Source organism: Strix uralensis, chromosome Z (assembly GCF_047716275.1).
Source record: "Strix uralensis isolate ZFMK-TIS-50842 chromosome Z, bStrUra1, whole genome shotgun sequence".
NCBI lineage: Eukaryota > Metazoa > Chordata > Aves > Strigiformes > Strigidae > Strix > Strix uralensis.
The window spans coordinates 4725954-4870132 of NC_134012.1; the positions used below are offsets into that span (position 1 = coordinate 4725954).

The 144179-nt window shown below is 39.3% G+C and overlaps 2 protein-coding genes across 14 annotated transcripts; one reads left to right on the forward strand and one right to left on the reverse strand.

Annotated features, from left to right (window-relative positions):
* The first annotated feature begins 4835 nt into the window (after positions 1-4835).
* CCNH (cyclin H) lies at positions 4836-25921 on the forward strand. 13 transcript variants are annotated; one of them, XR_012627160.1, is made up of 10 exons: positions 4836-4997; positions 5087-5209; positions 6534-6607; positions 6878-7088; positions 7394-7557; positions 9741-9811; positions 12375-12486; positions 13036-13096; positions 15463-16275; positions 20051-25921. XR_012627160.1 is itself a non-coding variant. In XM_074856569.1 (10 exons), the coding sequence occupies exons 1-9, from the start codon at positions 4881-4883 to the stop codon at positions 24938-24940; spliced, it is 1014 nt and encodes a 337-aa protein (XP_074712670.1). In that variant the 5' UTR covers positions 4836-4880; the 3' UTR covers positions 24941-24950; positions 25301-25921. The 13 variants fall into 13 exon arrangements, 6 of the variants coding, with proteins under 6 accessions (XP_074712670.1, XP_074712672.1, XP_074712669.1 ...); XR_012627156.1 differs by having other exon boundaries at positions 16142-16275; XR_012627155.1 differs by lacking the exon at positions 15463-16275 and having other exon boundaries at positions 20051-24950; positions 25301-25921.
* Positions 17736-88471, reverse strand: RASA1 (RAS p21 protein activator 1). The gene is made up of 25 exons (XM_074856567.1): positions 88005-88471; positions 71966-72115; positions 68254-68389; positions 67371-67441; positions 64267-64384; positions 63237-63268; positions 61616-61668; positions 60763-60913; positions 53736-53814; positions 50685-50805; positions 48279-48435; positions 46266-46353; positions 43797-43874; positions 42350-42507; positions 41985-42061; positions 37293-37465; positions 36925-37084; positions 36596-36738; positions 35739-35854; positions 34489-34575; positions 31620-31687; positions 28708-28796; positions 26994-27071; positions 19575-19709; positions 17736-18604 (listed from the first exon to the last, which is right to left on the reverse strand). Exons 1-25 carry the CDS (start codon positions 88454-88456, stop codon positions 18521-18523), a joined length of 3054 nt encoding a protein of 1017 aa, XP_074712668.1. The 5' UTR covers positions 88457-88471; the 3' UTR covers positions 17736-18520.
* Positions 88472-144179: the final 55708 nt, after the last annotated feature.

Consider the following 144179-nt stretch of genomic DNA (forward strand, 5'->3'; position numbering starts at 1 on the left):
TGTTAATATTTTCATCTATGGTAAAAACCCCGTCCAACCTGGCCTTGAACCCTTCCAGGGAGGGGGCAGCCACAGCTTCTCTGGGCAACCTGTGCCAGGGCCTCACCACCCTCATGGGGAAGAATTTCTGCCTTAGATCTAATCTAAATCCACCCTCTTTCAGTTTAAAACCGTTCCCCCTCATCCTATCCTTACACCCCCTGATCAAGAGTCCCTCCCCCCTTTCCTGTAGCCCCTTTAAATCCTGGGAGGCCGCTCTAAGGTCTCCCCAGAGCCTTCTCTTCTCCAGCTGAACCCCCCCAACTCTCTCAGCCTGTCCTCACAGGGGAGGTGCTCCAGCCCCCCGAGCTTCTTCATGGCCTCCTCTGGACCCACTCGAGCAGGTCCGTGTCCTTCTGATGTTGGTGCCCCCAGAGCTGGACCCAGGACTGCAGGGGGGGTCTCACGAGAGCAGAGTAGAGGGGAAGAATCCCCTCCCTCAACCTGTTGCCCACAATTCTCTGGATGCACCCCAGGAGACAGCTGGCTTTCTGGGCTGTGAGTGCACATTGCTGGCTCACAGTCACTTTTCCATCAATTCACACACCCAAGTCCTTCTCTATCCACTCATCGCTCAGCCTGTATTTGTGCTTGGGATTGCCTCGACCCACGTGCAGGACCTTGCACTTGGCCTTGTTGAACTCCATGAGGTTTGTGTGGGCCCCCGTCTCCAGCCTGTCCAGGTCCCTCTGGTATAGTAAGTACTGTTTGTATGTCCCCTAATGTACCAGCATAATTATTTAATGTTCAGAGGCCACTGCAGAAGACATTTCATTTATAGTTGCTAAAAAAACCCCCACAAGGTTAATTAGCATTAACATTACAGGAATATGAGAAAACTGAAGATAAATGGTGTTTTCCATGTAAGATGGTGGGTCAGCAATACAGGTCCTTACTCCTAATTCCAGGTCTATCTGATAGTACTTCAGAAAATTTTAATTATTCCTTCATGGAAGCTGACAGGAACAAAATTCTGGGTAATTTTTCAGGTTTAACTTCTACCTCTTCTTGTGCTGTTGCATATATGGTATGCTTTGAACAGATAAACTAAATTTTTAGGCAAATAAACTGAGATCAAAGTTACAGTTAATGAATTGCTACTTCACAACTTTTCCCACAGTCACATTTACAAAGGACAGGCTCCACTTAGCAGGCAATTAGTTTCTATGATGGAGGTTAATGGGCAAGCCTCCACACACCCACTGGTCAGGGCTAAATTAATCCTATTGCAATGGGCCGACACTCTGCCTGACACCTACTTCTAGGTCCCCACAATATATTGGAAACCTTCTGTTGAAGGCTCAGTCATGGGGGGATTTGTGGGGAAAACAGGATAGGTATCACTTTACAGAGAACTGCAGCATCCCGTGGCTTCTGGATATCAGAGTGTGGTGAGTTGATCCTGACTGGACACCAGGTGCCCACCAAAGCCACTCCACCATTCACCTCCACATTGGACAGGGGAGAGAAAATACAATAAAAGGCTCCTGGGTCGAGATAAGGACAGGGAGAGATCACTCACCAATTATCATCACGGGCAAAACAGACTCAACTTCGAGAAATTAATTTAATTTATTGTTAATGAAAATCAGACTGGATAATGAGAAATATAATCAAATTTTAAAACACCTCCCCCCACCGTTTCCTTCTTCCTGGTCTCAGCTTCACTCCTAATTTTCTCCACTTGCATAATTCTGAACAAATATCCCTGCACATGTCATATTGTCCTGGTTTGAGCCCAGAGGGAAACTGAGCACCACAGAACTTCACTCACCCCTTCCCCCTCAGGAATGGGGGGGAGAAAATAAAGCAAAAGGCTCAGAAATTGTGATAAGGACAGGGAGGGGTGGCTAACCCATGGGCAAAAGACAGGCTCAAGACTCATTAGGGGAAGAAAAAGAACATCAATTTAATTCAGACACTAACAACAACACTTAGCAGAAAGAGTGGGATAGTGAGAAGCATTACCACATGGGGAAGCAAGACAGTATTGAATGGGGGGAGCAAGACACTACTAAAGAAATCAAGGGGAGTACTATGAACCTGCAGGTTTACATGGATAAAAGTGAAACAGAGAGTGTTGCTATTTCACAAAAGTTTATCACATGCTTTTTGCCAGGGTTGTTATTATTCCTTGAGGAACTTTTCAGACAGACTTGAATTTTTTAACTTCTAATCTTGGCTCGAGATCATCCTACCTGCACGTACTGGGTCTGGCTGGGATGAAGTTAACTTTCTTCATGGCAGACCGTATGGCGCATTTGTGACTAAAACGGTGTTCATAAGTGTTTTGGCTCATGCTGGGCAGAGCGTGCACAGCGTCTGGGCTTTCCTCCTTCCCCTCAGCCCTGTACTCCCCCTCGACTCCGTTCTGCACCTGAGGGGAAGGAGGACAGAGAGAGACAGTGCAGGGTTCTTTCTGCATCTCCATAGGAAAGGCACAACAATGAACAGCTTAATAAAAGAGTTATTTTAATAAGATAGAATAAAAAGTATGTAAATAGTGATTAAATCTTAACGTCCCTTCAGCCACGGGGAACCCCGAGTCTGCGCGGCACTGGACAGACCCCAGATGGATTCTCCTGCAGCACACTGTTCCTCCTCCCTCCCACACCCTGGTGCCTTTCATTTTGTGTAGCAAACTCACATATCTTCTGCTGACAGGCTGGGATGTTATCTCTGTCATCATCTTCCGCAAGGCTCCCAGTACACACTCCCCCACCAGTAGGCTGCCAATGGGAAGAGTGAATGAATTAATTTTTTTGCTTCGCTGATATGTGCAGCTTTTGCTTTCGTTATTAGTTCGTCACTATTTAAATCCATGAGCCTTCTCGCTTCCCTTCTTTTTCCTCTCCATCCCACAAGAAAGGGTAGTGAGGGAATTTGGCTGTTAGCTGGAGTCAACCCACACTGTAGCAGGAGCAGAATGTGTGGCCAGAACCATGGGAATTTTGTAACTCATTTTCTAACTCTTTTAAACAATAGTGAAAAAAAAATGTGAGAAATACGAATGGCAAAAGGCCAGTGTAAAGAAAGTTCTGACAACTGTGTATATGCTGTCTAGAGAAAGAGATTGAAAAGAAACTCAAGTGTCTGTATCTAAATGTCAATGCTATTGGCCTGTCTATATAAAAGAAGCTGGTTAATTATTAAAAATGACAGCAGCAACAGAGAAAACATGCAATATACTGGAGAGAACCATACAATTGATGAAGCGATGGGACAACCTACCGTGATGAGTTGTTAAATCACCTTCATAGTGATATTTATGGAAACCATACATCAATTTATGGGATAACAATAGCAAAGTCAACCCTGACATGAGATAGGACTACAGACTAGAAGAACTGCTAGAGGACTGTTTCTTCTCACGTATTTCTTTGAAAACTCACCAAGATTGATTTCATTTTGTACATATGGATTTGTACATAAAGGACTCCCTGTTTTCTTTTTTTCCTAACAGTGTTATTATTGTTGATAAATTACAGGGTTTCATAGCTACATGGATGGAAACCGACCAGTGAATTTCTTTTTTGATGTCAGCATGCTACACGGTATTTTTAAAAAGCCTGAAAAAACATGAAGCTGCATTTTATTGCCATGCTTTATGGCAACCTGATGTAAGTAGGATCGCTGTTAGCTCAAACCCCTGCACCATCCATGGACACACGAGGCCGTGGCACACCCTGTAAGATTTTTAAGGATGTTGAGAAATTCTTTCGTCAAACAATGTTTAACTTTGTATTTAACAAGACCTGAGTGATTAAAGTGTACAGAGAAGGTATCCTAACCTTGAGAATAGATACATCCTGGCAGAATTGCTCAAACAAGGCAGAGAAGAAAGAACAGCTTGGCCAGACAAGAGTTGGGAAGCATGCAAGGAGAAGAAATTGTCCTCAAAAGACTCGTGGCCATAAAAGGGAAAAAGGGGTAGGGGGGTAACTCCTCAAACAACCATCCCTGTGTGTTCCTGCGTTCGTAGTGTAGTTTTGCCACGCCAGCATTATGTAAATGTAGTAGATAGGTAGAAAGGCGGAGGCTTCTTGGAAAATGTATTAATATTTATGTCTTTAAGGTATATAAAGGGTGAACTTTTCAATGTACACACGTTAGGTGGAGTGATCCCCTGAGCATCCAGCGCTGCAATAGAGAACGCCTGCTTCTTAGTGCTAGATTGGTGTGAAGAGGTTTATTCCCTATGTCTGTGAAAAGACTAAGTGGAGCAGACGTTTTGCTGGCACCATAGTGCTATGGCTTCAGGCTCTCCACGCCACGTGTAGCTTTCATGCTGGGCAACATGTCGGCTTGCTATACCATTTTCACAAGAAAAAAGAAAAAAAAAAAGAGTATTGCTCATTTTCAGGGTTTTCTACACACACCATGGGCTCCCTCTGGGCCCGATCCCAGTCCTCTCACCCGTACAAACTAGTTTTTTATTCCATGAAAAGCCCCAGTGACAGATTGGGGGTGGTTTTGTGTGGTGGTTATCAGCTAAGCGCAGCTTCCCTGCTCCAAGGAGAAGTAGCTCAGTCTGACCTACACCAGACCCCGCTGCCCGCGGGGCCTTTCCCGCGCCCTCCCGCCGGGCTCGTTACCTCCCGCCGCCCCCCACAAGCTGTCTGCAGCCCCCCAGCTCCCTCAGCCCAAGGCTGCCGGCCCGTAGAGCGGACAACCCCCGCCTCCGCCATCGCCGCTGACCCCCGCCCCGCGGCAGCGCCCTTCCCGCCAAACTACACCTCCCGGCAAGCCCCGCGCCCGCTGTAAAGTACGCCGCCGTAAAGCGCGCCCGGCGGGGAGCGTGTGCCGCTGCCGCCGCCGCCATCACCGCCCGTCCCGGCAGCATGTACTACAGCAGCACGCAGTGGCGGCACTGGACCTTCCGCAGCGAGGAGGAGCTGGCGCGGCGACGGGCCGAGGCCAACCGCAAGTTTCTCGGGAAGGCGGTGGCGAGCGGGAAGGTGCGGGGGGGGGCGGTGGGGAAAGGCAGCAGCGGGCGGGTGTGCTGGAACGCAGTCCCTGAGCCAGTCTCGTCTTTGTTCCCCTCAAGGTCCAGCAGAGCGACCAAGTCCTCCTGGAGCCCCACGAGGAGCTGGCGATATGCAAGTACTACGAAAAGCGGCTGCTGGACTTCTGCGCTGTCTTCAAGCCTGCCATGCCGAGATCTGTGGTGGTAAGCCGTAGTGCCAGCTCGGGGTGGCTTGGGCGGCGTTCTGAGGGCTAGCGGCAGGCTTTGCCCTCTCCCTGCCTCTTGTTCACTCGCTTTTTTGGCTTGTTCTGGAGAGCACGGATGTCTTTTTGAGTTTTTTGTCCTCCGGTGCTGCAGTCTGTGCTTCAGACTGCTTTTTATCTTTTCCTTTTTTTCTGGACAGCGCAGCCATTTCAAAAAAAAAGAGAGTTATTTCTCAACTGCATCTGTTTCTTGCGGCCGTTACGCATGCATGGATGACTTAACTGCTTTCTTTCCTCTCCCTTAAGCAAAGTAAAGCAAGTAAGCAAGTAGAAACAAACCTAGCGATATGGATTGATAATACAATAAAATGACCCCACTAGCTAAAGGAGGCAGTCCCAAAGTTGAGCTGTCATCCAGTTGTTTCTCAAGCACTGATGCATGTCTGACCACAAAGCAAGCTGGTTTAAGCATCCATACTGGCAGTAAACTAACCTACAAAGAAAAAAATAAAATTGTACTTGAATTGACTTATCTTGAACGAAGAAGAGTGCATTTCAGAAGAGAGTGAGGACTTACAGCTGAAGCAGGGAATGAAATTGTGCTTTTTTTTGTCACCTAGCCATTAAGATGTATAACCTGTATTGTCCCCTGTCAGTCCTCTCTGTCTCTGGCAGGTGTGGTGAGTAACAAAGATGAAGAGTGTCTTGTCTGAAGATGTGTTTGAAACGTAGCAGTAGGCAGCCGTTACATGCTCTCTGGAGCCAGACCTTATATTTCAGAAGTGGGCCCTGTACAGTGTGTGTGCTGGATCAGACTCCAGGTAGTGGATTTGGAAAAATGGCGTTCAGATCAGCTTGGAAATCTGGCATTGTCAGCAGTACTTCCAGACACACAGAGAAGCATCAGTGTTAAATGTGTTGGGAAACTGACTGATCCCAGAAGTCAGATGTCGTGGCTGGGATTGCTCACAATTTTCAGGCTAATTTTTTCAGTCTTTGGTTTTTAAACTTCATTTAAATGTCATATTTTTCTCACAAAGATATTGTAGGCTTTTTGAGCCTTGTCTTGCTAAATATGTCTCAAAATGGAGGAAAAGATAACCAAGCTGCCATTTTGTAAGGCTCCTGCAGGCATAAATGTATTAGACTTGGAAATATTTAGTGACATGGCATTGTGTGCGTCTTGGTGCTGTAGTGTATCCTTTATGTCTAGTATATATTCAAACTTGCCTGTTCTGTTTTGTGATTTGTTTATTTATTTTTCTTCTTTTGTAATCAATTTTTGCTCTGTACTTAGTTTTCCTTCCCCTTTTATTTTATTTTAGGGAACAGCTTGCATGTATTTCAAACGCTTTTACCTCAATAACTCGGTGATGGAGTATCATCCTCGGATAATAATGTGAGTTATCAATGCGTCTTGAGTTATTCTATCAAGCAGAACATTGGAGGAACAATCTTTGTATCTGTGAGGACCTGAAAAAATGAGAAGGGAAATCTGAGAGCTTAAATATGGGTAAAGACAAAAGTACAGTCGCTTTCAGTTTCCATTTGGAAAAGTATGCTGTGTTCAGAACGTGGTGTTTTGAAGATTATAAATTTTCTGAATAGAACTCTTGATAAAAGATGGATGCTGCATATGTTAATTTTTTGCTTTTTTCCCCTCCTCAAGGCTAACATGTGCATTTTTGGCCTGTAAAGTAGATGAATTTAATGTGTCCAGTGCACAGTTTGTTGGTAACCTTCGAGAAAGTCCCCTTGGACAGGAAAAAGCTCTTGAACAAATACTGGAATATGAACTGCTCCTTATTCAGCAACTGAACTTCCATCTTATCGTCCACAACCCATACAGGCCGTTTGAGGGTTTTCTAATCGATTTGAAGGTAGTATTGTTTTATATGCTACATACTCTCTATACTAACATAATACAAATCTGTAGTGGGTTATATTAGAAAATTTTATTTCTTTTTGCGCCAGTGATCTCGTTTCTAGTTTCTAAAGTGATAGGCAAATATCTGCAGGAAGTTGTTTTAGTTGTGGTCTTTAAGCACCTTTGATTATTTTCGGAATAAGAAGATGGCCTGCTACTTTTTAGCTTTACAAAATATTGTTGAATTGTGTGTTCTGAGCTCATGAGCCAGAAGACGAGGAACAGCTACTTACTTTATCCTAAATACTTACTTTTTAGACTCGCTATCCAAGGCTGGAGAATCCTGAAGTTTTGAGGAAAACAGCTGATGACTTCCTCAATCGAGTGGCTCTGACAGATGCGTATCTTCTCTTTACTCCCTCACAGATAGCTCTCACTGCCATATTATCTAGTGGTTCAAGAGCAGGAATTAGTATGGAAAGGTAGTGTTTTATTTTTTGTTATGGGTATGATTTAAACAGTTATTTTTCTTCTTGTATACATTTTTTTTTGCTCCGGACATTCTTAACTAGTAGAAATGTATATTACTGATTAACACTGATACGTTCTTTATGTTTCAAAACTGAAGTGGTACTTTTTTTTTTTTAATTTCCGTTTTCAAAAAGTAGTCGATAAATGCAATTAGTTGGTTTTTATATTTCTTTGGAAGAAGGAAAAAAAAAATTCAAACTGATGACTGTCCTAATTAGAACAGCACAGGATTTTCAGACTTATCTTGAAGATTAGAGTGAAAAAAGTGGAAATGCTGTAGAAACTGAGAGTATGAAACACATAAAGAATCACTTAAAGTAAGATTTTTAAGATTTTTTCAGATTCAAATGAAATAACATTGAACTGACAGCTACTAGTCATGTGGAAACTAGGTGCTGTATTTGGCTGGTACGACTTCAGTTTCCATGGAAACGGACTAACGGTGAGGTGCTGTTTTAAGTCAGTCTCTTCTTTCCTTTTTGTGGTTTATCCCCTGGTGTTTGCAAAGGCATTATCAAACACTTTGGTATCATTACTGAAATGCATGGTTTGTTTGAGTTCGTTTAAAGGACAAAACATACTCTTTTCTCCAGAAAAAAGGAAGTAGTTGCTGTCAGTAGCTGTATCTGGAGCATTTTAATCACATGATACTCTGTGTGAGCGTTTTGCATCTGGAGTGTAATGCCTGCAGGCACAAGGGGTGATGCTAAATGCAAGCAGTTCTTTTTAAAGCTTTCCTTCCGCCTGCTCAGAATGAAGCTCCTATCTCGAGACAGTGAAGGGGTATCCTCTACGGAGTTCACTGTCCTCACAAAAGAGGGTAAAAACATTCAGGTGCTTACTATAACTTGAAACTTGTTGATCTCATTCCCAGATCTGCATTCTGTACTGCTTGTGCCAAAATTTGGAAAAGCATGCTTACAAAAAGAAATACGAAAAGGTTTGCAGGTGGCATGTGAAAGAAGGGATATGAACTTTATCTTTGCATATTCATCAAGAATGCAAGTCTTTGTCACCTGTCTGCACCATAGAGTTGCTATAACCTTATAACTTATTGTTTTACGTGAGTTTGAGCTGCTGGATGTGGGAGAAGCAGCTGTTGCAGCTCAGGTCTTGTGGACCTGTGAGTAGGTCTGACTGCAGAGGTGGGACAGAACATGGAAGGTTTGAAAACCTGTCACTCCCACGATATCAGTGTATAGGTCAGTCTTGAAAAAATCAGAGCTTCAGGAAGAAACAGGTGCCACTGTGCTCTGGCTAATAGGTGGCTCCAAATTAATCTTCAGTTTTGGTATCAGCATGAGGTTAAATAATGCTCTTAAATTTGAGCTGAACAAGTGCAGCGATGCTACCAGTCAGCTTGTAGTAACTACCATCATCATCATGGTGGCTGTGCCTCAGCCTGGCAGCTGCAGCTGATAGAGCTGTGTATGTCTGTGAGTTCAGTGTGACACTAACGCAACCTGGACAGATAGAAACACTTTGGAGTCTTTGGACTTTTGTAATTTATCCAGAAGCGCACTTCCTGGGAAGGGGTGATAGTTGTGGGTCTTGGTGAGGGTTGTTGCTCACAGGTGCTCAGGTTTTACCCAGGTAGTAGGTGTATGTGTTAATGTTCTTACTGGAAGGAAGTTTGAATCACTGAGGGAAGAGGAAGGGACCCACAGACTCGTACAAGGCAGTATTTAGGATTTGCTTTCAGCTGCCAAAAAAAAGCAGTCCTGTCTTGCAAGCTTTGCTGCCTGTTGGCCTCTCTGACAACTGCTCTTCTGTAGTAGTTGCTTTTCCTGCAGTGATACTGTGTGATGTTAATGTGATACTTCACAGAACCTTAAATGTAAGTTGACTTAAGTCAGTGAGGGTCACTTACAAATATTTAATTCTGCAGTGTTGGAACTTTGGTTCTTTATGTGGCCAGGGGATACTTATGTCATGTTCTTCCAGAAGAAGAATGTTGCAAGTGACAGATTAGGTTTTTTATCACTTTATAGCATTTATGTAGTCAAAGTGTTTCTGCTAAGTCTAATCATAAAGCTGTAGCAGATGTAAATAATAAATAACACACATTTTATTAACTAATGGTAATTAAATAATTACGACACTTAAGAACTTACTTTTCCGTATCTCTCTGCAGTTATTTATCAGAAAATCTTACACTGAAAGAAAACAGAACATCCTTAGCCAAGCTACTGGATGACTTGAAATGTAAGTAAACACTGGAAAAATATGATAAACAGTATCTCTAAAGGAGGAAAACAATCTTTTTACAAACAACAAAAACTTGAAGCAGAGAAGGTGTGCTTCAGGTGGTTTTCTTCGTCTCGGGGCGTGCACAAGGCAAGTAGAATGATGTGGATGCAAAGGTTGTAAACACTGAGCCTTTCCAGTGAGATTAAAAGGCAAAGGGCCTGATGCTTCTCAGAACATTAGGTGCTATAGTCAGTTTAGTGCTAGCAGCTGACTCCAAAGTGGGAAATATATTTTGGGAACTAAATGTTTTTTGTAAGTCAGGATGAAATGACTCTTCAGTCACTGGGTCTTAAAAATTGCAGCTTCGGGCAAAAGCCTGCACATAACTACTTTTACCACCAGAGGGTACATTTTCTAAGCTAAATGTTTAACGTTAAGTTACGTGACAGGATTTATACTTCACTTCTGTTTTGCATCCATAAAGATGTTTCAAAAGTTGTTTGATATAAAATATCAAGAATGCTATCGTAGTTTAGCTAAGGGGAATGTATTACACTGATTACTGTTTTTTAGTTAATTGAAAAGGCTGGGATATGCAATTTCCAGAAAGCAATCAGTTGTTTAATGCTTTAAGCTAATGCATGCATTTAAAATGGCAGAGTGGTAGCATTAAAAATGCAGTCCTTTGACTAAGCTGACCTTAGTGGTGAATGCACCATACAAGTCATTGGGGTCTACAAATTCAATTTAAATTGGATTTATAAAACTTGGGATGCTCTTCCCTTTCTCTCCCTGCGAACAAATCTAGTCTTCAGATTTCCATTGCTGAGATGCGGAGGGAATGCTGGGATCCCTTATTCTTCGCTTGCATTATTCTGGAAGGTAGCTTTAGCCCAGAGGTGGTAGCTCTGTGAACATATGATGGCTGGGAGGAAATTTTGAAGCATCTGTAAATGACTGGTTATGTAGAACTGATGGTACAGGAAAAAAATCTTGATTCTTGCAGGGTAGCTGTAAATTTAATTTGCATTCTTAACAAGACTGCAATCAATTTTCTTGGGTTTTTTAAGACTGAGGTACAATGCTGAATGTAAAAAATACTTGTATATTTTGAAGCTTGTTAGGAGAGTAATGTGAACTCTACATTATTATAATTTACTTCGAGGAAATCCAGAACTGGTGATGCTGACAGCCTGTTTCAGTGTAGTTCTTTGTGCTCAGCTTTGGCTGTACCTTGATATTATTCAGAATTAATCCTTGGATGGAAGATAACAGTTAAGTCTTACATACGTAATCTTTGATCCTCTGAAGTTTGAGTGCTATGTGGGACAGGAAGTTTTGTAAGCAAGCAGTTTGGGAGGAGTTCATACTTTGAATGTCTAATACTTGCTTTAAGTAGACACAAATACAAGGATTTTATTCAGTAAGCTTTCTGTCTCAACTGTTAACAATATGTTGTGTGTTGCCTTGTAGTGTCTTTTGAGTCTGAAAACTAGATATGATGCTTTCAAAACCTTAGAGGTGTGGACTTCTTAGATTCTGTTTTTTCCTCTGTGTACCATTCTGATTTTTTTTTGGTGTAGGTTGTTTTTCGCTGGTAGAAGCTGCTTGAAAATGTACCCTGTGCTCATGTTAGAGGGAGGGGAGGGCAAACTGTTGGCTCAAGCTTAACTGCGAGGGATAAGCAGTAAAAGTAGCCATACTACTGATCGATAAGCTTGTGTAATTCACGAGGGTGGTGGGCTGACCCTGGCTGGATGCCAGGTGCTCCCCAGAACTGCTCCATCAATCCCGTCCTCAGCTGGACAGGGCACAGAAAATAGTAGGAAAGGCTCATGGGTCGAGGTCAGGACAGGGAGGGATCGCTCACCAGTAACTGTCACAGGCAAAACAGACTCAACTTTGGGGAAATTAGTTTAATTTATTATCAGTTAAATCAGAGTAGGGTAATAAGAAATGCAACCAAATCTTAAAACACCTTCCCCCCTCCCTCCCTTCTTCCCAGGTTTAGCTTTGCTCCCTATTTCTCTACCTCCTCCTTCTTGTCCTCCTCAGCGGCGCAGTCTACACGTCCTGCCAGGACCCTGCTCCAGCGTGGGTTTCCCACGGGGTCACAGCCTCCTTTGGGCACATCCCCTTGCTCCTGCGTGGGGTCCTCCCTGGGCTGCAGGTGGATTCTGCTCCCCTGTGGACCTCCCTGGGTGCAGGGCACATCTGTCTCACCATGGACTGCAGGGAATGGAGCACCTCCCCCCTCTCCTGCTTCACTGCCCTTGGGGTCTGCAGGGTTGTTTCTCTCACATGTTCTCACTCCTCTCTTCAGCTGCACTTGTGCATGTTTTTTCCTCCCTTCTTAAATACATTATCCCAGAGGTGCTACCACTGTCACCTTGGCCAGTGGCGGGTCTCTCTTCCATCCAGCTGGTGTTGACTCTGTCGGACATAGGGGAAGCTTCTGGCAGCTTCTCACAGGAGCCACCCCTGTAGCCCCTTCCCGCTAACAAAACCTTGCCACACAAACCCAATACAAGGTAGAGAAGAAATTAATGTGCTTAGACCTGTGTTGTTGCCACTGTAGGCATGAAAAATCTCATAAAGAAGTATGAACTGCCAAGGCCTGAAGAGGTTGCTGCTCTAAAACAGAAATTAGAGAAGTGTCACAGCTTGGAGCTTTCACTTAATGCAAACTTGTAAGTAGATACTTAGTCTTTGATGTGTTAAACTTCTGCCTTTTTGCTATAGAAACAGTTTGTGTGAGTGATTGAAAATGGAAACATTTACACACAGGGATTTCTGTTCATGTGCTTACTATTATGAGTGTCTGCTGGAAGCTGAGAACCAAGACTCGGAGTAGTGCTTTCAGTAATATGTAAATATATTCTTTTGTGCTGATTTGCAGTGCAAGCTGTAAGACTGATTATTTTGTAACAGAACTGGAATCTGGGGTAGCTCCTAAGGTCTTGCCCATGTAATGAGAATCAAAGGCTTTAAAATCACATGATTAGAATTGTGTAAAGGGTTAATGTTTTCTTAAGAGTCATGTGGATGACAAAGGACTTCCTGATTTTTCTTTTTTGCTATTTTCACTTTTGTACCCACCGTGAACTTCCAGCAAACTGCTAGCTTAAAGTCTTCGGTAGTTTTTTATGTGACAAGCAGTCTAATCTTGTGGTCAAATAAGGAGACTCTGACTTATAAAAATACCTAAACATTTCACTTTTTTCCCTGGGTGGGGTTAGGAAGAAGAGGAAAGGTTATGAAGATGATGATTATCTCACAAAGAAATCTAAAGTGGATGAGGTCAGTAAACCTATTGTACAAGTACTTCCACTCTAACTGCCGAGACAAAAGTGACACAGCTACTGAGACAAACTTCTGCATCTGTTAATATTCTTTTATGTGTTGCTCAGACAGAATCTTTTTCAACTTTTTTTGAAAAATGAGCCAGAGTTCATACTAGCTGGTGCTTGGGAGTGTTCTTAAATACTCCAGTCTTTTGTGGGGAGGAGGAAGAACACACAGGCCATCCTTTCCTTGGGAAGTCTTTTGACAAACCATAGAACAACCATAGAACAACATCAAGTTTAGTACTTCCAGCACGTGAAACTTCATGATGCCAGTGAGGGGAAGTAGCTGTGAAACTGAGATTTGGAATATTGTCATGAAAGGAGGTTTTGGAAGTCCAGGAACTGAACACTTCAGGAGAAATCCTGGCTCTACAGGTGGAATCTCAGTCCTCAGAATGCGGATGAAATAAATGAGTATATGCTGAAATATATACTCAAGCAGGCTTTTTTCACAGAAGTTTTATGTGGCGATTTTTCTGCTGACCAGTGTTTCTGAAACTGTTTACATTTACTTTATTTGGCTTCTTGAACAAAGCAGAAGTCAGCTGCTGGACTAAATTTCTCCGTCAGCCGATTTGCTCGCCAGGCTTGCATAAACTACAGATGGGTAGCAAGGACCTCAGGTTATAAGACCAAGTATAAATAAGGTGGAGATAGACTGAGAAGGGCGACTGAACAAGTGAAAACAGAATTAAGGTCTAATCTGAACACCTTTCAGAGCTTTCATTTGTAACATTGACTGGAAGTTGCAGAGAATACATTCTGGTGGAGGAGTAGCTTTGTGAAGAACCCTTTTTAACTGGACTTCTCTTGATACTGAAGATATTGTACATCCTGATAGCCTAAGACAACTTCAGTATGATGTTTAGAAAGACTTGCTAACAGCTGAAGAGGGTCATCTGTCAGAATCTTAAGATAAAAAAACCACACATCCTGCATTTTGTAATTCAATGAGTCTTGCTATCAAGTAGGTTGATAATATGATGTTGAACTCGAATCTAAAAAATTATTTGAACGATATTGTAATACAGTCAGCACTGAAAGTATGTTTTAACAAAATGTGCAACCTCAGGCATATTTTATGATAATGATTTAATGCTGTAAAAACTTTGACTAGTGTTTACTCCAAATGCCACTTTTAAAAAGCATATTGGAACTGGCAGCTCCATAAAACTAGCACTTTCATAACTTTGAGAACATGACTTAGAGAACAGCTCCAGCTAAACTCTGGAGACTCACTTCTTCCTGGCCCTGGTTTAATTTCAAGGGGATCTTATTTTAGTTATGGTGCTGTGGTTTGAGGTAGTTCTGATTTTTGGGTTTCTTATTAATTTATATTCACAGTTCTTCCAGAGCAATAAATGGATTGGATAAATTTACATAGTATGCAGCATTTCATAATAAGCTCTTGCACTGATTTAACAGCTCCTGAAATACAGGATTTTAAAATATTGAGTATCTGAAATGCCAAGGGTTTGTGTTTGTGTAGTTTCATTTCTGAGTTAATTACCACATGCAAAAGCAGATCTGAGCTGGGCAGGACATAAAGGAGACTTAGCTTTTTGAAAGCTTATAGCCTGTGTGTACTGCTCAAACCTTGAGACTTCTCTAACCCTGTAGTTAGTTACCTGCTGTTATCGGTGTTTGTTAGTAAGTAGGCTGAAGTATACAAGTGCAAAATCAGTTCTAATCTATTTGTAACATTTTGTTTCATGATTTAATAGTTTACAGCTGAAGTTAATAGCAAGGCCGTAACTGATATGGAGAGCTCATCAATTTGAAATAATAGAAGAAACACACAGAGTACTGTTTGAGCACAGATGACTTGGCTGCCAAAGCGATGAAGCCATAAAAGGCACAAGATATTAGTAAAAGGTTGCAATATGAGCTTTTGTGGAAATTTCTACATAGTTGTCCATAATGAAGAAGCATGAGCTAAACCTCAAACAGGTGCTGAAAAGGGGCTGCTAAAATGACCATGTCTCCGTGACTTCCAAGAGTAGGCATGGATAACCAGCTTTAAGGTTAAATGGCTTAGTCACCACTAGTTAAAATATTTCTTAGTCTTCCTTCTGTTCACGGAATACTTCTGTTAGGTAGTAAATGCTGCCTGTCAAGAGTGTAGCTGGTTTTGGCGGGGGAGGATGGTACTGGTTTTGATAACCACTGGGGCTTGCTGGCAGAAGCAATAGGGCTTAGTCCGAGGAGCCTGTCAAGCCTGTATTCTGGGATTAGCCACTCTTGGCTAAAATAAATATAAAAAATAAAATCTTCCCTTTGATACTTCCCAGGTTTTTTTCCGTTTTATTCCCTGCACAGGAGCACACTGAGTAATACTGCTTGAGAGGGGTGTGCAAGAAACATTTCCAAGGAACCCTGGAATCAAAACTTAATTTGGGAGTTTTGCAATAGATTAGGGCATACTTGAAACTCCCTTAACTGTGCTTATGTTTAGTGGGAGTAAGTCTGAGCAGAAATGCAGGTGGTGGGGACTCTAAGGAAAGGAAATATCCTTTTAAGTTGTTGAGTGGTTCTTGGCCATGAACTTAGGTCAGGCATGTCATGAGAATGTGAAGGGAAACAAAAACCAGGCATATTGTTAAGTAACTTCTGTGTAGGCCTTGCCTGAATTCTTTCCAGTTGGAGCTAGCCTTGTTAAGTTAACCAGGACTGAGAGATTGCTGCCTGGTTGTCAGAAATGGAGCGTGCAAGATAAGAACAGTCAAGCGTCCTGGCAGAAACGCTCATCTGACAAGCGCTGTGTTTAAAAATCAGTTTAAACTTGCTATTTAAGTGAGTCTGTTCCCAATAGCAGGCAGCAGAGTTCAGAGATGTGAAAAGTTAGGTGTTATTCTCTGTAACGTGTAGTGGAAGTTACTGTGACAGCACGTGCAGTAGTACCACGTACCTACAAGTTGGGTGTGGCCTGGCCCACCTGACTGTAAAACCCACCCAATTAACACCTTGCTCAAGGCGTTGCTTTCTCCCCTTCCATTAGGAAGAGTGGACTGATGATGATGTTGTGGACTTAGTGTAACCTTGAAGGAAGATGGAATCCTACCACTGCAGAAACTACTGTGTGGTGTCACGTGTGAACCTGTCTGCCACAGGTTCCTTACACTGTGCCATGAGGTATTTATTCTGTCACTAATATCTTTGCAATAAAGCATATCACTTTGCTAAAATAATTGTAGTGCTGTTAAACGCTCCCCTCCTCCTGAGCTTGTCACTGGAGCAGCTAAAAGAATACAGCCGAGCCCCTAACACTTGGCACGTTTGGAAGGTTCTTCTCAAACGTACCAATGAGGCTGCAGCAACACATTTTACAATATGGAAAGTAATAATCACACTGTTGTGACATGCTCTGCAGCTGCAATCTCCTGTTAGGTTGTTGTGACTGACTTAACCTGGGGGCAACTGAGAAGAGTGTTTTTTAAATCTTCCTAAGTAGTCTGATGTCTTCCAAACCTAGAGCAAAGTCTGTTTCCTTTTCATCTGCTGTTTTAGAACATAAGCAGCTCTACAATACACGCACCTAAATGTCACTTGGGGAGTTTCCTAGTTCTGTTCTCATCACTGCATGGAGTTGGTAAATAGCTAGCCAAATCTGTCCTAAAGTTCCTATTTTTACCATGTTACGCTACCTACACCCAGCCACCTACATCTACAGAATAACCCACTTTATGCACTGTTTCTGACAAGTCCTATACCAGGGTCATCAGCTGACTAGTTGGGGAAGAAAATCAGCTATTGCCATTTCAGTGCAGAAAGCCTGGCACCATTTACACACACCCCCTTCCTAATCGAAGTGAAGGGAGCGTGACTAAACACTTTAAGTCGTGTGCTTGGGTTCTGAACTGGTTGGAAGCTGCAAGCTGAGCATTCACACAAAAAAAATGTTGCCAGCTAGGACTGTGACTTGTGTGACCTAACGGTACGCAGAGAGAGAACTAAGCAGGGCAGGAAAAAAGATTCTTAATTACCTTTTTCCTCCGAGACGCAGTTGGACAGTGATTTGGCAATAGAGGCTTGACCGTGGGACCATCTAAAAATAATTCAGCAGTCCCAAGGTCTAGCAACCAGGTGTGTCTTCCCTAGGCTGCGTTAAGAGCGTGACCCTGGTCTGCCAAGCGCAGAACCACTGTGCTGCGCACCCGCCGTCAAGAAAGTAATTTATGACATGATCTCATTAGCCCTGTCAGTGAGTCTCCGCATCCTGTTACTCCTCATTAGATCACTGCCTAGAAAAGTTACAGCTGGCAATGCTGAAATACCCTCTGAATCAACTACGTGTTTTTAATTCTTTTTAACAGTTTTAACATCTACTTTCTCACCCCATGACATATGTACAGATTAAGGCAAGCGGACAAGGTAATGCTGTTCTGAGGATTCATGCTAAAAAAGGGACACTGCATGGACATTTTGAAGTACATCATGTGTGCAGACACTGTAAAAGACTTCCACAGCAGCCAAAGTTAGCCAGTTTCCATAATGAGTTGATCTGCAGCTTGATTTATTTTAAAAACTTACTTTTCACTTATAAAAATAATATTTATGCTAGACTTACAGTGCACAAAAGACCAACCAATACATATTTTATAAAATGGTTTAATGAATGCATGCATGTCTGATACAATGATCAATAAATTTACTGAATTCAAATTATTTGCCATTGTAAACATTTTACAAAAGCATTGTGATTTATCTGGATATACAGTTTTGATGGACGAACTATTCAGACTGAATCAGTGGCACATCAAAAAATAAAGCTGACAAGACCCATTCTGCATATTCTCTTTCAACATGATTCCAGCAAGAGAAACAGCATGGTATAAAAAGTGTACAGTAAAGATTGTTCCTACCATAACATCAAATTCTGGAAACTGTAAATACAAGTTAAAAGTGGTTGAAACAGTCAAAAGTCGTAATTATTGTAACCAGTCAGAAATTACAGTAAGAAATGTTATCCAGTTATATGTGGCTGTCAAAACAACACATTTCTTCTCATGTCAGTTGATAATTCTTTTCCAACAAGATAGCAAAACTTTGGCAATCAGAGGTGCTGAAAATAATTTTCAAAGTTCAAGACACAGTCACAGCATTTTCTTTGCGGAAGGTGGACTGTACACCAAGGCTCAGAGGTTGTGAAAACTGTTTCCAAGTGGAAAAAAAGTGCAAGTGTCCTGCACAGATAGCTTAAAAAGCTGCTGGTACAATCATTCACCAACAGAATCTTTGTTTTCTTTTTGCATAGTTCACACATCACTGGGAATGTGACAGGGTGTGCTATTTTTGGCAAGAGCAAGAAGAAAGTGATACTGGTGTGAGTTGCCATGTTGGGCATGCTGGATCCATGCAGAATTCAGGTACAGGGCTGCTACCTGATGTTATTAGACACTGAATACTGATTTTGTTTTTGTTGGAGCAGTTCAGTAATAGCCAAAAGCTTCTTCAGAACATGCTGCAGAAAGAGAGCCAGTAAAACCACACATTAGTTGGAAACAGAAGAGTCTTGCCTGAGAAGCAGTTTCAGCATTAGCCTGTCAGACCTGCTACGAGGTAGTTTAGAATCACAGAATCATCTAGGTTGGAAAGGACCTTGAAGATCATCCAGTCCAACCATTAACCCAGCACTGACCGTTCTCAACTCCACCAGATCCCTCAGCGCTGGGTCAACCCAACTCTTAAACCCCTCCAGGGATGGGGACTCCACCATCTCCCTGGGCAGCCCATTCCAACGCCCAACAACCCCTTCTGTAAAGAAATGCTTCCTAATATCTAGTCTAAACCTTCCCTGGCGCAAGTTGAGGCCATTCCCTCTTGTCCTATCACTTGTTACTTGGTTGTAATGTATTAAAAAAAAGGGAAACAGCTGATTCCCTTGTCAATAAGACATTACCTTCGAAAGGAAGTCTAAAACAGTGTTACGAACTTTGCCTCTCCGCCCATGGATCTTTTTGCTGCTTTGTGGTTTAACAGGGAGGTTTAACAGAAAGTCTACAGCTAACACACTGTTGGGGTTTGCTAGAAGTCTGCCATGTTTGTTTACAAATGTACTGGCAAAGTAGGAAGCAGAAATGAGGCATTGCTAGAAAGCTAAGGAAAGTAAATTTAGTTTTCAACTGAAAAAAACCAAGATCCTAAAACTAATGACCCAGAGAGCCTGGCAGGAGACAGTAATTTTGTGGGTTTAGGCTTCCTCTAGAAACTAAAACTTCCTCTGGAAACTTTAAAAAAACCTCTCTGTTGCACAAAGAAACAAAACTACGGACTAAGTATTTACAGCTAATAACCTCCTGGTGAAATGCACCTATTTTAAAACATTTATCAGTTATTCTGCTAGCCAGAAATATGAAAGAATCCTGATAATAAGGAGTAACTGAAGACACACACTGTCTGTGCCTGTGATTTGTTTAACCCTTCTCGCTTACCTGCATTACACCTCGCTCGTTACTGAGCGTCCGGAGTTCAGCTGAGTGTGCCACACAGATCTCGTGTAAGGCTGCCAGATCACGAGACAGGTCAGTTCTAGAGTGCTCTGTAGTGTCTGGAAGCTCAGGAACATTCTTCAACAACAACAACAAAAAAAAAAAGCAGATTTAGGATGCTGAATACGGGGGCATACAGGGAGATAAATTGCAGCTCCACAGCTCTGCCGACACAATTGTTTTATACCACAAGCAAGTTCTGCAGTGTTTGTCTTCCCACCCAAGTCTCCAATCCATCTTTCTTTTATGAATTAGGGATTTCCTCCTCTCCACAAGCATGCGTTTTGTGAGTATACTGCAATTTCCACACCTGCTAGAAGGGCTCTGGTGTTGCTACTGTGGCAGGTGCACCCACCCGACGACAGTGGGGCTTCTTGGCTGCTGAAATATAGTGGCCATTGATGTTTTTTTTTTCTCAGCTTTCTTCTCAGGGTTTTACAGTGATTGGGGGCCTCAGTCAATAAAGACTGATGCTGACCACAGATCACATCCAGCTCGGGTACAAACGGAGTCCCCTGGGGGAGCCATTTTGAGCCAGTCCCCTCTGGAGCAGCACACACGGCTGCAGTCGAGGATTCTCCCCTGGGCTCGGGACATTGCCCAAGGAAACTCCTTGAGGTTCCCCCCTTGGGTTGGGACACTGCCCAAAGAAATTCCTTGAGGTTGAGCACCCTCACTTTTGAGGTGAATGAGCATTATGGATTGTTGTTAATCCTAGGAGTTTGTGCAGTAATAGTTTTCTCCTCTCAGGGACATTCAGATCAGTCATTTGTGAATGATGGCGGGAGTGCCAATTGATTGTATTAAAATAAATGTAATTTTAATTATCGTCTGTTTATCTTGAGATCCTCCACAACATTTTAACTGGTGTAGTTAGCAGGATGTCGACAGAACTATTACGGAGGCACAGTTGTGTCCCTTCTCCCCCAGATGTACAATGGGTGAAGGAGAAGTGGTTTGACCTGGTGGCAGTTGTGGAAAAGTTGGAACAGAGCCATGGAAGTTTTTGGGATGGCAGAGGTATAGGGAATATGTGCTCCATCTTAGGCCTGTTTGATTCAGGTGCAAGATTACTTTGGAATAGTGGAGAAAGGTTATTTAAAGAAACTACCAGAAATTGATTGTTTAATGAAAGAAGTGTTATGAGAGTGAGCGTGGTTATTGGAACAAAAAATTGAAATTATGTTGGCACAGGCAAAAAAAAACCCCTAGTATTGTCCAGATCCAAAAGTTAATTATGAATGTGGACCTTGAGGAGTGGGATGGGGACATATGGGGAGAGTCTGATGAAAGAAATTTGAAGGAAATGGAGGAACTGAAGGAAAGTAATGTGCGACCTCTCAACAAAACAGAAAGGCACACGGGTCTGCAGGGTGGGAACCCCTGAACCACCATCCATGTGACCCCCTGGGCAGGATCTGAGCTTAGTGAACTCCTAAGTTTTCGTGTAAACCAGGCAAAACTGAAACCAACTGTCTGTGGACAAGGCAGGGGATCAAATCCTGTCAAGTGATGATGAGGCAGGAGGGTTCTTGGTTCCTGGAGTGTTTTTAAGTGCCAGGCTGGCAGGTAACCAGTCAATAACATCTCGACTGACTTACTGGGCTGGGGGTGTGGACCCCAAGGAGAGGGGGAACCTGTTACTATCCAGGTGAAGAGATTATTGGAACTGGCAGGAGTACAAAAGGCAGCTTCCCTTCAGGTGGTGTATGAGAAAGGGCTCATACAGCCCCTTTTGACAAGATCTGGGGCTGATGGGAGCGAGATGGGATGGACTGACCCGAGCGGTGGCATGGACAGAAATCGGAAGGTCGGGAAAGTCAGCCAAAAACTGCACCCTGAGCAGCCTCCTTGCTGGGAGTTCGAATTGCCCCAGGGCAGGCCAGATCAACCTTAGGATCCAGGAAGGAGCGATCTTTGATCTTTGTTGGCATTTTGGGTACCCCAAGTAATGTTACATGCGCAAGACACCCACCGACCACATCCCTATCCACACCCTGAAGTTGGTGGAACTGCTGGAGGGGAAGACCCCAGAGCAAAGGGAAATGCAGGCAACCACACTCCCTCAGGCAGGGGAATTTAACCCTTCTGCGACATTGAGAAGGGAATTGAGAGTCAAAACACTAGAAGCTGTTGTTTGGGGGCTGGTCTGCCCACTCCACATGGTGAATTCCTACCAATAGTCTGCTGACAAGGAGCCCTATATACATATCCCTGTGGGTCCTAGGCAGATAAATCCAGAATTTTTGATTGATACAGGGGCCCAAATTAGTGTCTTAGACAACAAACCCATGAGTTAGGACTTAGGCCATCAAGAAAGATTATAAACATAATAGGTGTGACAGAGGTGGTAGAAAAAGGTCCTATAGCCCAAATGCAATTTGGTTACCAGGGAAAAAGAGGATGTAGAGGTGACTTTGAGGCCTTATAAGGGAAATATATTGGGGTTTGATCTGCTGGCAGGTAAGCAATGGTATTTACTAGATGGCAGAGCGTGGAGTTTTGGAGGTAGAGGGACAATGTAAGAATTTTGCAGGTTGCTCCTTTACTGCTGCAATCTAGAGTAACCTGTGTCTCTCAGTATCCATTGCTGACTGCTGCCAAACAGGGTATTTTACAAGTAATTAATGATCTTGAGAAAAAGAGAGGTTCTAAGTCACACATATTCCCCTTATAATTCTCCGGTTTGGTCAGTCCATAAATCAGATGGGTGGTGGCTATGGTCAGCTAATGACTGACTATCAGAGATAGAATAATAACACCCCACATTTAGCAGCTTCTGTCCCAAATGTATCATCAATAGTAACAGCAACACTGCTCACCCATGGATGGCTGCTTTAGATATTAAAGAGATGTTTTTTATGACTCCCCTAAGGGTCGAGGATAAGCCTCAGTTTGCTTGTGCTTGGGAAAGGATGCAGTACACCTTTAAGTGACTCCCACAAGGATATAAATATCTCCCCACTCTTGCTCACAATGCTTTGGCCAAACTTCTCAGCACAGCAGAGGTGCCGTCAGGTGTCCATAGATATTAGCATATGGATGGTATTTTGGTTGGTGCAGATACTAGAGAAGAGGTAGGACAAGTGGCTGAAACCATTTGGGACCCGTTAACTAAGAATGGGCAAGACATTCCGCCCTCTAAATGTCAAGGTCCTGGGCAAGAAATTACATTTTTAGGAGCTTGGTGGGTGGCTGGAGCAGTTGCAGTACCTGATGATACTCTATCAGTTATTGAAAAGGGGCAAATTCCAGGTAATAAGGCAGAAGTACAGCACCTGCTAGGTGCTAGGTACACGGGGTTACTGGAGGAAGCATTACCCGGGTTTTTGGTGATTGCTCATCCTTTATATGATCTGCTTTGAAACAATAGGGAGTGGGACTGGACTTTACAGCATAGAGAGGCCCTGAATATTCTAAAGGATGAACTTAAGACCTATCAGAGGTTGGGGCCCTTACACCCACAGGACCTGCAGAGGGTAGAGCGGGGATTTGCAAAACATGGCTCCTATTCTGGTGTGCTTCAGATTGGACGGGGGGGGACCAGCTAGATCTTTCCTGTTTTCTTCCACTTCATTTAAGGAAACTCAACAGCGGTATTCAGAGTGGAAGGGGCTTCTCTCACTTACTAGGGCAGTTAAGGAAGTAGAGAGGTTATATACCATACAGAATAGCGTACTGCAAGGCCCTTTTCTTCTTTCAAATTTGATTCTTCAGGGGTCACTTCCCCCTGAAGGGGTAGTCCAGAAGGCCATGGTATCTAAGTGGTATGCTTATTTAGAGGGAGTTAGTCAAAATCTCCAAGCTCCAACTGCCTGTAAATCCAGATCTGGTTTTCTCAGGCCAACCCTATAAACCTTCCCAGTCAAGGAGGCACCCGAATTGACAGGTTCAGACACATGAGGAGTGTGGTTTACTGATGCATCCACTGGCCGAGTAGGATTAAAATGACAATATAAAGCAGCAGCCTTGGAAACTGGTAACAGTAAAATGATTATAGGGGAGGAAGAAGGTAGCGCACAGGTGGGAGAGTTGCATGCCCCCTTGTTGCAGCAGAGAAGGGCATCACTGACTTACACTGGCTTATAAGGGTGCTAGAGCGGATACGCCAGTGGGCATCTGATCAGTGGGAAGTGGGCCATACAAAGGCTTGGAGAGCTGAGGACTGGCAACAATTGTTAGAAATAGGTAGATCACAACCCCTGAAGGTGGGGGTGGGTAAAGGGCCATGCAAGAGACAGGACCCCTGCTGCGAGATGGAGTCAGCAAGTAGATCCCCTGGCCCAAATTAGGGTAGTTGACAGTGATGAAGAAGATGGCGATCGGTTGGCTGAGTGGCTACACATGAAGTAAGGCCACTGAGGGAAAACAGATCTCTATTACGAGTGTTGGTCCTGGGGATAGCCCATGTCTATGAAAACATCTGAAGCAGTTCTTACGGCTTGTCCACAGTGTTGAATGAGGCTTAAGGTTAACCATCCAATTCAAGCCTGAGCCCAGCATATCAAACAAGGTAAAGCTCTCTGGAGCACCTGGAAGTTGATTATATTGGTCCCTGGAAGCCATTCTCATGGGAGGAGATACATTATGGTAGGAGCAGAGGTGGTGTCAGGATTAACTACAGCTACAGCTGTTAAAACAGCTACTGGAGACCAAACAGTCTGAGTTCTGCAAGGATGGTTTAGTACCTTCTCCATCCCTGAAAGTGTTCAAGGTGACAATGGATCACATTTCACAGTCACAGTGGTGCAAAATGGCACAAGGAGAAGGTATGAAGTGGGTGTTTCATACACTGTACTATCCTCAGGCCAATGGCATAATAGAGCAGACCACTGGTTTCATTAAGAGACAAGTCAAGGTCTCACAACACAACTGGGACATACAGTTATCACAAGTGTTTTTTATTGTTAATAACCACAGGGGAAATTATGGGAACATGCAGATAGCAGCATTTTACCCTAAGGTTTATTGGCTGGTGACACTCCTATATTTAACAATAATAAGGGCCAGTTCCCCTCGAAAATATATGTGGGCCAACCTGTCATGATAAAGTTGCCTTTGACTGGCATTGTGCCTATGACCTTAGTAAAACCTTGGGGGTTTACATGCCTGGGAGGCCCTAGATAAAGGTGGAAAAACTCACCTTTATCTAAGGCCCAATGGATAATTCCTGACTTTTAACTTGATGCTCGGGCTTTAATCCGAGGCCTAGTTCTGTTTTCTTTCAGGATCCTGGAAAAACAGGTGGCTTCGGCACCCCTACTGGCAATGGTGATGGTGACTCTCACGGACAATCAAGACTTGGATGACAACGTGGTGGTGAATGAATTTTTTTTGAACTTGGCATCTTTTAGAAGAATGTGATTGAAATTGGTGTTATTAAGGAAGGTGTTTCTATGTCCCAGATGTGGTAATGCTACTTCATCAATCTTTCTTCACAAATGAAGAAAGTGGCAAGAGACTCAAAGGCAATTGTTCCTGTATTAACTGGTTGGCTGGATATGTCTGAATTTTCCTTGTCAGAACGCTTAGTTTCCTTCAATTTTGATAATGATTGTAGTTGTGTTTATTATGGTTTGTATTATATTATGTTATAATAGTGTATAGGTTGTGAAGTCCATGTTAACAGTAGAGTATGTCTTCTAAAATTTTTTTGTGTAATTATCTAGGAATGACAATCCACAACAAGCATTAAAGCTCACTGGGACTGTGCTCCCTTTTAACCTTGGAGGCAAGAGGTGACCATGCCACCACTCCAAGGAGACCAGCTGAATCATGACTGTGGTCACGGGGTGGACTGTGGGGTAGGTGCACCCACCCCGACAGAGATGGGGCTTCCTGGCTGTTGAGACACAGCAGCTGCTGATTCTTTCTTTTGCATCCTTGTTCTCAGGGTTTTACAGTGATTGGGGGCCTCGGTCAATAAAGACTGATGCTGACCACAGATCAGATCCAGCTCGGGTACAAATGGACTCCCCTGGGGGAGCCATTTTGAGCCAGTCCCCTCTGGAGCAGCACACACGGCTGCAGTCGAGGACTCATCCCTTGGCTCGGGACATCGCCCAAGGAAACTCCTTGAGGTTCCCCCCTTGGGTTGGGACACTGCCCAAAGAAATTCCTTGAGGTTGAGCACCCTCACTTTTTAGGTGACTGAGCATTTTAGCTTGTTGTTAAATCCTAGGAGTTTGTGCAGCAATAGTTTTCTCCTCTCAGGGACATTCAGATCTGTCATTTGTGAATGATTGCGGGAGTGCCAATTGATTGTATTAAAATAAATGTAATTTTAACTATTGTCTGTTTATCTTGAGAGCCTCCACAACAGCTAGACTACCACTGAGCTGACCAGAACGCTGAATATAGAGACTCATAACCTTCCCCTAAATGAGGGGGAATCCATCCATTACGTGTTTTTTTTTTTTTTTTCCCCCCAATCTGGATGATAGAACAGCATCACAAAAATGCAGCAAAATCTGTAACTATTAAGTAACTCATTAAACTAGTCATAAAACAATAATGTAATTAAACCCGTAGATTAATCCAACAGCTATTTCCAAGCCAACAGTTTTCAGAGACCTCATGCAAAATCTGTCATTTAAAGAAAAGTGACATATTATATGCAGAAGTTGTAATTTAAGCAGAAAAAGATGACATATGGCAACCTACCTGAATGCCATACTCATTTTTACATCTTATCAAAATATTCTGAGATGTCTTCTAGGTCACTTTTAAGGGATCAATTGTGGAAGCTTGGCACATTTTTTTAATCTCATTTTTTAAAATGAATTCTTGGTTTAAAAATACATGTATATAACATGAGGACCTAACTCCTGTTACTGCTATCATACACAAAACAGTAACAGTTTAATATACAGTTCAACATGCAGTTATACAGTAACTGCCATTCACTTTAAAACTACAATATCTAGAATGAATGCAGTGACACGTTTGGTAAAGCATAACTGAAATTCAACCTAATGTTTTTTAAAGCAAAAAATAATTTCAATCTCTGGTCAAAACCATATGACAAGTTATATATATGAATTTTTGTTTTATAATATATTTTTAAAGATTTGTATTTTTGGCCAAGATTTCTAATCCCCATAACTATAAAAATCTATTTGAGCTTGTTATATCTACAGAGGCATTAAATGAATAAAGCTTAAGGTGACATTTGGTGGTTTGAATTCTGTATGACAGGCCAGCAATGTTCAGTTTCTAAACATGCGTAAGAAAAATTTATTCAGTTACAAGCATTCAAAACTGCGTGGGAGCTGATGCCTTTTTCAGTTAGTTCATCATGTAAAGAATTTTCATTTACAATGTTGCTATGTAACTTCCAGTAAAGATTTTTTTACCACTTACCCCCAGTTCATCCAAGAACATGATCATGCGATGTTTGTTGCTCTTGATGAATGGATTTACCCCTTCCATATATGGCTCCTGGTAATTTTAAAAAGTTAGAAAAGTTACTAATTTAAAAATTTACTAATTCTAATTTAAAAATTAGAACAAATCAGTGCCAAGATAACTGTCATACCTGAAGTGAACACAGTACAGCCAGACAAATGACATTGAAAAGTATGTCATCTGGAGTGATTTTATTTTTTCAAGTGAATTTCTGATGTTCTGAAGACAGTCAGAAGACTATCTTCTTGTATTCAGAAGATTCAGAATCTCTGATTCAAAAATTTTCTTATGCATGCGTAAGACATGAATTTGCATTAAGATGAATGTCTCTCGATACCTAGCTGCAATGAACAAATTTTCCTTCTTGTTCTTCCATTAACACTTACATTCCAAGTTACGTGCGTCAGAGAAATAACTTTATAATGCCAGCCTGCAGTCACTTTCATTATGCTTAAGTCAACAGACTTATTTTTCCACCATGTTTTGGCCTGGGAACCAAGACAGACCAGTTGTTGCTGGCATTCCCTTAGTGTTATAATAGAAACTTTATTGAAATCTGGGGCTTTTTAGTGCAATATGTACAGCTGATTAACAACATTAATTACGCCCCGCAGTAGGAAAGTGAGTACAAATAGAGGGGGTGCTCTGAAGTGCTCCACCACAGAAAACACCAGTCTAAGGAGTAATGCATGGTGAAGGTAGGGGAGGGGGAAGAGTCAGAGGCTGGCAGTTCTTCATTTCTTTCAAAATTGGATAATCTGTACCAAGCTGAGAATTTAGGCCTGATTAGCCTCACTCTGAACGTTAATTACTATATACAGATAGAAGATGTGTGCACAATGTATTTCAAGGTTGTGTACAAAAGCACGCCAATCTTACTGGAAGATGTCTCCCCTTTGCCATCAAATAATCAATGGAACTGCAGAAAAAGTTCCCATCACCTATTTAAGGCAGAATATTTATCCTCCAGATTCTTTCCCATCACAGATTCCTGCCCTAGCAATTTTTAGTTGTCTTTTTTGATATGGATATTCCAAAAGAAGATGTGGCCGTTTTAGCATCACGGACGCTCCTGTTGCGGTGGGATGGCTGCCTGCCTTTCCTCTCCCACTTCTCCCCTCTAATGCAGGAACTACTGGAGCATGACTACTACCCTTCCTGTTCCAAACAGAAAAAAAAAAAACATTCCACATACTTCCACTGCTGTCTTTTGATCAAAAGCCTGCTGAGTTTATCTGTCTTCTCACAGCATCAATATATGGTTCATCACACTCTGGTAACACCTACTGATATGGCCATTCATTCACCAGTTATTTGCACAGACCAGTGCTGGTGTTCCTACCACCAGGTTCAAAGTCTTCATGGGATGTACCAAGTCATCAGTGTGAGTTTCTAGCTCACTTCCTCTCAAATGGTTAGGGCTCCTCTTCCCAATTCGACCAGGCTTTATGCTACTGCTCTAGTTCAGATCAAAACCCTGTTTAGTTCTAAATGAAGAGGACAGAGAAAGTGCAGTAACGAGGCCTCCTTGCTGATGAGGACAAAGCAGCCATGTGTCAGGCTTCGTATGAGAAAATGGCAACAGATTTTTGCATGTATTACAGAGGAACATTGAAACGTACTGAAAACACAGTTCTAGTCTGTTCTGTGTGCATAAAATTATATTCACCTTAGCTCCAAATTCAACCAGATTTGCTAAATTCTGCACAGACTTGGCGACCAGCGTCAGTGTTCTTGCAGCAGTGGGGGAAGGAGAATCTGGCAGGAATACAAAGTAGAGAGTTACTGGCCATTCCATTTAAAACTAACAGCAGTCACTTGAAAGTAAAGCTCTTCCCCAATTCACATTTTTTCACGGAACAAAGTATTTTTAATATTATAACAGAACTGCATGTGGAAGATGTCACTTGGCAAAGTAAAACTTCTGTTGCTTTAGTGATGTCCACAGAAATATATTAATATGAACATCTGATTTTCTCTAATAGTTGTATACAGAACAACTATGCAAAATAAAGTGGTGTTAAGAGTCAGGCGAAGTAGAGAACCATTTTCACATGAATGAAACAGTTCTGTTGAAAGGAAGATTATGTGTTGTTAGAATAAAAAAAAATTTACCTATAGAATTAAAAAAAAGCAAGTTTACCTTTTTCCTTATTTGTGTATACCCACATAAGTGGGCTCTGACAGGTTATACAAAGTATACTTTAAGTTACTGGCATCAGGAAAGCAGAGCAAACATTACATGCAATTGTGGCTTCTGTTTCCATGAAATCATAGTCACTTGCAGTATTTAACATTACACTTAACACTCTACATTAACTACTTAGTTAAAAACCCCTTTTCCAATTAAGTGATATTATCCAGTAGTATCACACAAAATTATTTTCCCCTCCAGTTACAGTAAATGGCCTGGTTGAAAGCCAGGTTTGAAGTGTTCCAAAATTGACCCAGTTATTATATCAGCTCTAAATTTTATAATTCTTCATAAGAATGCTATATGCTCTTCATTGTGTACCTGCATCTTTTGTTGTTCTTTCTTCCCTTCCCCTTTCAAAATCCATTGAGAAATAAGTTGTAATTTTTCTTGCATAGCTGGAGCTATGCAACTAATGTCAGTTCTTCATTGTGTTCTTCATCTAGTGCTTGGTACAATACAAGCCTTTGAAACAGCAATGCTGGAAAACACTACTAGCCTTGGAATCTAGAACTTCGGCTTAGGGGAACTGATTTAAGGAAGTGAATTACTTTAAAAAACTCAAAAAGATGCTTGAAACAAAGGATTTAACTTTTAATATTTTTTTTCAAGCACAGTTGTCAAGGTGATAGGACTGCTGCTGATACTGAGCTGTACCTAGACACCCTGACTTCAGAATACTTTTTCCCTGCTATGGGAAGAAGGTATGTTGGAAGCTTTGCTCCAAAAGGACTGCCTCATCCCTTTTCTCAGCAGCTCTGAACGCCCTACATGGAGTCTGTAAGTTTACCTTAGCAGTAGTCAAGAATATTAGCTGGATGTACATGAGAGCAGGACTTTAGCAGACAAGCTTAAAAGGGATTACTCAAATTTACAGGTAACTTTTTACACCTGCAGACACAGTGCAACCCAAGTTAAGAGGCACCCAACTTGCAAATTACCTGAAGATAATAAAATCCTAAAGAAAGGATCACTGTGTACCAGGCCATGTTTCTCAACTGCCTTCTCCAAAGCATGTATGGAAATGATTAGTGGGTGAAAGGAACTTTCTGTTCAACACAGCCCTTCTCATTTAGTATAGCTTAAAGAGAGATGATAGAAAACATGCTACATTGTCCTAAAAACTGTCTCTGAATAAAGAAAAAAAGCTTTTCTGAATCAGATTTCTGATTTCCTCCTATTTCCAAATCAGCATTTTACTGGTGAAATTCAAGAAACTGCTAGGGAGGGAAGGAGGAAGAACAAAGGCTAGTGCTAACTAAATGCCCTCTAGCTTGCGCTGATCTTTGCCAAGGAAAAAATCCAGAAAAAAAAAAAGATGCAATATAACATATGCAAAATTTACAACTAAGCAACTCAGATGTACAACCATAATAGAGTTTTCAGTAGTTTATGCCTTTCCTTTTTTCCTCCCACAGAAGTTAAAAATGCCCACAAGCATTTCCAGGTGCTTAAGGCAACTGCTGTGGGATAATCCATGTCCTCACCATTAGAGCTTCACAACAGGAAAGCCCCCTGCCAACAGCATGTCAGAGGTGGTCCCTGATGTGTGCCACCATCCCAGTCGCCCCTACCAGCTGTTGGGGAGAATAATACCTGATACTGGCTCGTGCTGTGCCACAGGCCAGAACAGCAGTTCTCCAACGCTGGTCTTGCAAACAGGAATGTTCCCTGCTGCTGTTTTAGTTAACTATGAGAGATGCACTCTACCAAGAGAGCATCAAAAAACAGGGTAAGATTTTATGTGGTGAGAACATTCACTTAGGCAAGCCCATGGGAACCCTCCTACATATGGCCTGTAAGTCCATGAAGATGACATCTCAAGTCTGCACAACCTACCCTTTCTATAGGCCACCGCCCCCCATCTTTAAGATTCCATATTTGAGATTGACTGTACTTAATGAGTCAAAGACAAGACTTCTCCAATGGCTGGAAGTTAAGCAGGAAGTTCAAAAACAAGTTACTCAAGCATAATTTTCTAGGTGCACAAACGTATTCCAAGCTCTGCAGTCTTGTTCATATAAGAGATACCATTGAATTTCAGCCATTAACTTTGGCACTGCATTATATTCAAAGTGACATTTGAAGATCACACACATTTTTCACACTGCTAGAATATATTCCACATTGCTAGACTTTAAATCAAAACTGTTATTAAACGACTCATGTTTTTCTGGACTTTAAAATGGCATTGGGATAACCACAATCTAACATTTAAGGGTGAAAAGCATACGCTGGCTGCCTTATGAAGTCAGTCAAGTGACGTGGATAACATGACTTTGGACACAGCATTCAAAAAAATTTCCTATTTTGCTATGTTAGACACTATAGTAATTTCATGCCTACTACCGTATGAAGTATGAGTTCAATCGAAAGCATATAGTCACCTGAGATGATATTGAACATCCTTGGGTTCAGGATAGCAGGACAAATCAGTCGAAGAAAAACAAAGCCACTGAAATGGGAAGAAAATTGTATTTTGTTCAATTAAGTTAGAGAATTAACATAAAATTGTGTATGTAGTTTTTAAGGATTCAAGTTAGTGTGGAATCTTTGAGACACACCAACCAACCAGACTGCACTCTGAATACATTAACAAATTATCATGCTATGACTTCAACTATGATAAAAGCTGAAAGAATAGGCAAACTGATTTCCCAATTAAGGTGAACTGTTGAAACCACGTGGTAAAGTCATACTGAAGCCAATCTCAGACCACGCCAGCTTCAAAAAGGAGAAGCCCCTTGTCTCTGACCTCCCAAAGGTTTTCCATTGTCTGCTACCGCAAGTCACCCATCCTTGCAGCCACCCACTCGCCCAGGCCAAAGTAAGGAGGAGTGCAGGAGTGGGTGGGCAAAGGGAATCCGTCTTTTGGCAGCGAGAAAGCCTTAGCTCAGCTTAAGCTGGTCCATATCCTGGTAACAGTACGCTACAGTAGAAAAATAATAAGGGATCTGCTGCTTTCCTCCACGAAGTAATTCTTGCCATCTAGAAAGCTGGGAGAAAAGCGCTCCGTTTTGATCATATAATTAGGAACTCATTCAACAGAAACTCAGGATAGCCTTCAGTAGCATGAGAAAAACGTAACTTTCTGTTAACAGCAGAAATAAAAGCATCCACCTCAGGTTAACCTCAATTCCGGTTAATTGCTATACAGTGAAGTGACATATAGACCAACCAAAGCAATCTAAATCATCTTTTAATTTTTTTTTGAGTGCTTGGACACTACCAGCAGACTGGTTTTCACTACAACAATACCAAAGCCTGACCACTTATAAAAGAAGAAGAGGACCTTACACTACCTTGCCTGTTGACAAGTGCACAGTGACGGTAATGTCCGTATTACTTGAAAATGACACACAAAGAGAGGTTCACACACCTTCCATATGACCAGGACACCTAATATATACTGTTAGAGAAGCTTCTTACTTCTCTAAGAACCATGAATTATGGGCTGGTAAGACAACAGTTCCTGGCTATATGTGAAGCTATAATATTTTCTATGGTTGAATTTAAAGCTATGAGGAAGTGATTTATTTTGAAGTCATGGCACATACACCAATTCCTCTTTTAGAAGTGCCCAAAGTTGAAAGCCAATGAGGTACGAATCTAGCATGGACCTTGCTGATAGTGAAGATGTAGAGCTTCTTACTCTGGTCAACCTGCCTAAATTAAGAATAAGTCAGTATCTACATGGGGGCTTTACAATCAGAGAGAAATGGCAGCATCTTCTGACTGATATAGTAGGGAAGATACCCAGACATCTAAAAACCGTCCACCTGCCGCTGAATATTCAATCCTTCTTGGATCAAAAATAGTGCAATAAAAGATAATCATCATCACTCAAGGCTGCGAAACCGTACTCTACAGACAAATCACTAGTGTTCACTTGTGAAGACCAACATCACAAGAGCAAGGGATCCAATATTTATAGCATCCAAGGGAGACCTCTAGAAAACCCTGAATGCGAGCTGTGTCCACTAAGGAAAACCACCTGGTTCTCTCTGGAGCTGGGTGGGAACAGAGAGAGAGATGGTACTCGCTGCTGAGCTCTACAGCCTTCCAGTAGGTTAGCCCCTCAAAGTAAGAGGAGCTCTCACAGTAAGAGCAGCCTCCACTTGAAGACAACGCCCCTGCATGGTACCCGGGATGACATAAGGCTTCTTGGTGTCAATATGATAAATGCAAGCCAAAGACAAATCCTCTGAAAGACTCCCTCCACGGGAGATTAACCTCAGCAAATCCTATGACCGCCAGACACCACAAAAAAGGGAAGATGTGGCTCTGAGACCATTAAAACCTCCAGTAGTTGGAAAAACAGTGTGAAAAGGATATCTTTGTCGAAATTTTTTGTTTGATATGTAGTGGCAACGGGCAGCGTTTAGAGGAAGAACTTGTGTATTACATTGGTTTATGAATGTACACTGGAGTTTCTGTGGCTGGTGCTAGTTCAGAGCAGTTCAGTTCAGTAACATGCAACATTTCTGAAGGAGCTCTGGAATGTTTGAACACGATTGGGCTGGAGCAGACAAATGAAACAAAACTGGGACAGCATGGAATTATGGGTTTTTGGAAACCAACAAAGAGCGTTGGTTCAGAGCGATGAAAACCAGCAGCCCAAAACCAGCAACTGTGAGCCTTCTCTGATGCAGAAAACTATATATCCCAACACAGACAGTACATTGGAGAAATCTAACATTGGACATAAATTGGACAATTGGAGAAGTCCAATTATCTTTATGAGAAGGTATTAAACTCCTTACAGGGCTGGGTCTGCATTTTGAGGGGCATGGATCTTAAACCGTGTAAGATTTCTCCAGCAATTAACAGACACTACGTGTAAGGCACAGTCCTCCCAGATGACGTATGACAGGAACATGATCTTCGGAGGTCACTGCTCTCTACAGGTATCACAAAGGTTAACTATTGCTTTGAAAGTAGTTTTTCTTTCCCAGCATGAAAAATGAAATTGCCGTTTTAGATTACTTTGTAAAACTTGACAAAACACAAGTAAATTTGAAGTTAAAACTGTCAAGTGAAGCTATACTGCCCTCTATACTACACCGTCTTATTCTGGCAAGGCTCTACGAACATGACTAAGACTCTAGTAAGCTCATAATCCTTAATTGGGATATCATGCCTCAGCATTGTAAATATCTTAAATACTGCTATATGGAAGAAACATAAACACACTGAGGTATGTCTTTAACAAGACATGAAAAGATTATTTTCAGAATGAAGCGACAAGTAACTTACCTAACAACTCTTGTTCTCATGGTGGTATTAGCTGGCCACTTGTTTTGAACAGACTTCTGTAGGCACCCATAAATATACCTCAGTGTCCTGCAGAAACAATAGCAAATCACTCATTCCATTAATCACAACATCAAAAAAGCTGGTCAGAAGGGATCTAGACCAACCTCCTACTTGATGCAGAACTATTACGAATTTACACATAACCTTTAAATTAACTTTAACTAAGAGTTAATTTATAAGTTAATGAATTTATAAATTTATATTAAAAAGTAAATTTATAAATGGCAAGGAAAAACCTTCATTAATACTCAGTTCTATATGCAATTCAGTGATTATTAATGATGTGCACTAAATGTTTTGTAACTGTTTCCTGTTACTTAAGTAGTATTTCCTAAAACACAATTTTTTTAAAAAAAATTTTTCTGTTCTTAACTAAACAGCTATTCTTTCCATAAATGAGGGTCAGGTAGTTAAGCAACCACAGCAATAGTCCTCTCCCATAAAAAATGGGAAATTGTGGTGCATTTCAGAAAATGTTGAGAGCTGCATCATATACTTAAAAGGAGTGCAACTTTTAATGCTGAGCTTGCCAACACTAACACAAAAGAAACACTTCTGTGCTACTCTGTCATCTCAAAATTGAGGACTTTGTATACTTTAAAAGTTAATGACACAGTGAAAGAAAACTGATAGTATTATCCACTTTTTATTTCATGGTTCAAATCTGAACTATGAAAACAAGTTATTTTAGCAATTAAAGGTAAAAAAAAACCCACCTCTGCATTTCCCTAGCAGACAGAAGCAATCATTCTACTGCTACCTGACTGTATTTTTAATATGCTGTTAATAATTCCACATCTTTCTCAGGAGGAGGAGGACTGGAAAGAATTTGTAATCACTTAAATACATGTAATTGTCTGCTCATTACTACTGTCTTCTACCTTTTTGTGGAAGTATGAGATTGATTATTTTTATTATTCTTCTCTCCCTGACCTCCTGGACCGAGTAGCTTCTCCTTCAAAGAAAAGCATGTGTGCTAGCCAGAGACTTTCCCAAAAAGCACTACTAATTCCTAAAAGTGTTATTTTTTCCCCGTCTATATTCTTCTGTGTGCATACAGCAACCCTAAAGACATTAGTCTTATGAGTGATTAGCAAATGAACCAGTAATAACATCATTTTAAGGTGCAATGTAATTCACACAAATAGGAATTTTGAAATACAAATCTGAACAGAAATGTACAAACTTACGGAGGCAGTATCTCTGCAGCCATGAATATTTTCTCCACCAATTCTGAAAGTATACTGAGTAGATGTGCCAAATTAGTGTTGACATCTTCATTTTTTTCTAACTTTGAGGGATTTAACTAAAACAGAAGAAGAAAAAGATTATATTTCTTCTTCTAACTAGAACTACATATACAGTTTCATAATATTCCACACTGAATACCAGTTCAAAGTAAATTAAATGTTCTGCTGCTGTACAAGTTTCTTACAGAACTTCCAAGTCTGTTTCAACGGCTAGTCAGGAAATGTGAAGAAGCAATGGTTTTAAGTTCCAATACACTAGGCTTTTAACACCTCAGATATTCACCACTGTGTACACAACCTTTTTGTCTCTCTCAATCCAAATTTCTGAGGACTCCCATCCTTTCCACAAGTAAGGTAAAGTGAAACACAGAAGTTAGGAGGGTCATTTTAAAAACAGTTTCAGGATTAATAACATCAGGAAGTGTTAAATTAAAACTAAAGTCCAGACATTGACTTCTATGATATCTTGAATTTACTAGAAGTTACTTAGGTCAGGACATTCAGTAACTGCTATGTAACAGCTTACAATTGCTAAAAAATAAATAGATAATTTAAAGAAATTTTAATTAAAAACCTTAGAAAGTTCTACTATGTATATTATTCAAAGCCAAAATCTAGGAAAATAAAAATCTCTTAATGAATTCAGTTCTTGTATTTCTCATGTAAACAAATTTTAGTTGTGAGAGATTGATAAATGTCTCTGAAGCTAATACTTAATGCAAACATAAAACCTAACAACCAATAGGTAGTTGTGTCAACAAACCAAAAATGTTTAAAAACATAGTTCAAGGTATCACCTCACAGGACTGCTTGCTCTCCATTATCTTTAATATAGAGTCTTTCAGTGCGTGGTGAACAAAACTTGTTGCTGTGGCTTTCATATACTGCTCCATCAGTGTACTTGCTAAAGTGGTGGCACGAAACAAGGTAGTAGCTTCATCTGAAAAAAAAGACAGCAAAGTGAAAAGTTGAGAAAAGGAGACAACAAAAAGCAGAAGGAAAGTGTGCTGTGTAAACACTTTAATATATGTTGTAACTAAAGAAGGAAAAAAAAGGAATGTGACAGAGCCCTTCCCGCCCCACCCGCCCAGAGTTCCAGTAAACTTTAGCACAGTTTGGTCAGTACCTTCCATGCTTATCTCCCTGTCATTTAGTGTTCGTAGCAACAAGGACTCAAGCTTTTCATGAAGAAAAATCTTCAGTAAAATGCCAGCCAACAGTGTTCTATCCTGTCCACAAACGTGTGACAAGGCATAGACTACATGAAGTTCTTTCTGGAGTATAAGCTGAAAGAAAAACAGAATTTTAAAATATTCAGAAGCTTCTCCTAACATACAACAGCTTTGGAAAAACTGCTGTCACACATCTGTATTGATATATATAGATCTCACTATAAATATTATTGAGTGATGTCAAGCACTGTTATTGAGATCTCAAACCACACAAAAAACAAACTTTGACAGACAAGCCAAGGGAAGTTAAACAACTTCATACCTCTTTAAACTCATTGTACTCCTCTTCTGGCATGATCTTCTCCATAGAGTAACGTGCTCGAACACGCAAAGATCCTGGCTCAATACCCTTTAATGGTACATTGGAGCTGAGCTGAAACCACTCATCTGTTGCATGTCCTTTCTGTAACCGGCTTAACTGGCAACGCATAAACACTTAAGGAAAAAAAGCATTGTTCAAGTAAGTTATCTCCAGCAAAACAAGGCTACTATTGAATAAAAAACCAGTTTATTTTCAGCACATCATCTTGTTTCAGCAAAAGAGCACTAATAAGAGTAATCAAGATTTTTGCCATCAATATATTAACAGATTCTCTCTTCAATGGTTTAAGACTCTTGCAAACTGAAGAAGAAATATAAAGCATTCTGTAAAGAATGTATTCATATACATTCAAAAACACTGCATGGATATTGACACAGTTTTCTCTGTAACACCCAAGTACTGAATAAAAAAGTGCTACACTGTAAATCCAGTCAAAAACTAAAAACAGATGAAGTGTTCAGAATCCACTGTCAGCTTTCCAGCCTTGGGCAGATACCACCATCAGGTGTGCTCCCTGACCACTTTGTTACTTCTTACTATCTATTATTACAGTTACTTCTTACTATTTATTAAGTATACAAAAGCTATGGCTTTTCCAAACACTGGCATATCTATTTCTTTTATACTAACTCCCAGGTTAAGGCTGTAACAGTTTATGCAGATCACATAAAAAAGTATTCCCAAGCAACTTGCTGCCTAGATAATGACGAAAGTGAACTCAAGAACGGCCAAATCATTAAGTAACCTTTCAGTGGTGTTGGTACCTTGAAACTGCCAAGTAATGACCTAGACTACCCCTCAAGTCTGGCCTAGCAGCTGCCTAGCAGGCTGCAGCAGCGAGAGCACAGAACCATCTGGTGCAGGCACAGGCACTCCTAAACAGAATTATTTCACACAGAAAGGGCCCAGGCACTTGCAGAAGCAACACTGTGCCTGTGAAACACCCACCGTGCTTCAAGAGGGGTCCACAGTTCAAGTTTCACGTTGAGCTTGTCAGTCAAATCTTTCAAGCAAACATCCTCTCTTTCCATGACTCTCCATGAGATCTGCTTTTAAGACCCTCACATTAAAAAAAAAAAACAACCAACAAACCAACAACAAACCAGGAGCTTTGGTTTGTTTTTTTTCCCACATTTCTGCAAAGCTCATACACCACACTGCCTTGCAGAAATTGTCAACAGTTCCAGTAGACCTCCCATTGCCCCTGTGTTGCAATACATAGCAGGATATTATTTTGATACTGCAACAGAAAAACATCACGTTTACAATGCTCACTTCAGGACATTCCCATTGCCTAGTTCCTATTTTTTGGAGTTGATACTGACAAAAGTGAATGCTTTCAAATCAGTCAAGTAGTGTGAAAAACAATTGATTATCACCTGCTACTTATCACCAGCATGGATGGGAGACTATGTCTTTAGACCAGATAAACAATTGACTCTCCTAGAACATTTCTCCCCAGCATCAAAGCTCCTGTACCCACAACTAAGCAATGTGGTTTTCTTATTATTTTGCTTGCATGTGTAAGGCACCTATATCTCAGCGAGATGAATGGTCAATGAAATACAGGATCTAGAATAAACTCATGATTTAATTTTGCCCTGTGGTTATAGTAGCAGTTCATAGCCATTATATAAATAATATAATCATGTTTTGATTTAAAAAAAAAATGGTCAGAAGAGAAATATCTGTACAAGGACTGCAGAACAGTTGCTATCATAAATTATATTCAATAACTTTAAAGGAACAAGACTTCTTCCCATTTAGCAACTTACACTGAATAGGCTACCTTCAGTAAGAGACTGCTATTAGTTGAAAAATTCAGGGTAATTACACTTTGCAGTCTAGCACATTTTAAACTGAAACAAATATACAGAGAATCATCAACGCAAACAACAGTTGATCTCTTTCCAAACATAGGTAAGAATTCTCTCAACAATGATCTTGATTCAAAAAGAATCACAATATTTTAAAGACATTGGCTCATTCTCTATGGACTTGCCTGCATGAGGTGACTGCCTCCATTATAAAAATGTTTCTTTTTCAACAAGAATTAATTTGAAATTAACCAACTATTATGGTGCAAAACCAACCCAAAACTTCTACTCCAGTTCAACACTGAGTGGTACTGCCCTGAGATATTTACTAGTTCAACTATCTAATCACACCTGAGCATCCCAGCTTGCAGCAGCAGCAGTTGAAGTCTACTAATACATTCTAGGGCTCTATTTTTTCCAAGACATATTATATTTATTTGAATAAATCCTCATGCAGTTTACAGTTGGATAAACAAAGAAAAATTTAAATAGAATTGCTACTGAACTGTTCAGTATCATTTCTGACTATTTGTATTTGAAATACTTCTTAAGAACAAAAATACTAAAATAATTATGGAATACGCATAATAGGCAAACTTCAGGCAAAGACTTGAAAACTCAGGAAATATTTTAAAATATTGAAAAAAGAGCCTTCATGCTGGTATCATTTTGGTATTTAACTCCTGTGTGTTATGATGAAAGATATAAAGCAGTGAGACCATTAACAGTTTGGGCCTTCAATCTACATTAGATGGTGGGAAAAGCAAGCAGAAAGGCTGACTTAACTCAATTAACTGTGAAGTTGAATAGTACCACCTTCACATGACTCCCACTTCATAGCAGTTCACATTTAACAGTTGTGGCTGAAAAAGGGAACATTCAGGAAAGGAACAAATTCTCTTGCTTTTGAAGAGTTCAACGCAGCACATAGATATGTTAGATAAGGTCTGGTTTAGCTCATGTTTTCCCCCTGCACTTTACATACTTAATAGGGCTGGGGATGTAAGCAGAAATATGTGTTCATTCAAGCTGACTTAGTCTAATCCTTACCCCAGAATGAAAGGACTGTTGGGTTATGCTGTAAGAGTGTACCTAACTGTAATCAAGAAACTCAGCCAATCCTGCTCCTGACCTAGATGAAGAAACCTTCTACCACCTCCCATCAGCTGGATGCATTCAAAGCCAACACAACCTCCTTAACCTTGGACAGAGAGGAGGAAACTACAAAAACACTTTTAAAGAAGTTACTGAAGTATCCCATTCAAGAATTATCCTTGCAGATTCTTTTGCTAACCAGAACTCTCACGCAGATAAATAATGAGTTTTCCAGCTCAAATGAATAAAAGAACACTGAAAGAACATGGTCACAACTGCAATTACAGCTGTTTTGTCTTTCAGAAGGAATGTACCTTTTTTCCTCTTACTATGCAGAAAGTTTTCTAGTCAAAGGAAGGAGAAAGAGGTTTGAAATTGAAGTAGGTTCTGCAAGAGCATTCAAAATGAGTAGTAATTCTACTTTGGTCAAGGTTTCCGTACAAATCTCAAAAAAAAAAAAAGATTATCAAGAAATTAGCACTGAGGCATATATAACAAGCCAGTAACAGAATATATGCAAACTGAAAATAACTGCAATGGACAGGCTTTGGAACAGACAGCTCTGAACACAATGGAAAACAAATCTTGGAAAAGAAACAGATCTTGGAAAAGAAACAAATCTTGGAAAAGAAACAAATCTTGGAAAAGAAACAAATCTTGGAAAAGAAACAAATCTTGGAAAAGAAACAAATCTTGGAAAAGAAACAAATCTTGGAAAAGAAACAAATCTTGGAAAAGAAACAAATCTTGGAAAAGAAACAAATCTTGGAAAAAATTTGAAGGGGGCAGGGAGAGTGTCCTGCCCTGCAGGCAGCAAAGAGAAGGAGGGGGCTGAAGCTGCTCCAGAACAAGCATGGTGGGAAACAAGATACCTTCAGTAAGGGGAAAAAAACCCTAAAACACACTGGTGGGAAGAGAACTAAATAAAAAAAATTCTCTTTTTCTATTTAAAAGCTCAGAAGCCATGTTTTTCAAACCTTTTATTTTCTAGAAAGCTGATAGATCTTACCAGCCTGCTATTTGATGGAACACAAACAAAACCACAGCTGAAGAAGCAGCTGTCTGGGTAACACGAGAAAAATAATTTCTTGGGAACTGCTGTAAAAGGCAGCAGAAAATATGAATCCTTTCCCGTTCAAAGTCATACTTTGGATACAAAGGTACCCAAAAGTGGTGCAAGAAAAGTAGACAGATGAGGTAAAATGAAAAGAAAACAAGGTAAATTTTGTTCAGAGACTGCTAAGATTTTTTTTTTTTTTTTTAAAAAAATGATGAAAGTACTACACCTTTCTTCCCTTTCTCTTTCTCACTGGAAGCAACAAAAAACCTGAAAAGGAATTCCATGCAATCAGTCTTAAAATTCCGTGGAACTTGGCATTTTATGGAGCAGACTGATACTGACAACTTCTCTTTCCTCTTGCTTTTTGGTAAGTGCAGCCATTGTATAACACAATGGGTACGCTAGAGTAGAGCTAGGAAAACCATCAGATACACAGGACTGGATTAATGTGTGTTTTGTTACTAAAAAACATGCAGGTTCTCATTGTAAAAACATTAATGGAAAGCCAGTACCAGACATCCAATACATACAAACACAGCAGTATGGTGAGCACAAAAATATACTTATTTCTCTTGTGACAAAGTTTGGCAAGAGTAATGAAAACCACACAAAGTATTCATTGCTGCAATATATATTCATCTTTTACAGAAAAATACTTACATATATCTGGATCTTTACTTTTCTTTGTTTTGTTACTAAGACTTATCTCAAATCTATTAATATCAGATGAAAGATCACTAGGAGAAAAGACAGAAAGCCTCAATTAATACTATACTTGGCTGGCATTTAAGCTTATTCTAAACTCATTTCAATCCTGAGTTCTCATTATCAGCCAAAGACACTTCTATTAACAAAGATACGTAGGTGCTTCTGCCCATGCAGAATTTGGCTGAAAGGTTCCTGCTGCATAAACACACATACAGTATTTTTAGAAAGCATATGCAAAACAGTACACAGTGTTAAGAATCTTAAATGCAATGCAACTTACGAGTGAAATTCAGTAATTCAAGAAGATTAAGACTTACTCAAAGACAAATTCTTCTGACCACACAGGGTTCTGGCCTTCCCTGATGTGTGTTTTTGCTACCTGGACACTGTTCAGGTAGATGTTACAATACGGATTAGTAAAATGCTTTACTGGGAGCGTATGAGCTTCTTCTACATGCAAAATAAGACTGCTGACCTAAAAAGAAGAAATACACAAAATTTACTTTTTGTTGCTAAAAGAGAAATACAAAACCACACGAATTAATTATTTTTTATCCTCTGTGCAGAAGCTTAATATTAATACATGCATACTGAATACAAACTAAAATTTCCTGATAAGAAGAGCAAGGAACAGAAGTAATGGAACAACATTTTAAGAGGCACCAGTGGCAAAGTAAGAGTAACTCAAATAATTACTGAAAACGAATCTCCAGCCCCATGTTTTTAAGACATCTTGTTTTCTTCTTTTAAAATTACCTTTGAGGCATTAGGATTCGCAAATACAAACTTTTCTATGCACAGAAAATTTTACTGAAATCAAAGACTGGCACCTTGAATAAGAGCCATGGACAATTCCAAACACAACGGCTTATTTGGTGTTTTCCTAACAGATTCCATAAAATTCCCTTGTGCAACAAGTTACATTCTATTCCTTTATGTAGACGAGCATTTTCTTCACTTTTTGAAGAATTATTTCAGATTGCCACTCTTTTTGCTTTATTTTTGCAGATTGAAGCCCCCAATTCCACCTGCCACTTTATCTGTGAATTCACCAAATTTAGTTCATTTATTCAGAAGTATCCAAACATCTTTAATGTTAACTACAGAACAGTTTCAGTGTCCTGAAAAACATCCAATTTTATTCCCTTCTCCACTGTCTGCTAAAACAACTGCAGTCAAAGTTCCTAACATTCAAAAATATCAGGGATTCTTGAAGTATTTTCCTGTTATTCTCCAATCATTAGAAACTTACCCATTTACGACTATCTGTCCTCTATCTCTGAGGAAATTCTGGCAAACACAGCACTTTCAAGAGGCCAAGAGAAATTAAGCCACAAGCATGGTTCAGCACGCATTTGTTAGTGAAAATGAATAATATTAAATGCATATTTTGTTCACATGTCACACAAGTCTGTCAAATTTTTGAAGTTTCCCATATGTGGTAAATTTTAAAAGTTAAGATGATACAAACACTGACTTCTTTAAACTTTTACTCAAACGTAGCGAAAAAATAATACCTAGCAAAGCACGTGCAGATTGCCTAAAGCCATTTTGCTTTTAATGTATGTAGACATTATAATAAAGTGTAAGTCATTCTGGTTGGTTTCACAAGGGTCCTGTGTGACTCCAAAAAAGAAGGTAAGTATATGCATGATTTACTATTGTTGAAAGGAAAATTCTGAGATTTATCAGTATCATTTTCATGCAATGAAAAAACAAATCATTCCTTCAAATGCGCCGCCAACCCCATAATATCAGCTTCACCTGACGTAGACGTTTATTTGATGTTCCTGGACTGGTTTTTCTTAAACTGCAAAACATCTGCAGTGCTTTCATCCAGTCCTAAGAGAGAAGGATGCAGAACAGTGTAATAAAACAGCCAGACACAGCTTCTTGCAGTGGAACAGGCATATCTAAAAAGAGTATCTGAAGTTCTCCCTTTAGTTTGGCAAAAAAGTTTTCTGTAATTACGAAGTATGCAAGTTTGAGTATTAAAACAAAATTCTTATCTTTACTGAGCAAAACCTAATAAAGAATTTGCAAATCTGAACAATTTTGTCTTTTAGAAACACCAAGCATTACTAATGAATATATGGTGTGAACTTTACCAATTTTCCAGTCTAGTAATATTAAATGAAATTACAAATAGTATATAAAATGAAGCAAAACTTGTTTGCTTCTGAGAAAATTACAGTTAACAAGCCAAACTGTCCTGATTTTTCTTTCCAGTACTTCTGTATGGCAGCTGTAATATTGTGTACAATTCAAACAAAAACTAAAACAGCATTAACAGCAAAACACAGAGCATATATCTATCATTCCCCATTTTGTCTGCTCAAAAACGCATACAGCAGAGTGGATGGGTGGATTCCTTTTTGATCAAGGAAATAAACAGGTTGTCTAACACCAAAATGACTGTAGAACCTTTGTGTGTATTTTTTTTTTAAACAAATAAGCTAAGAGGCACTGCCAACTTGCCAGACCACCTCTGAAAAAGTCACTGCAGCGTGAGAAAGTTGCGAACAGAGGAGCTTTGCAAGGGGCCTTTGGAAGGTGAAAGATGTGTTATAACCTCATTCCCAACCACTGAATTTTGTATAGCTCTTGCAAAGCACAAAAATTAGGTTTTGACCAACAGCCTTCTTAAGTCGGTATCTCAAAGATCCACCATCTAAAGTACAACGGAAAAATGTCATTAAATATCTCTTAACACAAATGAGTATGCCTCTATACTCTCTCATAGCATCTCATTCCCCTTAAATGCCGAAGCTCACAACAGTGAGAATGAACAATGTGCCACAGTAAGCACAGTGACATTAGTACGTAAGGCTACATTTTCCATTCGCTTTTGTTTTGTACAAACCATAAATTCCATAGGATGGCACTGCTTTGATATTTATTTACCACATTATGAGAGCGTCTTAATATACAAATAAAGCTATTCTTCTACGAAATGCTACAGAGTAAGAAAGCTGAACTTTCTCAAAAGAGAAATATCTATAAACTTTCCAGGGTCAAAGCCACATTATAAAAAAAAGCCCAACTCCATTCTGTATAAATGCAGTGAACAGTCTGTTAAGCAGATCAAAACCAAAAGCAGATTATACCAAATGTTCAGGGAACAAGACAGGATATTCTGTCTTCTACACATTCTTAATTCTTTTCATTTCTAGAACACAAAAGACATTGCAGATGTGACAAAAATGAATGTACAGAGTAATGAATGTGGAAATTAATGTATATATTCTCAATTAGTATACAGCACGCTGCTTCTCAAAGACAGTACATTAAGAGTTGTGTGACAAATGCACTACATTATTCTGATGTCATCTCAGCTACTTTAACAAATTTGTATTAACTTAACAAGAAAATTCGTGCTTTCTTTTATATACAGCACAAGAAGAATACCAAATTTATACAGCCTTCGTGCTTGGGTCAATAGCAGTCTATTATAAGTGCTCTAAACAGCTTTAATTCCATTTAAATAAAATCAAATACAAAGCTTAACTTCTGATGCAACACATATTTCAGAGCCGTAAACTTAATAAATAAGGACATTGCCTTCTCTTAGATATGTTCTCCTGCTGGTGAGTGAATTTCAGAAAATTTGGCTCCTATCCTACAATTCTTAATCAGCAAACATAACTGCTAGAGAGCTAGTAACTAAAGGACACCCACTAAAACCAGAAAACCTTGCTTTTTGTACATGATCAGGGCCCAAGACTATGAACTACCACCAATTTATGGACAGGACAAGTAACTGCAAACGGCAGCTGTTCAATGCACTTTGGTCACTGGGCGCACACACAAGCATTAGCGTTTTAGTTCATATCAGGAATATGCCTTTGAAGGAAAACTCTCACTTACCATGTTCTGGTTTATGACATGAAAAGTCCTAGACAGTAAATTGTTCTTCTGAATTGAACTACATCAAAAAAAATAAGTTCTACAGAAACATACAGTGGAAAATAATGGAAGTTCAGTCCATGGGACCCGATTGGAACTTCTCCAAAGTAAAACCCCCAAGTGCAGTTAATATAGGTGCTGGATTCTCAGCACCAACCATTCCGCTTACAGATCTGCCACTACTCCATTATAACACCTGCTAATATTGACACAGCCACTAACTATTTGTGATACACTTGCCTCCTGTTTCAAAAGAGCAGTATCGTTAAACACCACAGGACAAAAAAAATTCATTCTTAAATTGTATTTACAAACAAAAGTTCTCACCTGTGCTTGTTCTGGAGTTTCGCCTGCAAAGTAAAAGATGTAATGCTCTTCACTAAAGTGCTGAACTACTATCTGAAAACAGTTTGGCCTTAAAAATAAACAAAACAAAAAATATAAGTTTTATTAATCTTTGTAATATTAACGGACACCTTTGCTTGTTGATCTGTGCCAAAACAAAGTTTACACTGAACTAATACATTTCTGCTGTTTGTCTGTAAGAAGTATTGAACATTGAACACTGCATCAATTTTTTTTTGTCTACACGTAGCATCATCATACATGGAAAGAGGAAGAACTCCAGCTAGAAAATTTCTCAGGTCCTTCAAAACTGCATTTTGGTTTGAATGTATTATGTCATTTTAATAAAACCACACTTTCGTACAGCTAATTTGTTTCAGAATATTGAGAAACTTTTAGAGTGGTCTGTGCTGAATAGGCATGAATGCTGATTTAAGGCAAAAAAAAGCCATCCGGTAACGGAAAAGACTTGTCAATGAGGACTATTCCTAAAGATTTTAAAAGCAGCAGAGGTTCAGCATTAGTCCCTGATCAATTAACGATACATTAAGGATTTGTTTTCTCATGAGTTCGGGAAACAATATGAACATAAGGAATCCCCTATCTGAACGTGTCCCACTGCTCTTGCGACCAATAAAATACGTATTGTACCGCATGTTAACCACTGATGTACACGACAAACCTCTACCACCTTAAATGCAAATATAGTGTCTTTGCCATTTTGTGTACCTCCACTCATTTGCCAAAAAGTCAAAGACACTTTGCTTTGTCAAATTACAAGCTATTTAAAGTGCACACTTTATTCATGACCTTCCACACTGTGCTCAAGAAAGTTTAGCTCTCCCAAAATGTTTACAATATACACCAAAGCTTCCTGCAGAATTGCCAACTTACACAAGGAACATTTCAATAATTTTTTTATTACTGTTCTGGTACTCCTTATCTACATCTATGCCCATCAACCCAATTAGTTTAGCGGATTTTTTCAAAATTATTGAAAAGATTAAGTAAAACCCCCAACAGATCAAACAAAAGCACCAGTCTTTGCAGCTTAAGAAATGCCACTAATTTTAAGCATTTGTCTTGAAGTTTTTTCACAAAAAAACCCTAGAAGTTGACTATATATCAATTTTTAATAAATATTAAGATCCATGGAATAACCAGAAGTTCTATCTAACACTTGTAGGATTAAGTGTATTTATTTCTTCTCTATGACATAATACAGGCCGTGGAGGGGTTTTTTTGTAACCACAAATGAAAAAGTATGTAAACTCTTTCTTGTTAATTACTAATGATACTCAAAAGACTTTTGATTCCAGCTTCTTTGCTGATAATCACATCCCTCGCAGTTGGCATATTTTGAATATCAAAATATTACAGTAAATAAGATTTGATGCAAAAATTATATGAGTATAGTAATTACGCAAAAACAATTTCTGAAGATGTTGACTTATATGAACTAGTTTACTACTAAGTTGGTCTAATCTAACAAAAGCACTTGTTCAACAGAAAAGCACTTACAGACTCTGTCTAATCAAGTTAGCTTTCAAATACCTATCCAAAAAAAATGTAGATCTTCTGGAACTGACTTAATTCTTTATTTTGTCAATTCTTGGTTCAAAAGGATTAAAACCCTTGGTTCATAATCTCTAGTGTCTGTAAAATGAAATGTAGAACATTAATACACTCAATATTCAAGAATGACAATGCAAAAAAAGCTCAAATCATCACATTGTAACTTCCGTACTAAATTCTAAAATTTCTAACTTGAAGTTGTTTGCGTACAGCTGCTAGCAATTGAGTTGCCATGGCTCAACAAGTTACTATTCACCAATTACATCTGCCTGCATGTGCCCTTGCAATCACACCAATGACGCAAGCCAGGGCTACTTGTTCACTAGTCCCCGCGAACACATTGCCCATGTCTTGCACATGCCTCAAACCAGCAGCCAACTCTCCTGCTGCACATACGAGAATTAAAAGCCGGTGTCCTACCTGCCAAACAAACTGTCATGTACTCCGTAGACGGAACACACACTAAGGTCTATTAGTCCTTTGGGTTTTGTGGCTCGTTTTTCACTTTCAAAATAAATAAGCTGGGCATCATTTCCCTCTAATATAAAGTACAAGTTTTTCCATCTTTTTCCTTTACCTGTAAAAGAGTCAAGCAAAAAGTTACGATACTGTTTAAAATAAAGTGTAAATTTTGTAAATGAAGAAAACAAAAGAGGGCAGTAAAGTTTTTGTCAAATTGCAAACAGAAGAACTATGTACAGGTAATCACACCTACATTATTCTATCAGTATACATAATTTTACACAACATTTGGCTAAAACTAGACCCTCTTCAGAGATGCAGGTAGAGATGCAAAAGGTTCTCTTAAACATTTTCACTAATTTCAACATTAGGCAAGTGCATATGAGCTGCCTGGACACTGAGTTCCTCTCAGTGTTAAGACTGTATCTACACAGTTCACAAATAATGATGCTGTGGATCCCATTTGTTACAATTTTAATTAAGAAATAGACTCTTGACATGAGAAAGTTACTCGTGAACTGACCGATGTTTAACAGATTGCATTACAGTATCTTAAAATAGTATGGCTGAATAACAGAAATGGGAATACGTTATATGCAAACTTAGAACCATGCCCCAAACACAACCATATCTAAGGATTTGGCCGGTTCCACTTGTTTCAGAGAAGATATTATCTGAACTACCATGGATTAGGAACTTTCTGCAACTAATTAATGCATAAGTCACAGTACCATTTAGAAAAAACTTTCAGCCTTAATTTTATACTTTGATCATCATAAATCCACCATGGGCCTCAATAAATGAGTACCAGCACTGTTTTGAAAAGACAAATCTAACATCCACTTATGACACTCTGTCTCCTAGATGGAAGCGTGATTTCACTGAATTTGTTCGATATGCAGCTGTGTGCATCTCTCTACACCTATTTAGTACTCCAGTTAGCACATTTAAATTATCTCATTACATCTTTTAGCTAAAGGTTTTAAATTCATTCTCAATTCCTCACTCTATGACATCCTTCTACACGTTCTCTCAGAAGAACCAGCCTACTCAATAAAAGTGATGCTTTCCTTGTTCTGTTTGGAGGGTCTACAGTTTAGGTGGTTTATTTTTTTAAATGTCTCATATTCGGCTACATGTAAAATCATACCTTCTTTCTCACTTTTGGTCGCTATCCAGATTATTATCTGTAATTTATCCCTCTAGTTCTGGTCTTTGTCATTTGCAGAAATTTTCTTATTGATTATTATATATTATTGATATTTTATATTATTGGTATTATTGATATTAATATATTTATATGGTATGTTATTGATAAGTTTTTCTGCTTCCATTAATGTTGATTTTTTAAAAAAGTAGAAATATAACACTTGGTAAGGGACTAGCTTCCTCAGAACTTCAGAGACTCGCTCAATGGCAATTCTTCAAGGTCACATTGAGTCAAGCAGTCATCAACATTTTATGTTCTATTGACTGTGTCAGTGTTAGAACCCTAAAAAAGTCACTATGTATCTTGTACAGCAGAAAATACATTTTAACATTTAAAACATACAACCTAACATGGAATAACAAAATTAAACCAGCTGTGCTCTCCAACAAATGTGCCAGATTTATACTATTCTAGCTCTAACCTACTCTTGTCAGCTAGAATTTAATGAATTCCATATCAAATACTAACACTTTTTATGAGCATACACTTCATTTAATGAGTCTGAATGGTAACTGACAAGGATGCCTAGTTTTTGCACTGCACTCTTGATTTTTTTCAGAACAACTGCCAATTGACATTTTGATACTGCATGTGATTTTATGTATCATGTTGTTCTATTCATGTACTACTTAAGGAAAGCGATCTTTGATACTCTTCACACCCTTTCTAGAACCTTTTGCCCACTTCAATTTTGTCCTTTCCAGTACCACTTCTATACTAAATTCACTAAGTATCCACGATACAGATATCTGTATCTCCAGCTTGGACGAGAGAAGGCTGAGGGGTGACCACATCACAATCTACACCTTCCTCAAGGGGGGCAGCAGAGGGGAAGGTGCTGATCTCCTCTCTCTGGTGACCACTGATAGGACATGAGGAAATGGAATGAAGCTGCGTCAGAAGATCAGGTTGCACATTAGGAAAAGGCTCTTCATTGAGAGGGTGGTTGGTCAGTGGAACAGGCTCCTCTGGGACGTGGCCACAGCACCAAGCCTGGCAGAGTTCAAGGAGCATCTAGACAACACTCTGAGCCATTTGGTTTAGTTTTAGGTGGACTTGATGATCCTTATGGGTCCCTTCCAACTTGCGATATTCTATGATCCGTATCTGCATTTCTTTTAGAAAAAAATTTTATAGAAGTAAACATAACTCACTTTTTTTCAGAAGATAACCTTTTTTGACAATATTTTTATAAAAAGCATCCTTTGTTTTCCGACGAATTGTATTGTAGATTTCTTTTCCATCCACTGTATCATTAAGCACTTGTTCTTGGTGCTGGTAAACATGTAAGAAAAATGTATTTTAAGCTCAGAAATCACCATTAAAAAAGTGAAGCTGCAACCAGGATCATCTTACTGAATACTACCAACTCCCTATTATTGTTCTCTCATGCATTTTAATAAAGTAATATAATTTTTCATACAATACCTTTGATAGAAAATGTAACTTTTTCCATATTTCCAGAATTATGACAGAAGAAAAAAGTTTTCAATACAGACCAACTTCTACCAAATAACATTGTATCTTTTCATAGTAAATAAAAAGCAGCATCTTTCACTGAGATTTCTGTTAAATTTATACAAGTGTTTACAGATTTATCTAGCTTCTCTCTTCTACCAAATCTTTTGAGTCTGAGTAATAATGAATAAACTCTGAAGTAGCAAGAATGGTGCAGATCACAATTAAAACCGACTCACTCAAACTTGCACAGTTCCTCATTAACCTCATTAGAACTCACATGTCCTAACCAAGTAGAACTCAAGACGAGAGAAGAAAGCAGAAACAGGAAACAGAAAAAGGATAAATTCACACAGAAAACTGTAGGACCTGGAAATGCAAGTAACAAAAGGAGAATGGCCAAAAGCCAAGCCAAGTTTGACCTTACCAAGTAAGCTGATCAGCAGAAGTTCTTTAGCCAAAGAAAACATGAAAAGCAAGACTGCCAAGCAGTGAGAACAGCATTGAGATGACAAGCAACATATGAACTGGCTCATGCTAAATATTCTACTTTGCTTCCTGCCCATGTATCTACAAGAATTATGATTTTGAACATGACAAAAGCAAGATGAAAAACACTTTGGTAATACTAACAGGAATTACAGGACCTACAGTAGAAGCAACATCCAGATGTTTATGAGCTCAAGATAATCTCCATAACATAAGTAGGCAGGGAACAGCACACAAAACAACATATCTAGTGACAAATATTTTTAAGTAAATTTCGTATTAGACACAGGAAATCAATCTGACCCTAGATGGATGCAAAACTTTAGGATTATTTTTCCCCTCAAAAACACAGAAGGGAGGTAACACAAAGCTGAACATAAATTGCACCATTGACCACAACAAAAATTTTTAAGCAAAGTCACAAATATATCTGAATAGGTTAAAAGAATCTGAAGTAGTCTTGCATGGAAAATTGGTCAATGCAGAGAGGGTTATTAATACAGGAATTTTAAGTGTGTATGCAAAAAGCTAAAATTAAGAAAATTACTGCCATGATTCAAGAGGAATAATGGAGCATGAGGAAAGTAATTAGTGAAGCCTTTCAAGGAGCAGGCTCAGGATTCATATTTTCTTTTTGTCCCAATTACATTATCAAGCACCAGTTAACAGCAGCAACAACCGAGAAGCACTGATGACACAACACAATTAGCAGTACAGGAAAGATCAGAATAACAAGGTGTAAGTCTGCTAGTACAATGCAAAAGTTACACTTGTTGATACCTACCCCTAGAAAACAGAAAATGAGAAACTTGAACAGCTGAGTCGTTCACAAGAGGAGTGAGCTGTGCTGTAACATGGCTGTGACAACATACTGGGTCTGGCAGGGATGGAGTTAACCTCTGTCACAGCAGCCCCTGTGGTACTGTGTTTTGGTTTTGTGACTAAAACAGTGTTGGTAACACACCAGTGATTTTGGCTTTTACTGATCGGTGCGTGCACAAGACCTTCTCCGTTCCCCACTCTGCCCCCTCCTCAGCCTTGGGTGGACAAGATGCTGGGACCAGAGAAGAGCCGGGACAGCTGACGCCAGCTGATGGAAGGGATATTCCCTGCCATATAACATCATGGTCAGCAATAAAACTGTGTGTTTGTGTGGGGGTTGTCTTCCTGGGTGACCACTGCTCAGAGAATCGGTGGGCATCAGTCTGCTTGTGGGAAGTGGTGAGTGATTGCCTTTGCATCACCACCATCACCCCTTCCCTACTTATTAAACTGTATTTATCTCAACCCAGGAGGTTGGGGTTTTTTTTGCCTTTGTCCCCATTCTGCAGGAAAGGGGAGTGAGCAAACAAAGGTGTGGGTCCTTATCTGCTTGCCACTGTCAACTCCCCACAGAAAATGACACCTATTCTAGGTTATTTCTGTAAAGTATTATCCAGAGAAAAAGGCAATTACTCATGACGTGGTACTCTAAACCGTTCTGGTCTACCACATTCAAGAAAGGTGAGCTCACACCAAAACTGCTGGCAGCAGAGCAACCATGAGAACATTACAAAGGGACACAATCAGCTTTGGTACGCTTAGCTTAGTGAGCTGACCAAGAGAAAATACAAGAAATGTTCTTGTATTAATAGGATAGATCTCACAAAGGGATATGAATTGACCATAACTCTATTTAGGGAGGAAATTAAAGGCAAATTTCTAACCATTGAAACATGAAAGTTTGGAAGCAGAGGGAACAAAATATACATGTATACTTTTTAACTAGCTATAAGCTTATGAAAACCTAGATGATGTGGTGTGTGTATTACTGGTGGTCTCTTAGGGTGAACATCTGCTCGGGCACAAGACCTGCAATCCCAGCCCTACAATCAACCCCAAAGCTTTTCTGTGCACACAGGTTTCCTCTGGCAGAAGAAAAGCCCCAGACACAGAAGACAGGAGGGCAGACTGGTTCCCCCTAACGTGGGACTAAGGCACAGCATGGTTGAGCCACAGGTCAGAGCTAAGGGCACACAGCAGAGGATGAACACCTCAGAGGACAGAGAGCTTACCACATTTTCTGTTGACTACAAGCCAACCTTTGGTAAGTGAATGTGTTTGAGGTTGAAACAAAAGGAACACACAGGCTGAAAACATTAAAAATGGAGACGATGCTGTATAACTACCGTTGGTATCTCTGGTGTAATTCAGTTCATAAACTGATTTATGATTAGGTCTGTGTCTTCAACAACAAGCTTCCAGAGATTAAATCTTACCTGCATTGGAACAGGATCTTTAAGGTAATATCCTTCAACAATCTGTTCTTTCCGATAGTGCTCAATGATGTCAGCAATACTGTTACAATGAGAAAAAGAGCATTCAAGTGTTAGACATGTTAGATTTTCCTCTGTTTGAGAATTTGCTTTTCTACACAACCACAGAAAACTGTCTCACAAAGTTCTAACAAATCAAGTGTTAAACATCATAATCTCATTTGTAGCAACGAGAATTTACTAATATACTGAAGTCAAGAAAGTTCACAAAACTGTATTCAGAATGTATTCATTCTAAACTCTACAAAATATTGTAATTAATTGTTTAAAACGCCAAATGATGACACTGCTATTTCCACATTCAAGCAGCACATGTGCATTACCAGCTCTCCAATCAGGCTGAAAATTGCTATTTCGTTGGCAATAATTTTAAAAGTCCTAGAGTAACCAGGGAAGGGGAATGGGAGATACCGCAAGTGCAGAGTAATTTCCTTCTAGGAGGACAGGAATAGGAAACAGAAATCAGGGCTTATAGAGGTTATACTTGGATATCACTGAGCTATCCTGGTAAATTAAATACTCAATTGGTAGCACTCCTCTACAGGGAAGCATTCATGCTAATCACCAGATTCAGATTGCAATTGTGTTTGGAAGACTCAGGAGAGAAGTAGTAGCAGATAAAACCTGAAATTCAAGGCATCTGAGTTGCTCTAACTTATTTTTGCAGTTACTGAAATTCACACTGTAACAAAGAACAGTAACATGAACATCAATAGAAATGAATAATTTGTATGCGAAATAGCAACCTAAAAAAAGAACTAAATAATTAAGTAGAAAACAAAAATATACTGAGTGTGTCTTCTCACTTCATGCATACTTAGCTCTGTGTGCAAAGATAATCAAGAAGGCATGCGGCAGTGAAATCTTTGACCTGTTACCATTGGATACAGTTGTGTCCAACACAGGAACAATATCTGATACTGTAAAAATAATCTCAGAAACTTTTGAATAAAGTTACAGCAAGACATCTTACCTCACTTTTCTCTCTCATTCTACAGCTGTGAATGAGTGCACACTCGATAAAATAATCTTCCCACACACGTTTTTGTTTTTCAGGTATGAAGAATGACATAAACTTCTCTTTCAGTATTACTGAAAGCAATTATTTCAAGTTTTCCTGAGATGCAATGTGAATATGCCATTTTCTGCATAAAAATTTAAGCTTTGCCACACTACAGGAAATAATAACTCAGTCATCATATTTTACATGTTGAATAGCTACTGCCAACTTCCTGTAATAAGTAGAAGAGCATTATATAATTTTCCTCACTCAACAAATCAAGAATACCTTGACTGTCAACTCCTCTCCCTCCTTGGTTAAAGATGCCAGCAGGAGTTCCTCAATATAAGGACCAGGTGCCTAATTTCTTCCAATTTCATAAACAGGCTGAAGAATAAATTCTGTTTTATTTGAAAACTACTTTGTAGTTAGAGTACCATATAGACTAGGACTTTATGCCTTGACGGAGAGACTAATGGCTTGACTTTGTAGCCCTCTCCTCCCGCAAGTGAACTCAATTCAGGTGGTCACCCTTCCACATTGCCTTAGCACTATGACAGCTACGCCTGAACTGAACACTGCAGGCAGAAAGATACCAGATATCTTCAGACAAGTACACTACAGAACGCACAGCTGCAAGTGATCGGAGTTATCTAATGTGTGTAACGTTGAGCATGAAATCAGACTGACCACAAAACTTAATTAGGAGACAGGAAAATGAATCATAGCCTTCTTCAATGTATGAGAGCCACAAAAATCCTACTTACACAAAATGCATCAAGGAACGTATAAATAAGCATGCATTTAAAAAAAAGAGGTTAAACTTGGTTTGATATACAGAAATAAAGATAGGTCTCAATATTACATTACAGTTACTTTAGTAATTTTAACAAGCCTTATGCTGAGCATTTTAGGTTCCCCAGGTCTCGGCTACTTGGATGATTTTAAAAGTACTTCACCATCATAAGCAGTATAATTTTTTTAATACTTAAAGAGTGAATCGAGACTTATTCCAACAGCTGACATTTCAAAATTTGTAATGAAGAATCCAGAAAGCAGAACTAAGCAACACCATTCTATACACTGTTAAATTATAAAGGCAAAGAACTAACATTAAACCCATATTGTTGGCCTGTCACAATATAGATTAATCTACCAGCTGAAACAAAATTATCTTCCAATTGTCTACTAAATTTTCAAATTGTGCTGTCTCAAATTCAAGGTAACTCGAAAGCTTGTTCACTGTTTAAACTATTGGGCCAACGTTTCTTATCTTCTTCTTTGGCATTGAATCAACAGAAACAAAGAAGAACCCCTAATTTTAAAGGTTTTTTTGAATGCTGTTATGCAGGTTGAATTTTGGAAAGACGGCAGATAGAAGAAAAGGACAGAAACGGCCTGGTATGCTATTCCACCACGTGTTCTAAAAACAGAGTCGAAACAATAAATGCTATCTTACATAAAAACAGTATGAAACACATATGGAAGTTATTCACAGAACAGTTGAGCACTTCTGGAGACCACCTAGTTGAAGCCCTCCGCTCAAAGCAGGGTCAATAGCAGCAGGTTGCTCTGGCCCTTGTCCAGTCACATTCTGAGCATCTCCGAGGATGGAGACTCTACCTTTCTGGGTAACTTGTGTCATTGTTCAATACTCTCACAGTAAAAGCCGTACACCAGTAATTGCACATCTTCAGAGTGTGATCTCATGACACAGTTACTAAAATCATGATGGCACAAGGTCTGCCTAGGATGGAGTTAATTTTCTTCACAGCAGCCCATGCAGTGCTGTGTTTTAGACACATGACTGAAACGCTGTGTTGATAGCACACTTTTGACTACTGCTGAGCTATACTTGCAGTGTTGGGGCTTTCCTTTTGTTCCCCATGCTGCTCCCCTGCACCCATCCCATGGGTAGGACGGGGTGGTCGAGGAGCTGGGAGTGGACACAGCAGGTTAGGGTTAGCCAAAGGGATATTCCCTGCCATATAACATCATGATCAGCAATAAAAGCTCAAGAAAAGGAGAAGGAAGAGGGGGATGTTAAAGGGTCTGCGGCGGGGTGACCCCAGCCAGCAGCTGAACACCCCACAGTGCTTGCTCATTCCTTGCCCTCAGGACAGTGGAGAAAACAGGTAAAGCAAATGCAACAAAACTTATGGGTCAGGATAATGACAGTTTAGTAAGTGAAGAGGGACAAGGACACCAGTGCTGCAAAAGCAATCACTTGCCACCTCTCACAAGCAGACTGATGCACAGGCAGTCTGAGCAACACCCACCTCAGACAACAAAACATCCCCTCCTGTTTCTATTCCTATGCATACCTCTTCGGCCAATTTGGTTCTCTGGAAAACAGAGAAAACCTCAATACTGTGCAAGCATGGCTCACAGCAAGAGGCAAAACACTGGTGTGTTATCAACACTGTTTTAGTCACAAATCTGAATCATGGTACCACACTGGCTGCTGAAAAGAAAATTAACGTCACTCCAGCCAGACTTGGTACAACCATAATGAAATGGCTTTGCCAAATTTTCCATGAAAGTGTAGAAAGATGATTAATGGAGTAATTTGTTATCCATGGAACAAACAGAAAGATCACAGAAGTTAAGTGCTTTACTAAAGTCCATGGGAAAATACTCCTTCGTTACACAGTCCAAATAATTCCCCCAGTACGTATGCAGTATAGGTGCTATATATTCAGACCTTCATGTGGACAGCTCAAAGACTACAGGTAGGCTGTTCTGCAGAGCTGATACAAGGGAATGAAATAATGAAAGCAGACCACTGTACGACAGACTGCAAACACAGTCGGTCAGTCATACTCACCAACAGAAATTTTAAGCAATTTACATACAGAGTGGTGGGAGCACATGCAAAAGGAACAGGTTGGTGGGAAAAATAAGTCTTCCCACACAACACAGAATATGAGATTCCTGAGATGTACCCAGGATCTCTTTTCCTATGATCACCCAGAATAACTTCTGGAATACAAGCAGACATACTGTTGCTTATGTAGGTTATCATGATTCCAGTCCAACGTCTGGATATTCAAAATACCCAAGAAATAAAAGAAACTTCTTTTAATTTGTGTTTCCTTACTATTCTTCAACTTCCTACTTTTGTATGGAAAATCGTGGTCTACAATTTATTTAGATAACTGTAATCAATACTCTGCAAACAAAAAGCAGATTGCTTTCATCTTATCTTCTACCCCAATTACAATCACAAAAACTGTAAGAGAGTATTAAAAATACTCTACTAGCAAGGACAATTTTGTAAAGAACTAGCCTAATACTAGTATCAGATTTCAAAGGAGATACCTTGAGAGCATTTATGGAAACAGCTTAATACAACAAAAAGCTTATAGTTAATGGAAACTGTCAAACAGATGCATTTAAACAATGCACTTCTTAAATCTGACGTTTTCACCTTGCAGACAAACACTACGTTTTTAGACAAGCCACAAAGAACTCCGTACCAAGAAATGCTTGTAGTTTCATTATCTTGAATAAAACCATGCTTAGTATATCTCTATTCTGCATTCAACACCGTTTGTTGCTTTTCAGCCACTTCTGATTATTCCACATGACAAAACCACTTTAGTTTTCACATATTTAAAGATTTCTTTCTTACAGCGTCCCCATTAAATGAACTAATGTAAGAATTAAAAAGCCAAAAAAGTTATTCCCTCTTTCCTGCTCCTTATTTATTGCCCTATGCAGTAGATCTCTGACCTGGTGGATGGAGCTAATTTTCCTCCTTACTAGATAGAATAGTGCTGTGTTTTGGGTTCAGTATGGGATTTCATATGATAGGAATGTTGATAGTACGCTGATGGTTTTAGTTGTTGCTAGAAAAATCAGGGACTTTTCAACTCCCCATGTCCTGCTAGTGTGCAGGTGTACAAGAAGCTGGGAGGTAACACAGCCAGAGCACCAGACCCAAACTTGCCAGTGGAATATTCCATATCATGTAACATCATGATCAGTATAAAGATGAAGGCTGGCTAGGAAGCTGTCTGTCTCTCTTCCAGGATTGCAGTTCTGGGATTTTCTCTCCTCTGGGATTGCTAACCAGGAACGGGCTGGGCATCGGTTGGCAGGTGGTGAGCAATCGCATGGTGCACAGTTGTTTGTACATTCTATTATTACTATTATTATCATCATCATCATTATTATGTTAATTTTATTTCAGTTCAATTACTAAATTGTTTTTATTCTCAACCTACGAGTCTCCTTACCTTTATCCCTCCAATTCTCTCCCCCGTTCCCTGGGGCAGGGGGAGGGTGAGTGAGTGGCTGTGTGGTGTTTGACTGCCAGCTGGGTTTAAACCACCCCAATTTTACATCACAGAATTTGGGCAGTTAGCATCTTTATTTTGAGGCCTTATTATCTTGCATTGCATACTTCATTATGTGTTTGAACTTCCGGGAAGTTTACCAACCGAAGTCGGACTGAATGTGAGCCTAGAAGTATAGTAGTAATTCTCCAAAACATGCATCAAAAATGAAGCCCTTTAAAGCTATGCAGATTCTCTTTCACACAGAGGAAGATCTCTGCAAACTAGGTACCAAAATATTAAAAAAAAAAACCTAAAAGCATTTTGTCATAACTTAGTGCTACTTAACTTTACAATCTTTTCTGTTCAACATCATAGAAAGAATCTGCTTCAGATAAATGTAATTTGTATACATGCCTCAAGTGAATCCAGCCCTGTATTCTAAAGTAACAACGTAGTAACTTTCTGAAGATATACTATTTAATGCTGCAAACCCATTTGAGGCTAGTAAGAGTTTCACTCATTTGCTAATTAGTTTGACATCACCTAGGGTGAGGGCTCCTAGCCTGTCATCCTCCTAATAAACCATGTTAACTAGAGAATGGGTAAAAGAGTATCTACCTTCATGAACGGCTGACACTGCAGCTAGCTTGGTTTTCAATAAGGATGTCTGGAGACCAGACTGATTAGTGTGGAAGGTATTCAAGCTGCCTGGGTGTGGGATATGCACAGGTTCATAAGGGTCCAAGTGTTTAGCCTCACACCATTGTCTATTTGAAGTCATATGAAAAAGTCCACTGAAGTTCTTAGTTAGGAGACCTCGACATTTTCTCAGACACACCAGCTGCTGGATCTCTATCCACTCAGAAGCCAAGCTGGAAGTAAGAGAAATGCTCTATTGGGATGAAGAATGCTCTGGTTCTAGGTGAGCAATTCAGGAAAAGTGCCGATTTTGTGAGGCAGGCAACAGCCTCCATTAAAAAGAGGGAGGCGAGTTTGCACTACTGAGAAGTCTTGCATCTCTGACAAGACTAAAAGCAAGATTATCAAGGATGGAGCTGTACTGATAGCTTCTCTCACAAAAGGGGAAATATATCTCTCGATATTTATTATTCTTTCTGTACAAATTACTAATTTTTTTGCACCAATGGCAAAACAAATGCATACCAAGTTTGCTCACTCTAGATGAAGTGATCTGTACTTCTGACCCAAGTATCACGCACATATTACAATGAAATTTAATGACTTTTTCCAACAATTAAGGTATTTTTTCCCATTCCTGTAAATACCCATTCCTATTATCTGAAAAGCCTATTGAATGTCTCAGATAACATTTTTATCTTCCCTTTTCAAATATTCAGGAATACAGATAGTAGCTTCCAATACAACACAGCATTCTCTTAATTACCGATCCACATACGATCCATACAATCCACCATTTATAGTGTGAAGAAACTGGTTTGCAGAAGAACTATACTTTGAAAGAAACAAGCTAAGCTTAGGCGTCTGCAAGCTTTAAGAACTTGCTCAGTTACAAGTAACTAAGCAAACCAGGGAAAATGGTTAGTATACTATTAAGAAAACTACAGTCTTTCATCATAGCAGTAAATAATTACCAGGAGCAAGTTAAACAAATTCTTTACACAAACATAAAATACATACAATTCCTTCTACCATAAAAAGAACTTACCTATTGTAGTATCTGCCTCCCATCATAAACTGATTGTTTGACGTTGGACATATTTTAAAACGCTGAATATTTTCACTGGTCCGAAAATAAAGTGAATAATCACCAGGTGTATTATCTGAGGGCCTCACAAGAAAACTGCACACCTGACCAACTGAAAGGATATTGTAATAGTGTTACTTTTCTCAGTGTTATGTATGAGCCCTTATCAAATCTACTTCCACTTAAATTAGCAAGAATTGCACACTTGAAATAGAAAATCTACAAGGTAAGTCCCAACACTGATCTCAAACTACATGAATTAGTATTAAACTACCAAAATTAATGCAAAACAGTTTAGCTGAAGCTGGCAACCTAGTCACATCTTTGCCACCTCTTTACAAGAGCATGCAAAAAAATTCGACATGTTTTCAAAACCCAACAATTTCTGTTCTAATAGTTAAAGTATGCTATTTAACAATATATGTCAGAAATCTTGATGTTTTAATTTTAAAAATTTTTTAGCCCTCTATGAAAGGGCTAAAAAAGTTTGCGGTATATTTTCCTTCAGGTATAAAAAGCGTATTCTTCACAGCATTTTGATGAAGACATCAATAAGTGAAATATGACACATTAATTTAAAAAATTATTTCAGTCAAAAATTATTAAATTAATTGTACTCGAGAATATAACACTCATAGCCACAATAGTTTTCTTTCAATATAGTATTCTACCAAAGTAACAACCACAGGAGCTGGTCAGACTAAGACAGTCACATATGTTCACACATAAAAGGAAGTTCTCCCACAGTTTAATACGAATAGGATCACTTTGTGCCATTTCACTTCCACTGTATTTCAATCAGAAATAGAAGTACCTGTCATCAGCAAATTGTAAGCCTCTTGTTTGGAGATCTTCCCATGGAACCATCTTAACAAAGATGAAGAGAAAAATTAGAAAGCAAGACTACCAGCTCTCTTTTTTGGCTGTGGTGACATCCAAGGCTCTGGCACCTATGAATTGATCTTTATTTAAAAAGACCTAATACATATAGATGAGATAATCAATGATTATGCTACTTAACGATTCTGTTCTACCAACAGCATGAAAAAACTAACATTAACCGGTATATAAATTAATTTCAATAAAAATGCCCAACACTTGGGAGTTGACGTTCAAATCCAACTGTGTTCAGAGATGAAAATGAATTATGTAATTGATAGATAGTCCAAAGCTCAAACAAGGAGGTTAAACACTGTACAGAAAAATTCAAACTGAACTTTGGCAGAAGCTGTGGAAATAAAACCTAGCTTTGTTAGACTATTTAATACAAACTGCTTTGCTCTCACACCTTGTACCTTCCCAGAGTCGTGTGTCAGAGCAGTGTCCTAAAAAAGTTCAGCAGCCTCTGTCCAGCCTGATACCGACGACTACGCAGACCAGCCTGACATGCTACAACTTAATAGCTTATTCTGCCCTTTAAAGGAAAGCTAAAAATATGGCCTTTTTATGTATCAGAAAAGAACTCTAGTTCTAACTATCTTTCTATACTACCTTCAGAAGATAACTTCTGGTTACTGGAACATTTGAAGGAATCACTGATCCCCCGAGGACTCCTCTGGGTGGCACAAATAACTGGACAGACAGTATCACAGCTCCAAGCATCTGCTACAAACTACTTTGCAAATAAACAAATAAAAAAAATCCTACACTTGAAGGCATCCCTACTGCTAAATTGACTAGCAGAACACTAGCAGACAGTAAACAAACTACAAATACACAGTGGTTTTCCTTCTTCTATTAAGATAACAATAAATGCCTCCTTCAGCTGCTGGTCTCTTGGAGACCGCTAAGTGGGCAACAGAGAAAAAGCAGCGGGTGCAAATACGGCAAGCAAATGGAGGGCAGATGAAATAATCAAGCCACTAGAAAGTTTTTTGAACTTTGTTTTGCCACTCATCGTTACTACTGAAAATAATCTACCAACAGCTTGACATGTTGATTCTAAGTTGTAATCAATCTTTAAAAAATGTTAAGTATTTAAGCAAATGGAACAAATTTTAGTCCTCTGGCTTTCTCTTTAAAGCTTAAGTGTTATTGCATGAAGCTAACAGAGACAAGCTGTAATTATCACATTATCATTTTTCTAATGGTACTTTGCTCTCTCTTCAGTATTTAGAGTTGTGCAGAGCTGAAAAAAGATTACCTCTAAGGGAAACACTATATTCAAGAAATACTTCATTGTGCATATTTTGGCTGAAAGTGATCATACAGGGACTCATCTAAGATCTTAACACTGCAAAACCCATTAGCAATAGGCACACATATTACAGGACTCATGATAATTATCCATGCATCTTCAGCAGCTAGTATAGAAAAAAAGTCTTGAGATGAAAAAATAAATCTCTTTGGTTCACCTTCCCAAAAGTTGGGAAATGTCATAGCTGAAGTTTAAAAACAGTTATGATTGCTTTTAATAACAAAACAAAAATCCTTACATTTTGCCTTCATGTGGATCTTCTTCTCTTCCCTAATGAGAAAATTAACATATTAAGTGCATGACAACAATACAGCTCAGTTTAAAAAAAAAAAATAAACTTCATAGGTTAAGACCTTCTGTAGAAAAAAACATTAAGAAGTCTGAGATACTTTTGAACTAAAGGGCTTATTGCAGTTCTATGAAAAGAAGTTTTCCTCTTCATTGACTAAGTGGAAATTCAGCCAAAATATGTTATCTCAGAGGATTGCTTCTGCCATGTTTCAAGTCCTTCTTTAGAGATGGTAACTTTTTAAAATCTCACCTTTCCTAAGGTTAACTTAACCACTGATATATCAGCCTACAGTTCGATAGCCTAGTACTGCCACTTCAATTCAGACAGTCACATCCTGACACAGATCTGTGAGAAGCGTCTGCAGGTAACACTGCTATTAGCAGTGCTATTAACACGTTCTGTGCAGGAAAATATTTGATAATATTTGACTCCAAATCAATGCCAAGTTTGTTGAAAATAAATAAATAAATATTCCCCCCCCCCTTTTTTTTTTCCTTCTGAAGTGTATTAAAACTGAATTATCTGAAGGTCACCTGGTTAGCTTCCTGAGCCCACACAAGCCCTTCTAGGTATAGATAACTCATCAATACATCTTTAACCTACACTTCATCCTTAAAAGAAAGAGAAAGATCTACCGCAATGCAAAATTACATTCTGTACAGTTTGTGAACGTTTCATGGCAAATATAAAAAAGAAATGCAATTAAATGAGCAGCAGATAGGAAACTGACCAGTAAATTTACAGTGCCATTCAGGTGTATTTCTCTTTGGACAATACATGAATAAGCACTTTTCTGATACTGAATTAGGCTTAAAGGTTTGTTATATTATTTTAAAACAAGTAGATACAGTTACTAGGTTTAGAAAAGTACGTAACTAGAAAACAGGCAATGAAATGTCACTAGTTTTGATTTATTTCAGTATTATTTTACAAAAGAAAATCTCATTCAAGAAATCTGAATATAAAAATTACTTACCACTTCTTCCACCAGATCGTCTACAATAAGACCTTGTTCATCTGTCCGTAGGTTTGTAACCCACATCCAGCCATCTTCCAATTCATTATGGACAATAAACATGTCTCCTTTAAGGAAACTGAAGAGAGTTACAGCAAGATTTAAATCAGAGATACAATCATAATATGAAGTTTAATGAACACAATGAATTCTTGAGTATAATTTCTGCAAAATATTTGAGAAAACCTGTTTGTGAAAAATGCATAAATCGATACCCCAAACACATCATGTGTATTTTTCCTAACAGTGAAACGGCAACTATACATGAGTATTTATACTTTTGATTTACATTTAATATCTTAATACATACTTCAGTTCTGTCAACTTCAAAGTGTGCTGAGGATGTATAAACCAAAAATAACACCAAGTATTAAAATATAGTAATATTGTTCTTTTGTCAAGAGGGATCAAATACTAAACACAAGTAAAATAACCAGAGATATCCTTAATAATCTATAAGAAAATAATACTCCTTTTATCAAAAACTAATCTAATAGAAGCCTGTGGAATATCTACTCTTTATGTTCTCACATAGAAAGCCAAGTGCTACAAAGAGAGTACAGAACCAGAGAAGCCATGCAATTAGCAACAAGAAAAGCGTAAGTAAGAAGCATTAACATGTCTAAAGGGAGTTTCATTTCTGGAAGGTTAGTGTAAGTTACTCCTTAAGTGTTATGCCGAACTCGGGTTGTTCACTGTAGAACAGCAAGACTTCTCAGTCAAGTCTGATGATGTATCAGGCTACAGGAAATAGCAATAAAGTATTGAAGCTCATTAACTACTATTTCAGGCCAAAATTACATAGCAAATTTCTATGGTGTTTCTCTCATTTGAAGTAGGCTAACAGAAAAGGCATTAACTTGAGCACAAAGCAAACAGCAAGAATTATAGAACAAAAAGCAACAAATCACTATTGAAAAGAGAATAAATTCGCCTGCTAATAAACATAAATCCTAAGAATGGGTGACAGACAGCAAAAGCACCCTCCATCAGCTCTGTGACAAAGAACTATACATTAAGTTACTGCACAGAACACAGGCTGAAATTAACCCTGTAATACTTCAAACTTTTAAAATATTAACTATGATGTTAAAATTTTAAGCCAAGATTCTCTGACAAGCATAAAGTCTTCAACAGTGTATTAATTTGACCTAGAACAAACCGAGAACTTTGGTCCCAGCTCTGCCATGAACTATTTTAGCCATGTGGATCTCAAAACCCAAGCACACAACTCTGTATTTTAGCTGTATCCTAATAAAGGGAAAAAAACTATAATTTTCTAAAATCTTTGTTATGATAGCAAAGTAATAAAATGCTTTTTCCTCTTAAGTTGGCAGGTGCAATAAGGCACTTAATGGACTCAATCTATCTTTTTATTCTTACACATAATAGGCACCTTACTTGCAATATGCAGTTAGAGAGTTCCTTCCCTGTCTTACCTCTTTCTTCTTACCTGCTTGGAAAAACATAACCTCAAAGTCAAATATCCTCACAAGGTTCTTTAAAGAGGTCAGATAGGACTGGACTGTGAGCCTTGGGATAAATTTCCATCCCAATAACGATATAAATCTCTCATATGCTTTTCTCTATATCTTAGGCTACTACTCCCCAAAACAAGGCAATTTCCAATTCAATGGGTGTGTTAAATCAACTTATGAAAACCCACACTGTCTCATTAGAGAGATCAGAAATCACTACAAATCTCTTTAAAACCTCATACTCTTCCATCTGAAAAAAAGTAATTCTGACATGTCAAGAAAGCAGTATCAATTCCAAGTAACCAGCACATTTTTCCTAACGGTGAAACGGCAACTATACATGAGTATTTATACTTTTGATTTACATTTAATATCTTAATACATACTTCGGTTCTGTCAACTTCAAAGTGTGCTGAGGATGTATAAACCAAAAATAACACCACAGTATTAAAATATAGTAATATTGTTCTTTTGTCAAGAGGGATCAAATACTAAACACAAGTAAAATAACCAGAGATATCCTTAATAATCTATAAGAAAATAATACTCCTTTTATCAAAAACTAATCTAATAGAAGCCTGTGGAATATCTACTCTTTATGTTCTCACATAGAAAGCCAAGTGCTACAAAGAGAGTATATGGGATATGGTGCTACAAAGAGAGGATACTGGATATGCGACTGTTGGCTTTGCTTCCTTTCCACACAGCATCTCATGAAAATGCAAGAAGGGTGGGGAGTACAGACAATCCCTAAGAAATTATTGAGGTACCAGTGGTAGAAAGGAAGTGAGTAACAGTTAACAGAGACGTATGAGAACATGAGAGATAGGCCTGTAATTCAGTAATTTAAGATCTTAAAATTGTGGAAGATTACACATTTAAAATTATCGTTTGTTCAATACAGTCTCTTTCCAAAAGGAGGAAGGGAAGGAAGAATCATTCTTGATAAGGAGGAAGGGGAGAATCATTCTTGATCCATTTTATGGACAGAGAAGGAAAGAGAACTTATAAAAAAATAGTTGCAAGTTTCTAAGCACAGGTAAGAAAATGAATACCAGAACATTAAAGGCAAAGCTTTTTCAACATTCTCCTTTTTTCTTATTTCAAAGAAGGCATTACATACTCTCTTCTTCCATTTATGAGCAGTCAATGCACTCTCTTTCTAGTGGTCAGAATTGTTTTGGTTTGTATCTGCTATTAGTTCTGTGGCAGTTCAGGAAAAAAAGCCTAACTCATTTATTTCACACACTTACCAGGGGCATTTCTGCACAGAATTCTTTCATACATAAATTTATCCTCTTGAAGAAAAATGTAGGGCTCCACAAAACTTACTTCGAAACTGTAAGATTACTAATTTTACTTCTATAAAATTAGTAAACCTAATGTAAATTCCCTTACTATTAATACAAACAAATGGACTGAGAGTAAGAAGCCTTATTGCTATTTCCAACAAAAAAAATCAGATGGGCATCATCCTTTAACCTAACTGTGCAACCAGACAGTATCTGCATACGAACACATAGTTAAATCATTAGCATTTATAAATACTCTTGAGAATTCACAACTGCTACTATTATTAAAACATACCTTATTTCATCAGTTTCTGGCACTTTGGTGTAAGGCAGAATTGCTCGAACTCTCCTTCTGTCCTCTACAGGCTACAATTTAAGAGAAGACAGCAAAGCTAGTACTTGTTGCTCTTTCTTGTGTGGAATCCTTCTCCCCAGTGCTACGCTATCCTGAGGCAAAGGACTGGTAACAGTCACTTATATCCCCCTTGACAGTTTCAAGTTTTCAAAGCTCAAAACCACTGAGAGCTGGAGAAGTGTAATCCATACAGTTAGCTACAATAACTCTCATTCTGTTTTGTCTTCTAGCATGACAGATAATGTGTGTTTACTATCTTCAAAATACATTACCAATAAGGTAATTCCCACCAAAGCATATATTAAGTTTAACATTCAGTAACATCTTTATTTAGGCTTTGGGGGGGGGGCGGGGCAGCGGCGCATTATGCATTGTTTTGTTTCATTTTAGTTACTTATATTAAGCATGGGCATGTGAAAGAAGCCCCATTTTCAGAAACCTTGGTTATTTCCAGTATGCGTATTTTGAAATTGTTGTTAGATATACAAAATACCACAAAACAGTAGAGGTTACATTACAACGGTGCTCTTTACAAGAATTACACACTTCCGTGTTTGTCTACTCACAATGCTATAACTACATCTGGAGATAACTGCAAGACCTGACCTCTAGCTTTCTCATTACACATTTTCATTACGTAGCTTTTTTTTTAATCATTACTTTGTATTAAGAATACATTTTTATATTCCCTATACTTCGACATATGCTCAGCCTGTGTAGAACTACAGGAAACTTTCTACAATGGTTTTTCCGAAGAAAACCGTGAATGGTGATTAAGTTACTAACATTTAAGTAAATGACACTTAAAAATTTCACTACTTGCCTCTGGAGGTGCTACTGGAAATAAGAGCTTTTCCCCTTTCAGCAAACAGGACACATGACTGTAATAACCAATTAGGTCTGAGAGCGAAGCAAAACGACGTCCACCAATGTAATAGTCTCCACACATGGCAATAATCCTGTTAATAAAAAGAAGCTTGACTTAGGAAAATTTTTTGCTACCTTTTTTACTTTAAGGAAAAGGAAATTAGGATAATGTTTAATTTTTAAAGCAGTGTCTACATTCAGCAAAATGCAGTACTACAAGCTCTCTACAAACACTAAGTAAATCTTAGCTAATGAATATTTCATCAAAAATTGCAGATATATATCACATGATACACCAGTATTTTAAGACTCTAAAGGAAGTGATAATTCACAAAAAAAGCCCATGCATTTGTCAGAACTAAGTGAAACTGAACAGAAAAATGTAATTTTGAGTGTCATGGAAAACAAAAATAACACACTAGTAGACACAGCAGCATTATTACTTGTATCATGCAGAACATACACGTTCTGTGACAGGCTTATATAAATTTAACAAAGTATTAGAATATTTTAACAACAAATAATTGCACTTGATTATACAATGAGAAAACAAAAACCTTCCAAAATTAAACACTTTCTTACAGTGAGTTTAGCATCCATATTAAAAGTTAAGAAATTACTCTGAAATATTCAAAGTACTTCCTTAAATTCAGTTTAAAAATTTGCTAATGGTAAAAAAGCTTACAAAACCATTTCACAATCAAGAAGTTTTAAAAAAAACCTGTTCATTTTACAAAACTGTACATTTTCAAGGGTTATGTTTTTCTGAAAGTACAGAGATTTGTTAATGCACTGTCATAACAAAAATGCCTAGTACCATGTCTGCTCACATTGCTAGTCAATACAAATTCTAAAAGCAGTCAGAAATTATTTGTTTAGGTAAAAGAGTTAACAGTATTTAAAACACTCCTGTTACACTCAAGAGTCATTTGCAAAAGTTAAGTAGTACTTAATCCGAAACAACTCTAGTATTTTGACCAGACAATCCAAAGAAATGATCACATTATTTAAATTGATGGCATCCAGCACATCTGAACTTTTCCAGCAACACAGAGATCAGACAGAAGTCCTGAGTAGCAGCTCACCTGCATTCTTACAAAAATGTAACAAATTGTTACCAAGCTAAGAAAATTTTGCTGTTAAAAAAAAATAAATAAAAATCTAAGAGCTCATGTTAATTCTGTCTTCAGTTTCCAGAAGAGAGACAAGTTACCTTAAGGATATTTCAAAATAAATTACAGTACTGAAAATAAATATATTTGAATCTTCTTAGTGTTCTACTTCATGTTTGACCTCTTCACAAAGCTTGTGAACAACTCAAGAACAAAAGGGGAAGGGGAAAAAAAAACCCCAAACGTTCAATTGCCAGGAAAGTTATCCATCCCAAATGAGTACACTATTTATTGGTTTCATCCATTTTTACTCTTTTTCTTTAGCAAGTCAGTATTCTGATACGTTTCTACCCAACAATATTGCCTCTCAGTCAGTTCCTCAAAGTAAATTATTTTTTCTAAACAGTGATGTAACATGTACACAAAGATGGATCTTCAGAGATGAAATCTAAAGTTTTTACGCATGTAGCACTGTAAGGGGAGTCAGAAAACAATATAACTTAAAGGACATAGGCTAGATCTTTCGGCATATTTCCTGTAAGATTCCTTGGTAAATTATTCAATAGAGATTAGGTTCTAAACGAAATTTAGTGTTTCAGACTACTATGTCATCAAGCTTAAATCAAACCTTTATTCAGAACTGAGCTAGCAAACACAGGACTTCTGTAATCACAGAAAATGCTGAAGGATGAGATTGAAAGGTAAACATTTTCCTTCAAAATATTTTGTATCACTCTGACTTGCCAAAAACAGGCAACACCACTGTCACGTCCGGGACGTGACAACTACCGTGAAAAAAGGTTTAGTTCTGATAGATTCATAAGCTACAAATGAATCCTATGTTGTATGAACATGTATGTCTGTATGCAACTCTCAAGTGGCACCAGAAGAATTAAAGAGTTGAAGAAATTTTCATCTAAAACTTTGGGATTTCAGTTGCACAGAAATCTAAGTAAAGTTTAATGTGAAAAATAATACTTTTAGAAAACAAAATACGAGGGACAATTTTTAGCAAGGGAAGTTTCACCCAGTCCTGGTAGGCTGCAACTGGCAAAGATCAAGCTTTGGTGGACACAGCACTGCTACTCTGTATGACATAGGAGATCCATCTCCGCATTTTCTTGAAATTACGTTAAGGTTGCCATGAGGTAGACAATGTTCTTGAGTGTAACGCTTGCCTACCCAACAACAAACAAAAATAGACGCTTGGCAGCCAAAGAATGAAACTGAAAACATGTCCAAATTCTGAAGAACAGTATTAACCAACAAATTAATTCCCTTTGGATATTTATCTCTGTGTTTTATGGATCATAGACCAAAGGATTCTGTAAGTTTTGAAAATATTTTAAGGACCCTTTCCTTAGGGAATCAGAAATCCTTAGACTGTTTTCTACCTGAGATGCCAGGAACACTTTTATGGTGGGCATGAACCAATAGTCAATTGCCTGACCCTGGCTTCAAAAGGAGAAGTTATTAAAAATAATACAAAACAGCACTAGAAAGCAAGTACTGGCACAGTTCACTTTTCTGCTACTGCTACACAGTAACCAGTTTCCAAAGGAGTATCAGTATAGCTGAGAGGCTGAAACTGGTAACTCAGAAGGCAAGATGCTAACATGAGATACTACTTGTGTGCTCCATTGTCTGCACTTCAGAGAATTATGCCTTCATGTCAATGGTAGGTCAGGACCTCTGAACTACACTTCATCACACAGCAGATGCAACCAAAAACTCCCTACATTTGCAAGTCATGCACATAGTGGCTCATATGTTAGTATTCTGGATAATTCCTGCTTTCAGAAGTAGAAGAATTTGTTTTGAATATGTTTGCTGCTATCAAGACAACTGACAAAGATTTCTTTTACTCCTGATGAAACATTTGCTTTCCTATGTTGTAAAGATGAACATTATACTGCAGCGCACCACTTGCTGACTAACCTTCAAGCTCTTCTCAGAATACGTCTCATTTACACTGAAGAATAAATGAATTTACTGATGTACACAGTTTGGTAACGGTAAAATAATCCTAGTTACAACTTTGGATGAAGAGCTACTTGTATTTGGAACAACTAATTCTAACACACACTGCAAGCTAAGTAAACCTTCACATTATTAAACACATAATCGCTTTGTTCCTTCTTGGTTTTTTTTGGTTTTGGGGGTTTCTTCCCTCTAAAGTAAGGAAGCAACCAGATGTGCTAGCACTTTAAGTATGTCCTGTGAGCTACAATGGCTACCACAGAACGGGCTCAAAATAATGTCCTTGACTAACTAATGAAACCTGCATGTTGCTTTAGGTTTATTCACAACTGCTTTAGACAGGCTTCTCTATCCAGATGTCGTTGGTTTCCTCACATTTTTGTTCTTTTGCCTATAAAGTAATTTTTAAGCAGCATATTTTAAAACAATTAAACACAAGCAAAAAGCTGTACCACACAAGAAGAGTCAAAAATATTCAATTATAATACATTGATTGTTTTCTGTTTGGACTCTATTGTGTCCTAAAACAAAAAATAAACAGATTACAGTATTTAAAATAAAACATTTAATTCTCACCTAAAATGATTGACATTTGTTTTACTAAGGAATGAAAGCACAAATGAACCTGGTCTCCGATCACTCTCTCGAATAAGATAACTTCCAGGTTTGCCTGCTTGTCGAAGACGTTCTTCCGCAATTGTTCTGTCAAGTTTTCCATGATACCACCTGAAAAAAGAGTAACAATGGGTGTCCTTAGAACTTATGGCTTTCGTTTATTCTCACAGAATAGACCTATGAAACTAACAAAAGCTTTCAGTCAAAACTGGTAACTCCAAACCTTTGTTTCAAAGTTATCACATCTTTACATATGTTCAACATCTCAGTCTACTTATTTCCAATAAACAGTATTTTTAAGACAGCATAGTTTTTCAGATAAGCTGTTTCTCCCAACAAACCATCCCAAGGGATGGAGGCTCCATATGTATCATCAGCTTTTCTCTCCCCCCTAATTTGCTTATTTTACATAAACAGAACCAGAGGCAACTAATCTGACTTGGAAGACTCTTGCATTTTAAGCCTACATGGACTTTAGTTCAGGCTGGAATTTCCAAAAGGATAAACTGGGAAGTGAATTGTAACAATCTGTTTCTCAGCTGACACTGATACTGCTGTAGCAAAGCCTGCACTGAATCCCAGTAGCAGCAGTCACCAGACCACCATCCAGGCCCAAAACAGTCCTTCCTAATCACAGTGTGTACCTATCCATTTAAACCAAGTACAGATGCCTGGCAAATCACAGACTGAAAAATATGACAAAGGAACACTTCAGTCTAAAGTAAAGGTTAGACTGTTACCATTCAAGCATTCATTCGCCTTACCTCAGTTTATTTACACAGCTTTTGTCAGAACACTTGTTCCACTCCAAATGATCAAGTATTAGGTTCTTTTTTTAAAAAAAACAAAAAGGCAGCAATGTAGAGTGCCATTCAAATATAAAGCCAAGCATTGTTCTCATCATACTCACAAAGCCACAACATGTTCCAGAGCTACATACTGTAATAATTTATTAGCTCTGCATCCATCAACTAACTATGCTTAATTCAACCTTCAATTTCTACACTCAAGAAAACATCAGCTTCCATACAGCCACTCTTTTAGGCAATTAAAATTCTTTACCACTTCAGACCATTCGCCTTTTAGTTCTAGCAGTTCACATGTCTTGCAAGAGTACAAAAATGCATTTTGGAATAGATATGTAAATGACCTTTTGAAATAATACATGCGAGAAAATAAAAAATTGCACAAATTACTGTTCAAAAAAAAAATGAATAGCTGGGCTGTTGATAAAATCTGACCAGAAACATTATTTTCTATGAAATGGAAGCAAAAGTTTTGAGGGCTTTTATCGGAATGAAAATCAGATAGACTAAACCGATAAACATCATGTATACCAGCAGAAGCAGCACCCGCATAGACACTGTTTACCCTGGCAAAGCCGCATGCTTGCTAGTATAGTTCTCCTTTGCTTCTCTTCTCATCCTGATCAAAACAAGTTAAACCAGAAAAAGCGCTGTTGTGTCTGTACAACGTGCAGCACTTGAGGCAGCTGCAGGCCGAGGAGTGACATTAGCGAGGTCCTGTCTCATCCCACCCCAGAGCAACGTGGCCTCGCGGACAGAGGCCTGTCGCTTAAAGACGGTCTGCAAAAAAGTGGATCACACTATCCCTCCCAGTGGGGTCCTTTAGGAAATGAAACAAAATCAAGACCATCTATTTTGAAGTACCTAGGACGAAATATTCTGCTTCTCTGTGCACAGCATGGCTGAAACGCCAGTGTGTTCATTCCCAGCTATGCTGGATAGACCAACTTTCACAAAGTAAGAAACTCTCCAGAGACCCAAGAAACTTTCCTGATCAAGAAATTCTTTGAAACCAACATTCCATGAAGCCTATTTTAAACTAACAATAGGTTCACTAAGCTTTTATTTGTTCCTATTTATCACCCACTTGAGAAAAATAATCCTAACTCTATTGAGAGACACATTGCCTTACAATGCTAGACTTAAAGGCACACTTTCGAAATGTGGAAGGTGGGAGTGTTAATAAGAATGCAAATTACTAATAAAAAATACACTAGGAAAACAAAAACGCAGCATTACTTGACAACAAAATATTCAACTTTTCTGTAAGGGACCAGGATTTCTTACAACAGTAGCACAAACGTGGGTGCTCCAGTTTTAATACCAGAAGCTTTGAACAAAGAGGACACTCTCCTTGCTGGTGACAGCAATATACATACATTGGTATATCCCACCTACTGGAGATCAATTCCTCCAACGCTGAACAGGCTGGATTCTCTCATTCAACAGTTTTATATCAAGCTAAACAGAAGACATTTATTACCTGCTAAAGTAGAAGCAGAGTTAAAAATTATTTGCTCCCCAATCTCAGAAAAGGTTTGTTTTCCAAAACAAAAGTATCTAGTTAACTTCTGAGAGCAATTAAATTCCATGTCACTGAGCACATATTTGAAATATAAACAGCCGAGAGAATACACTGTATTTTAGAGCTCGCTGTGCATTAGTGTAATGCACAAATTACTATATACCACCAGTTCCAGAAATAAATATTAACATTGAATTTAATTACCAACTGGTACAAAGATACACATGGCAGTAAAGCAGTCAATATTGAGCAATGATAGCAGAAAACAGCTCAAGTGGTATCATCAGGAAGTCTCTGTAGATAGCACACATCTTTAAAAAAACCAGGATACATACTTAAGTACAAGCTCTTACGATACCATTAGAGTATACAAAATACTTGTCGAGAAAAAGCTGCATTTTGCCAGAGAGCAGTTTCATCACTAGGCACTACCACTTCATACAAGCAATATACAGCATAAGAGTGTTGAAAGACTTCATTTTCAGAAGTGCACGTCCTGTTTTTCATCCAGGTATCACCTGTTTTCATTATTATATGAAGATGCACTCTGCAACTTTGCAACATTATCTTCAAGTAGTTTGATAGCAAATAGTAAAGACTATTTTACAAAATTGCAGTACTCGACCTGATTTAATGATACCAAGTGCTCAATTAAGGACTGGCATTATCTTTTTTTTAATACTTCTGTTAAAAGGTTGTGGGATTTTTTTTGCTTTGAAATACATCCATACACCATTTTTTCTGGGAATATTAGCTAATGTACTGAGCAAATTCACACTAGTGAAAAATGTTAATAAGATCACTTATGTTGTAGTATCAGTTATAAAGAAGAGCCATTAAACACTCAATGCTATCTAAAGAAAGTACGACAGAAGTAACTAAATTACAGAACCTGCCCTACTTCTTGTAATTTCATCAGAGAACAGAGAGTGCAGAACACTGAAGTACTGGAGTGGGCTATCATAAATTCTGAAATAAAATAAATCCCAGATCCTCTGGCTTTAACCCTCAAACAGGTATCTCAACGAAGTTTGAGTTCAGTGTTTCTGCAAAAATACATACAAGAAACTACTTTTCCATCTTCGGAGGCTCTGCATAATTTTGAGTTTTACAGGTCAAGATCAACTTCAGCATTTTGCAATCGTTAACAGCTTCAAGTTTAATGTGCTCACAGTCAGAAGCAACACTCACCCAGATCTCTTGATTTACACCAAAAACAGCTTCTGAACAGATGTAAAAAGGAGGCCTACGTACAGTGCACTACACGTCTCATGAAAGGAATTAAGGTTTGGATAGGAAGGTCTCAAATACAAAACCTGCCTTGCTGTTAGTAAATGTAAAATTACTCCTGTGGCTGTGACTTGATCAAATGCATGCACTCAAAACCTAACCCAACACTGCTTAGATGTATATCCTCCATCACTGCCAAAGACAAGATCCCTATCATTTCTAGTCAGTCACCTCTGCTTGGCTGCCTAGTCCCTACACAGGAACACTTTTTTATTTCTGACATTAACTTCGCAAATTTTTAAATGCTGACAACCCACTACTTTCACAGTGTTTTGAGCAAACATAATCAAACGACATTCTGAATCACAGCTAGTGCCCTGACAATACAATAGCTATTATGAGATGCATTAAAAGGGAAAACACAAGTAGCCTTGCAACAGAATGTTAGGGAGTGATTCAACTATAAAATGTCTTACCAGCTATAGATCACAGTTTAGATGGTTGTTTCCATGACCACCCATTTAACTGCTGTCACAAACTTGTAAAATTGTTACCTAAATTGCAACCTTTATTTTGCTTCTAAGAGAATACCGGTAACAGGCTCCCATGTTTCACAAGCCAGACAGAAGCTGTGCAAGAAAATGCTCCTGTCTGCCAGTTTAAATCAAAAGCAGCATGTTCAAAACTCTAACCCTATGCATCACAATCTTAACTAGAGAAAACAGACAGAACACAGACACAACCTCAGAAACAGCTTCTAAATCCACACAAGCACCATACAGCTGTGCAGGAGAGGGGTCCCTACACTACAGCCACAGCCATATGGTGTGGCTGGGAGCCATAAACCAAGTCGTGAACCTCATGAAAGGAGTTGCACTGCAGTTAGAGCTGTTACCTCTGGCTGTGAGCGAGAGCTCCTTAATCCTCCTCTGCTCCATGGAAGATGGTGAGTACCAGCTTCCAGCCACACTACCTTCGTGAGGCCCAGACAGCACTTTCTGCTGTGAGCAGGAATGCAACTACACTCCATCCCTTCAGCAAGCTCACAGTAGAGTGACAGGACTTCTGGCCCCCAATGTGGACACACCACAAGGTCCATGCAAGGCACAGGCTGTTCATAGAGAAGTTGCAGATGGTGAATTTACCATCTGGAAGGAGGCAGCTGCTGTTATGTGTGGAAGCACGTCACATTGTTCAGCCAAATCCTTTTATTTACATATTTCCTCTTTACATGTGGGAAAAGCAAACATTACGAAGCTTTGCTGTTCCACTGAAGGATTCTGCTGTTACAGTACACCAATTTTTACTTAGAAACACAGTAGGTTAGGGAGGAGGGAATGCAGGAGAAAGTGCTGAAGGGGAGTAAAAGTGTTTTTCAGCAACTTAAGTACAAATGTAGACGTTGATAATAGCTGCAGATCTCTCTATTTCCGTCTAGAAAGTTACGGTGCACAGGAAAAACAGTCATCAAATGCCATATCCACTTCACTCAAACCTCTTCTCAGCCATATCCTGCTGCTTCAATAAAACCCATAACAGGGAACTTCTAGGAGTCACGGTCAGAGCTCCCCTCCTATCAGTTCAGTCAATCCCTTAGTACCTTTCACACATTACAGATCCTCGTTATCACCTCCTGAGACTACATGAGCTCTGTTCCCATTAGAAGCAAAAGAGAGCAGAGATGATTCCCTTGAACTGGGAGAATCCTCAATTTCAAGTGACACACAGAAACCTCAAGTACAGTTTCATGAAGACAGAGAGGAAAAAAAAAAAAAAAAATCACAACATCCTGTGTTCTTATTTGTTTCTTCTTACCCTGTTAACACCAACCATCACCCCTCAAGCTTTCCGTCTGAGGACCTGATGCTGCTATTGACTGTTCAAGTTGCATTTCAGTCTTACAGTTTCTCTCAACCTGAAAAGCATTCTTAGTGTTACCATTCTTATCCAGACTCTGCCTTTTAACATTTTATCCCTCACCTCTGCCAGATTTGTAAGGCTGCATTAGTTCTTTTATACACATTATTTGCAGAGATTAAGATAAGTTTCACTCAGACTACTAAATTCACATCCTTTTTCTGTTTTGTTACTTACTATCCAGTAGTTAGTTGAAATTAACTTGAAGTCAAGTAAGGGTTCTTTAGATTACCGTGAGCGAAACTGAGTGTTACACACTCTTCTAGGAAAAGGAGGAAAGGGGTTTTTTTATCCCTTTTGCACCCCTATGCATTTTTCCAAGAGGCAGTACAATGCATGCAAGCATACCCCTGTAAGCCTAATGAAGAATAATTCTGCTTTTCTCATTTGACTGTTCCAAAGCTCCTTAGAAACAGCATGTGGGAAACTGAACTGTGCTGCACTTCAAGACTAGGAACCAGTCAACTAACGTGGAAACTCACTACCACAGGCACTCCTCATTACACCAGCTGTGGCAACCTGTTAACTGTGGGACATGCACACCCCTCCAAAAGCAGCCATTAAAACACTTTCAGCAGAGTTTACATCAACTCTGGGCTTAGAACAAAACAGACCAACCAAAAAACCTCAGTACATCTTAACAAAGAGACTATGCAACGATGAAGGAGAAAGATAAGCATACAGTCAAAATGGAATACATTTAAATAACTTCACTAAGGAAAGAAAGGTTCTGAAAGTTTCAGTTGCTGTAATAAACAATGCTAAAAAGAGACAGATGTGACAGCAACATAATATCCAACATAGCCAAAGATTTCTTCCAATCCTACATGATACATATTTACTGAAAAGAACACTGATTGCCTATTTCATTTTTGCAAGAGCCACAAATAAGCAGGAGAAATATAGCTAAGCTGGCTGAAAAATAGGTCTTGAAACACCTTGCATTTTCTTACTGAAGGATCAGATTAGGAAGCAAATTCTGGAACTCATTAAAGTTTTTAGCAAGAAACTTTCCATTTTTACATGCCTTCTACTTGTGCTCTCAGGTCAAAAATGTGCCTTTTCTGTTTGAACTAAGAGTAACTACTATAGAAACAATTTTAATACTGCTACACAAATCAGCAGATACTCCTTAGCAATAATTAAGGAATTTCTAACATGTTGTTCATCTTGTCTGCCATTAACTTCATTAAATGTACCAGAGGGTCCTTCACCTTCCTCCTCCTCCCTGCACCTCACCCTCTCTAGCAGAGCACAGGTTTTTGTTTTGTGCTCCTCTTTCAATCTGGAATGCCTCTCTAGGGAGGTGCACTGTGCCCACGGATAGATACGTGCTTCTACAACAAGAAAACCCTGACAGTTACACACTAGAAATCAAAGCTAGGTACAATGCCTAAATTAAAAGATATCCAATGCCTCCCACATGCACTTAGAAACAACAGTGGGGGAATATAACCCAGAGAAAACAATCCATACACAACAAATCCAACAGCATGATGTAAAAGAACTGTGTGTACAGTTAAGGAAAAAGCCAAATCCTGTTTCTAGATTTGAATATAGAACAAGACGATTACTACAGAGGCTTGGTAACATTTTGGTTTTGCGGAATAAAGACATTTCTCTAGCATCCCTTTTATTGCCAAGTAGTGGAAAGAACAAAAAAAACCCCTCTCCACAGATGCTTAGAAAGCACAAAAACCTATGCAAGAAAAAGTCTGGGGAAAAGGTATGGTTTGAACAAAATAATCCAAGCAATTCCTTACTTTCCTGGATTAAGCAAGTATTCAAGCTTGAATCTTGTAACGTTCAATGTTACTCTACTAACAGATGGCAATACAAAAAAGGAATTGATTGATTTATGGTTACTCTGAAATTTTATATGTAGAAAAAGATGATGCAATTTATCTACAACATAACCATCCAAAACCCAGTGAGTAAGCCACAGACACAGTATCCTTTTGTGTATGTCCTACATAAGGGTGAACAATCACACACACAATTTTACAGAAAGCAAGAGGTGGACTTGAAATAATAACAATTAAAGAGACCAAAATTTTACAAAATCCTCTTACACAAGTCTACACAGAATTACCATAAGATTCCTGAGCTGATTATCAAAGGTTGGCTAAACCTAGATGGTTTCTGGAAACTACCCTGGAAAAGAAAGCAGTGTCTGCAAGGGGAAGTTCATATAAGAAACCCTTGTCCAAATATCTATAAGTAACTATTAATAAGAAAATCATATACCCACCCCTGCTGAGCCAATGACAGTAATCCATAACAGAAAACTGTAATGTTTTAAGTATTCCCACGTAGTTACATACTCAACTTCTTCAAATGTAATTACATAGAGCTAACATCAAAACACTTAACATTAACTGGACAAACTGGCGAGATGCAGACTGGATGGGAGCTCTGCAAGATGGGTAGAGAATTGGCTCACGGGCCACATCCAGAGTGTGGCCACCAGTGGTCTGTACTCTGGCTATCAGCCTGTCACAAATGGGGTCACCCAGGGATCGATACTGGGCCTCACACTGTTCAGTATATTCATAAATGAGCTGGGCAATGGGATTGAGAGCACCTGCACCGAGTTTGTTGATGACACTGAACTGGGTGGTGAGGTGGACACGTTGGAAGGGTGGTCCATCTGACAGAGACACCTGGGCAGGCTGGAAGAGTGGGATAGACAGAACAGTGTGAAGTTTAACAAGGAAAAGTGCAAGGTCCTGCACCTGGGCCAGACTAACCAAAGAGCCCAGCCCAGGCTGGGATCTGTGTGGCTGGGAGCAGCCTTGCTGAGAGGGACCTGGGACAAGCGGCTGAATCTGAGCCAGCAGTGCACTGCTGCAGCAAGGAAGGCAGATCAGATCCTGGGCTGCATCCGCAGGGGCAGCGCTAGTAGAGATAGAGACGTGATCATCCCACTCTGCCCAGCTGTCAGGTTGCACCTGGAGAACTGTGCCCAGATCTGGTCCACACAGTTCAGGAAAGATGTAGACAGACAGGAAAGGATGCAACAAAGGGCCACAGGATGATCAAAGGGCTGGAGAACTTGCCCTATGAGGAAAGGCTGAGTTAGGCCTTTTCCCCCTGAAGAAGAGAAGGCTTAGAGGGGCCTCATCACAGTATTCCAGTAGTTAAATTTTTTTTTACAGTGAGAACAATCATTCACTGGAACAACCTCCCCAGGGAGGGAGGTAAACCTCACTGGAGGTTTTCAAGATGTGATTGGACAGGGTGTTAGATAACCTCAGCTATGCTCCCTTTCCACAAAAGGCTGGGCCAGATGATCTTTCAAAGGTCCCTCCCAACCTGGGCTGTTTTATGAGTCTGTATATTCCAACCCTGATGAAACTATATTCAGAAAAAAAAAACAATTAGCACTTGAGGATGAACAACTATTACTATTTCAGTTTAACAAAAAAGGAAACCCTAACAAAAAGAATTTGTTTGGTATGAAGTTGGCCTGAGCAGCAGCTGAAAATACTGAAATTTGAAGATGAAAATGACTTTTTTAAGGCCTGATCATCACAACAATCAGACTGCTAACTTACCAGAACACTGACTGCGTACACTGAGTGACCTGGAGACCTCGACACTCCGTTCTTGAAATATGACTGGAGCTTTCAAGTTAATTTAGCAACATTGTACACACTGATAACGGTAATAAAAACATACCTTAGAAGGAAAAGGTAGATATTAAATATTTAAGCAGTACTGTTAGCTACCTTAGAAAGACTTCTTTTTTTTTTTTAAAAAGGCAAATTCTTGAGCTTTTACAGCAGAATTTATGAGATCTGCCGACATGGAAATTAATGAAATATTCTGTTTACCAACCTAAGGATTTCTTCTACTTTCCTTTAAAGTCTTCCCTATTAGCTACTGCCTCTGATATTATTCCTGTCTACTTCAAGTAACAATTTTCAGCAAATACGTCCTGTAACACTGATCCTCAACTATAAACAGTATGTTTATGCATATACAGAATCACTTAAGTTGGAAGTGACCACAGGGGATCATCTAGTTCAACCTTCCCCCCTTTTTTTTGGTATTCAGATGGAATTTCATGTTTTTAAATTTGTTTCCATTGCCTCTTGCCCTGCCACCGGGTATCAGTAAGGATAGTCTGGCTCCCTCACCTTCACTACCTCCCATCAGTTATTTTATACACATGGATAACACCCACCCGAGCCTCTTCTTGTCCAGTCCCAGCTTCCTCAGCCTCTCCTTGTCTGACAGACGATCCCGTCCCCTCACCATCTTGGTGGCCCAGCAGCGGGCCCGCTTCAGTAAGTCCATGTCTCTCCTGTAGTGGCGAGCCCAGCACTGGACCCAGCACACCCAGACGTGTCTCAGTAGTGCTGAGCAGAGGGGAAGGAAGGATCACCTCCCTCAAGCTGCTTGGCAATGCTCCTCCCAAGGCAGCCCAAGGTACTGTTAGCCTCCTTTGCCAGGAGGGTGCCTTGCTGGCTCTGCCCACCGGGACGCCCACATCCTTCTCTGCAGAGCTTCTTTCCAGCTGGTCAGCCGCCAGTATGTACTTGGGGTTATTCCTCCCTGGTGTCAGGGCTTTGTATTTCCTTTGTTGAACTTCACGAGGTCCCTTGTAGCCCAATCCTCCAGCCTGTCCAGGTCACTCTGGATGGCAGCACACCCACCTGGTGTTTCAGCCACTCCTCTCAGTTTTGCATTGTCTGCGAACTTGCTAAAGGTGCACTCTGTCCCAGCATCCAGGTCATTAATCAAAATATTAAACAGTATTGCCCCCTGGGTACACCCTGGGGAACACCACCAGTGACTTGCTTCCACCTGGACTTTGTGCTGCTGATCACCACCCGCTGGGCCCGGCCGTTCAGCCGGTTTTCAATCCACCTCACTGTCCATTTATCTAACCTGTACGCTGTCAGCTTGCCTCTGAGAAGACTATGGAAGACGGTGTCAAAAGCCTTACTAAAGCTGAGGTAAACTCTTCTCCTTTCTGCCCAAGCCAATGATCTCATCGTAGAAGGCTTTTGGGTTGGTTAAGCATGATTTCCCCCTCATAAATCCATGCTGACTACTGCTCACCACCTTGAACACAAAACATAATTTAGAGACAGACTCATGTAAGAACAGAAACTTTTTTCTGCTCCAGAGCGATAGAGCAGCTATTTTACATAAAAATAGAAAATACTAGAGACTGCCTGCAGTCTTTATATAGTATATAAAAGTACATAAAAGAGGACAAGTATATAAAACTTGTCAAGCACCAGTAACATTTTATTGGTACTAACCATACTGCAGAGGGACACAGAGGAACACATAATCGTTTCACTTTAATACTTGCAAGACAATGTTAAAGCAAGATGCCTTCTCCTCCCTTCTACTGTGCCTTCCAGTGAGGCGAATACCAAGGGGTTTTTTTTGTTTTGTTTTTTTAAAGGAGAAAGTTATGTGAGAAACTGGAAAAGTACTATGGGAGTCCTAGAAATTTATGGCTCAATGAACAGATAGGGTCCTACGCTGAAGAGACCCATACCCCCACTGGTAAAATTTGTGTTCCTCCCCACTCCCCGGGCACAAAACCTTAAGACAAGAAAAGGTGAAGAAATATGGCACAATATTGTGCTTCTCAATAAGGCAGGCCCGTAGATGAAGTGTGTAAGTCCCACACTGAAGTTCTGGGAGTCAATATACGACACAAAATAAAAACTAAAGTGCAGGTCAAGAGACTCTACTCACTGTATAAACAAAATGACATCATCAGATGTTAGCTAGAAATATTGACTAAACTACTGAAAAATCCCCCTCAAACCTTTTTCTGGCATTAAATGCTGTTGTACTTCTGGTTTTCTTCCTCTGAAGCTTTAATTTATGTAGGTACCTAACATACTCAGTTTACTTACTGCTTCACTTCCTATATATGGTTAGGTACAATTATGCTCTGCTGCTTATAACCATTCATTGAAGACAGCACTTCTAACGCCACGCATTCAGCCAGAACTAAAACCAGATTTATATTCAGGCCTATTTTCTAAGTGGCCAAATCAGTACACTACCCATAAACTTTAGAAAAATAAGGTGTTTCCCTTCTGTAGAGAACAGGAATTAATAAAGAAATTCATTATCTAAAAAAAGAAGTGTTTACCTACTAACCACATTAACTGCTAAGCAGAAACTTCATACACTAAAATCAAGTTATATCACATTTCATTTTCTGTTTATACAGTACCTAACTGAACATGCCAATATTATTTCCCCTCAGTTTTCAGCGCAACAGATTCACTCATCAGTATGGAAAAGGGCCTTCAGCCATTATTCAGAAAATAATCCCTTTTTAGTAGTTACTGAAATAAAAAAAATGCTGCAGAACTCTGGATTCGCCACTTCAACACTCGTGAAGAAACTAGAACTTCATACTACAATCAGGTAGAAAAATGTTCTACTTTCATGCAATCCAAGCTTATTTAAGATTTCAGTATCCATCTCTCTATCTTCAGCTCTTTTTCTCACTATTATGCTGTCTCAACAGGCACCAAGAGTGACTGTAAGAATACATCTGCCTTGAGTAAGGTTTGTTTTAACCAGACGGTATTTTGACAGCCTATTTCATTTTGTATGGTTGATAGCTTTCGATTTCAGCTGATTTCCATTTCAAACAGATAACCACTGCTCAAAAAAATGATGCGTGAAAATGTCGGTTTTGCTGGAATACACTGGAACTGCTTCTGCCACCTTAATGCAACACGAGGATCTAAAATAATCTTGTCAGCTAAGATTTTTAATCAAATATATAAATAACTGACCTATTCCACATACTGCCGGTTTACAACCAAATTAAATAGCGCTCATTCATTAAATTGAAAGGCATTTCCTTACACTATTTCAGCCTGTCAGCAAGCTTTGCAAACAGGGTAGAAAGCACGGAAAAAAATAAGCAAAACAAACACAGGGTTGCCCACTTTATTCCCCAGCATCCTGTGCCTCCCATCTAGCACTAAGCTACAACATAAACATGCTACTGCTGTGCTCCAGAAAAAATGAAAAACCACACACACACACTGAAGAGACAAGCCTTAAGTCAGTTTTGCTCCAGATCAAAGATGATAAAAATCAACCCCACTTGGGGATTTTGAGTTGGTGAATAAAGAGAACCTGTTACATGCTAACAATCTCCTCCCATTGCTAGAAAATTAAAGAAAACACACTAAGAGATATTCCCCTTTTCCACGTACCTAAGGAAAAGAGAAGAGGAAATTAAGTGTATTAGGTGCTTGCTAGCAAAAGACTAACACATCCTGACTACCCTGAACAAACTGTATTTACAGCATCCTGATGGGAAGTGCAGAATATGCATCTGCTTCACTTCCCAACTCTTCAGGTTAGCTACTGTGAAAGCCAGAATGTCAGCTACACGGTATTAAAACAAACAACTTTACAGCCTAACACTTGCAAACTGGGAACTCAGATTTTGTTTTGTTTTGTTTTTTTAATTTGCAAAACAAGTGAGGAGATTAAAAAGTAATAAAGTTATCTCTAAGTTTACGCAGAAAGCTTTATTTTGTACTTAAACGTCTAATCTAAGATTAGAGTATGAACTTGGAAACACCAACAGCCACTTTTATCAGGTATTTTTGTCTGGAGTCAGTAACCAACCACTCAGTAAATGCGATGCATGTCTATGGGAAGGCAAAGAAGCCTCAGTGAGTCGTTACTGTTATGAAAGAAATAATGCCTTTTCATTCTTACACTGGAGAATAGTAATTTTATATCACATAAAGCAAGGCCAGGAGTGAAGAGCACTCTCAATTTTCTGATGCACACATAATATATTGTAAGCAATTAAGACAAAGAAACAGAATCATGGAATTATCCACCAAGGCAACCCCGCATGCCTCCTATAAAAACTGAATGAATTAGGAGGAAGTGGGAAAGGGTGGAGCTGGCAGTCATTATTTAAACAAATGGAACAGCAGTTTTGTAATCGCATTCAACTGGAGAAATTTAATCCAAGTTTAAATGACAAGATCAATTACCGCTCTTAAAGACTTATATTGGACCTTTCCTTATGTAAGATGATAGATAATATTGATCTTTGTTTTTGGTAATAAATCAGGAGTTCAACTCCATAGAAGCAGATGGTATGACTACAAAGAAAGGGCACTTCCAAAATAAAACAGCAGGACTGAAAGGATACAATTTACTATCGACATATGGCCAATTTAAATGACTTAACCGAGAATGGTAAAAACTGATGCTGTAAAAAAGAGATGAATGAAAGGAAAAAAGGCTTCTAATTATTTTAATCAGCCAAATTAAATTTTTTTTTTAATGGAAAAGTCACACACCAAGGATAAAATTACAAAGAAAAAGGTTAAGTATATGGAAGCATGAACTTCTGAATCAACTTTTTAGATGTATTTTATTTCTTGGATGTTTCTGTATTAAAGAATCTTCAAAAGAGGAACATTTAACTATAGAGCTATGCCCTGGTCCTGCAGAAGCTTCAATGTCCCCTTTGTCTCAATAAGGTTAAGTAGCCTTGTCAACCAAAACAAAAATCAGAGCCTCTGCAGTCTTCCCCTCACATGTACTCTGTGTCAGAAATCTAACATCCTCTTTCATGAAAGTTAACCATCACGCACATAACTCACAAGACAGTATTCTGACTGCAAAACCCACTCAGAATTGTAGATGTGGTGACAATTATTTAGTATCAAACAGGTGATTATTCATAAATAATTACCCCACTTCCTGAAAAGTATTTCAAAAAAGCTTGCTCTTTGGCTTTTTCCTCAGTTCTCTGAGGAATTTAGGTGGCTCTAACAGAAGCAGCAATCTGATCTTTCAGAGACAAAACCAGAAGAGCAGAATTCTGTATCTCACTGGCTTGGCACACAATACTGAAGAAGTCACTTCGCTTTTTTTATGTGCTTCTATTTCCCTCTTTATCCTTTGTCAAATCTGCCTAATCCTATTTCTAGCTCGTTAGGGAATTCTACAAGTTTAAGACTATTCAAACACTGTCTTTGCAAAACGAGGCCTTAATGTTTACGAACTTCCACAAGCACTCCAGAAATTACAAGAATACATGATTACTAGGAAGCCTGTGAAGGTTAGAGAGATTAATTTGAAAGAAATCCTATAATGTTACATTTTGTGCCCTCCTAACAACTGCCATGGCTCCCAAAATCTTGGAAGTACGTGAAAGAGTGCAGAAGATAACTCCGACAGCGGAGTTAGAGAGAATGTAAAAACGAAGCCAAACTCAGATGGGTTTTCAGATTAACTTTCTGACCTGTATCTTGAATACATCTGCCACCCTGTACCTCAAAACCCTAAATTATCAACTATACTCGCTGTAACTTCAGGAACAGCACATTTCTAGATACTGACAAAAGCAATGCAAGCCTTTGAAGAAGTTTAATTTTGGGGAGAATACTGTACCTGCTCGAGGGCTATTTTCTGTTCTAATACAAGCGAGGGCTTTATGTAAACCTGCAGACTTTCTACGGTTAAATCCAAAGGCTACGTTTAAAGTACTTACTAATTACACGAACTCTATATAACACTATCTGATCTTATATTTCATACAACATAAACAGAGAACTGGTCTGCCTCTAGTGCAAGATTCTATTACCAGCACTGCCGGTATCCCGATTAACTTAATGGATGGAGAAGTATAATAAAACCTAACTGCAGGTTTACAGTTTCTTTTTCTTCGACTGCCTCCTCTCTTCAAACATAACCCAATTAAAAAAATTTTTTTTTTCAATTAGTTGAGCAGCAAAGCCGTTAGACATTATTTATAAAAATAGCCTCTCTGCTAGCACTTTAAAATATAGAATTTTAATTAATTTTAAATCCACGTTTCAAGACTGCCTGAATTTAGAAAAAGACCAAACACGTGCGCATTGCTTTAGCTATGTTTGTGTATGAAATGGAAAAGCTAAACGTTACTTTTCTAAGTAGAAAGCAATGAAATACAAAATAATGACACGGTATATGAATTATTTTATGCCACGGATAGCCTCTTGTTAAGTTTTATTTTAAAAAATAAGGTTTATGGCTCTGCTAAGAACACGGCGCTACCGGAGATTGGAAAAGTCTCCCCAACAGGTAGTTAAACCACAACCGGAATAGCTCACTCTTCCTGGCAGCCTGCAGTATCGCTATGAAAACTTGTAAAAGAACTAACTCGGCTCGACCGGAGCGCCTTTTTTGTTCTTTTTCCAGCAGCCCACCCCCAGTTATTACCGGGGTACCACCGCGGCACAGGGCTGCAGAGCGGGCAGGCGGAGGGGGGCACTCTCCCTGCTTTGGAACGGAACCGGGGGCGGTGGGGGGTGTGTTGGGGGCAGCAAAACTTCTGCGGGACTTCCACGGGAGCTTCACAGACGCTGCCCACCGGGAAGGGGGAGGGGGGGGGGGGGGGGGCCTCCGGCGCCCCCACCTCTGAGAGCCGGGGGGGAAAGGCGGGGGAAAGGGGGGAGGGGGGGGGGCGGGCGTGGCGGGCCCCGGCGGGGCGGCGGCTACTCACTGGTTGGTGGGGGGCGCGTTGAGCGGGATGGCCACCTCCTCCTCTTCGTACTCCGGCCCGTCCAGCGAGTCGCCTTCGTCCACAGTCCCCAGCCCCCCGGCCGAGGGGGGCGGCGGCAGCGGCGGGAAGGCGGCGGCGGTGCCGGGATCGATCGCCCGCGCCGCCTCCGGTGCCTGCCCCGGGCCGGCCGCTGCCGAGGCGCCGCCAGCCGCTGGCGGGGCAGGCCCCGCGCCCAGCTCCAGGAGCCCCAGCACCGAGCACAAAGCCGGGCCACCGGGGGGGCCGGCGCCCGGGCTGCCGCCGCTGGAGCCGACCGTGAAGGGGCCCTGCGGCCCCGGCCCCTTGCGGGGGTAGTATCCCGGCTCCACGCCGGCGGCGGCGGCAGCAGCTCCCGCCGTGCCGGCTGAGGGAACCGAGCCGCCCTCCTCACCCCCGGCCTCAGCCGCCATCATGTTGAGCCTCGCCGCCGCCGCCCCCCCCACCCCCTCCCCTCCCTCCTTCCCTCTCCCTCCTCCTCCTCCTCCGCCGTCCCCCCTCCGCCGGCCGCCGCACGCCGGGGAGGTGGCGACAAAGGGGCCCCCCGCCCCGCCCCGCCCCGGCGGGGAGCGGAGCCGGGACGAGGGCAAAACTTCCCCGGCGGAGACGGGCTGGGAACAATACCCGGCTGGGCGGGGGCTGGGCGCGCAGGGCAGCTCCGCAGGGCCCCGGCGCGGCCCCGCGCTCTCACCCCGCCTCCCGCCGGCCGGCCGGGCCGCGCCACACCGCGCCTGCGCGCCGCACAAAAAAAGAAAAAAAAAAAAAAAAGACATAAAAAGGGCTAAATGGGGCCTTGCTGGAGGGAGGCGTTGCGGGCGAGGCGCGGCGGCGGGGTTGGGGCAGGGAGAAGCTGGGGGCCGGCCCTCGGTGGAGGCGGTGGCGGTGGCGGCGGCGGCCGCGCTCGTCCCGCGGCCCGTCTGGGGCCTCCGGGCAGAAACCCGCGGGTGCGGGAAGATCCGCCGTCAGTTCTGAACCTTCGGGCCTGGCTGCCCTCGGACGGCGGGTGGCCAAGCTGCTCGCTGGTGTTGGTTTTCTCAGAGGAGTCGGCTTGAAAGGGACCCTTTGCTTTGCGTATTACCGCAAAGACATGGTAGTCTAGCAATAAATTAAAAAATGCATCCTAGAGTCAACAATCGTATTGTTTCGGGTTGGAAAGGACCTCAAGGATCATCTTGGCACAAGCACAGTCTAGACAAGATGGCCCAGCACCCTGTGCAGCTGAATCTTAAAAGTGTCCAGTGTTGGGGAACCCACCACTTCCCTGGGGAGATTACTCCAGTGGCTGATTGTTCTCATTGTGAAAAATTTTCCTCCTGTCCAACCAGAATCTCCCTAGGAGTAACCCACACCCATTACCCCTTGTCTTCTCCATGTGACTCCTTGTAAGAAGAGAGTCTCCATCTCCTTTGTAGCCACCCTTTAAGTACTGGAACATGGTGACAAGGTCTCCCCTAAGCCTTCTCTCCTCCAGGCTGAACAAACCCAGTTCTCTCAGCCTTTCCTCACAGGACAGGCTGCCCAGTCCCTTGATCATCTTTATGGCCCTTCTCTGCACCCTCTCCAGCCTGGCCACATCTTTTTGGTATAGTGGGGACCAAAACTGAACACAGTATTCCAGGTGTGGCCTGAGATACTGTTTATCTTCTAAGAGTTGCAACTCCATTGCTACTAAAAGGTATTTACTCTGCACTTTAGTGAAATCATACTTTTCTTTTTTTCTTGTTACTCAAGCCTGCGAGCCCTCACAACCCCAAACCTATCTTTGTCATTAATAATTTTGCTAACTTAAGTGGGTTTACTTGGCACATCAGCTTCACCTCTCACACAAGTACCTCTGCGATCAAGAAGACACTGTGTGACAAACATTACCAGGCAATATAATATGTAGATCTCTTTTGATTTTTTTTTTTCCGGTGCTAGGAAAAGAGCTGACAAATAGCAGCACGTTGACACTTGTACGTCTCTCAAGAGTTCTCAGAAGGCATCTAAACATTCAGGTTTTCAAAGCTTTGCATTACCCAAAAGTATTAAGTGAATTTTTCCTGAGGCCACTAAAACAAACTACTACTCCCACTTTCATGGCTCTCCAGCCAACCTCTTTTTATCTGCTGAAATGAAGTTTCATATCTTGCCTTCTAAAGGCAAAATTTGCTTCCAGTAACACCACTAAGATCCGTGGAATTATGCTGGGTTTGTGCCCAGTGTCAGTGAAAGGAGAAGCTGGCTCTAGCCCTCAGTTTAGAGCACTGTAACACATTCATTCCCTGCCATTTTTCTGTTTAAGAAATTATAGTTTCAACAGCACTCTCTTACAACTTTGATTTTGCATTACCACGTTTCAGTATTATAAATGTAATTCGAAATAATGTTGTAGCCTGCTGTTTCTGTGGGCTTCTATTTACTGCTGTTTGCTTTCCCTCACAGATCTCTAAATAAAATGATTTTAACACAGCCTTGTTGCTATTGTAGTAGTGATATGCCTAAATATAGAAATGCAGTGTAAATATTTCTAAGATTCCCTTTATGAGGCAGGCTTTTCTAAGTGCCTTCCAGGGCAGGAGCATGTGTATGGGTGTGTGGGGACTGGAAGGACAGCTGTGCTAAGAATTTCCTGCAGGAGTGGGTAATGTGGCTGCAGCACTCCTTCAGGAGATTTATTTTGGGGAGAGCAGTTTTAAATTTGGCAGGGATTCCACAGAAAGAGAGCTTCTAGTAAGATCAGCTGAGTTGTTGCATCACTGCCCCTGACAACACCATTTCTGTTCAGTTTGCGGGCAAAATTATCTGTCCCAGGTCGCTTGGCGCTGCAGGTAACACACATTGCCCTGCATTTCCTCTTTCTTAAGGCTTGCAAGTTGACTCCTGTTACACGAGCCTTCGTGGGGCTTTGTTTATGTGTATATATTTGGATGAAGGAACAAGAGTAATGATAATTTTATTGATACTTCTTGTGCATTTGCAAGGAGGTCTTTTTCTGAAATCCCTGGTATGAATGATGTTAGTCCTTTATCCTTGCTGCGTGGATTCTGTCAGTGTAGATTCCCTGAAAAGTCTATTTGCATGTCTCCTAGAGTCAGTTTGCAGGATGGTGAATCTGGGAATACACATGATTTCTTCTCTGCTGGCTATTGGGTTTGTTATCCCTTACCCTTGGTCTAGTATTGAAATGTCAGAGCACGGGTAGATTATGTTTTTTCTGACCTAATTTAAAGACCAGTCTGTAGAAAGGCCAAAACTGAGCCTGACACCTAAAAGCACATTGTTACACGTTTGTTAATGCTGCCATTAAAACTACCTGTTTGTTTCTTGATTTATAGTAAATAAAATTCTTAGCACAGGATTCTGCCTGTGGAGGACTAACACAGTCTGTGCCCATGCTTGTAGATAAAACTGAGTGTTCCCAGGTTCTTGAATACGATTGTCTGCAGCCTAGGGCGTAGCGACCTTTTCTGCCGTGCCTCCACACGTGGCACCGGCCCAGTGTGGCCGTCACCCTTCCCGGCTGGCAGTCTGTGTGCGGAGACCAGGAGAGCTCCCACGTGGAGCCGCGTGCTGGCCTCTGCCAGCTGGCTTGAGACCCTGTGCTTGTTCACAGGACGCTTAGTTCACTGGGGTGGAGTAGATGCAGCCATAATTGCTGTTATTTTGTTAATACTGACAGGTGTCCTTCACAGATCCAGCTCACGCCAGCTCACGGTGGCACTGAGGGCTTTGAACTACATTACGAAATCGTAGACCCTGGTTTATGTAGGATACTTGTGCCGTACCACTCATACACAGTTGTGACTCATACAATAGTACATACCGTAAGAATGGTGGCAGTGGTGAGATGTTCCAGGCAGCTGAATACGTACGTGATTAAGAATCTGAGTTTTCAGGCTGGGTTTGTCACTGACCTGCGTGACCTTGGGCGAGTCATTTGAACAAGGTTACACTTTCTCCATCAGTAAATTAAGAAGCTATTTCAGATGTGTCAGAGGTTTAATTAGTTTTTTTACAACATTTGAAAGCTGTTAAACATGACTGCTTATTAGGATGAAAAGCCATGCAAAGTGAATGCCCCACTATTTCAGTTATTTATAGAGAAGGTGTTGTTTGGATCATGGATACAAACAGCACATAAGCTTCACTTTCACTTGTTTCAGCACAAAACCTGCTTTTCTCCTCTACTTGAGCGAAGTTTATTTCCACTTTTCCAAAGGTGTTACCCTGTCTCAGAAATAGGTAGCAACAGGGGAATTTTTAATCTTTCTGTTGCAGGATGGAGTGATAAGAAAGCAGCCTTCCTGTAATGAAGAACCCAGAATGCTCAGACTATTCCAGTTCTTCCCCTTGTACTCCCGCAGCTGTATGACAAACAGTTACAGAGTGAGTGCTAATTCTTCCTACCTGCATACCTGTTATAACCCCATGGGAGACCCCATGTATTGCTGGAGAGCTGGGCAGAATCTGGGCAAGAACTCGAATACTGATATTTTTATTTCCTGTAACTTAAATTCTCTGCTTCCGTCATGTTTATGGTTTCTTTTATTTTTATTGAATAAAGCTGACTGTGTTCCCAGACTGATGATCATAAGGTAATCACTGAACAGTCATCATCACTGTCTGCATATTTAATTTTGGGTCTGTGCTGTCAGTTCTCCCATGTTCATGGTACAAATGAGAAACTTTTGTTTGCACTGAATATTTTGTTTGTACTGAATCTCTGAATAGCTCATTAATGATAAGCTATTTTTAAAATCTTTCTCTTAATTTTAAAAGATCAACAGTTTTCAAGTGTTATTTTTGTTTAATGACTTCCTGATTATTATTGATTTTCAAAAAGATTTTTGTCACATGAGAAATTATCTCTCTCCAACTCCAAACTCTCCATAATCTTTTCTCCCTAGTCATTTTGTTCTTGTGTAGTTTGATATCCTTTCTAATAAATGTTTAAACTGAAGGTGTTTTAAGCCCAGATAAAAGACTATAATCATATTACTAATTGAAATTGTAACCTATATTAAGAGTCAGTACATATATGATTTAAAATTCATTAAGAAATTACTTCTGGATCAGTACTTTTGTCTCTTGAGCGGATGTAAAAACATCTGTGAACAACTACTTTGAGGTAATAATTTTTTATTAATACGTGATACTGTTCTTTTGGTTTCTTTTGTCTGCCTTCCAAAATGGCTTAAAAAGGTTTTGTATCGTTGTCTGTAATTGTTCGCTTTCTCTTTTCATTTTCAGAACAGCACCATACATAGAGGCATAGGTTTTTGCTTGTCTCACTTCACTTCAGGCTGCATCTGGAAAAGAAGTCTCTTTTCTTCCCCTCTAATTTTGCATATTTTGTGGGTTTGCTGGTGTGAATAGACATGTGGTCTTTCAGTCCCTTTTCATGAGCCCTCAGTGCACACAGCTAATGTTTTTCCTTTCAGAAGCAAATTGATGTTACAGTTCAATACTCAGCCTCAGCACAACACGTCTTTGAGTCTGAAGCCTTGTATTAGTTAAAACATTGAGGCTCAAAATCTTTTCTTCCTGGCAAATCTTGTCCTTGCTTGTTGGATTCTGGCCATGCTTCGACCCAGTCATTCCACTTGTGAACACTGATGGAAATACTTTTCCTGCCGTTATGATTTGTACATCCTGATGGATTTGCTCAGAACTTGTTGCATTGCAGTTTTCTTGAGAATTAGAAAGCGCAGTTGCTATGCCCTACCATTTAAATGTTGTGCGGAGCTGACTAGTTTAATCAAAGAGTAATTATTTTACTGTTGACTTTTAAAAAATCCATTTTTTTCTAGTGCAGTACACTGATGTCAGTATACACTTTAGTCTAATTATTACCACATTACCAAGGAATTTTCAAAATACTGTGTATTTTGTACTGTATTTTTCAGTTTGAAACATTTCTAGTTTTAGATCATTTGTTGTCTTCCTGAAATGTAACACGGTATTTTGTGACATGTTCATGGAAACATACTGTATTCATCTGAATGAATATTCATCTTAGGTCATACAGTACATCAGCAAGCGAATTATTCAGAAACAACCGTTTTAAGGAAGAGTAATGGCATTCAGTAGCACTGTTTGGAGGCATGGCACAGCCTCCCGGCCACATCTTGGCCTGTACTAGCAGTCAGAAGCTTTGTTTGCTGCTGCCTTTTGCCTGGTAAGTCAGTGCCCATTTTTTTTACTTTCAGACCTACAGCAATGAAGCTGACAGTGGCTTTTTTCCACGAATTCTATCCAAGTGCTATAAAAATGTGCCTGTAAAGGCTAATACCATTCAAAGTACACATAAGAGAATGAAAAATAAAAGAAACTGTGTAGAGCAAAACTAATGAAGTAGTGCATCAGAATGCTCAAGTTGTTCTACTTACTGCATTTTCCTGTGGACAAATGCTTTTCTATCACTTCTGCGTGGGTCTGAGAAAATGCATATTCACTGATGCCCCTTGCTACTGCTTTTTATGATGTTGCAGGATTTTGTTTTTTGGAAAAGCCACTGTGGTTTGACTGTTGGATCCATGTTAACTGCTAAGCTTAGACTGATGTCCTAGCACTCCACATAAACCTTGTGCAGTAGATGTTTTAAAAATAGGCACAGATAATGAAAATTTTACTGATTCTTACATTTAGATTTTCTAGTTGTAATTGTTACTTCTCAACAACGATCAGCTCGTACCTGGCAAAATACATTGTCAAAGCAGTGTTTCAGAGATCAGGCTTGTTATTTCAGGCATAGCACATTCAAATCCAGGTGCACCTGTGCTGGCTTGTTTTCAGAGCATTATACTGTACAGTATGGTCTTACACAGCCCTGGGTCGGTACTCACCTGGAATTGTCAGTGCTGTGTTTTAATTTACAGACAAACCTGAAAATTCAAGAACTGGTCTAGAGACTGGATGAAACTGATCAGTAAGTGGAACCCAAACCGCAGGTCATATATCTGGCATTTCCGAGGAAGGCTGTTGTTAGGTAATTGTCATCTTTAAACTTTAAGTGTGTTATAGGTGAAAAATCTATAAAGAGGTAAGTTTCAGTCCCAGAGGTGGTGACATATTATCTTAGCACACAGAAGGCAAGTGGGAGCATGCTTTTCATATAGTGCTGTGTGGCAGCTGTAGCAGCCACGATGCATGTTCTACCTGAAATAGAGCAGCAACTGCAAGGGTGTAAGTGGACACGGGGCCCAGAAAATAGACCAGCCATGCAAATGGTGTGTTTTTCCGAAGGAAACGTTGCAAGAGTCAGTGATAAACTGGAAAAAAAAACAAAACAAAACAAAACCACCACAGCTAAGAATAATTAATTTGCTTTGAAAAACTGCTTGTGATTTTTCCATATGTGATTTTTTCATACATGTCTTTGTCTCTATCAGTATCATCTCTGACAGAGTGGCTATCTTTTTTAGTATATAAGTAAGCAGCACCAACATTTTTCCTCTTTTCTGAGAGCTGAAGTTTATGTCCCTTGAAGGCCATGGCTAAACACCCCTTTAACTTCAGGAGCATAGGAACAAGTGCTACATGAATGCTCTGTCACTTTTACTTAAAGACTGTGGTCCTTTAATTTGCATTCCACATTATTGCCTATATTTAAACCCATCTATTTATACTTATCTATATTTATAATTTATGCCTTCACATAAAGCACAGATGGATTCTCTCCTGAGCCTGTAAGTATTGAGTCCATTTATAGATATACTGAACAGTTAACGTTATTTTTTTAAGCAATGCTAAAAGTATCCTCATTTTTGGAAGCTGATGTGTTAGTTTTTAAGTTTTTTCTGTAAGAAGAGACGAAAAACTGAGTTACAAAGGACAAACAACATTTTTTTCCATTTTGAATTTGAAAATATTTTGCATGTAATCATTTTCTCTGCTTCATTAATTACAGCTACCTTCCATAAGGATTCTCAGTAATGAATGGCCTTAGGTTTGTGCAGCATATATCTGACTGTGGGTGGACAAAAATTTGCATGCTGACAAATGTCTTTGTATTTTTGCAGCTGTTTAGGTATCCTTTGGATGTTTGTATAGGTGCTTTTACAGGAGCTAGGGAATGGAAAAAAGCCTCATAAGAATGAACAAACAGGAAAATATGATTACCCTCGTAATACCTACAGAGTTTCCTCTGAGACCCGGGGTGTAACCTGTGCAGGATAATCCCAGCTGTTGTGTGGAGCACTGTCTTTCATTTCAAGCTCAGGCAATTTTTCATGCTGATTACCTTGGCACTTTTAAACAAACAGTTAATCACACTATTGAGGAATATACCATTCTCATTAGTTTTAATAAAATAATTTCTCAGTTTGTGGTTATTAGTTACAATGATTTAAAGTAAGCTGCCTACCTATATCTTGTATTTAAATAAGGGATATTTCTGTCAGGCATAGCTAACAGGTGTTCCTGGAAATTAAATTCTATGCATAACCTATAAAAATCAACAAAAGACTATAATGCATATATTATGAGCAGCAGGCTCATATTCTGCATTGATAGTAGAAACTAATATTGTTGCTTAGAACATTTCAAGAGCAAAATTTAAATAGAGTATTTCTAGATGTAGTTGTAATATAGGTAACAAATAGCATATATTGGTCTTTTCAAGGAATATTTGTATAGTGGAGCTCATAAATTAATAACAATGTAAATGATTTAATTTTTAATTTTAAAATTTCACTTAAGTTTCCAGTTACCAGAGACTAAGAATCAACTGGTTTTGACCTATATTTTTAAATTAACATCTTCGTGAACAGTGTCATTGAAAAATCAGGAAAGGAAATACTGTTTCATGTAACAGATGTGAGTTTAGCTAAGATGTGGCTAGATCTAATTTCATGGACATCAGATCTGCATAAAGCCAGTAATTTTTAAAAAAGGCTGCTCACGCAATGCCAAGACAATTTGTGTATATGCTTACTGACTGTACAGAAACCAGTATTTGCGTGTGAGGCATATAAAATATATTTGCAAAATTGGTACCTGCGTCTGAGGTCATATTTACCCATTTAAGTATCCATTCTGTATATGAAGATTCCTATTTCCTTATGTATATTCTCCCATGGAACAAGTTCCTTCAAGTACTACACTGGGATAGTTTAGGTGTCCTGCTCTTCTATTTACAGGTTAGTTCCTATATGTCCTCCATCCTAGGATGAATTTTTCAATTAAGAAATGTTTCTCAATTAGAAGGAAGAAACAAAATGTTAAAATCCAAATGCTAAAAACAATTCTTAGCTATTTTTGTTATAGGATACAAGGACTTAATTAAGACACAGCGTATTAATCTAATTGCAAAAATAGGTGAAGTGCTGTGGTTTATATTATGTAATTGCCCAGACTTCTTAACTTCTTGACCTTACGTGTTAATCTAAATGTATACTTTTCAAATAGTCCTCTTATTACTCTTTCCATTACTATTCTATTTATTGCTTATGGTAGTATTTACTTGTATGAAATCAATTTAAGCTAGTTGTATTTCTGTTGTTGACTTTGAAGTCAGTTCCAAAGTAAGAAGCTGCTAGGAATAGGGGCACAAGCAGTCCATAGATTTAAGGTATGGTATAGTTCATTCCAGAGTAACCTCAACGAAATCACACAGTGATTACTCTAGTCGATTTTAACTAATTGTGGATAAATGCTAAGAGGTATTAAACAAGAAATTAATAGCTGTCATCCCACTATTCTGTTTGATTTTAAGTCAGAGATACCTGAGGATCTAACGGTGATCCTCACTGCTGAACCTAATTACTGTAAGTGGGTAGAAGTCTGATATATATGCTTCAAAATGACATTCTTGATGCTTAGGAAGATGAGAGGTTCAATCAAACCTTGCATCTGATGTATGGCATCTGCTACATGAGGACAATTACTGTAGCAGCAGGTATCAGCTATAAATAATATTAGTTACATTTGACATTTAAATGATAATTTATACACTCTTTACATTTAATCTAAGATTTTTCAGGATGTGCTGGTGTATAGTTAGTTCATTGATATAGTGCAATCTGCAAGGATATCCATTTCTTCCTACTGATTTTTTCTATTTGTATGTATGTATAATGGTGAAAGGTGCAACTCTTTAGAGAAATATGTCAATTACAGAGTATATAATAAGAATACACAAACCTTTGGCTCTATTCTAAAAATTTTACCATGTAAACAGCAGTATACCCATAGCATTTATAACAGGAGCAGAGTCTAGCACAGTAAATAGAAAATTAGGGAAGGCTAAATGCTAGTCTCCTTCTATTCTAAGTGATGAGAAATTGCAGCGTACATGGTTGGAAGGAGTTTGTGAAACAAGGAGCTGCCTTGGCATACACAAGGAATGAGCACGTCCAGTCTCCCTGCACCAGGGGAGCGTAGAGGCGATGTGATGGAATGTTCCACTGTCAGTAACACTAAGAGAAAAAGCAGTTTAATAGTACTTCAAGAAGAAGAGGAAGCAGATGAACTCGATATAGTCCAGTTGCTTTCCTGAGAGGCTTTGCTTCCTAAGAAAAGCAGCTTGCAGCTGACAGAGTGCTGTGAGCTACAGGTACCTCTGCATTTGGTGTTAGCGGTGGTCGGTAAAGCTTGCAGTGGACACTCACCATCTCTCTGATACGGAACGTTAGAGATGGAAGGTTTTCCTCCCAGGCTTCTGAGACAAGCTCCGGCCTGTTTTCAACAGAGCTGCAGTAAATCAGAAGCTGTTTTCTCTCTACAGAGCAAAGAGTTCTGGCTTCTGGCTAAGTTCATGCAAGATGATGGTCAGAAATTCCAAGAGGAGCAGAGTCGGACTGGCAGATTTGAAACAAGGTCAAAGTCACCTTTCTGATGGAATTAGAGCTGGTGGTGGGAGTCGGTCTTCACTGGTGCATATCTATATATGCACCTTATCTATAGGATTTTTGATGGAGCCTGCTGCTTCGTCATTTAAAATCTGTTTTTCTCTATAGGAAGAGATCTCTCTTTAGTGGCAGATTAGCTCATGTTAAGTCTGCACAAGAAAATAAAGTGTCCCTTCTCACTGATAAAAGATGCTTCTTGTGCTTCTGAGTTTTTGTGTATGAGTAGGGGAAGTGTTGACTGACTGATCACCTCCTGCGATTACCTCCTACCCTCAACTGTCTTGCCTTTCAATGTGTGGCAATTCCATGCGTCAAGTTAAAGCAGATGCTAATTTGAAAAGTTATGGGCTTGTGTATGTGAGAGATTTACAGCAGTGCGCATGATACTGTTCCAGTCTACAACTTAAGTATAACTCACAATTCTGTAACTCGAATTTCCTCTGGAGAATTTATTCTTGTGGGAATGAAAAGTAATTTGCATTGACATAAATTTGTTTAGTTACATCTGTGCCAAACTTTCTAGCAATTCTGCATTTGCCTTCCTGCTCTGCTTTCTCACTCTGCCAACCACTTTACTGTCCTAACCAGCCAATCCACCTATTGGTATCACCTCTGTTTCCCAGGGAATAGAGTACCCGGACAACATGAATGCCTGACATGACCTCCTTGTCTGAGTGCCAGGGTTTGGCCATATTCTGCCTTTTTCTATCCCACAGTTTTGGCATCAGCATAGCTAGAAAATACACTGTTTTAGATAGACCTTTACCACATCTCTTCACCTAAGCTAAGATCATGGATCATATCAGAGTCTAGGAAGAAGTGAAAGCAAATCCTACCTATCAAGCACAGAAAATATGGTATATTTGAGAGCAGTACCGTGACAGAGGAGAAGCAAGGTCTCAGATGAATTGCTATGCAGTACTATAGTGAAAGTAGGATGCTAGCAAGAAAGTTAAAAACAACTAAGCAATTCCATAAGCAGCAATTTCTTATGAATCTATGCTGTACATTTTTATGCATCTGTGTTTTCTGCATCTTCCCACATCATCACTGTCTCTTCCTTTCTTCTTTAAATACTGCCTGAGGAGGAGAAAGTATAAGATGCAGCTGGTTCCGAACCACTTGTGGACTATTTGATTGAAAGCTACATGCAGACTTGAGCCCTTTCTCTCGAGGAGGAGGGAGGAGAGGGGGCTTTTGGGATCCTTTTCACCTTACCTTAATTTTCCTAAAACTTGTGGAAGAGTAATTACTTCCTGGTAAAGACTGGATCAACATTCGGCCATTAAGTTCAAAGGCTATTGGAGGAGTCAGACGTTTTCACACACACTTACAGCATGATCACATATTCTTAGAAAGCAAGGCTAAAAAAGATTGCCTTAGAAATTATGTTTATCAAATGCTACAGGTACTATTATTTGCCTCTGCAGCACATGCATGTTTTTAATCATGGAAGGAATTACTTCAGTTAATTGCTGTAACTTATAAAAAAATTTTATCACTTAGTAAAATCTTAGTAAGTTACTTTTTATTAACATCAAATTTAAGTTATTTTAATCAGCAGAAATTCCCATCTGTGTATCTTCAGCTTACTAAAAAACTATTGCAGCAATATGAAAACTTCGTACTGAAGTTGTGTCACATGGAGTATTTTACAATTGCCAACTGCTTAATCTCCTAAATTGCTGAAACTCATTGAAAAGCAACAGTAATGGTACCATAAACTTTAAGCCAGCCATAAGGTATAAGAAATCATATTTTAGATAGAAAAAATGACATATTAGAGCTGTAGGAACTTCCTGTCTCCATCTCCCTTTACTAAATATATGAGCATGTCTTCCAGCTACTCAGAACATCAGCATTCTGTGTGCTAGCGATAGTTGGGTGGTAGCAATTCGTATGAAGGGCCAAGATAGACCCACGCCTGGGAGGAGAGTTGCTCAGCTGTGTCATGAAACCCATTAACACTTTGGTCAATGCCAACAGAAGGTGAAGAATGGAGATGGGAACTGTTGTCCTCTTAGTTTTATTTTTGTATATTTGCTTGTACTTTTTGTCATGTCTTCCTTAACCTTCATAAAGAGTTCCTTGTTTTCTTTGCTGTTTCATTGCATGGATTAGCAAAATATCTTCCAGCATTTAGAATTGAGTAGAATGATGAATTAAACCAGCCTCAAAAGAAAAACTACCCTCCAGCAGCAGTTCGGTTCCAAGTCCTCCCTTGGGACTTGTAACAGGTAGATTTTATGGGTGGTGCCCTGTGCTGTCCACGCTTCCCTCCCTGTGCTGGGGCCATCACCACCACCGAGGGCTGGCCAGGTGCCTGGGACCTTCAAGGCTGGTGAGGAAGGGAGTAACTGGTGCCCAGGAACCCTGAGGGAGGGGAAGAAGAAATCTGTTTGGTTTGTCTGCTTGCTGCACAGGACCTTCAGGGCTTGATAGTGAAGGAAAGGAAACAAATACGTCACCCGCTCGGTCACAGGGAATGGCTGCTTGCCTTATAAGGTGGCATTATTGTTGGTGCTTATGGTCCATATGGTCACTTTCCACCATTTTCCTCACTGGAATCTGGCTTCAGTCACAGCAGCCTGTTAGGCATGCTAACTCTACAGAAAAACTCAGTAGAAAATAAGTGCCATAAATGCTCATCACGGTGTAACTTTGTGAAAATGTACGAAACATGCGCATTTTTCAAGGCAGGTACACAGACATGCCCCTGGCAGGCCAAGAGAGCTCTTCCACATAAAGCATCTTCCCAGAGCTGCAAAATTTTCTCCTTTGTTTCTCAGATGTCATGTGAGACTGAGCATGCACATGCTTGTAATTCAGGGCAGATATTGCTTGCTGCCTCAAGACTCCTGATTACACTTAATGTTTACCCATCAGTTTCCCAAGAGTATACCCCTCTATCATCCTGCACCCCCTTTTGTGACAGTTAATTCGTTTTTAATCTGATAAAAGGTCTCATCAGCCATGCTGCTAGAGGACAGGCAGTCTTCTGGAATAGTGGAGGGATGCCAACACCATTCATTTCCAAAGCACAACTTTCTCTAACAAGCCAGTCTTTTTCCATTACAATGAACAGGTGAGAATGCCTGGAAATTTCAGATTGCAGGGTTTTTGGGCTAACCTGCAATAATGCAAATGGAACTTATAAAAGCAATCAGACTTTAGAACACATTGAAGAAGTGCACCTTAGTATATATGAGCTCTTATTTGAACTCCTAAAGGAACTCCTAGTGTATATGAGCTCTATATAAATGCGCCTGAGTTTATATGAGGATTTGAATAGATTGTAAGTAGAGTGTGGGTTCTGTTAATTGCATGAATGTGACTGGAGGACTGTATATTTGCAAATTATTTTTGACAGCTAGAGATTGTTAAAAGCCTTGCAACACAAAACTGCCTCTTTAGTGGCTGCACAGTAGCTCAGCAGTCACAGAGGCAGAACTGTTCATGTCAAATCGGTCAGTACCTGTTGGGTAGCAGCAGTGATCATGGGCTGAGCACTAACAGTCTTGAATCAATAACTGACTCACATCGGCTTCTTATCTGGAGTAAAATTTATGCAGGTCTTTGGGAAAATAGTTTTTGTAATGATTTTAGATTTTGACATGCAAGTATAGAATAAATAAACTGCTGGCTAGATTGTGCTAGATATTCCCACACATGTAGTAGAAGCAATCATCATGAAATACCCACTCATGATATTTTTGTGTATTTAGGGGAAAAGCCCTGCTTGTGGAAGCAATGACTCTTAGCAGCTGTTTGCTTGAACTGGGCCAGCTAGGATTAAATGCTGACATTAATACATTTTTAAATACTATTCCAAGTATAGTAAGACCATCAGTTGAAGAAACAATGGAGAGAAAAAGAAAGAAGGGGAAAAAAAGATTGACATTTTTATTGCATAGAAATACTATAAAAGTTTTGCTTCAGTTAATAGTGTAATTGACTATAATAACATATCTGATACATATCTGTAATCTCTCTCCAATTGTCAGATTGAAAAATAGACAATTAGAGTAATTTCACTCAGTCTTTAATGCATTTGGGTAGAGTATTAAGATTTCTTCACCCTGGATTATCTGGTATAATGCTGAATACGTAGGCAGAATTCACACAGTTGCTTAAAAATTCATTCAATGCTTCAGGTTTATGAACAGTGCATTCAGTAAAGCTCTTTCAGTGTGCAAAGGAACTGATCCAAATAATGCACAGACCACAAGCCTGTTTCTCCAAGTTCTCGGAAGTACAGAAAACATGTATGAAACCAATCTTCAGTTATCTTCTTGGGTCACATGTAATTCCACATAACTCCGATAGCAGCAGGAGAAGCAATCACTGTCAGAGAACTATAGCACAATTCTTAGAATATCTAATTTAGAATTTAGTATATAAATTACTTAATGATCAAAAGATAATTCTTGTAATACTATATATAATATTTCTCAGAAGTTAATACACAGCAAACTGGAATATATGAATTTTAAACATGAACTAATACAAAGTGATATGAGCATAATAATCACCTTTAAAAGCTACTTGCAGTTTTCAAGTCTTATTTTTCACATACTGTTTAATTTTTCACTGATATAACCAATACTTTATTTACACATATGCAAACCAATGAAGAGTATATAGTGTTGCCTTAGTTCTGTCAGCTTTAAATGTCACCACATTTTGTATATGTGCCATTCAGTGTCAAAGATAAAAGATAAAAATCATGGTAACGTGTGTAAGAGACTCATATGGGATAACGCCAAATCAGCTATGAGAAAACAGCTCACCTCGATCAAGTACTTGACGTGGGATTAAAACATAGATGTTTCCATTTAAACAAGTTTCTAGACTGTCTCAGCATTTTTAAGATGTAATTTTTTTTTGACATATTCTAAGTGATCTTTTTTAGAATCTCTAAAATGCTCCACTCATGGAAATGGGAGATGAAGAGTGACCATCTAAGAGATACAGGTGGGATGTGTCGTTCCTTAACACCTAGTTAGATAAGGAACAAAGTCTGCTAAGGATGTTCCATTATGGATCCATTCGATTTAAAAGAGTCATTTCAGAGGCACATCAGAGTTAAGCAAAATGGTCAATACTGAACCATTTTAAGAGCTTCTGGGAGCACTTTCATGTCTTTATGTATTCTTCTGTATTCTCATGTCTTCTGTAAAGGACTTTGTCCTGGGTTTGACTGCTCAAGATTCTGTTGCTTTTGGAAAGAAATGTTTGTATTAATTTGCAATACTTTGGCTCTGTTTTGATTTTCATATTGCGTAGCAAATGCAATATGTTGTCAGAACAAAATGGTTTGATCAGTCCCAAGCTTTTTCTCCTTGGATTTTCTTTCTCAGAGAATTTGAAAAAAACAGGTTTTCATTCTGACTCAGTGAAGCAAAATGTCAAAGCCTCTAGGTGTTTTAGGAAACATTTCCAACCTTTGCAAATTTCCACTCAATATAGATAAAAATGGTATTATAGCCCCACCCTTACATAAGCTGCTTTCAGAATTGTGTGTTCAAATGGGGTCTGATCCACTACATGCTTTCCTGTCTGCTGTAGTGAAAGACATATATAATTTGGCTCATAATTACAGAGAATGTGTGTTACACAATTGCTCATGCCCTCTGAATGTATAATTATGCAGTTGTGTTTTTTTTTTTTTTTTTTTAAATGAAGATCAGTGTGCCTTTCATTCACAGAATACAAACTGCTTGGTAATATGCCATGAATATTTCTTCACACATGTCAAATTGGCTGACATTTACATAGAAACAAGAGAAGGTTGTGAGAGCAGACATTGAAACAACCCAAAATACTGTCTGAAAGAAAAAGTGTATCAATGCTCCATCTGAACTACCATATCAGAGTCTTTCCTTCAAAAAACAAGTCTTTGAGTGCGAACACCTGTACGTCTGTAGTCACTTATTGGATAGAGGTATATCTGAACTACAAAAAAAAAGCAAAACAGCTTCCGTCAACACACTCAAATCCTACGCAGTGAAACACAACACTGAAGTCTATCGAAATGTGCATCTAAGGGCAGGTCAGATTTCCTAAGATCAATAATGTGAGAAGACTTGAATAATGATGGTTTTAGATGTAGCAGAAAAGGAAAGAAACCCAAGTGTCCTGGAGTTGTGGAGAAACTACTATGAAGAATATCCAGTTCCTTTTGAATCTTACTAGCCAGCTCAGAAGAAAAGAATTAAACTTCCATTCATCAGGTATTTCTTATAATGATGCCAGGAATTCTAACAGTAGCCTACAAAATTAAAGTATTTGATATTTTGGGGTTCCAGATTAGCTGACATGAATTTGGAAAGAATAAGCAATGAGTACATTTTGAGCACAGGGGATGAGAAAGCACATAAGAAGGAGATAACTGATGAGTAGAAAGAGTAGATAAACTACTTTAAATCTGTGTGCTACTATTAGCACAAAAAAATTTGATTTTATATATCTTGGCTGATTAATGTCAAAATAATTTTCTGGTTTTGGCCATTAAAACTTCATTCTGGTTTTATAAAAGAAACAATATTTCATGTTTTATCTATGTGAAAAGTGGGAATAATTTTTTAAATGAATAAATGTTGCTGAAATTATTTAATATACATTATAACAGGCACCTGAAATGTATTTTTAAGTATGCTCATTCAGGGAAAATCACACTGCACCAAAGGAAGAGGAACATTATATGTTTCTCTTTAGATCTGGCTACTATGAATAGGTTTCACTACAGCTGCCCCATTGGCTGCAGAGTATTTGTACTTTTACTGCAGTGAAACTCTGCTGAGGAAACTAGCTCCCATGCAAAGTGGAGTTGCCACACCGAGAAACCTGAGTTAGTTCTGAACAATCTGCTTCTGCTTGTGTGGTACAACTCAGCACTGTCGGAAAACACAAGCTCCAATCCTGGTGTCTACTGAGCTCCATCCTACCTCTGTCCCAGTATGTATAAACTCACCGAGAGAGACTGAATCAGGAATAAAAATGGGTGAGGCACATGAAGCTTTCTTGTTTAGAAGGTGGGTTGTCTGATGATGAAAAATGGCAGAGGGCCGTGTAAAGGTATTTGTACTAAGATTTTTTTTCTGCTGTCCTTCTGACACTTGTCTGACAGAACCTTATCCCATGCTCTCCATCTATGTTTTAGAGGAAGCTGTCACTGAAGCTACTGTATTAGCCCATTCCTCTATTTGGGAACGCTCTTAAGTCAGCTTTGTAATTCTCAGTAAAACCTCAAAGCCTTGATGATGATGACATAGCCTTCATTTATCAGCTGTTATGCCATTGAACACGTGTTATTTTCCTTTGAAAACCTCAATTTTATATTTTTGTTTTGCTTATCTTCCAGAAAAATGCCACCGTGTCTCACTGATGAAAGGATCAGTGTTCTTTGTATTCACGACATGCTAAAAGTTTTCTCTCCAACTCAGGCTTAGATGTGGAGTCATTCACGCAGTTTTAAAGGTAACTGTAGAGGTTTTATATTTACGGGTGAAAGACTGTAGCTTTTGCACTTTCATTTATTTATATACATCATGTTTACTACAGTACTGGATTGCTGTTGTTATTTACTCTTCCATTTGTCCAATAAGATCTAGTACTATAGCAAAGGTTTGCTCAGACACATCCTTCTTAAAATAACTGATTGCTAATCAGACAAAATAGTGATTTTTCTTTCCACTCTTTGTGTTTCATGGGTTTGGTTTGGTCTATCTTGTTGCTTTTTAAAGGAAGATCATAAAAGAAGGGAAAAAAGTGTCCTCTCATCCCCCTTTCAGTTCTTTATGATGTGGGTAACTTTTATTTTCCCAATATGTGTTTTAACCTTGAGTTTTATTTTACAATATCAGATTGAAATATCCGTTCCTACACAGAAGAGCAAATATAGCCATTGAGAGTGAACAAACAAATGCAAGGGAAAACCTAATGCTTCCAGTGGAAAACAGAAAGAACCCAGTTCTCCGGCTGTTTTGGGAGATGAAGCTGAAAGGAAAAAAGCTGACAAGGTAATAAAAAATCTACATGCGCTATAGCATTTAAGGAGGTTATGTTTATTCTGTTTACAAGACCAGTTCTACAATTTCTTGTGATCTGAGCTATGTATTTATAATTATTCATTGAAAGCATTTCCTTGTTTAGAATTTTACCAGCAGATTTTACAAGTTAGAGCAAAATGCTTCAGTGTAATTTTCATATATAAAGTCCCAGAGGGAGCGGGGAAGAAACTGATGTATTCAGTAACCAGCCTCATAATATATACACACACACCAAAAAAAAAAAAAAAAAAGTTTGGACCTTTTATCTTAATTCTGCCATTTTATGACTCCTGAGTGCTTACTTTAACAACCTTACTGTCCTCTTGCTGTATGTTCCATATGTGATATGAAGAGAAGAATAATAGTCAGTAATTTCTGGTGGTTTTTCATCTACATCTGTGTGCAAATATCTCGCCCATAATCCTTCATTAGCATATCCAGAGTGTTAGAGTCCTTTGTCACATCCATTCACAGAATGACAGAATGGCTGAGGTAGGAAGGGCCCTCTGGAGGTCATCTTGTCCAACCCCCCTGCTCAAGCAGGGACACCCAGACCCAGCAGCCCAGGACCACGTCCAGATGACTTTTGAATATCTCTGAGGATGGAGACTCCACAATTTCTCTGGGCAACCTGTGCTAGTGCTTGGTCACCCTCAGAGTGAAAAAGTGTTCCATGGCGCCCAGTTGGAGCCTCCTGTGTTCCGTTTGTGCACATTGCCTCTGGCCCGGTCCCTGGGCACTGCTGAAAAGAGCCTGATCCTGTCCTCTTCGCACCCTCCCTACATGTATTTATATACATTGATAAGATCTGCCCCCCCCCGCCTTCTCTTCTGCAGGCTGAACAGTCCCAGCTCTCAGCCTTTCCTCCGGAGAGGTGCTCCAGCCCCTCCACCATCTCAGTGACCCTTGGCTGGACTCTCCCCAGTATGTCCCTGTCTCCCTTGCATTGGGGAATGTGATTCTGTGATTCTGGGGAGCCCAGAACTGGACAAAGAACTCCAGGTGTGACCTCACTAGTGCTGGGTAGGGATGAAGGATCACCTCCCTTGACCTCTTGGCCACACTTCTCCCAGTGCAGCCCAGGATACCATTCACACTCCTTTGCTGCAAGACTGTGTTGCTGGCTGATGTTCAACTTCTAGTCCACAAATATCCCTAGGTCCTTTACTGCAGAGCTGCTTTCCAGCTGGGTGGCCCCCAGCATATACTGGTGCCTGGGGTTGTTGTTCCTGGGTGCAGGACTTTGCACTTGTTGAACTGCATGCTCTTCCTGTCAGCCCAATCCTCCAGCCTGTTGAGGCTCCCTCTGGATGACAGCACAACCCTCTGGCACATCAGCCACTCCTCCCAGTATCAGTCACTCCCCCCCGGTTTGGTATCTTCAGCAAATTGAGGGTGCACTCTGCCCCACCATCCAGATGATTTATGAAAATGTTAACTCCATTCATGTGACTTGAGAGTGGACAAGCACAGAATTAATGAGTTATTACTTGTTCTTATAAGAAATCGGGTATAAAAATACAATCTCACAAGACCAATAAAAAATGGCTGGCTTGACATTTGACTTTGAGGTTAAAGCAAGATGTTCTATAAAGTTAAAGCATCAATTCTATAATAAAGTTGGCCTACTGTGGTCTTCCTTCAGAGTCCAGCGCATCTCTAAATGACGGAGAATGGATGCATGACTTTCCTTCTCCAAATCTGTGTGCAAGAGAGACTTTAGCAAGTCCTCCATCCATATCAAAGCTATGAGCTCTAACACTTGAAACCTACAAGGCTGGATGTTCAACTAAAGAAGGTAAACTCTGTCCCATTGCTATTTCCATTGATTCTGTTTCTGTTGAAATAAACGAATAGTTAGAGGGAAGAATCATCTCTCATCATAAGAGCCTGGTACTTCCCCTTTAAAGTAAGAACTTTCTCACTTTAAGGGCTAATGCCAGATGAACAAGGGAAGACATAACTTTTTGTTGCAGGAGAACTTTTTGTGGCAGGGTTAAGTTTAGGTTTAGGAGGATTTGGGTAGGAATGAGAAAGACACACCTTCAGTTGTGTCAAATTCCTGGTTGATGCAACTGCTGACGGTTAACAAAACCACAAATGCTGGACAACCAAACTGGTTACCAGCGTGCCTTGACTTACGTTGAATACGACAGTTCACATCTATTGGCAGTGTGCATCTCACTTCCATTCTCATCCTTGGGCAGCTCTGTCTTTTGTCTGTCTGTACTCTGGTGGTTCCACTGCTGGAAGGAAACACTGAAAACCAGCCTCTGCCTGTGTGACACGAGTGTGGGGTCTGTTCTCCTCCTCCTGTGATGTGGGAGAGATCTGTAAAGTACCTTTTGCATTTGTTTGGCAGTAATAGGTGACTTCAGTAGAGCCCTGAGTGCGAATATAGTGAAGAGTCATGTGACAGTTGATATCCTTTCCCCCCATACAGAAATAACCACTTCCTTTTGAAAAGTAATTCAGAATATCTGAGTCATTAAGCGTCTGTCTCAGAATGTGATTTCCCTCACGTTGCTGTTTTTGCTGTCTGCTTACCATGTTAGTTATCTACACCAGCCTTATTTTGTGTTTCAGATTCATGCCCTTGCCATCTCTAGGGAAAAAAAAAAAGATAAAATTTTGAAACAAAATATGGTATTTTATGAATTATTGTAGATTTTTGTTGTCTTTTTTTTCCTCTCAGTATTGTTGTCTGACTTACTGGAGTTAGTGATGGAATTGTCAGTTTGACAGGAGGAGGCTGTTGCCTATAGCAGTAATAAAAGTCATCTTAAATAAGCCAAGAAACCTGTTGAGTAAGTCAAGTAGGGTATTTTCAGGTTAAATAGATTTAACTAGCACTACTAGTTAAACCTCACTACGAATACTGCCACTATTAATAATAATAATAGTAAAAGAAACTGAAAATGGCAGGAGTGATAGTAGTACTGAACTTTTCATCTCCTCCAGTGTCCCTTCTCTCCCTTCTCTTGTAGTGTTTTCAATGTCATAGCTGTCTTTTTATATCAAAGGCCCAATACAGTTCAACAAACAAGTAGTGCAGTCTTTGAGTCCTCTCTCTGTGTAACTTCCTGCCCAACCTTCCATTTAGATATATAATTTCATCTTCTAGGAAAGTGTTTCATGCTTTCTTACCTACCTCAACTGCTTAACATCTGATCCTTATCTTGTATTTTACTTAAACTTTTGCCCGTCTTCCAGTTAAGAGGTGTTAAAGCTGATTCCTTTCCCTTTGTTATTTCAGAATTAATGCAAATATACTTATATTGCCATAGTTTCTGTGCAAGATAACATTACAAGAGATTTTTGAAAGCATAAAATGTCAGGTAATTATAGTATTATTTTAAATATTGTGGCCTGCGGGTATAAAAAGTATGAGTAGAGACTCACCTGTCAATTGAGGTACATATGCCATGAGTATGCGCTCAGTTTACAGATTTGGGACAGGTATTCTGCAGATAAACCTAGAAACTTGAGTCAGGATCTGGAGGCTTGACTGACACAGTTTTTCAGATGTGAAAATAATTTTCCAGGTTTCTGGGGTTTTCAATGCCATAGTTCTTACTTCGGAATAGGTAATTTTGTAACTTTTGTTTTACATATAAAAAAGATTTTTCTGCCAGACAGAGATCAATATCCTACCCGACCATGCAGTTTCTTGATAACTGAATTGAAAGGAGGAGGAAAGGAAGTGGAGGCAGTGTTCAGTTTCTGAAGTAACTGTCTTTTCAAAGAGTCCCGGTGGCAACGGGCTCAGCGATACTCTGCATTAAATAGCAGAATTATAATTTCATTGTGAAACAAACAAGGTATTAGAGTTCCATTCAGGGGAAAGGCTCATCAGTAAATGAAGGTGCATTCCCTGCTTCTCATCTCACTTTCTCCACAGATAATACTGTATCCCTTAACACAAGGAGTTAAGCTTAGAGTTTGTGTGTTTTTACGTGCTTCAAAACCTGCAGAATTGTGAAAGGGAAGGACTGGATATTTCCTAGTAGCTATTTTTTTTTTTTTTTAAGTATGCTTCTTATGTCACTGTTAATCTCACTGCTGTTTTCTTGCAACTGAAGACTGTTTGGATCACTGAAGGGATCATTACATCACTTAACAGTGACATGGTCCCTCTGCTGAAAAGCTGTGGAAGCAATTTTCAGAGGTGCATGTCCCCCAAAACAGACACCAGGAACAATCCAGAAGAGTTAAATAGAGCGGCTCCTTTCTTTGTGAGTGAGACTCATTTATGAACATTGCACTCTGCTTACTTCTTCATTACTGCTTTTAATTACAAGCCTCAAATGTAGAAACAGCAGACCAAAAGGAGCCATGAAAGCACAGACAAAGAACCGATACAGCTGCTGCACAATGAAAGCGTATTTGAATCTCTATGCATGACACTCAAAGAGAAGAAAAAAAATGGCTTGCATAGATTTTAATTACATTGGGTAAAATTAATCTCTGCAGTAACTCTCTGAAATTAATAGAGTACTTTTTATTTTTGATCCAAAGGAGCATTATTTTTAGATTTTAGTAAATACAAAATTAGTCATTGGTGCAATGTGAAGTCTAAGATTTTATATCAATATAAGTTAAGGCATCCATATTTAGCCTTTGCTACAAAGCTACTTTATTAATGGGACCAAATATACCCCATAAACAAAAAGTAATTATTGTGTAGACCTTTTTCTTTAAGTTTGTTTAATTGTTCCCCTTCTTGCCACTGTCAGGTCAAGATTTGTAACAGTAACATGCACCTGTCTGTTTTAATTTTTTTTAAATTATCCATTGATCTGAGATTTTTTTCTTACAACTAATGAATTAGAGTTTAAGGCCTGAAGAGCTGTATCTCAGTTTAATTAGTATTTCTGAAACTGAGAAAAGAAAAGATAAAGGAAGAACAAAGAAAATAAAGTTCTTCCTGCCCCTTGTGCTGAAATGAAGTTACTGCTTACCCTTTTCCTCTGTATTAAATAATCTAGAAATTCTGTTCTTTTTGTATTTAGTTATTCCAGGGCTGTATGTAGCATCACATATCTTAACATGACACCCCACCCCCCCACCCCCTTTTTTCTCATATATTTCAGTGATGGTATCTCTCTCTTTGTCCCAGATGAAAGGAAGTTTTGCTGCTTTTATTCAAATCCTAGTGAGCTGGGCAGCCACCTGAGATTCCATCAGATGCCTTCAGATCTTTACCAGCTATTCTTAGCTCATTTGGAGCTTCAGTTTTAATTTGACATATGGAACAAAAATATTTTACTAACTCAAACCTTCAAGTTTTTACAATGCATGACATTAGTAATCATTAGCATCTCCTGGACAGTAGTTCATGTGTTTTGAGTCCATAGTGGAAAACAGTAAGGCAATTAGATATGTCCCCAGGCAACATGAAAAAAGTATAATAATAGGTGTTTTTACTATTATTCTTTTTACAGACATAGTATTTTGCATCAGTAGTGTATTCACATATAGCAGTGCTCTAGAAAGGCTGATACACATTAAAAGGCTGGTAGAGGTTATTATTTAAAAATGTGCTGAGGACAATAAGAACTAGTTCTTATTAGTATTACTTGTCCATTTCATTTTTAGGTCTTCAAGAAGCTACTCAGAATGAGTACAGGAAAAAAAATGAGTGAACCCATGTAGAAAAAAATGTGTGCTTTCTTATCTAAGCCTAAGAATCAAGGTAATATATTAACCCTGTCACAGACCAGTAGATACATGGCTCAATAATACCCAGTGTTTAATTGCTGTGTAAGGATCAAGGTAGATCTGAGAGAAATGGATGTTCATAACTAAGAATATTGTCTGGAAGAGGATAAAGATTGGGACAGTCCTGTACTTAAAGATACTCTTTTATGTGAAAAGATTCCACTAACAGCAGGACCAAGAAGATTTTTTTTTTCCCCTGGAATATCAGAGCTGCTGCACTGTATTTTGTTTGTTCTCTTGCTTTTTCATAGCTCTTACAGCATCTGCAATGCATTGTACCTAAAGGTGTACTTCTCCGATGTCTTCCTTCCCCTCTTGCTGTCTTTTATGTAGAAATAAATGTAAAAGGCGTACAGTACAGCACTGTGATGAAGTCATGTGCTCAACAAAAAGGCATTAACTCTGTAGATGGGAAGGAGACCTTAGTGTGTTCTTGCTTACCTGCTTTGTGACCTTCATTCAGTCACTTCATCTGCTGGGACTCTTTGAACTCTTCAAAGCTCTGATTCTCCTTCCATCTCTTGATTATTTGGACTGAATTTCTTACATATGGGGCCGCCCCTCTTGCTGCCCTTGTGCAGTGTCTCACACAATGCAGATCGACCTTGGTTCTGTCACAATGCAAGGTTAGAATAGTGCCACCTTCTCTGTCATCTGAAGGTGATTCCTCCTTGTGGAGAACTGTTTGCTATGCAAGCATCCTTCTTGGGCATACGTATGGCAACCACAACCAAACTCTGTTTATTGTCATCGATTCTTTTCTACTTTGTAACAGTCTTTTCTTATCTCTCATCCAATTACATTAGTATCTGTAGTCTCACGCTGTAATTTGGGCTTCAGTGACTTAAAATATGTAAATAGAAACAGCTGCATAAAGGACATCAGAGAAACATCAACCATGAGAACTTTGCTGCATAAAAATGAAGTATACTAAGGACACAGATTTTTCTATTATTAATAAAATCGATTGCTTTGAACAAACGCAAGTAGACGAGAGTAATAGCAGTCATGAATTAAATAGTGGCTTAAAAGTCACATAGCACTACTGCACGTGACACATTTCCACTAAAGTTGATTCAGTTGGGAACTAAAAGAGGATGATCCCAGTTTGGAAGAGAATAAATCATGAATGGCCTAAAAAAGTTACTTCATTCTTTTAATAAAGGAAAGTGACATCATGCACATATTGCTTCAGTCTTCGGATATTTTCTTCCCAGAAGAATTTGGTTATATTTTCTTGCACTGATATAATAGCACCTGATTTACTCAGAAATTCTTCTTCTTAATTTATAAATCATAGATGGGTGGATCATAACAAGCCCATTTCAGATGAATACATGATCATGCTTATAAGTGGTTGCTATTATTCACAGAAAATCTCTGTGAGTGCTAATGCCATAATGAATAGGAAGAAGCCATAAAAATAAATTAATGCAGTCTGTGTGCTGAAAATGGCACGAATCTAAGGAGTCTGTCAGCAAATCTGGTCTCCCAGTAATGCCTGTGAGGGCAGGTGAGGACAGAGACCATCCTTCCGTCAGGACTGTCTGAACCAGCTGGCGTACGGGGAATCAGAAGCTGAATGGGACACTAGCTTGAAGTTTGTATGTATCTGGCATGGGAAGAACTCCACTGCTGAAAGCTGCTCAAATAGATTCCTAGATTCAGACAAAAGGACTTCCCTTTGAGGTCTATTAGGTATGGTTGGGCTCAATGATATGTCATGATACGTGTACATATGCTATGTATACAGACTATACAGACATGTACACGTGTGTATACATATATATTATCTATGTGTATGTAATGTATATACACACACACATAGAGTAGGATTCATCTTATTTAGCAGTAGCTGTTTATCACAGGTATCCTGTCCACTGCAGCTGAGTGAACTTTTTATAACCAATGAAGGCACATAAGGACCTCAGTGTGTCATGAGACAGATGTTAAAGAGGGGGTGAACCACACTTTGGAGATTATCTGTTGTCAGTACAGGGCACCCACCCTGATATAAACTAAACATTCAACTTCTGGCCAGCTAAAACAAGGTGAAATGATTCTCACCTACTGTTCCCCCCCCAATTCCAGCTAGGCTGTCCTCACTGTTAAAAAAATTATGCTTTTTTCCTGTGGCTCTGCCTTCAATTTCCAGTCATGGGGTCATGTTATACTATTGTGTGCTATGTGGAAGATCTCTCTTCTACCAAATTGCAGATCAGTAGATTATGGTGAAAATCTCACTTGGATAAATTAGGTGGATTGTAGCCCTGTAATTAGCCACCTGACTTCTCTTAGAGATCTCTTGCTTTTTTCATACCATGCACCAGTGCCACCACCACCAAATACAGTACTGCCACAATCTTCCTAGTTTATATTTTCTTCTTTAAACACCCAGGAATCACAGCACATTTTTCATTTTATACCAACATCCTGGAAATTCCTCTCTGGATTATTTATCTGTTGTGTCCAGCAAGTCTGGCTGCTGAAGGCTGGGGATGGCAGCTCCCAGCAACACTGCCCACAGCAGCAAAATCTGGCTGTCAGGTCAGGAGGGTGGCAGCTGGTAGCCTTATTTTCCACCCACACAGATGTGTGGTAACAACCCAGCACTCTGTGGCGAATACAGGACGATGAGTTTGGCTTTTGCTGATGTCTGGGGAAGCATGCCTGGGTGTTTGCCCACATTCACATGAGGGTTGAGGTGGACTGTTTCTGTACTGGGAGGAAGAAGAAGTTGCCTGACACCTGGGTATGGCCACAGTGATTGCCACACTTGAATCCCCCTCCTGGGTATTATCAGAGGAGGCAGAATTCATGGTAAAGGAATAAAATCTAGTTAAATAGAGAAAGAAATGCATCTAAAACTTAAGACTGGGTTTCAGCTGAGTGATACAGTATAGGTTTTTAGTTAAGAGGTGCCAGCTATCTCTTAGTAACTTCAAAAAATACCTAGTTTTTCCTCAGATTGTGATACATTCTAATGATAATGTTTTGGGCTTCCACCTAATAGAGAGACATTATAATTGATGTGTTATTTGTGCCAGTTTTACAAAATCTCATAAGAGAGTTCATAATTATTTTTCACACATTCAGACTCACCATGCTGGCAGAAATCAGATTTTCGTCTGATAGAGCTACATGTTAGAATTGCCCTTTCACCGATGTAGTGACAAATGCGTTTTATCTCATTCCCTGAAGACCACATGGAAGTGATGTTAAAAATAAAATCTGTTGTTTGATCTAATATGAACATTATTTCTTTTCTTCCAGAGGCACTGAGCTGCCTGTTGTCATGATGCTTTGATGATAGGAAAAGAGAGAAAGCAACTCTCTTTTCTTTCAACAAAGTCTGAGTTGGGATTTTATAGCTGCAACAAAATGCAGAGCACTAAGCAATACAAGTGTAAGTGAAACTTGGCCAACAAAGTGGTTAGTCTGCACAGAAAGTAGCATCAGTATTACTTTCATCTTTCCATGAAGGTTCTGGGTTTCAGATTGTGTTTCAAGGTGCATGTTTTGTGCAGTAATCCAAACTGAATCGCTGAATTTAAATCTGGGTTTGACACGACTTGTAAATAATGTTTGTTGAAGCAGTATAGGTCATCTCCACACATCAACTGTAACCTTCCAGAACCTGATGCAGATGTTGTTGAAATTACTTAAGAGCTGTTCATTGACTTCAGTAGGCTTTGGATCTTGCCTTCAGATGTTAGCAAGAGTCAGTTTACCACCTAGATAGATTTATCTATCAGTGTCAAGTACTAGTACTCTCTGTGGCTTCATAAGATCATTTTCTTTGAAACTTTATGTTTTGGGGATTGTGAGCTTGCTTGAACATTAGAATGTCATATTCCAGCGAATGAGAAAATATTCCTGTGGGTGAGGGTGAATCAACTCATGTGTCTGTGTTAGTCACCGAGGAGCTGTCTGAGTACAATACAGTCAGTTCTTTGCATTTAGAAAAGAAACCAGTAGTGAATGTAAAGCAGGTTATCCTTCCCCCATTTGCTTTGTAAAGATAGCAGAAATACTTATATTTTAAAGAGAACTGAAGCCAAGAAGCAGAAGTTAACATCCCCATAGAAATGCAGGCCATTTTCTTCAGATTTGTTTTATCTTCTAAAACTGAAGTGCTTTTGTTTACTCCAAGAGTGACATGCAGCCTTAGCTACCTTTTAGTTTCCATCTATTGTATTCAGTGTCTTCTACAATGTAGAATTGTGATCTGCTCCTTTTAATTTTTTTGTTCTATACTTACTGAAAGTCTGTCTTTGTTTTCTTGCACATTTGTAACATATATACACATTGCCTTCAACTTGTTTACCCCTTTGTTTCTTCAGCCTGGGGGAACCAGATACTGGCTTAATACCTGTGTTAATTGTAACTCTTCTGATTCACGATTATCTGCCAATCCTGTAAACCTTGTGTTATTTTTTTTTTCTGTAGAAGTATCAGGAATATTTTCTAGACTAGCTCTGTTAGAAGAATGGTAATGAAAAAAACCCCCAAATTCTTTCTCCTCTGTGATGCTGTTCTTGTAAAATTGGTTTACCAATCATTTACCACCTACTTGTCAACCACACTCTGAATTTTGTAAGATATTTATCTGGATTAGGGCTGTGGGGTAGCTGGTTTAGATCCTGACCTTTGTTTTTGTGGCAGTTGATCAGCTGTCTCTGTGGCAAAGATTGCCCATTGGGCTTATTAGCAGTGCTTCTGGAGTTAGCAGGAAGTCTCAGCTCTTGTTGCTCCTCACAGTTCTGCTGTTTGGGTTCTGTCTTTGAAACAATATATAAAAGCTTGAGTTGGAAAGTAATGGACGTTCACATGGCTGTATATTCTTTAGTTCCTGTCAGCTGTGCAGCAAATCTTCATTTTTCCACCTTGTTCCATAAAGCAATAAGAGGAAGAGACGGAGAGTAGAGGCAAGACCCTGATGTTGATTTACAATACCATTGGTTTTCAACAACTGGCATCAAGTAACTTCTTGGCATTTAAATTCCCTGCCTGAGTGCAGCTATGCCAAAACAAGTCACAGATTTATTTAGTTTTTTTGCTTTCAAAGACAAATGCCTCTGGAATTATTTGCTGTAATCAGCTAGGAAAAAACTTCCACAAGCTCTTCAGATGGTGGCTGACCTTTTAGGCATTTTCTTCACTGTTAAGTGTTATTTAGCAGTTATTGAGATGAAGTGTTCTTTCTTTAGGCACTCTTTGCTTTCCTTGTTATTTCAGCTATCATTTTCTCTCAGGCTTTGGCTTCAACTTTTTATTTATTAACCTCGGGTAATATCTGGCTCTGATAGTGGTTTCTCTGACATGACACTTGTCCTCTAGGGATGCCACTGAAAACATTCCTGAGGATGTCAAACAACCACCAGCTAAAATTGAATTCTTGCAGCTAACATGGTGTTATTCTTCTTAATAGGAGACCTGCAATGCTGAACGATGGACATTATCACCTGCATCTTAACAGTTTCCAGTGTAATAGCTCTGTCTTTCTTTAGCTTCTTTCCTTTTATATTTCTTCAGTATAGCATAGTCATGAGAATATTAAGAAAAACAAATCAGTGAAATAACGACTTGATAGATCCAAGTGTTTGTTAACCCCCTGTCTTCTCTTCTACAAAATGTTTGCTTCAAGGGGTTCAGTAGGACTAACTGGTCATTGCAATTGGTCATTAGTCTTTTCAGAGATGCAGCCATCTTACAAAGTATTCTTTCTTTCCCAAATAAAATCTATTGACCTTTGTTTTACAGAAGCTTTTCTAGCAACCACAGAATTTGGTTGTGAAGGTGAAAAAGAAGTGAACTATCAAAACCAACACAAACCTTTATCTAAGCAAAATGTCATTTGTTGCACTGTAGCCGTTACATTGCTGCTGCTTAGTTGGAAAGTACCCAGAGGCACCCATTAGAGGAATCTGCTATTATGACATAGTGATTTGAGACTCAGTTGGAATAGCCCATCCCACCCACACTTCTCAATGTCTGCTGCTCAGAATTGAACTAAAAATGCAAGTATATGTTGCAGTATTCAGGGCCTGCTGCCTGTTCTTATGGTATCAGAAATCAAGTTTCTAATGAAAATAGTTCATGTCAAGTGCTAAAACCACTAGTGTGTTCAATCAGTGTGGTGGCCCAGCAGCTAAGCACCACACAGCTGCTTGCTCACTGCACCCTGAATAGGAAGAGCAAAAGCAAGAAAACTCATGAATTCAAATAGTTTAATTAGTGAAGGAAAGAAGATGAAAAAGGCCTGGCAATACAGATGGTGCAAAGGCAATCACTCAGCACCTCCCATGAGCAGACTGATGCCCAGACAGTGTCCAAGCAATGGCTACCTCCCCAACATCCCCCTTCGCTCAGTTTTTAACGCAGTGGTGGTGTCATATGGCAGGGGATGTCCCTTTGGTCAGTTTGGGTCAGCTGTCCTGGCTGTATCCCCTCCCAGCTTGCTTGCTGCGGGGGCAGAGTGGGAAACAGAGAAAGCCTGGCTGCTGGGCAATCACGGCTCAAAAGCCTGGCCTGCTACCAATGCTGCTTTAGCCCCAAATCCAAAACGCAGCACATTACGGGCTGCTGTGAGGATAATGATCTCCACCCCAGCCAGACCCAGTCCAATCAGTAATAACTGAAAAATCACTTACGGTGAGGGGAGAAGAGGAAAGCCTATGCAGAGCCATACAATGTCTTTTTTAGCAATGTGCAATTTTAAAATTTCATCTTTCTTTTTTTTTTTTTTTTTTTTAAATAGCCATAACGCTTCAATCAAGTTTGTGTTGAACAACTGCCAGCAGTATTTCTTTGTGGAAGATGTTCTCAGCAAATCTGCAAATATGAATTCATTTTCTTAGCATTGTTTGAGTGGAAATAAATTGCAAAGCAAGTTCGTTAATTTTACAAGAGGATACTTGCAAAATTACTTGTCTTAGATTCAAGGTGAGCTAGAAACAATGTAGTCTTTTAAAGAGAACAGCTCTAAGCAAAAATGCATCTCAAGCACTATACAAATAGGTAGAGGGGAAGAGTTTAGGTTGAGGTCTAATTTATTCAGAGTAACATTAAATCATAGCTTTATGATGTAACCAAATCTAAATTTTGTGCAAGGTCAGCGTGTGGCTGAAGTCAGAGTTGGAGGATGTTACAACAACATACTGATTGCTGACCTAGGGACAATTTATAACTTAAAATCTTAAGCTTTTGTTAAAACCCATCTGATTTGCCTTTACTAATGTTATATTTACTTAAGTTTATACCAGCTAGTGGTATTATGGCTACTCAGTGGAAGGTAAGCACATTTGAGTGCTGAATGTAAGAAATTTGAAGAATTAGGTTCAAGGAGATAGAAAATACAGAAAAATGTAAGTCTAAGAGCTGAAAGCCACTTCAAATGCCCTATGTACAATGTGGTATTTCATGTACCAGCACTAGTTCAATATAGATGGATCTCATAAGAAAATTCTGAAAATAACTGTTTTCTAAAATGAGTTTGCTTTTCCCATTGGCACAAATGTTGGAGGAAAAATAAGCATACAGGATACTAATGGGAAAAATCCATGTCAACAGAAGAATGGATGTTGAATATATTTTCAAGTCAGGAAAAGGAAATGTGGAATAATTTGAACAAATTACCACAGAACCGTGCTGCTCAAACACCAGATACTGTTAGTTACTATTAATTTAACCTGTAGATTTTCAAATCTGAACCTAGAGTTTCCCTTGCTTGAAACAGTTGGATATTCTAAATCTGTAGTATTTCTCATCCCCCCCCTTTTTTTTTTTTCTTCTGTCTGGAGCCTTGTGAAAACCTCAGGAAAAAATTGAGAGATTTTTCTGCTGTTTCTGTTGTCCTAGTTTCTGCTGATACTGAGGGTGAGGTCAATATGGCCTTTAAAATAAGGAAAGTTATAACTGCTTTTTATTTACTCTAAGAATTGACAAAGCTATCATCTATGAAAGATTATTACAGCATTATATATCCTTGTTTGTCACCCAAATAAGAGCATGGCTGTTTGCTCTGCTAGTAAATTGCAAATAAAATGGAATTTTCAAGTTACATACATTCACATATATATGTAAGTATTCATAACCTTATTTCTTGCTGTTACACAAATTGCAATCATTGAGAAAGAATTTTTTTTTTTTTAAATGTGTGGGCATAAAGAGCCTATCTTTCCCCAATTTACAAAGCTGTCTTTAACAGGGGTGAAGAACTGAAATCTGAATGCAGCATAGAGAACTCTGAGTCTGTTTGGAAACATTTGAATTCAAATTCTCTTACAGAATGAAAAAAAAAAAAGAGTTCATTCTGTTCAGGTCTTTACGTAAGAGGTGAAAATAATGTGGTTTCTGATGCTAGACTGAGTGTTACAATTCAACTGTGCAGTAGGATTTACTCTCAGAGTTATGTGAACACAGCAATGCTAATGTAAGTATTGAATCCATCCATGTGATGAGAGCTGGATTAGCAAAGTAATCTGCAAGGAATGCATAAATATCTGCTTAGTTTTTTAAAAAATGGGATGTGAATGTTTTATCTTCTGCACACAGCTTTGAAACGCATTCCTTCATTTTCCCTTGTGCTGTTCTGAAACCTCTACCAGTTGGCAGGTAGCATGTGCCTACATTGTTAAAAGTTACTGCTCAACAAATTCGCACTGAAGATTTGCAGCCCGTGAACATCCATACACTGAACAGAATCTCTACAGCCATGTGGTAACAATTCTGGAAATGTATTTTGAGGGGAAAAGCAAAGACTTCAGAGTTGTCCATACAGGTTGTCTCAGTAATTTTACAGGCAACGAAAGGTGGCAGTTTACTTACATTTACTTTTCAAAGATTTATATCTCAGTTGATGAAACATCTATGATGACAGCCATCTTAATGCCCAGGTTTGCACCCAGTGATGATATCTGTGTTGCTGGCAGAACTCTTTCTTTCACCCACACTGATAACATGTGCTAAGCTTGCCTTTACTGTGTTTCTTGGTGCATACAAGCTAAGCTTTGGTGTATCAAAGGGCTGGAGAAGCTGTCCTGTGAAGAAAGACTGGAGAGTCCCCTTCACTGGAGGCTCTCAAGACACGATTGGACAGCATGCTAGATAATCTCATCTAGGCTGCCTTTCCCATGGAAGGTTGGACCAGGTGGTCCTTTGAGGTCCCCTCCAACCCAGGCTGTTCTGGGATTCTGTGATCCTTCATGACATGGAGAGTGGAGCAGTGTTAAGGCTAGACTGCAGCCACCTTCCTTCTTTCCAGTGACCTTATTGAAAGGTGGAAATGATTACAGAGCAGCCTCTTATGGGGCCTTGAAGGTAAAAGTCATTGTTCTCTGTTTAATTCTATTAAATATCACATAATCTCTAGTGAGATATTGCAATATTTATGGCTCAGTTGCTTATGTTTCAGAACAGATTGTTGGAGGTTGCTTTGGGAATTTCTGTGTTCACAGTGTTCAGATTTAGAAGAATATAAACCTGATGTGCCTGGCACAGTGCATTCCACCACTGACTGTAATGCACCTGCTGTACACACGATATTTGAGGAGAAGGACATCCAGTATACAGATATCAGATGGCAATAACAATTCACAGACTTTCACTTGAGGAGGCAGATGGTCTTGGACTTACATAAGGAGCACAACCACCCTTGCTTTAGGATTCATAAACTGTTAAACTTAGTGTGGTTTTGGTTCATAACTAGCCATTTGGATGTGGTCATATCATTTGTTAGGATCATTGTGGTGGAGGCTTGGGGTGCCATTAAATGTTTATCTGCAGACTGTGGTCATTGGAAATGTTCCTGAAATAATAACTTCCTTTTTTATTTTTTTTTTTTTTGTTTGTTTTCCTAAAGAATGTGTATCTAAACTGGATTGGGCATACATGGAGGCAACAGAAGGTCACAGGATGATAAATAATACTATTTAAATTAAAAATAGTTTGTAAGCTTGAATGGGCAACAATTTTACATCAATGCTGCATGGGGTTGAAGGGTTATATACAATTACCAACGAAAGCTTTATATCCATCCTCAGGTTATATAACTCATTTCAGAAAAAAATGTCTCTTAAAATTCCTGAGTGGGAAATTGTTTTCAAGCCTTTGATGATGTCTCTCAAAGTGTACGCTGAGAATTACACTAAGTAATGTTTTCGCTTAGGTTCTTCCCTAAACCTCCCAGAAGCAAAAGTTCTCTCAGCTTCACACCTACTGGTATTCAAATTCCCTTTACTTTAAATATTCTCTGTAGATGTAACAGCAACAGGCTGCCCTTTCTTTCCTGGGGCTTTGGCTCCAAGGCTTCTACCATTATGGGTGACCTTTCAACACATCTTCAGGATAAAGTGGCTTGAAAAGAACTTCCCACTTCTTCCCCATGGCTTCCCTGTGGGAGTATCACTGCATTTAATGCAGTAGCCTGGGCCGTTGGTAGTATAATGGCGCAATGAGAGATCTTTTTCTGTGTTTGAGCTGCTGCTTGACAAAGTCAAGTGAAGTTAAGTCAAGGACAGTCATTAATTCACCCTGACTCCATTCCTAGCCACTCACATTTAGCATGGACAGTGCCTACTACCGTCATACATCTTTGTGGAGCATACGGATCACTGAATTAGAACAAGTAAATGATTAGTTCAACCTCTATCATCCTCTAACTTGACAGCAGAACTGTGACCCAAAAGAAGCAGCTAGTAATTCACTTCCTCCAGCTGCAGGCAACATTTTTTCCATGTCAATTTTATCTCATCTTAGCTCCACCTTATCTCCAGTGGAGTCAGAGAAACAGTAGAGCACAAGATGTTTGCTGAGCTGGAGGTTTTGGTTTGTTGTTTCAAAGGGATTCAGACCCTTGCATTAGCACACTGATTTCTGCTGTCTTCTGTATCTCAAGGGCCAGGATTAATTTTAGTTCTCCAAAGAGTATTTATTCTACCCTTTTTTAATGGCCTTTGGTAGGATTTGAATATCTTCTTTTTAGGAGAACCAGACGATTTTCATTGTGGTTGAATGTCTGGATCGAAAACTCTACAACCACCATAGGCAACAGATAAACATTATGTTTTGGTTTTTGCCTGAAAAGGAATACCATTTGAATGGCTCTTCATCTGTGGCCCTCAGTTATTCTTCTAGCATGAAATGAAAACTCAGTAATATGAAAAGAACAGAAAAGACATTGAAGACATCAGTGCTTAGTATTCTAAGTTCTGATGTTTCATTTGGGTGTGATGCAAACACAAAGGGCTTTTTGGAGAAATAATAATTGTAAATGTGTCTCTTGCAGATAAGACAGAGATTTATGGGATTTACTCCTATTCGTGGGATTGTCTATTAAAATATTATCTTTCTGCTGAAATTTGTACAAGTCTTAAGTGGAAGCTAAATTGTCATTGCACATCATAAAACCAAAATTATACTGCAGAGAAATAAATAATCTACAATTAACAATAACAAATGTGGGGCATGTTACATCTGCATCACAAACAACTGACAGCATTATCCTCCAGTACACAGTGTCAAGAAATCCCGATCCAGAGTCATCTCTAGTGTCTAATTATTCTGTGCTCAGCTCTTGTTTTTATCTTCTCTGCTAAATGAGTTCCTGCATGGCAGCCAAAGGAAGTGGTGAGCCACCCCCACGGAAGACTTTATATTTGGTTTTAAGAATACTTTTATACAAGCGTGCTGTAGTTGCTTCAGCAGCTACTGCTAATATTTAACTCTTTTTCAAGTGGAAAAAAAAATCTTCAAAGGGACAAAAGATTAACAGTCTTGCAAGTACCCAAATTATGCATTAGGTTTTATAGAATTTCCATTGAAAAGGAAGTAATATAGGCAATTATTTGATATACTACAAGTTACTGATGTGATATTGCTATACAAAAAACAGTAAAATATCCTCTATGTTTCCTGTTGAAGTTTATTTCTAGGTGAAAGGTTCTATGTTACTGCACCGTGGAAGCGTGCATTGTATTATGTCATGACCTTTCCTGGTGTATAATCTCCAAGGGCTTTCATTACTGAACTTTTAAGTTAACTTGAGAGAGCAACCTATTCTTAGACCCTGGTTACTTTCAGGCTAATATGTTGGAAAAATAGTACTGTCATGTACCAACATGGGATGTTTGTTGTCTTAGTTCAGAAGAACTGTTGTTTGATAAAAGAACTGTGTTAGTAATTTTTTATTTTTCACTACTGCTCTTTCAGCGCTCAGTACAGTTTGCTGGTTCAGGTTGATGGAAAATATTCATAAATTTGGATCAAATTTGCTGAATAGCTTTGGTCACAGTGCACATTTCCTTTGTTCAAAAATCCCCCAAACCTCAAACCACAGAATGATTCAATACTAGTCACAAGTCGAATGAGCAACTCTGAGACTAAAAAATATTGAAATCAATGTCTCACTTGAGTAGGTTAGAAGAACTGTTTTCCTGTATGATGAGATGGTTCTTTCTTTGAAACCCCACTCACGATCCCACAATGTGTCTGAGCTGAGGTTGCACCAAAAGAGACATATTCTTTTTAATAGCTAATAAATGAACAACCCAATTATTTAAAGATACTTTTAATAGCAGGAAAATACAATAAATGCTTTAAGAGTATAGCAACTGACAACAACAACAGAACAGGTAAGAGACAGTTAGGAAGAGTCTTACAGCACCCTTCTCCCACAGGCTGAGGCTTATTCCAATAGTCTGATTCTGACAATTCCACCTTCTGGAAGATCCCATTCTGGAAACAGACAAATTGTACAAAGACCAAGTGCTGAGACCAGTGTTAGGTAATGGAGAGTTCTGCTGTGAGACAGAGTCTCCACTGGTGTGAACACTGACCATGGATGGATCTGGTCTCAAGGCACCACATAGTCTGATCCTCCACAACTGAAACTGAGCAACCCTTCCACTGTTGTCAACACGTGTTAATTGGATAAGAATTGGAGCCACTCACAGCTGTCTGGAGTTCAGCTCTAATAGCAGAATATTTCTGATTTCTAATTTCATAGTTCATTCTGGCTAGGGCTCAGAATTTACAATGCCACCATTATCTAGACTGCAAGGTGAGTGGTCATGGTCAAGGTAGCACTCCGAGTGTGTTTCAGGAATCTGCTGTGACCTGATGTTCACAGCCCCACTCAGGCTATCCAAATTTTGTTACCAAGTCACATTTTTACCTTTCATGTCAGTTTAAATACAAAATGTGTCCAGACAGACTGGAAAGATTCCAATCTAGAATTTAAGAAATGTGTTTCTTCAGTATCTCTATAAATGTTTAAAACTAATTTCTCTCCATTTGTTGAACTCCAGAGCCTTGTCATACACCTTGCTTAGCTGTTAATGCTGCTACCATTAGTCATATGATAGGGAATGTATGAATCTGTCCTCTTTGAAGCCTAAAGTTTTGGAGATGTGGTAAATAAGTAAAAAAACTGTGGTAGCTAAAGTTTTGGAGATGTGGTAAATAAGTAAAAAAACTGTTTTGCAGCTAATGGCTTGAAGTGGATTTCTAAGATCTCGATACCTATGCTATGTGATCCTTGGCAGCACCCATCCCAAACATACCCTAAAACATCTTCAGACACAACAGTTGTTGCTGGCTCACTTACATCTTCTGGGGACCCCAAAACCAACCAGGGCCTTAAAATTCACCTGGTTAATTTTGCCAGCCCTAGGTGGTCTGCTGACTTACCGTAACTTGCTACCTTGAACCTCAAGCTTAATTGTCACCTTTAAGCTAGTGACACCTGTCAGTTTTGCCAGTTCCACAGGGGCACTGCCTGTCCTAGTCTTAGCCTATCCACCCTGTCTAGACACAACACTAACCCCATTCAATTGGGAAGTCAATTCAGTCCTTGGCAACTCAACTTCAATTCTCATTGTTAAACACTAATGTAGTTTTTCCAATTTGAATGTAGGCCCATATAGTGGACTGACCTACCTCTGTCTAATGAAAACATCCAATAAGTGTACTTACTTTATTTTTTTTTAATTTATGGCTATGATTACTGTTAAATTCCAGATCTAGACCCAACCTCAGCCTTTGCTCAAGGGCTGTCTGATTTAGCAGAGTCAGTTTCGGATGCTACCACACCTGTCTCTCTACTCCACTTCTCTGCTGGATGTCACTTTCATAACTGAAGAGAGAAAATGAGGTGTGTCCTCACTTCTGTTTAGCCCAATCTATTAACACTATTTTGTATTTTAAATAAATAAATGAGGCTGTAAAGTAAGACAGCTGTAGCTCAGGAATGCTTTTTGCTCCACTGTCGCTGTTGTGGGAGCAGTAAAATCCAGTGAGTGATTAGGACAGTCACCCAAGTGCAAAGGTGGTGTAAATTGTGGCTTTTCCCAACAGATCCAGTATGTCAGACTCCAAGAAATGGGTTGGCAGCAGTCAGGTTAAGATTAGGACTGGGGTTTGCAAGATCTATTTGTTAGCTTCGTGGATTTGTCCAGAAGGAAAAATCTGGGTGGATGGATGGGTGGGTGGATGGATGGATGGATGCATGCATGCAAAATCTGAGTTAAATTTATCCAGAGTAATTTACAGCAAAGTTCATGAGGAAAATATTGTGATTTATAAGGCCTGCTATACAAATCCACTCTTGTTGAATAGACCTTTCTGGAGGCAAAAGAATACAACTTTTGGAATCTATGTAATTGCCAACATCTGCAACAACAACAACAAAAAAGTTCTTGGGACAGTTCTGTTAAGATTTCAACTGTCTTCCAGGAAATACAGAAGGCCATAAAAAACACAGTAAAAATGGAGTAGGGAAGCAGGTTTGTGAACTGAATGCCAAGAGTGAGGATGCTAACTCCAGGGATATCATCTAGCAAACCTAGATAAGGTGTGGTTATGGCAGGTGCTCTTTGGGAACGGGAAGATGGAGAAAATGGATTTTTCTGCTTAGTAGTTTGATAGGTAACCTGAACAAGGTCAAAGGACCAATTCTTAAAACGTGAATTAATAAATTCTCTTGCAATGTAATACTCCTGGGCTTACTGGTCTATATACATCTGGTACTAACTTGGTGTGAGCTTATCAGGCAAGATATAAGACACAATGGTTCTCTAATTTGAATCAATCAGTTTCCCCGTTTGAATCAATCATCCCCATTTGTCGCACTTTGGCTCATTTTACAAAGCAGTCTTGGAGTGTACAAAGTAGATTTCTTTCAGTTTAAGCTAAACAAAATATCTACTGGAGATCTTTGCTGTGCTGGGACTAATAAAGTTTACTGGAGATCTTTGCTGTGCTGGTACTAATAATGTTTTTAAACCAAAAGAGGGTAGATTCAGACTAGATATAAGGAAGACATTTTTTGTGATGAGGGTGGTGAAACACTGGCACAGGTTGCCCAGAGAGGTGGTAGATGCCCCATTCCTGGAAACATTCAAAGTCACGTTGGGTGGGGCTCTGAGCAACCTCATCTAGTGGAAGATGTCCCTGCTCACTGCAGGGGGGTTGGACTAGATGACCTTTAAAAGTCCCTTCCAACCCAAACCACTCTATGATTCTATAATAGAGGTTATATTCAGGTCCCTCTCCCCAACAAGTCTGTACAAAGTGACCTTAAGGTCCTCCACTCCAGCTGTGTTGTTCCATAATCTGCTCCTACTGGGCCATACTCCACTCTAATGTAGAAGTAGGCCAGTGTTAGTTTACCAGAAAACTTACTTCCTGTCCTAAAATGAAAATCCTTTACACAAAAGTACTTCTTTTACCTTTAGACTCAAAGTTCAATTAATTTATGATAAAGGAGCCTTTCACAGAAATGAACTTGTTCTAGATCAGAAGGAGTGAATATTTAGTCAATCTGGAGTTGGCTACGTGTCATTACATATATTTTAAGATTACCTGGTTTGCTATATAATTACAAAAGAAGTAGTTTTATAATAAGTTTTCAGTTTATCTAAAGTTCCACTCGGCTCTTACATAGAAGCTGGAGCTGCCTTAACATTTCAACAGCTGTTCAGAAATACATATTTCCTCTTACTGAGGACTGCTTACTCTTAAGAAAATAAATAACAGATGTGCCTTCCACTTTTTTTTTAAAACAGTTTTTATTTTGAGAAATCTTGTGGTTTAAGAGACAAAGGGTAGGTAAAGCTTTTAAATCCATTAGTGCCAAAAATGTTTTGATAAGAGGCATTTTTTATATTGATTGTTGTGGGATTTCAGAGAGAAAAAGGTAGTAAATGCTGTGGTGTTGTATGCTAAAATATTTTAATGTAAAATAAATGCAGAGTAACATCACTTGAAAGTATCTCTGTCCATTCATTAAGTTATGGAATAAAGCCTGCTTTTATATATATACATATATATGTATATAAAATTTCTCATGAGAGATATGCAAGTGAACAAAAAGAAGCATGCAAACTAACACATTTAAGACTGCTAAAATTTACTGTCAGAAGATAGATGGGACTGAAAACGTGTTTTTAGAAGTTTATAGTTTTCCCTGCTGTTCCAAAATGTGATGTCTCATTTCTCTCTTCTGTTATGCAATAACAGTATCCCCTGAACCCACTCGATTTTAGACTTGGTCCAACCTTGGCTGGAATACTTTTCCAGCTCTGGTCCTGTGTGGATTTCTCTATACTGCCCATATGTGAAAGAATGAATCTTGTACAAGAAATATCTGCTGGGATTTTGTCACTATTTTGTGATTCAGTGATTATTTTTGTTTGTTTGCTCAGATGAAGGGTGTATCCACAGCTTTTCTTACCTGCTTATTTCAATCCAGAGCTCTTACCTCCAGAGAGCTTTTAAGTAAAGCTCTGCTTGGTGAGCGGGACTATCCATGTGGAGCATGTTGGCTCTGGAAGCATGTTTCTTTGACTCCACAAAAATAGTTCTTCTCCCAGAGATATCACTTTTTTCACTGAGGTAGATGAAGGCTTTGCTCTGGTGTACCCTTGTTTTATTTAGAGCCTGCAATTCCTTTAGAGCACCTGTCTGTGATCCTCTCCACTGACCTGAGCACATGATGGGTTGACCACCTAGATGCTACTTACTGATGTCTGTCTAACAGGACAGACTGAAGAAGCTGAAGGGGAGTGAGAAGCCTACTTCTAAACCATGAATTCAGAGGCCCTGTTGATCCCACAGGTCAGATCAACCTGTCCTCACAGATCAGCAGATCCTGCTCTTAGCCCAACTTGATTCTGGATGAAACCACTTCACCATGACAAAAACATGCGCTAGCCAAAAGTTCACATTTGCACATGTAGATTTACTTGGGGGACTACTGACACTGAAGAGGTTGCTGGTGATTGGAGAGCTGATTAGAAATTTCCTGGCAGGATATATTTTTCAAGAGAAAATAATAATTACTGCATCAAAATGAGTCAATGATAATAAAGCCCAAACTGTGACTCACTTAAACGCATGCTTGCTTAACTTCTTGATAATCCTTTCCATAGGTTGCTGTAGACCCGGAGCAGAGGACAGAGTCTTCAGAAACATCTGTGGTTAGGCTGAGGACAGCCAGTGAGGTCTCTTGGTAGGACTTTCAGGTGGGTCAGTACATCAGGCAGAGCATTACAGAAGTTCAGTGTCTTGCGCTTCTGGAGTCATCTGATAGAACCAACCATCTGGAGATTCCTGAACAGGGGACCTCCAATGCCTCACCTGAGTAGCCTCCTGCTTTGATTTTACAGGATTTCCAAGGTACCGAGCTCAGGTTTCAGTGTTGTCTAGCTCTATTCATTAAATGTGACTACCTTTTTTGGGGCGCGCTACCAGCAATTGTAAAAACTTCAGGGGCTGCAAGAACTGACCCTTAGAGATAATAGTTAAAGACATATAAAATCCAGGGCCATGTTTTACTCAGTGCTGAATTCCTCCAACACAACAGGCCATTCCATGGCTTAAAAATTTTGTTAGGGGTTTGATAGTTAAAAAAGTGATGAGCCCCATTTTTATTCATTGTATTTGTCATATCACATCTGATTTGCTGCAGCATGTCTCGGCATTAGCACGGAAAGAAGACGCTGTGTGACTCACTATGAATAAATGTGGTGGAGAGTGGAAAAGAAAACCACACAATTTCAAATGTACAATCTGCTCTCAATACAGATGACAATCAATGGATCTTGATTTTTTCAACTAATTATCTGGTTCAGTTACCCATAAAAATAGGGTGAATATTCCTCTGCTTCCCATGACTACTCAACAGCAGCAATTGTTGCATGTTTAGCAACTGTCTTGTCTGTTCTCTTTCTGTGTATGACTCCTGTCTTGATCATTTGGTTTAATTTGAACAGAAAACAGTGAATATGCTCAGTGAAGCTTCCCTTAGCAGTAGGAGAATGGTTTTGCATAATTCAGTCCTAGATGCTATCCTTCATCCCTTGCCTTGGGACTGCTTTTTCCTTTCTTCTCATATTCCCCCTCCTGTGTCCTTGTGTCTTCTCATGCTATTTTCTGAATTAGCTGTTAGGGTCAAAGTAACCAACACAAGCTGAAACCTTACATTGGCTGGTGGAAAGGAAATCTGATCAGTCTCTCAAATCCTACAAATCCTGCAAGTCTTACAAATCCCCCAAATCACAGTGTTCCATATTTTTTTTTTTCTGTCCATTTTCTCTAATTTTTCTTCTCATCTCTAGCCATCTTAGCTTTGCTTACTCATCTCACTACTTGGTTTTGTTGCTTTTACAGAGACCTATATACATTTGAAAGTGGAATGATCTGTCTCATATTTAGATTTTTTTTTTTCCCTGAGAAATTAGGCTTGAAACATACCAGTAATATCCTACGTTTAATGTTGGCTCCCTCCAGCAGTTCAACCTGACCCATAAACACCAGAGGATGTCAGGCAGGAAGGTAACTCCACTTCTTCTGAGATACTCACTGCATCTTCTTTCCATTACATCTTATGCATGCTAGAAGCTGTAGACATCAAGCCTAAGATGTTGAAGTGGTCCTACTATTCTCTATTGTTTCTTCTGGAAATGTCTTGTAAAAAACAATCCGCAGGCATTGTGATTAGCTACAGGCTATGGTGTAGCTACGGGAGGATAGCTATTCAGAGTAACAGCCAAGCCCTGACTAAGAAATCAGCACTTATTTTGCATAATAACTAATAATAAACAGTTTTCATGAAGTTAATTCACATCTATGTTTACAGCACACTAACTTCTGCAGATAGGCAAGCTGTGGCAAAAGGTATGATCTTATTCAGTGACTTCATTAGTTTTCCAGAAAGAGGAACAAGCACCACATTGAGGAAATGTATGTATTTTTCTAAACCAGGAGAAGTTGTGAGCTTTTTAAAAAGAGGAATACTACAAAGGAACCTAGAAGGAGTACAAACCTCAAAAGAAATGCTGGTGGTTTCAACTAATAAAAATAAAAAATACTGCATTTCAAGAAGAGTCTGAAACAGACAGTGAGGAACCTAGGAGAAAGTGAAGCTGCAAAACATGGCTTCAACTAATAGGCATCAAATGAGACATGAGTTTTCAGAGACATAATTATTTATTTCCAGTCATATTTCCTAATACTTATAACTAAAATCCCCTGGCATCTCATAGCCATTGAAGAGAAGGCTTTGAAATATGCATTGCTGTAATACAGGCAGAATTTACTGCCGAAGGAAGAGGCCCAATTAATTTTTAACAAGGTGACACAGATGCAAGCTACAGGCTTGCCTTAAGGCTTGGCAAAGCAGTTGTGTCAGTAGGAACATTCAATACAATTTTGTGGTCACTGTATCCACAAAATAAAACAAATAGATAACTTGATATGCAAGACCATACGAGTGGCTGTACAAGTCAGACCAACAGTTCATCTGTCCTAACAAGTACTTAGCAAAGACTGTAAGTACAAAACAAAACACAGAGAGATGTGTTTTGTCACTTCTATTGTATGGGCTTCCAGCATCTGGCAGTTTGCCATTTACAGATTTCCAAAGATGGGCACTAGGGCTGGTGGGATTATATGCACATCATCTAATTCAAAAGTTTTCCTGATCCTTTTTTTCATGAAGTTTCCTAATTACTGAACCATTTTGGACAGTTGGTATTCAGAACATCTAGTGGCAATGAGGTCTATAGTTAAAAGATGTATTTTTGGAAAAAATATTTTCCCCTCTCTTTTTTTTTGGAGCCATCTTCTTGATAATGTCTGGAACCCTCTGCTCAGTGTTGATTACTATGATATTAGAAATAAACAACAAAAATGGGGGACTTACTTCCAAAAAAAATCCAAGGGGATCAGGACATTATAAAGATTTATGAGGTATGAGCATATTTGGGAAACTGCTGAGAAACACAATGGGAGTTACCAAAAATATGAAAGTTAGAAATAGTTAACAGCTGATATATAGTATGGAAAAAATAGGGATGGAATCAGTTGAAATTAAGGACTTAGTTTTTTGTGTAGATTTATATCTAAGGTTAATTCATGAAATGCAGAAAGCAAGCCTGACTGGTAATATCTAGTTCTGACACTAGTCAGAAAAACATTTCTCCCTTGATTCTCCAGTTAACAGACCTCTCCTGAGAGATGGTCAGTTTGCTATTTGTAGACTTACTGGTTTTGGTCTTTAGGTCCTGACAAACTCTATGATAAGCATCCAACATGTATTATCCATTATCCACATGTGTGGTTTCCTCTTGTGTGACTCTCTTCAGCTCATTTGAAATATCTTTCCTTCAACCTTAAAGATATGAGTCTGTTTGTTCTGATGACTTCTGCTGTTTGTTCACAGCCAGAAATCTAAGAGTATGTTTAACCCTTCCTTTTTTGACACTTTTCTCAAATAGCTTTAGCTGTGTCCATGAAGACTCTGCAAGCAAGACGTCTATACTGCTTGAAAGTGTCAGGCATGGCTAACACATGCAAAAGAGAGATAGGATTTCATAGGTTACCAGGGAAAGCATTAATTCACTCACCACCCTAATAAAAAACCTGAACTAGGGGTAGGTATGGGACTTCTTTGTATCTGCCTTCTAGTAGTGACTTAAAAATAGAAAAGACATAAATAATTCCAGTTTTATAGTAATGCCTGCCACCTGGAAGCACGTGGCAGTAAACTGCACCTCCTGTAGCAGCCCCTAACAAAAGGGGATCATGAAAAGATGGCAATTAAGACTATAACATCAATCTGAAGAATACAGGACTTGCCCCCTTTATGTTGTATCTGTGTTTTTTACCCTTCAGGTACAAGCAATGTTCATCACCAAATCCTGGCCTTGGTTTGAGAATGTAGAGAATTAGCTATAGGTGGCCATTCATAAACGGGGCCCTCAGTCCTTGTCCTGAGCCTGTGTCCTATGCCACGGTGGTGCTTCTCTGGTGCTCTGTCACAGCCATGGCTCTGCCCAGCCGTGGACCCCACCGATCCGTGTCCTGACCCATGTGCTGACCCAGGAGCTATGCCCGGGACTGCTCTGAGACCAGGGTGGACCTGGGCCTGTCCCCAGTACAGATGTGTCCACCTTTTGAGGGGAAAAAACATCTCAGCCATAAGGAGATGAACTGTGTGATGCTACACGTTTTCATGGCCAGGAAATGCCTTTGCCTGCACATGTGTTTGTGCAAAAAACCAAAGCAAGTCGTGCTTTCCAGCCCAGGTTGGAGCTGGTGTTCCTTGAGAGGAAAATGTTACATAGGAAGAAAATGGAGATGAACAGCTGACAGTTTCAACAGGCTTTTACTTAGAAATAATTTTAAACAAATCCCTTTATTCCACCATCTGACATCAAGTCTGAATAACTGTGGCAGATGCTGCCTTTATAGTTACTGTGAAATTACCCAATAAGAGCAGGATATTCTGGGAAATTTATTTCTGTTTGTAGTTTTCCATTATTTTCTAAGAGCAGAGCAGCAGGAGCAAGCTGAGGTTTACCAAATCTCATCTATCTGGATGTCAGTTCTTGTGCTGGCTGTGGCTGACTTTCCAGCTACTTTTCATTTTTAATTGTTTCTAATGTTTCTGATGTAGGCAATGCTGTAATGGTTAATCAGTGCTACAAATACCTTATTCTTCTATTCAGAAATGTAGATTTATCATTCTTACAGAATTTCATGCCAGAAAGGATATTAAAAACTGATTGATGCATCTGAGTGAAAGAAGTCTGTTGAGGAAGAAGAGAAACAGGGCCAAATGTTATGAATAAAAGAGGCTTTAGGATTATCAAATTTACCCCAGCGTTAGGGCAGTATCGTATGCTGTATTGAGGAATGGCATTCCCCTATGGCCAGATACCAGTCTGGGTCTGGTTCAGTTGTTTTTCAAACTCTCTCACGCTCAAAATTATTTTTCAGCTTCATTTTAGTTTTACAACCCATTTCTTTCTGAGACTGAAATGCTCCAGTATACCACTAGATTCCCCTCCTTTAGCTGGGGTGACTAATCCTCAATCCTTGACTGCATTGCAACCCTTTGAAATATTTCTTTGTTGTTAACTATATTGGTGGTAGCTAGAAAACAGCTGAACCGGCAAAGAGTAAGTGCCAGCACCAGCAGCTGCAGCAGCAGAAAGAACAAACCCCCTACAAATATTTCTCTCACACTGCTTAATCCCTGCAATTTCCCCTAATAGCACAATGTCTTGTAAGCAGCATTTAAGCACCTCATAAATAAACACTGATCCTATGCCCGCTGTTCAGGTAACTGTTCAGCTAACTTTTGTATTCGGTAATAAGGAACATTGGTTCTTAATTTATCTCTGTTTGATCAGTCTTTAAAGCCTGCTAGTATGGGATCAGTTATATGCAGAAATTGGTTAAATCCCAGCAGTCTACTTTTGTTGTATTTTACTTCTGTACAGAAAAATAGGATTTTCAGAAATATGTCTTATAGACTCAGCTACAAGAATATCTCTAAGATATTTCATAAATATTTGAGAGAAGAATGCTAAAAAAAAGAGGAACAAAAACGTAACTCCAGAGAAATAGAGCCAAAGCAGGAAAATCTCAGCTGGCAAAGATGAGAGGCTGAAGAGGAAACAAGGCCTCTAGAATAGTCTATCATCTCGCTTTCACAGTTTCCAAAATGCAAATCCCTTTATTTGAGTTGTTTAAAATTTAAGCACCAAGTATTTAATGCTGCCTTCTCTTTTCTGTTTGAAATGTCTTCTAGGAACTTCTGAAACAAAAGCAATAAAAGCAATGGTGGTTGGCAAGCCTAATATCTAATTATAATTTCAGAAGAAAGTAACTGCTTCTACCTTTTTACACTGAGCCTCAAAAATAACAGCATACACAAGAGGCCATAATTTTTAAAATAAAATATTAAAGGAATTTTTTGTCTCTAATTTGTAATTTGTATTACGTTGGAAAGCGTTATGGGTCATTCCACTGTAATTTCTTTGGCTCAGCTCCAATATAATGACTCGATTTTAATAGCGTTTTGTTCACTCATAGTTAACAAATCACTCAGAATAATTCTAAAGATACACTTACTGACTTCAGGATATTTAATTAACAATGAGGTAAGGGTTTCACCCTCTTCTCCAAAGTTTACACTTGCAGAAAAAAATGGAAGTCAATCCCACCAAAGTGAGAAACAACAGAAGACAACAAAACACAGAGTTCAATTTTTTGAAATCATGGTCTTTGGCTGGATAGAAACTGATGGTCCTACTGTTTGAATGTCAGCATAAAACTTCCCTATTTATTTACTAAAAATAGGTAAATTCCATAACATATTTAGAGCCATAGAGAACAAATTTTTGGGAGAATGTTGACAAATTTCCTCCAGGCCTGCCAGAATATTGGTCAGCTGGACAGATGGTGGTTCAGTACAGGGTAAGAACTTAAAAATATTTTTTGACATAGCAAGATACAGTTGTGAAAGAATTAAAGTCTAATGTTGCTTTCTAAACAGCAGTAAACTTGACTTAAAAGCAGCAACTGAAAGAATGAATTCGGTTAGAGACCTTATAACTGAACTTCAAGGGGTACAGCTCTATATTCTCTTTCATTGGAAATAAGAAGGTTTCATATCAGGTTTCCATGCAAACAGGATCAGACCTGAAACTATACTTATGACTTAATAAGTCAGTGAAACAATGAAATATTTTTAAAACTGGTATACTTAAATAAATTGTTTCTTTTACCCTTTGGTACAAGAAAAAAATGTCTAGTCTTCACTGATGTAAGACAGTTAAAAGGAAGGAAGAGGAGAGCATAGATGGAATCTATAAAGCCACAAGGAGGTACAACTATCTAGGAGCTTTTTATTAGGCACTTTCTTGGACTTGGACACTTGAAAGAAATGCAATTTAACACCTACTTATATCCCACTCATAATTAAGCATTGTCAGAGAATATACTACTGAAATTATTAGACTTTCCCCATGTCTTATCTTTTTCTTAGGATTTTTTCTAGATAATGGAAAAGAGAGAAGGAAAAAAGAAGACCAAAATTTAAACAGGGGGATTAAAATATTCCATTGTGAAGAGAAAACACATTTTCAAGCATGAAAGGCTGCAACAAGCTTTTATATAGAGATGTCTACATATGTTTGCAAGTGGGACTGTTTTATATCTGTAGAGCAAAAAATGAACCTCATTGTTTGCATGTAATCCCTTAGACAATACGTTCTTTCTTCTGCTGGCCGGGCTTCAGAAGCCAAGTGTCATCTGTTTGTCATTGTCCTGAAATGTATGTCGTAGTCTCAAGAGTTGAAGCCACAGTGGAAGCTAGAAAATAACCCTTCTCTACTCATTGTTTTTATTTTTATTTTACAACAGTAAATGTCCAAAGTAAGAGTGAATTTGAACAAATTAAATTGGAAGTATTTTTTATTTAAATAAAACATATCCATAAAGAAATATCCCCATTTTTTTTCTTATATAAATAGCTCACTGCCATGGACCCACTAAATGACATTTTACACCACAGAAATTCTCCTCTTCAATGGGCAAGAAAAGGGGCTTAAAAAGGCACACACAAAATGCTTATTCAGTGACTAGAATAAAGATATTGGTGAAGTATAGATTACGTATGCTATTTACAGATAAAACAGTGAACTCCTACAAGAAATTCAGCTTGTGTCTGAGTCATCAATTCATGTTAAATTCAGCAAAGACCAGCAATGACAAGTAGGACTTAACTGTGAAAATATCTAAAGGCTTTGTCACAGATTGACACTCAATTATTGAGGTTTATATGAAAATTATCTGAACTGTTTAATTTTGTAGAATGAGGGCTCTACTTATTTTATTAACCAGATGATTTATTTTTTTTCATCATCAAATCCACTAGGTGTTAAAGTATTCATGGGAAGAGTAAGGGAAAAAAAGGCTTACCTTACTGATGCGCATCTTAGAGACTATGAGAAGAATAGGGATGCTTATCCTCCTTTTCTAATGGGAAGACAAATGTTTTAATTTGTTTGTATTGTGCTGCTCTACTCATTTGGGCAATTACAGGGGGGTTAAATGATATAAAAACATAGGTCCTGGGGCAGAATGGAAAATAAGGCTGTGTTAGTGCGTGGTTGGGGTTTTTTTCATGAAAAGAGAAGAAAGTATCTTGTGTCAGAAGTCTCTCAAGCTTGTCTTCACACCTAAGTTTTCACAACTTTGTTCCTGCTGTCTTGTGTCAGAGGCAGCCTGTTGGAGAAAAGACACCAGGGTGTGGCGGGGGACAGAAAACTGGACGTGCACAGATGTGCTAAAGCAGGAGCAGTTGAACTAACGACTGACCTCACTGCAATCAAAATGATCTGCCAAGCTCATTTCTCCAATTTAGCCTTCCCACAATAGATTACTTCCCTTAACTGCAAACACACAGAGTCTTATCTGCTAAAGCTCTTATTTCTACCTTTCAGAGGGCAGAGGGAGAAAGATTTTTGATCTAGTGCCAAATCTGGACATGCTGCCCAGATCACTGCTGATGCCACAGCTCCCAAAATCTCCCGCTGCTGTGTAGTCACTTGGGCACACTGTGGACTCATGGACTCCTGAACTTCAATTCCAGCTGCTTTATGAGGACAGAGTGATGTTTATGGCTTCAGAGGAAGGGAATTTCATGGCTGAGCTGAAGGAGGCTCTCCAGGTCAAACACCAGTCACCCACAAACATCCCAGCATCCTCGGAGACAGTCTAGTTGGCCAGGGAAAATGGTTTAGACCAGTGTTTCTCAAAGGATGGTCAAGACACAGGGGTGGGAGGGTTGCAAGGATTTGCCACAAGTTGCTGCTGTCTCTGACTTCTCCACTCTGGAGGGAGTGAAGAGCAGTATCTGCTGAGAAGGAGCAGGAGAGCTGGTGACACCTGAGGAGTGAGGAGCATAAGGGCGAGCAAACAGTTGAGACAGGGCAGGAATACACAGGCCTAAATAAACCACGTACAATTATTTCTCTGCCTAATTGTTGTTTTTTTGGGGGTTGGTTTTTTTTTTTTGGGGGGGGGGGGGGTGTATTTATTTGGGTTTGGTTTGTTTTGTTTTGTTTTTTTTAATCAGTGTTTTAGAGAATTAAAAATCTTGTAAGGAATGTGGGATCCTGTGGGATCCTTTGCCTTCCCTTTTTCTCCTTCCACTGACTTTTCCTTTTGAACACAAATCTCTGACAATGTCTTTTTTTTTTCTTTTTTTTTTTTTTTTTTACCTCCAAAGAGTGTCTAGTAGTTCTTTCATTTTCAAAAGCAGGGAAGAATTCTTTTATATTAAAGTGTTCCGATTGCTTATCTGAGGAATTCTTGGATGATCTACACCTCTAGAATTGTCACAGAGTTACACTGGTTCTTCTGAGGAGTCATTTTGTTATCTATAGTGTGTAAATCAGGTATTGTGTGAGCAGAAGATGCCAGAATATCGTTTATGCTATGATCATGGACATGTGTTCATGTCCAAAATACAGTAAGAAAATAACAGAGAAAGCAGACAAACGTTACGTTCAACAGAGAGCTGATAATTTGATTACATCTATATGTGTATATTTACATACATAAGGAGAGGGAAAAAGAGTTCCCCAAACTGACCAAGACTCATTAAAAGTATGTAAATGCTCCAAGTCTATCCAGCTTAAATATGAAACAGAGAAGATATACACAAGTTGGTTTTGAATAATAAGAAGAAAGAAGCAGGGAATAAGTGTTTTTTTTTTTTTCTTTAAAACAAAACTGGGTGTGTTCTGACTTTTATGATATTTTCAGTGATATAGTTTTAAAATGTTTTCACACTTCAGAGATGCCCAAACATTTGCTGACAGCTCTTATGCACACAATCTTCTGTGCTTTCTACACCATAATTTTCTCTCTTAACAGTTCTGATTGTTTATGCTCCTATGGTGTTTTATTTTTGCAAAGATTGCTGTTCATACTAGCCAAATCCCCCCAAAGTGTAGATATTCAGTGGATAAAAATGGAAGCAAAACCATAAAAAAATAGTTGACTTACTCTCAATCCGAGAGTGTTTTTCCTTCAGATCATCCCATCATCATCTATGGACCTGGAAAAATGCAAATTTGATGTTAAGGTTAGATATGGATTGGAATAAATTCTTTTTCTCTGAAAATGAATCTGACTTCAGCTAGAGAAGAGAGGGCCTACTCTTCACTTTTTTTCCTTTTATTTTCACAAACAAGTTTGCATCTGAAAAACAACCTGCTACCAGGTCTTTGGGACCTAAGTCTGTATGAACCACAATATTTTCTTAAAAAGCCTTCTGGTGGAGATTATTTTTCTAGAATCACAAAAGGACTGAGGATAGAAATTAATTTTATTTGTAACTCTTTCACTAAGGCTACCACAGGCAGAGTTCATTTAAAAGGGTGATTACTGCCTGAGAGAAGAATCAGCTTCTGACTAAAGGAAAGAATTAATAATTTTCTTTGAGAAAAAAGAAGTCTAAAATCACATTGGTCTCTATTGGATCAGGAATTTACACCTGATATGTTGATCTGTTTTCAGATTTGAAATTAAAGGGAAATAAAGATCATGGCTAAAAATACCTACTTAGAAATAGTAGGAACTTGGTAGTTTGAAAGACAAGGTGTTTTATTGTATGTTTTATGTGGTATTCCTTCCCTGTATCTCAGAATAAATTATTTTGCATTTATTTAAGAGCTAATGTGCTGGACGAGAATAAATATTGCTATTTTGTGAGAGACTTTCTGTTCACCATTTAGGTTTCAACCCTGTTTGTTTTAGGGGTACTAACTGCTTGCGGCTATGATAGTACAGTTTCATGCTTCATAATTTTCCTATTTATTTCCAAATTTAGATGATCATAACATTTTTGATACTCTGACACCTTTCATAAAGTTAAATCAGGAATTGTTTGTTGGAGGTAACTTGGAAGTGCAGCCACTGAACAAAGCAGAGAAAGGACTGTAGAGAAATTATATCCACCATAGGAATACTGTCTGGGATCTCAAGAAGGTAAGAACAGAAGTCATTTTCCTGCCAGAGAAAAATATAAATTGCTTGTCTTAAAGACAACTAGGTCTGTAAATGGCATGTAAAGTAAATAAATGAACCATCACATAGCTGACTTTTACAAAGACACTTAAAAATCATTAAAGGTAGTAGAGACATAAGGGAAGCAAATGGATGCATTTAAATGCTTCAGTGTGCAATTCATATCTGTATTAAATTTTAAATGATGTAACGGAATTAAAGACATGCAGAAGAACATTGTTCCTCACCAAAACTGAGGTGTAGTTCCCATATCAGAAGCTGTGTAAAAGCCAGAGTTTGCTGTCTGGAAAAGAAATTACAGATATGAAAAAAAAAAAAAAAAAAAAAAAAGAGGAGGGGAAATCTATACCATCATGAGTGGCAGAGAGATGGCAGATAGACATTATTTACTATTTCTCACAAGTCAGAAGCTATAAAGTGCCAATTAAGGTGGCAAGTTCCAGAAAGATAACAGAGTAAGCACACAAGCCTTATGTTCAGCATGGAGTTGATAATTTGATTATACATACATACACATATATATATACTTTTTTATATGTATATTTATATGCATGGATAGAGAGAAACAGAGAGAAAGATGTTACTTCACATAGTGAACGTAAGCTGTAATATGTTGCAGTATGTTATGGGTGCTGCATATAATATGCTGCAATACATTATGGATGTTAAAATTCTGCTTTGGAAAAGGCATGGTACATAAATCTCCCTTGCTCCACTGAACACCAGCTCAGGGAGTTAGTTCATGAGTCGCTAATTACTGGAAGGATATGTGGTAGAAAAGTTTACTTTAGGCTCATGTTGTTTCGTACTCTGAGGCATTTTTTAATAATTTTTTGTCAAAGAGGGGTTACTGTGCAGGGCAGAGTTGTGATCTGTCACAGTAACACAGTAGCTGGTGCAAATCCAGCATCATCATCGTCATCACCATCATCATTGTCATCATCAGCATCACCACCACCATCATCATCATCAAAATAACAATAACAATAATAAATATAGCATTTATTCATTTTTTATTTTTATTTTTCCAGTACTTCATTAATTTATTAATAAACAGCTGAAGTTAGGCACCGAGTGAAGAGGTTCTTCTCAGTATAAACCGAAGGGCGATCACACCCTGTTTCTTTCCGGCCGAGGTGCGATGAAGGAACGAACCCTGCGCGGACCCCGGTGCCCGCGGGCGCGCTGCGGCCGCGCAGCCGCCCGGTGCCGCTGTGCGACAAGGAATGGGCGGCCCCGGCCCCGCTCAGCCCCGGCCCGGGCTCGCCAGCGCCCACCGGGTCAGTGTCCACCCGGTGTGAGGAAATGGACGGAATTTTAAAGATGAAATGATGGAATTTTCCCTCGGATAAATTTTCTTTTCTATCCCTCCCCCCCGCCCCCCGATGTTTTAGGAGCTGAATATCGTTTTGGATGCTTAAGAGAATGAAGTGTTTTAGGCAGAGCTAGTTATTTGACCGTTCACTAAAAAAAAAGGAAAAGAAAAATATTTGGATGTACAACCTCTTCTCCTCCTTAGTCACTTAAGGTAGAGATCCATTTTTCTATCAACACAGCAAATGAATTTCCAAACGTCAGCCTGTCCCACGGGAAGGGTTTTCTCACGGCAGAGAGCAATTTTCAGAAGGAATCATTGCGATGCAACAGAAAAGTGGAAACCTTAGTATATGCTTAGAATATCGCAGCTGTGCCTGGCCCGGGGAGGTGACAAAGGCGCTGGCCCGTTCAGCAGCAGGTTGGGTTGATGCCCGTGCAAGTGATGGAGAACGTAGGTGAGGGAAGAGCACCCCGATGACAAGTCCATAAAGAAAGAGCACACTGTGCCTTTTCTGTAATTTGTAGCGTGTGAAATTATTTCAGGCTGGTTTCAGATGCGAGCCAACACAGGATACATATAGAAACGTGAAGGCTAAACAAATACCTTAAATAATCACCCCCTAAAAGCTGTTGGAGTTTCAGCTCAGTCTCCCAGCACTGGCAGATTTATTTAACACCCAAGAATTACAAGGTTTTCCTGACAAGCACGTGTTTACAGTGATATATGAGGTGCAGCTCTGAACTGTTAATCCAGTTAAACTCACAAATAAACGTGGTTTTATATGTGAAATTATTTATTCAACTGTGCATTTTTCTTGACTGCTACTAGGCCAAATTTTAGTGTTGGCTGGAGTAGGGAAAACACCCCATCATTTTATGTGGTGCAGATGTAGGTGATGGCTACTGAGGTCTGCAGCTATGCTGAAAACTGCACATATATACTAAAGAAAGAATAATCTAACTTTAAAATAAAATGCAAGATAGCAAAAGAACCAAAAGAGCTAAAACATGGTCATGTTACTGCCTGTAGATTATCCCAGGAAAATGTGAGAAAGGAAGGAAATAATTTTGCTGTTCTTCTCTTCTCCATTTATGGTAACTTTCAGCTTTGCCCTTTCTTGTCTCTGACAAATCTTTCTGTTGATAGTCCCTCTCAGCTTCTGTGCTTTCTCCATCATGATGCTGCTCTGCTGCTTCAGGGACTTGTGTGTTTTTATGCTTTCCTGTTCCCCCTTTTCTCCCTGCAAATCATCTGGCAAGACTTTTATTTCTGGTGAAGCTGAAGTTACAGAAAATCTTCTTGTGCTACAGTTTTATCTCGTGGCCCCACAGTGGGGAAGCATAGAGATTGCTCAGAGCACCAGGGGGGTTGCATACTCCTGTCTTCTGACTCAAGGTTTCCAGCATTTCTGTTTGCACAAAAGTCAATAAAACTGTCTGTGCTGTGGAAAAAGAGAGAAGCAACCTGCTTGGTTCACTCCCAAGCAGGCCGAGCAAGATCTGTCTTTCTGAAAACCCTGGTTAAGTTTCCCACTTTTGTCCTCGCAGTGCTAAGCTCAGTTTCCCAACCCATGCAGTGTTTCCTTCTGTTGCTCTCTCTTCTCTGCACCAGAGTAAGTATTTCTTCTCACGTTCATCCCTGGATTCCTCCTGCCTGCCTTTGTCAGTGTTCAGATCAAACAGCTCCTCTTAAAGGTCCTGGAGGTTGCTGGGTGCCACTGAGCATGCATTGAAAATTTCCATTTCCCATAATTTCCATCAACTTTCCATGCTCTGTTTTCAATCAGCTGGGAGCAATCGGAGAAGGATAGGTCTGTCAACCCCTGATC

Coding starts and splice junctions, on each gene's coding strand:
- CCNH (XM_074856568.1), top strand. CDS start 4,881: ATGTACTACAGCAGCACGCAGTGGCGGCACTGGACCTTCCGCAGCGAG. Junction 7,089..7,393: donor GTTTTCTAATCGATTTGAAG/GTAGTATTGTTT, acceptor CTTACTTTTTAG/ACTCGCTATCCAAGGCTGGA. Junction 13,097..24,859: donor AGAAATCTAAAGTGGATGAG/GTCAGTAAACCT, acceptor GTTTTCTTTCAG/GATCCTGGAAAAACAGGTGG.
- RASA1 (XM_074856567.1), bottom strand. CDS start 88,456: ATGATGGCGGCTGAGGCCGGGGGTGAGGAGGGCGGCTCGGTTCCCTCA. Junction 72,116..88,004: donor AACGCGCCCCCCACCAACCA/GTGAGTAGCCGC, acceptor CTCTTTTTTCAG/GTGGTATCATGGAAAACTTG. Junction 42,508..43,796: donor CAAATAAACGTCTACGTCAG/GTGAAGCTGATA, acceptor TCTTCTTTTTAG/GTCAGCAGTCTTATTTTGCA.